General features: G+C 43.8%; 1 long non-coding RNA gene across 1 annotated transcript; it reads left to right on the top strand.

Annotated features, from left to right (window-relative positions):
• Positions 1-18,890: 18,890 nt before the first annotated feature.
• LOC130274168 (uncharacterized) lies at positions 18,891-72,559 on the top strand. Its single transcript, XR_008844271.1, has 3 exons — positions 18,891-18,922; positions 63,794-63,876; positions 72,539-72,559. It is a non-coding gene; the product is annotated as an uncharacterized LOC130274168 (long non-coding RNA).
• The last annotated feature ends 71,620 nt before the right edge of the window (positions 72,560-144,179 follow it).

Consider the following 144,179-nt stretch of genomic DNA (forward strand, 5'->3'; position numbering starts at 1 on the left):
GTGTATTCTACCTCTGAGTACAATCTGGAGCTTTCTAGTTTGTGAAACAACTCTCAGCATTTCCTTAACAGTGTTCAGGTCATGCTGGAAGCTGTAGTTTCACATAGTAGAACCTTCTGTAGCGCATGCTAACCAATTGATATACTTATTTATTAGAGTAGAAATAGCTTTTCGCAGGCACCATCACGCTAAGTAGTTGTCCATGGGCATCCATTGGGGAGGAAATGGATTGTTTGGATTGTATTTTTCTTCAAGATCTTTTCTTGTTTTCTTCCAAAAGAAGCAGCGTTGCGGAAGTCACCTCCATTTCTGTTGAAATTAATATGTACATATCTCTAATTGTTAATTGTCAAGACTAAGTATTAACATTTGTATAGCCAGCAGACAAGAGAAAAAAGATGGTAAATATAAACAAGCTATTTATAACATAAAATACATGCAGCAGACCATGACCTACTTCACCATCACTTCCTTACACACTTGCTGCACATTCCAGTCCCCTGAAAAGCTATTTCAGGCTTTAAAGGGAATCTGACAGCAGGGTCATCCCCAGTAACCTGAACATACAGGTAGATAGTGCAGGTGACCCTGTTTCTATCACTTCTTACCAGGCTAAAATTGTTGCAGCCATTCTTGAGGTATGCTTGTTGTTGTTAATATGTACATTTCTTGTTGGGGGCTGTGGAGGCGGGCAGCAGCAGTATGAGGAACAATGCAGGACAGGGGCGGTGACATCGGCCAGAGCAGGCAGAAGAAAGCGCTGCCCATACTCATACATGAGCGCTTCTCACGCCTCCATTGTGTCCAACAAGTAATTTATATATCTCAACAACGACTGAACTGATTTGTTCACTGCTGTCATTTTCCCTTTAATAAGTCAAATATTCCAGGGAATCTTCTGAGTATAGCTAAATCCCCCCATGCACAATAGCAAATATCTTTTTAAAATCTATATAAACTATATGTATAAACACAAATATGGAAAATGTGGAATATTTATTCCACATTTTCCATATTTGTGTTTATACATATAGTTTATATAGTCGTAATGGTGCTTTTAAGAACTTTCCGCTGATTTTTTTTTTCCTAAATGCAAATGCAAATCATCTTCATTTAAAGAGTACCTCTCATGATCTTGTTAAATTTTATAATCCTCCCAGTTCACTGCCACCATCAGGATAAACCACCCCCTGGCTTTAGTTTATTTTTTTGTATTTTTTTTCTACCTTTATATTGCTCTGTATTTTCTGCTCAGTCAGATTCACAGACTGGGAAGGGGTGTTCTCCAGCAGGCGTGACATCATCTGAAGCCATACAGGGGAGAACTTCCTCCCTCACTCTGCTACACACAGCCAAGAGCAGTTCAGTGTGTGAGATGAGCTATGATTGGCTAAGGCTGCACACACACCCCTCAGGACTCCAGACTGCATTTCCTGATTTTGGACTTCTGCCAGGCCAGCAGGAGTCCAAAGTCTGTGCAAGAGATAGGGGAAATGTGCTCTGGACATGTAAGGAGACACCTGGTGGCAGCTTTTATAAACACAAATAAAACATAGAAAACTTAATTTTTTTTTTTTAAACCAAGTACATTAGAGAGATTTTTTCTTTACCATAAGGGGTGCAGTGTCAACAATTAGTTTTAATGAGAGTAGCCAATTAAATTCTCCTACCATTTTGCTGCTGCAGAGTGTGTGTAACACCTTCTAGCTAGCTGTTCTGTAGCTTTTGACTTAGATACTGCAGTACACTTTTTGTGGCTGTGTGGGCTCTTTTCGCTCCCCACACTCTCTTCTCTCTCCATGCACATTCCATAGGCGGCTCAGCTGACAACTATCCCTAACAAACTATTTACACATGCACACTTGGTTTGGCAGAGCATGCATGTGTTGTCAATGGGAAGGGAAGAGTAAGCTGCTTGTAGACGCCTTTAGTAAATATGTACCTTAAGAATAAAGGATCAGGCAAGTTAAAATTGAACATCTCATATACATTAGATGGTTGGATGGTCCCGCAGAAGTGGCCAGGTTCAGGTGACCTAAGTTTAAAGATAGCACGTATAGAAGGAGAGATGAGGTTCTACTGGGAAGATCAGAGAGTTGAAAGCATGATGGTGTTTAGGGAGGGTAGATCAAACAGATTGTATATATAAACAATTAAAGAAGAAGAGGAGAAATCAGTCCAAGAATGAAGTTCGGCTGATACATTAAAGCTTAAAAAAAAAAAAAAAAAAAGGCCTCAGAATTCTAGATTGGGATGACAGAACAACATGAAAGGAGTCTGAAACTAGGAGCAGGTTGCAAACTGCTATTAGGAGTTCTGAAAATGTATGAAGGAATGAAGACTGCTGCCTTACACTGTAACTTTCTTTTTAACTCAAGATAACGATTTACAAGGACAATTTATTTGTCTATATCAAATATCCATAGCCTTTCAAGATCTTGTGTTAGTCATTAGGCTTGCTGTGGAGATGACTTGTTCAGTTCCTTCATTATATACAATCTCTATCCTCTCTGCAGTGTATTTATGTTTAAAGATAGAATGAATACAGAAGCCTATACACAACAGGGGCATATGTGCTTTTAAATGCAGGTTATCGCTTTCAGATCCACATGAATTTCCTACAGTCTTGGCATTTACATCAAAGGCTTCATAGGAAAAATAAGACACTACTTTTCCAAGAACTTAATAAATGACAGTGTACTTGCCACATATATAATTCACTGTGATACTTTATTCAGATGTATTATTAAACAATGTATCTCCTAAAGGAATGCTGAAACATCAGTGTAAATATACACACCTAAGGCAAAGTAATTCTCAGGACAAAACTGGGCTTGTGACCTGTACAAAGTTGTAACACTTTCATTTCCACACAAGAACGTATAGAAGGAAAATCCCATTAAAGAGAACCTGTCAATGTAGTCCTAGGTTTGAGCTACATGGTATAGAGCGGGAGAAGCTGAGAACATTGATGTTTAGTTTTGTGGAGGAAAAAATCAGTATAAGGCCCCTTTCACACTACCGTTATCCTCCTGTAAAAACCTCCGTCATGATCTCCCGTCAGATAGTCCTGAAAACGGACGTAAAAAAATCCCATTCATGTCAATGGGATTTTTTGACCATGCTTTAGCATCAATTTTAATGGATGTTACTCCACCGTTATTTTTGACGGAACAAAAATTAGTGCATGCACCGTTATTTGCCCCATCAAAAATAACGGACGTTAGTTATAACGACTAACGTCCGTTATTTTTGACAGGGCAAATAACGTTGCATGCACTAATTTTTGTTCCTTCAAAAATAACGGTGAAATAACAGCCATTAAAATATAACACTGAAGTCTATGGGTGACAGATGTTCACAAATGACATCCATTATTGTCCATTTTTTTATGATCCGTTATTGCTACTGAGCATGCTCAGTACAGCATCCCAATCAGGTAGTCACATGGAAATAAAATGACGGACTATAACAGGTGATAACTAGTGTTGCTCACGAATATTCGCAATTCGAATATTATTCGCGAATATCGCATATTCGCGAATTCGCGAATTTCACGAATATAGCGCTATATATTCGTAATTACGAATATTCATTTTTTTATTTATTTATTTATATTTTTTTTTCACAGTACACATCACAGTGATCATCCCTCTCTGCTTCCAGCTTGTGTGGTGTAAAGAAGGCTGTAATACTACTGTGTGAGACTGGCGTGCGATAATTCGCATATGCGAAACTTCGCATATGCAAATTTTCGCATATGCGCATTTTCGCGCACGCCAATTTTGTATATGCTAATATTCGCATACGCAAATATTCGCATATGCGAAAATAAAACGAGAATATACGAATATGCGAATATTCGCGAATATATGACGAATATTCGTCCATATATTCGCGAATATTCGCGAATTCGAATATGGCCTATGCCGCTCAACACTAGTGATAACGGATGGCACATGTCCGTTATTTTGACAGAATGTCCGTCAAAATTAAATTGGTCTTCAGTTATTATCCATTGTATTCAGTTATTGCATCCATTTTTTCATGACCCGTTATTGCTGAATAACGGGTGTCAGAATGCAGCAACACAACGGTAGTGTGAAAGGGGCCTAACATATTTCATTACTTAAAGGGGTATTCCGGTGGTTAATTTTTTTGACTATATGGCATCTTCTTTGTAAGTTTAGTTTTTTTGCAATATACATGTGTTATATGTTTTGGCAGCATGTATGTGTTTTTCTTACCTGTTTGTTGGGCAAGAAGTTCTGTAGTTCCGAGTGTTTTCTTTTACTGTTTTCCACAGTTCTGAGTCTGTTGTGGACAAGATGTCACAGTTTTTTTTTCTCTGTCTGCATGAGATGAATAAGCCACGCCCCCTCATCTCATCCTGCTGAGTACACAGCTCCTCCCCTCCCCTTCCCTCCCCCCGCTCTCTATTCTAAGGACGCAGGTCTGCACAGGAGAAGTACCTCACAGAGAAGATAAGTGTTATCTGAAGGGGAGGATGAGAAGGTGCACGGGCTGGGGATGTATGTACTGCAGGGGAATAAATCTCATACTGGGAATGATCTCTATGGGGGAGATTTATCAAAACCTGTGCAGAGGAAAACTTGCCCAGTGGCCCATAGCAACCAATCAGATTGCTTCTTTCATTTTTCACAGGCCTTCATAAAAATGAAAGAAGCAAGCTGATTAGTTGCTATGGGCAACTGGGCAAGTTTTCCTCTGCACAGGTTTTGATAAATCTCCCCCTATATGTGAAGGGGGGGGGGGGAGACTTCTGAATGACACATGCTGGGAGTTGTAGTCCCTGTTGTGTGTGTGTGCTAGTGTTTGCAAACCAGTGTTCCTCCAGCTGTTGCAAAACTACAACTCCCAGCATGCCCTGACAGACTTTGGGCATGCTGGGAGTTGTAGATTTGCAACAGCTGGAGGTACACTGGTTGGGAAACACTGTTCTAGCCTATTCAGCATACACATCATGTTACACCAGTGTTTCCCAACCAGTGTGCCTCCAGCTGTTGCAAAACTACAACTCCTAGCATGCCCAAAGGCTGTGAGGGCATGCTGGCAGTTGCAGTTTTGCAACAGCTGGAGGCACCCTGGTTGGGAAACACTGGTGTATGCCCTACAGAGGTGTGGTGAACTACAACCTCCAGGACACTACAGAGGCAGCATGCTGGTGTTATACCACAGACTGAAGACTCCTGAATGACACATGCTGGGAGTTGTAGTCCCTTTTGTGTGTGTGTATGACAGTGTATCCCAACCAAGGCTGATTATATTAGTGTTCTGTGTATAAGGGGGCTGACCCAGGAAAATAGTAGGGTGGGTGAAGGGCGGAACAAACAAACAAAAAAAGGAGCCGCCCCAAACCAGCAAGGCATGTGGCATGCTGGGATTTGTAGTTTTCAGCACAGCAAGAAGCAGGAAATAGAAGCAAAGATAGGAAAACAAAGTGGGGGATAAAAAGACAACAAAGAACGGAAATAGAGTAGGCCAAACAACAAGAATAGAAATGAAACAAAACAAATAGGGCAAGTCAAAAACTGAAAAACACGTTGACCACCAGAGTACCCCTTTAACATCCTGTACTTTCTATGCTTAGGAGTCCAGTGGGGGGTCCTTATCAATATTTGACAATTATCTGATAAATTCCTTCTGCTCTATAACATGATACCTGCAGATTAGATACCATAAACATAATGTGACAGCACTCTTATAAAGAACCAGAATCTGGAGGCTGTGGGGGTTATATATCAATAATGGTCTTGGTTAGATAATTTTTGTTATTTGTCGAGATGCGTTTTTTTTTTTTTTGTGGTGCTGCTCCAAATTTATCATATTGTCGCAGTGACCATGATAAATTTTGTGCAGACCTGCACCCAGATCATTTTCTACCACTCTTTCAGATAATGTCTACCCTGCCTCTGAGGAGCTTGTTTGTCTGTGTGTTTGGCTTCATTTGTTTTAGTTTTAATTTGAAGGTAAATTAAAGGGGTACTCTGGCGCTTAGACATCTTATCCCCTATCCAAAGGATAGGGGATAAGATGCCTGATCGCGGGGGTGCCGCCGCTGGGGATCCCCGTGATCTTGCACCCCATTAAAATCAGTCCCCGGAGCGTGTTTGCTCCGGTTCTGATTACCGTCGATAACGGGGACGGAGCGTTGTGACGTTACAGCTCCGCCCCTCAATGCAAACCTATGGGACCCCTGCGATCAGGCATCTTATCCCCTATCCTTTGGATAGGGGATAAGGTGTCTAAGCGCCAGAGTACCCCTTTAATGTCTAAAAGAAGGTCAGGAAAGAGTCTCCCTCACATTTGAAAAACAAATATTGTTCAAGAGATGGAGGTTTTAGTTGAACAGGTATTTATAAAAAAAAAATTTTTTTTGTCGGATATTTTTTTAAACTTGGGGACATGAAATTGTGAGATGTTGGCCATTACTAACAATCTTCTTGTTTCTTGCATCTTTACCATTCCTTTTTTGTACCTTAAAACATATCTGATTGTTTCATATAGACAACTAATTTACTTTTCCTTTGCACGTTTTTTACATTTTTAACATTTTCTGTCTTTAAACGTCCCTATTCTCTCTCATTCTCTCATAAATTTGTGACCACTGCATCCGTCACTTCAAAACATGGTCTAGTAACACCAAAAGGTCAAAATGACCATGCAATTAGTGTAAAAATAACAGAAATTCACATATGTAGACCAAAAAAAGCAAAAGAACACAATGATAAATAACCCCCTGTATTCTCTGCCTGGCCTCTAGCTGGAAAGGACATTGAATTGTGTTTAATGAAATGCAGTATTCAGCCCATAAACCACATGTAACGTGTCCCTGTCATAAAAAAAAAAAAAAAAAACACAAAAAGGTTTTCTGTGCTGAGACCCCCACCGATCAGTAGAACAAGTGGGGAGAAGCATACACGTAAGTGTTTCACTTGCTCACAGCTATCTCCATCCAGCTTCAATGGACAGCCCCATAGACTTATAATGGGACCCTCTAGGGAAGCTGGACGGAGATGTGCTGTTTTCCCCACTCATTCTACTAATCAGTGGGGGTCTCAGCACTAAGACCCTAGCTGATCAAAACTTTTTACATATCCCAGTGACATTATTTATCTTTGTATTGTGCAGAATGGAACATCTACACTATGTAGCCTATATCTGTGCTAGACATGAAAGCATTCTGGGAGTTATTATTTCGATAAAGAATTACACCACTTCTCCCTTATCTTCTGATTACTAATTTTGCTATTTGACCCCAGAAATCTTAAGCCATTTCCCAGCTCTGTCTTCAGAAGTGTTCGGGCGAGCAGCGCATACTAACTATAAGTCATTTAAATGGTGAATAAGAGCAATTTCCTTTCATGTATCCTCCAATAGTGGTCACATCTTTGAAGTGAATTTATGGTGTTCAGTCGATGAGTGTTCTGGATATTATAAACGACTGTGTAATTATGAATAATAACTCACAGGAAAAACATGGAGAAAGTGAGGAAATTAAAGCCATAAGCAATATGTAATTCTCGAGATACTCAATCATCCAGCAACATCTACAAAAGGAAAGTGACTTCAAGGTTCTTTGTGTGAACACTTTTATTACATGTGTGTATTCTTCTTCAACTGGTCTGGTTAAACCACAAAAGGCTTCCATCCTTGTAAACAAGGTGTGCTTTATGCAAGAACAATACATGCCGGACACAAAACATTCCGATACAACAAATAAGGACAGAACATCCTCTGATCCATTCAGAATGCTTTCACCCATCCAACTTCTTAGAATTCTTAAGAATTAGTTTAGTTACGTAGTCGTGCCCATAGAAAGAAAAATTGTGTAGTCATTATATGTTGCTTTTATGGCTTCCTGGCCATATATACCTGTTTGTAGATCTTATTTAGTTCGCAATATAATGTGTATAAGCAGTGAAGAACCATACCAGTTATTCTTTCACAGGGCAAAAGGCATTGATCATGCTGGATTTTCTTCTATTTCTCCATGGTGCTGAGCAGCACATTAGATGTCTTGCAGCTTCCAATCCATTCTTTGTCTATAGAAATAGCATGTGCAATCCATGTTAAAGGGCAAATCCGTACGGAACTTCTTCACGGCGAGTCTGACCACTGGGACAATCTACTGCCCGGTACCCTGGCTCTCCTCATGCAAGGAGTGACCCCCCCTCCAGGCTCGGAGAGGTGACGAAGCGGTGATCGACTTGCCCCCTCCATGTATCTCTATGGGAGAGCTGGAGATTAAGCTTGTGTATCTCCAGCTCTCCTAACGAGAAGCAAAGAGGTGGCATGTCGACCACTGCTCTGTGCGTTGATCAACGCGGTGATCTCTCCATGCCGGAGGAGAGCCGGCGCACCGGACAGAAAAGTCAGGGCATCGCCCAGGAGTTGGACCCCCCCCCCTGCGATCAGACACATCCCCTATCCTGTGGAAGGGGAAGATAGGGAATAAAAAGTTCAGTACCAGAGTGAGAACTTGGTCCAAGGTCAGACTAGCCCCACCTTAGGTTCCTCAGCTGGTTCCAAGCTATAAAACATTAATCGGTTCCTAATTCAACAGGGCTCCTAAAGCCATATAATCTCATTGTGTCCCTAAGAGGGAAGAAAGATGTGTGAAATATCAAGTGAACATGTCATCAGGAAGAAGGAAGGAGTGGCGAGGATCGGGCAATAGGAGACCAGGAGAGGTAAGTATGTATTTTTTTTTTAGCTTGTTTGTTTTTAACTCACCCCAGTCATATATAAATTTTTTTAACATTTCTGGACAACTCCTTTAATAAAAAAGTGATCAAGTGGCCTGGACTTTATGTAAAGTACTAGCTACGTGCTCTATGCCAGTGGTCTGAAAACTGTGGACCTCCAGATGTTGATACACTACAACTTCCAGCATGCTCGGCCAGCTGTTGGCTGTCTGGGCATGCAGGTAGTTGTAGTTTTGCAACATCTGAAGGTTTGGTGATCACCGCTGTATGTAAGAGGAGTAGGACAGAAGTTAGTGCCTTGAAGAAGACAACATCCCATAACCCTATCTTGCTGTCTGTTCTTGCAATTCCCATTCCATAGAACACGGTTTCCCAACCAGGGTGCCTCCAGCTGTTGCAAACTTACAACTTCCAGCATGCCCGGACAGCCAAAGGCTGTCCGGGCATGCTGGAAGTTGTAGTTTTGCAACAGCTGGAGGCACCCTGGTTGGGAAAGTGTGAGCCTATAACTTGTGAATATTCCAAATCCCTGATGATTCATCCACAAAACATATCTCTGCTCTGTCAACCAAGGAAACATTAAGTCTTCATGTTAAAAGACGCTTTACCTTGGAAACCCAAACCAACACATTAAATGAGAAATCTGAGGGTCAGGGATCAGAAGCTAGAATATGAGGTAATTGTTCCCAGGACACCTTGAATTGTTTTCGGTGGAAGCTGCGGTGGGCCTCACACAGAGACATTCTGTAAAAATCATTATTATATATTGAATGTCAGAGAGTTCCCAGTGTATAGTAATTGTAACGTTCTTACCATGACATCAGAGTGGTGGATCCGCTGTCCTGTGTGAACAATGACTGAGCCGTACCAGGGAGCGGAGTCTAAGGTGCCGCTGGTTTTCCTCCTGAGTCGTGTCGCAAAGCGGGATCTGTCCACACAGGTTGCCCAGATGGAACTTGGCACAGATGGTAGCGTAGTCAGGATGAAGCACAGGTTAGAAGGCAGGAGGCAAAGGAGCGTGGTCGGGTCACAGGCACAAGGTCAGGAGGCAGGCGGCAAAGGAGCAAGGTCAGGTCACAGGCGGCAAAGGAGCAAGGTCAGGTCACAGGCTGGAGGTCAGGAATACAGATGTGGCACACAAAACGTAATGCTTTCTCAAAGGCACTGAGCACAAAGATCCGGCACCATGATGGGGAGGTGCCGGGCTTAAAAAGAGTATGCCCAGCAGGCGACTAATTAAGGGCGTACTGGCCCTATAAATTTAGCAGCACCTGCGCTTGACCTAAGGAGAGGGGATGCGCGCTGACAAAGCACAGAAGCAGGAGGACCGGGGACAGAAGAAGGTGAAGGGATGCCCGGGGCTCGCATGCGGGCGCATCCCACATAGCAAGTCCTGGAGCCACTGCAACTAACCGGAGGAATGGCCGGAGTGTTACCCATAGCAACACCGGGGACACACGAATCCCGGAGCCACAGCAGTTAGGCGAGAGGGGGCGCTCATGGCCAAAATGAATGGCCGGGGCACTGCCCTTAACAGTAATACTTTGTGTTTCCATGTCTAAGCAAGAACCTCCCCCCAATCCCCCCTCTTTTTTTTCACCTACATGGGGTCCATTGGTGACCCGGAAATTTAACAGGATTTTTGCGGAGAAAAAAATAGAGCATGCACTATTTTTTTTCTACACTAAACTCTTGTCCCTCTGGCCGGAATGCCGACGGAACTCCAAATAGCGGAGTCCGATGGCAATGTGAACAAGGCCTAACTGGTGCCAGAAAGTTAAACAGATTTGTAAATTAATTCTATTTAAAAATCCAGTACTTATCAGCTGCTGTATGCTCCAGAGGAAGTTGTGTAGTTCTTACCAATCTGACCACAGTGCTCTCTACTGACACCTCAGTCCGGGTAAGGAACTTTCCAGAGTAGAAGCAAATCCCCATAGAAAACCTCTCCTTTTCTGGACAGTTCCTGACACAGACAGAGGTGGCAGCAGAGATCACTGTAGTCAGACTGGACTGAACTACACAACTTTTTCTGTAGTATACAGCAGCTGTAAAGATTACTGGAAAGATTAAGATTTTTCCACCGGATTACCCCTTTAAAGCATCACCAATTAGCAAATCATTGTATCTGGAGTATGTGGTAACATTGCTGTAGTCTTAAGGAACAATGCTCTTTTTTCCAAGACATTTGTGTTTTCTCATTAGCGGCATGTATATGGCAGCCAAACTTCTGCACATGATGAAAGATTAAAGATTAACCCCACACAAAGGATCTTGTGTAATACTAATACTAAGGAGAGGTTCCTGGACATGGTAACAAGCTCATTACATAATAATGTAGACTATAAGATAAACGTCATTGACTAAATAATGGACTGTTTTGTGGGAGGAGTTGATTTTTTAAAAATAGTTTTCATCAATAAATACTAATATTTTGTTGTAACAAAAAGCTAAGGATCATTGAGAGGGATAAAACGCTCTACCGCTCACTTCTCGTTCTTCTGATTGGTGGTGCTCTGTCATAAAATATGTATGTATTTCTATTTTCTATTCATATCATCATAATAGTTTAGTATTTTACCCAACTATTCAATATTCATGTCATTCACATAGGTGTATGATCAAAACAGGGTGACCGTGAGTTCAGGAGTTAGTCCGGCGCAGAGAGGAACCATCAGGGAGCCAGATAAAATCAATGGATTTATTAGATGCAACGCGTTTTGCTGCGCATGCGCAGCTTCATCAGGCATGCCTCATGAAGCTGCGCATGCGCAGCGAAACGCGTTGCATCTAATAAATCCATTGATTTTATCTGGCTCCCTGATGGTTCCTCTCTGCGCCGGACTAACTCCTGAACTCACGGTCACCCTGTTTTGATTCTACTTCTACCCAGGAGGGCTGCAGTGGATCTTTACTTATATTCATTCTACACTTCACCTTGTTGTGTGTGGGCGCACAACCAACTCTGGTAAGCGGCTTGGGAATTACCGTCCCCCACGCCCACTAACAAGATTTGCTGATCCCGCACATGAGGCGCCTTCCTTCCTCTCTCTAGATAAGTGTATGATATCACTAACTTACAAGACTTTAAGTGAATCCGGTTTAAATTATTTTTATTGGATTTTTTTGAGAAATTTATAACAAAGGAAAGATTGGTCAAGGAAACAACGTGGCCAAGGAACAATACATGACAAATATAACACAGTTATATAAATGTTACTAAAGCAATCACTCAGTTGTATGTAGAAATATTAATTTGCAGAATCATGTGTTTGGATGTTGCGGATATTATAGACATATCCGGTAGATCATTATAGGTCATCTTGAAAAGTAAAAACATCACCTAAGCAGTTTTAAAGTATTTTACAGTCATACCTAAAACTCTGCAGCGAAGAATAGGATTTTTCATGACTAAGTCCTGTAGTCCTCCCCTCTCTCGTCACAGGAAGACTCACCGGAAATATGTGCAAAGTGTGACACACAGTAATCATAAGTAGTAATGGGTAGTTAGAGTAGTACCATTTAATAATATAGGATGAGCAAAATTTAATGGAATAGATCCCAGAACAGCATGAAACCCAAGTACACCATGATAGAAGTGATGTGCATGGTTAATTCGCAACACCTAGGCCAGTGAATCTGAAAACGTTATGTCCTACCCACTAACTGATTGGCAGGTGTCCCTGAAATGAGTGATGCACACTGTGCATGTGCAGCTGGCACTCTATTCATTCTTTATAGGACAGCCAAACATTGCAACGTTCGGTGGCCCCGTATGGGATGAACAACATCATGGCCACCTTGTGCGCACCATTTATTTCATTGACAATTTTGTCCCCATTCTTGGGATTGGTAGAGGTCCAAGTAGTTGGATCCCCACCGATCAGCTTTTTGTCTCCTATCCTGTGGATAGGGAAAACTTCTTCAGATGGGCATACCCCTTTAAAGGGGTACTCTGCCCCTAGATATCTTATCCCCTATCCAAAGCATAGGGAATAAGATGTTTGATCATGGGGCTACCGCCACTGGGGACCTCCCTGCATCCCGGCGTTCGTTTAGAGTGTCGGGTGCAGCTCTGGAGGCTCGTGACGTCATGGCCACGCCCCGCATGTGATGTCACGACGACACCCCCTCAATGCAAGTCTATGGGAGGGATCGTGACGGCCATCACGCCCCCTCCCATAGACTTGCATTGAGGGGACGTGGCCGTGACATCACAAGCAGGGCATGACCGTGACGTTTCGAGCCTCCGTCCAGCATCACCAGTCATCTGGCACGGAGCGAAGTTCTCTCAGTGCACCGGATGTCTGGGGTGCCGCAGCCAAGATCACTGGGGGCCCCAGCGGCAGGACCCCCACGATCAGACATCTTATCCCCTATCCTTTGGATAGAGGATAAGATGCCTCGGGGCGGAGTACCCCTTTAAGTACCAGGCTAGTCGATATCTCCACACAGAGATAAGGTGGTTAGACTATAAATAATGGAACGATCAATATCAAAAATCAAACAAGATCTCATTCTAGGTTTTGCTATGAAGCCCCAATGCTATTTGCTGCATCTTAGTAATGCATAAAAGGTTTTTACATTAGTCCTTAATGCAACATAATTGGATGCATCATCACTGCAGCATTACTGTGCTGTGACATTGATATTTTTGTATACATGATATTGTTATATTTTAGAAATAACACAGATAGCAAAAGGTGGGGGGGGGGAGGTAAAAAGAAATGCAAGGTAATGAATATGGGATATAAAATCCTCACTATTAATAACTGTCACGATGCCGGCTGGCAGGTAGTGGATCCTCTGTGCCAGAGAGGGATGGCGAGGACCGCGCTAGTGGACCGGTTCTAAGCCACTACAGGTTTTCACCAGAGCCCGCCGCAAAGCGGGATGGTCTTGCTGCGGCGGTAGTGACCAGGTCGTATCCACTAGCAACGGCTCACCTCTCTGGCTGCTGAAGATGCTGAAGATAGGCGCGGTACAATGGAGTAGGCAGAAGCAAGGTCGGACGAAGCAGAAGGTCGGGGGCAGGCGGCAAGGATCGTAGTCAGGGGCAACGGCAGGAGGTCAGGAACACGGACTAGGAACAGACAAGGAATGCTTTCACTAGGCACAAGTGCAACAAGATCCGGCAAGGGAGTGCAGGGGAAGTGACTAGATATAGGGAAGTGCACAGGTGAACACAATAAGCTAATTGGGAAGATTGGGCCAGGCACCATCATTGGTGCACTGGCCCTTTAAATCGCAGAGACCCGGCGCGCGCGCGCCCTAGGGAGCGGGGCCGCGCGCGCCGGGACAGGACCGAGGGAGAGCGAGTCAGGTACGGGGACCGGGGTGCGCATCGCGAGCGGGCGCTACCCGCATCGCGAATCGCACCCCGGCTGAAGGCGGGACCGCAGCGCACCCGGTCAGTGGATCTGACCGGGGCGCTGCAACAACGAAGATGAGGCGAGCGCTCCGGGGAGGAACGGGGACCCGGAGCGCTCGGCGTAACAGTACCCCCCCCCTTGGGTCTCCCCCTCTTCTTGGGGCCAAAGAACCTGAGAAAAAAAAACTCGATTTTTCCATGAAGAGGTCCGATGCAAATTAGGAGGGGTTCTGTGTGGAAACGTACGAGACAGTCCAATCTTTTATTGTAAAAACAATAGATGTAGAGGGGTCTGGCGAGACTGGTCACAGGAACGTAGAACCTGTTGATGAGAGAGGCCAAAAAAAATTTTCCTGCAGATCCGGAATCCAAGAAGAGCATAGTAGAGAAGGAGAAAGTAGAGGCAGATATCCGCACAGGCACAGTAAGGCGTGGAGAAGCAGAGTTGACATCAAGAACTGTGTCACCTTCGTGCGGAGTCAGCGTGCGTCTTTCCAGGCGGGGAGGACGGATAGGACAATCCTTCAGGAAGTGTTCGGTACCGGCATGGTACAGGCAAAGATTCTCCATGCGGCTTCGTGTCCTCTCTTGAGGTGTCAAGCAAGACCGGTCAACATGCATAGCCTCCGCGGCGGGAAGCACAGGAACAGATTGCAGAGGACCAGAGGAGAGAGGAGCCGGAGAGAAAAAACGCTTCGTGCGAACAAAGTCCATATCCAGGCGGAGCTCCAGACGCCATCCGGAAGAACGCATGTCAATGCGAGTGGCTAGATGAATGAGTTCATGTAGGTCAGCAGGAGTCTCTCGTGCGGCCAGAACATCTTTAATGTTGCTGGATAGGCCTTTTTTAAAGGTCGCGCAGAGAGTCTCACTATTCCAGGACAACTCGTAAGCAAGAGCACGGAACTGAATGGCGTACTCGCCAACGGAAGAAACACCCTGGACCAGGTTCAGCAGGGCAATCTCGGCTGAAGAAGCTCGGGCAGGTTCCTCAAAGACACTTCGAATTTCCGAGAAGAAGGAGTGTACAGAGGCAGTGACGGGGTCATTGCGGTCCCAGAGCGGTGCGGCCCATGACAGGGCTTTTCCAGACAGAAGGCAGAACACGAAAGCCACCTTAGACCTTTCAGTAGGAAACTGGTCCGACATCATCTCCAAGTGCTGGGAACATTGCGAAAGAAAGCCACGGCAATACTTAGAGTCCCCATTAAATTTGTCCGGCAAGGACAGGCAGAGGCTAGGAGTGGCCACTCGCTGCGGAGGAGGTGCAGGAGCTGGCGGAGGAGATGATTTCTGAAGAAGTTGCGAATGTTGGCGCACCATGGTGGACACTTCCGACAGCTGGTGGGTTAGAAGGGCGACCTGTCGGGCGATATCAGAGGCAACTGGCAGGGGATGTTGGTGCAAAATGGTGGACACTTCCGACAGCTGGTGGGTTAGATGGGCGACCTGTCGGGCGATATCAGAGACAGCTGGCAGGGGAACCTCAGCGGGATCCATGGCCGGATCTACTGTCACGATGCCGGCTGGCAGGTAGTGGATCCTCTGTGCCAGAGAGGGATGGCGAGGACCGCGCTAGTGGACCGGTTCTAAGCCACTACAGGTTTTCACCAGAGCCCGCCGCAAAGCGGGATGGTCTTGCTGCGGCGGTAGTGACCAGGTCGTATCCACTAGCAACGGCTTACCTCTCTGGCTGCTGAAGATGCTGAAGATAGGCGCGGTACAATGGAGTAGGCAGAAGCAAGGTCGGACGTAGCAGAAGGTCGGGGGCAGGCGGCAAGGATCGTAGTCAGGGGCAACGGCAGGAGGTCAGGAACACGGACTAGGAACAGACTAGGGATGCTTTCACTAGGCACAAGTGCAACAAGATCCGGCAAGGGAGTGCAGGGGAAGTGACTAGATATAGGGAAGTGCACAGGTGAACACAATAAGCTAATTGGGAAGATTGGGCCAGGCACCATCATTGGTGCACTGGCCCTTTAAATCGCAGAGACCCGGCGCGCGCGCGCCCTAGGGAGCGGGGCCGCGCGCGCCGGGACAGGACCGAGGGAGAGCGAGTCAGGTACGGGGACCGGGGTGCGCATCGCGAGCGGGCGCTACCCGCATCGCGAATCGCACCCCGGCTGAAGGCGGGACCGCAGCGCACCCGGTCAGTGGATCTGACCGGGGCGCTGCAACAACGAAGATGAGGCGAGCGCTCCGGGGAGGAACGGGGACCCGGAGCGCTCGGCGTAACAATAACCCACCCATATGTCAAGATAAAGCAAAACAGCTCCCATAACTAAATGGTACAAAAAAAACGGAGCCTTTATACATAAAAATACAAGCAATATTTTATTTAATAAACAAGAAAACACAAGAAATACAGGACTCCAACCCAAGGTATTTCTCAAGGGGAGAAAGGCTTCGGTCCCGAAACGCAGCGTTGGGGTGGTGCCCCTCAGGTCCCGTTGGAGCTTTATTTTGTATAAGTATGTTTTCTTATTGTATTATGACTTGCTGTTCTTTGTAGTCCTTCTTTGGGACACTGCTTTATTAAAGTGCCGTTTTTGCACACTATATTATACCATATGTAGTTTTTCTCTTGCCCTAGCTCTTCTGTGTGACCTGAGGGGTCACCCTTGCTGTTTTCCACCCCCCTTGGGTTGGAGTCCTGTGTTTCTTGTATTTTCTTGTTTATTAAATAAAATATTGTTTGTATTTTTATGCATAAAGGCTCCGTTTTTTTGTTTGTACCATGATATGCATATTTTCCTTCCTGTGACATTACTATGTATGATTCCTATTTGGTAACTTCATCTGTTATCCCTATACTCTTTGCTTTAGAAATAGATAGATTATCTTCTTTATAACCAGGTGCGGATGTCTTTGGCAGGGAGAATGAAGAAAAGATAACCTGTGCGCTCAAATATTCCTATCTGTAATAAAAATAATTAAAAACACTTATATAGGATTATATATTATATTCCGAGTGATAAAACGAAGTCTTATCTCAGTAAAGTATGTTCTGGAGGATAATCAATTGACGTACAGACACAGCCTCACCAGTCTGGTACCAGTTCCTGAAGATGAAGAGGTATGCCAAATTCTCCATCATCTTTCAACTAGATGACTATGAATGTTGGATAGGAAAATAGAATAAGATTGTTCAAACTTACCTTTGAAAGCCAAGTTTGTGTTACTTAATATATCAAACATTCTTGAAATTGACCCAAAAATTATTCTTTCACATGGAACTAACAATCTTCCGCCCAGGAAATTCTTACACTAAGCAGGCTGGAGGATTAGCAGAGCTGAGGAGGGAGAGGACCTAATAGTATAGCAGGAGCCAGAGGGAGTCAGATAGAGTAGGAGTTACATCCCAGCGGAGAATCGCACTTGCCCCAGACATTACAGCTGCAATTACAACAAGCTAATTCATTCCTGGATGTTTGCTTCATCATTGTCTTATAAATGTCCTCCAGCATTTCCTGAATCCTGTGTATACAATGGTCATTTACATTACATGCGTAATTGTTTTCTTTAGTGTTTTTTAAAGAAGAAATACAGCTGGAAGATGTAAAGAACGTGTGTGTTTTGCCCCAGTGTACTCATTGTGGAGAGCCCGACTTTCTCCACCCAAAACCAAAAGAATAGTTTGGTGATTATTTTTCCAAGGATACAGTAATAAGATATTACTCACTTCTGTTCTACTATTCCTACGCTCTGCGGGAACAGTGGTCAAAGGGTCTTCAAGACTAACAAACCAAGACAATGATATAAAAGAGCTTCTACGGAAATGGACCTAACATGGTCACTAGTAGACTACATTTGATCCACTGAAATTGATGGAACGGACTTGGGTATGCCAGTATATACATCAGCCGGTTTGCTAACATATACCCCGAATGTAGCCTAAGGCTATGTTCACATTGTAAAAACTAAAGCATTTTTTATGCATGTTTTTTGTGGACATTTTTTTGTCCATACTTAAAAAAAATACATTTTTGTTGCTTAAAGCGTACCTGTCAGATCTCCCCCCCCCCAAAAAAAAAAATGTTTATAAAAAAATTAGTATGTTACTCTATACCTAATCCTGACCATATTCATCTAGTTTTTATGCCTCTATCACCTACATTTATTATAAAAAAAATATAAATAAAAAGAATACCTCTTTTCATTAGCTCACAGTGCTAGAAATCCTCTCAGGGGAAGGGGAGAGCCCCTCCCTTGTGGTGGGAGGTGACTGATGTGTCTGCTCATGCAGCCTTGTCCATGAGTCATCTCTTGTCTATGACTCATGGACAAGCCTGATGCTGCTGCAGGACTGGTCAGTGTCCCATTAAGTAGAGGGACCCCTAGTGGTGGGATTGTCAGGAGCCGTTTCCTTTATTAAATATTAAAAAAAATGTAAACAACCACATTACAAAAGGCCATCAGTAACAACATATAAAATGTTTTTGGATCTCCCCATTTAATAATATGCTTCATCAAAAATGTAGGCAAGAGGATAGTAGAGTTCAGTGACAGCATCCTATAAACATTAGGTCCATTTTTATTATTATGGTTGTTATTGGTATTATTGTTGCAATTTTTGTATTATAATTATACCAATCTGAAGAGATAAAGCAACTTTGACAGTGAAGAGTTGAGATCCGCAATGTACCTGCTATATAGTTCATTCTCCTTATGGGACCAGGATAAAGCCATAGTCACAATAGTGTTAATAATATCCATCCATCTCTCATGTTCTTGGTTGTTGACTTCCACTTCTTCCTTTTCACTCTTCGCTTTCTTATCTCTTCCAGACAGCTAGATCTTCTTACAACTTGTCCAAAATAAGGTAGCCTCAGTCTGGTGACTTGTTCTCCGTACGGAGGATTAATCCGCCCATAGACATTATATCTGAGTGTGTTCGTATTTCATATAATTATATCTGAGTATGTTCGTATTTCATATCATTATATCTGAGTATGTTCGTATGTTTCAATTCTAAAAGAGAATTTACAGCTACCGGGCTACCTTGGTGCAACTTATCTTACTGGGGAGACAGGTTAAATCCAGATTGATCTTTCATTTCCTCTATGAGAGAAATTAGGGGAATATCTTGATGTTCTATCTATTAGATTTTTAGTGGATCCCATCTAAATCCATGCAAATTGCAAAGGAAATCAAATGTATATGATCATCTGTAAAGTGTATTTACTCAATGTTCCTGCTATCCTCATTGCCATTCTTAAAAGTTGCTACAACCAAATTTAAAGTGATCAAAACTTTAGTCCCTGTTCTAAGCTTGGGATGGAAGGAGGATTCTTCTCAAAGAGATCCATTGGTGGATGAAGACATTATAGTTAATGCTTGATGGAAAAAAAGTTAGAAAATTCTATATAAGGGGGAAAAAAAACTGTCTCATACTAAATCAGCTGTCTCAGGGTTCTTGCCCCTCGTCAGTATAGAGTGAGGCACTTTAGTGATGTTGAAGGCATTATTTTAATACAGTGATTCCCAACCAGTGTGCCTCCAGCTGTTGCAAAACTACAACTCCCAGCATGCCCAGACAGCCTTTTGCTGTGCAGGCATGCTGGGGATTGTAGTTTTGCAACAGCTGGAGGCACGCTGGTAGGGAAACATTGCTCTAATATATATACATATATAAATATGTATGTATATCTAGAGAGAGACCAAAAACGAGATTACAGCACTACTTAACGTTGCCATTGTTGTGACATTAATAGGAATGTCCCGATACCATTTTTTTAAGACCAAGTACGAGTACCGATACTTTAATTCTAGTACTCGCCGATACCAAGTACGAGTACTTTTATTTTAAAGGGAATCTGACACCAGGGTGACCCGGTTTCTGGCACTGTTTACCATGCTGATATGCGGTTCCTTGTTGTGCGTAATGGAGGCGACTGCTGTAGTATGAGCACATATTTCTCTCTTCTCCATTGGGCAGAGCAAAGAATTTGCATTGGGGTGAGACCTCTGACCACATGGTGAGCAGCGGTAGAAATCAGGTCACCTGCACTATCTACCTATAAATTCAAGTTAGTGCAGGTGACTCTGCTGTAAGATTGCTTAAAATATTAGGCAGTATCCCCTTGCAGACACTAGCAGCAGCCCCCTGTAGACCACAGCCCCCCCCCTTGTAGACAGCGCCCCCCCCCCCCCTTGTAGACAGCAGGCACACCCTTGTAGACAGCAGGCACCCCCTGTAGACATTAATAGCAGACCCCCTGTAGACCGAAGCCCCCCTTTAGACAGCAGCCCCCTGCAGATGTTAGTAGCAGTCCCCCTGTAGACCGCAGTCCCCCTTTAGACAGCAGCCCCCCTGCTGATGTTAGTAGCAGCCCTCCTGTAGACCGCAGCCCCCCTTAGGCAGGGAAGGATTGCACACTATTCTTGCCCACTCCCCTGTCCCTGCCTACTTATGTACCTGCCCAAGACGACAGGTCCGTAACCACGGTGACAGTCCCTTCCTAAATAAGTGAGGGACAGTCAAAGTGTCTAACGACTAACAGAAAACAAACCTAAACACGTACACACAAAAATACGTAGTCAGAGGGTAGTGAGTGAACCTGTAGTGCACAAAGTACAGTAACAGAGTATCAAAGGGAAGTCAAAAGGCCCCCGTGATCGCCAGTAATCAGACCCGGAGCGAAGATGCTCCGGGGACTGATTATAACGGGGTGCTGTATGCAAACTCACAGGGGACCCAGCTGCGGGACCCCCGCGATCAGGCATCTTATCCCCTATCCTTTGAATAGGGGATAAGATGTCTTAGCGCCGGAGTACCCCTTTAACAAAGAACAAAAAAATTATAGTTTGTACTAACTTGCTATAAGATGGGCGCATGTATGGGAATATATAAATAACTGCTCCTATAGTATAAAACAACCGTCTCCAAACTGTGGACCTCAAGATGTTGCCAAAGGATGTCTGGGCATTCTGGGAGTTGTAGTTTTGCAACAGCTGGAGGTCCACACTTTGGAGACCACTATTATAAAATGTATAAGAACATGTAACACGTAAAACCATTTAAAAATGGCTGCAAAGGTAAACTAAGGATAAACTAGCAAATATAGGGGAATTAGGTCTTTTGGGTGTTGGGTGGAGATAATTCTCTTGCGCGGATGGTGTAATACTGTTGTGTAACTATTTTGCAGCTCTTATAAGAAGGAACAGACTATGGAGCTTGGAATGTTATAATAATTTTCATAACACCAATTATATGTAATCTGCTAATCTTACAAATTGTAGCCAGTGTTCGTTATGAAAGAAGAACAATAGTAGGACTGTCCTGCCTCGATATGTTACAATAGTTGGGGCTTTGCAGAGGATTTTTGAACACATTTGTGGGGATTTAATATTTATTGAGCCTCAAGCACATTAGTGAGGTCGGGCACTGATGTTGGGTAATAAAGCCTGGCTCCCATGGCAATGAAGATTTATCAATTCAATTACTTCTAATGGCATAAACACATGACCACCTTTTTTTATCAAGAACCTCAACACTTTTGTCTTAGTTTCTATGGTTTTTCACAACTTAGCATTGTCCATTTGCAGCAATAACATCTTTATCGGGTGATCTTTATTCCTCATCCACCAAACCTTACAGATGACGCTATATATTTGGACAGTGCCCTTCCTTAGAAGATGATAAAGTGTGATAAATATTTCTGTTTTTCTTCATGTATGAATAATAATGTTAGTAATAATAATAATGTTTTTACATTATTTACGTATATACATTTTTTTTTGCCTTTCTCTTTTCCTATATAAGCTTAAAGGGGTACTCTGCCCCTAGACATCTTAACCCCTATCTAAAGGATAGGGCATAAGATGTCTGATAGAGGGTGTCCCGCCGCTGGGGACCACCGCGATCTCGGCTGCGGCACCCAGACATCCAGTGCACGGAGTGAACTTCGCTCTGTGCCGGATGATGGCGATGCGGGGCAGAGTCTCGTGAGGTCACGCCCCGCTAGTGATGTCACGGCCATGCCCCCTTAATGCAAGTCTGTGGGAGGGGGCATGACAGCCGTCATGCCCCCTCCCATAGGTTTGCATTGAGGGGGCTTGATCGTGACATCATGAGGCTCTGGCACTGCACCCGACGCTCTAAACGAACGCTGGGTTCAGCAGGGAGATTTTGGGGGTCCCCAGTGGTGGGACCCCCGCGAACAGACATCTTATCCCCTATCCTTTGCATAGGGGATAAGATGTCTAGGGGCGGAATACTCCTTTAATAATTATAGAAGCATTGTGTTGTAGAACCGTGTAAGCGGCCGAAACAATTTGTATACAATATACCGGGGGTGAAGCTCACAAACATGGTAGAATGCAATGTCATAGTGAACCCCTAACAAAGCAAAAAAGCATTTATGCCATCACATTTCATAGACTTAGCATGTAAAAACTGGTAAGTTATTAGAGCTTGTACTATTTCAGAGGTAAAGGTCCCAGATTTTGTTGCGCCTTCTCCCATTACATGAGATACTTGTACTATTTTCCTTAAAGCTCTCGATTGCATCATCTTCTATCTTGGAGCGTAACTAACCGGCTGTCCACATATCTGATAAATGTGCTATAACCAGGCTGTCTATAAGCTTGAATTGTGTTGCACTGTCCAGGGAGCCATTGTCAACTCATTTTGGTGTCTGGATCCCAGAATTGTAGGAAATAGATGCTCCGAAGAGAGTTCTTCTACTGTCCTAGTACAATATCAGTATTATCATGAAGAAGGCTGTAGTTCGATAGAAGCTTTAGTCAAATGAGGATCAGACATACTGTACATCAAAGAAATTGCACAAAGGAACTAAATAAGCAATAATATATACTATCATAAAATAATACAGTGACCCCTCGACCTACGATGGCCTCGACATACGATAATTTCAACATGAGATGGCCTCTCAAAGGCCATCGCATGTTGAAGGCAGCATCAACATACGATCACTGCTTCAGCTGTCACCGGATAGCCGTTTACGGTGCCCCGTGTGGTCCGCTGACGATCACTTACCTGTCCTCGGGGCTCCGGCGTGTCCTCTTCGGGATCCCCTGCATAGTCGGCGCTCTCCATCGATGTCATCACGTCGCTGCGCACGTCATCCAATAGGAGCGGCATGCGTAGCGAAGTGATGGCGGTGACGGAGAGCAAGGATGCCGGGGAAGCAGAGGCCTTGCTGGAGCGTCGGGGACACCTCGGGGACGCAGCGACAGTGATGGACGGCGACATCCAGGGCAGCGGTGACGAGCGGTGACGGTTCGGAGCGGCGGGGACAGGTGAGTACAACTTCCTCTAACAGTGGTCTACAACCTGCGGACCTCCAGATGTTGCAAAACTACAACCCCCAGCATGCCCGGACAGCTAACGGCTGTCCGGGCATGCAGGGTGTTGTAGTTTTGCACCATCTGGAGGTCTGCAGGTTGTAGACCATTGTCCTATACTTTACATTGCACGGATCCCTCAACATGCGATGGTTTCAACAAACGATGATTACCATCGTATGTTGAGGGACCACTGGATATAATAATAGGCATTCATTTCTATAGGCTTCATTGTAAGAGCAGGGTTATGCATTCCATGTAGAGACAGCAAAAATGATTGCTAAAAGGCCAAATTGGGTTGCATAAATTCTGTTTTTACAAAGAATTAGCAGGACGTGTTTCACAATTAGTAAATCAGGTCCAATATCTCTGTTACTAAGAGTGGAGTGGAGTTTTCTTAGTGTTTTTCCACAGTAATTACAAAGGTTTCCTTACATTTTGCACTTTTCCATAGGTTTTGCTTTTTTACACATGCTCCGATCTGTCGGGTTTTCCTCAGCTCAAATCCACCACATTTTCTGTGGAAACCTTAGTAAGTATATACATTATAATTTTGGTGAAAATATCGGGGGCAAGCCCCCTTTTTGTGACAACGCCCCCTTTCCCTGGCGGTCACACCCCTTTTTGGGGTTTTCTGTCTAAAATGGAGAGTTGGTCGGGTTTTTACATTTTTTTTTTTAATTTTACATCGCAAATTCTAACGCAAAACCCAACATGAATTTTTTTATTTCTGTATGAAAGTCTCCAAAATGTTTCTTCTCCAATATATTAGTCCGACTTACAGTGCCTTGGAAAAGTATTCACCCCTTTGGACTTTTGCCCATTTTGATACTGTTATAAACTGGAATTCAAATAGATTTATGTAGACTTTTACCACTTGATCAAAACAACACGCATAGTAGTGTTACGCCGAGCGCTCCGGGTCCCCGCTCCTCCCCGGAGCGCTCGCTTCACTGTCGCTACTGCAGCGCTCCGGTCAGTTCCACTGACCCGGTGCGCTGCGATACCGTCTCCAGCCGGGATGCGATTCGCGATGCGGGTGGCGCCCGCTCGCGATGCGCATCCCGGCTCCCGTACCTGACTCGCTCTCCGTCTGTCCTGTCCCGGCGCGCGCGGCCCCGCTCCCTAGGGCGCGCGCGCGCCGGGTCTCTGCGATTTAAAGGGCCACTGCGCCGCTGATTGGCGCAGTGGTTCCAATTAGTGTGTTCACCTGTGCACTCCCTATTTATACCTCACTTCCCCTGCACTCCCTCGCCGGATCTTGTTGCCATTGTGCCAGTGAAAGCGTTTCCTTGTGTGTTCCTAGCCTGTGTTCCAGACCTCCTGCCGTTGCCCCTGACTACGATCCTTGCTGCCTGCCCCGACCTTCTGCTACGTCCGACCTTGCTTCTGTCTACTCCCTTGTACCGCGCCTATCTTCAGCAGCCAGAGAGGTTGAGCCGTTGCTAGTGGATACGACCTGGTCACTACCGCCGCAGCAAGACCATCCCGCTTTGCGGCGGGCTCTGGTGAAAACCAGTAGTGACTTAGAACCGGTCCACTAGCACGGTCCACGCCAATCCCTCTCTGGCACAGAGGATCCACCTCCTGCCAGCCGGCATCGTGACAGTAGATCCGGCCATGGATCCCGCTGAAGTTCCTCTGCCAGTTGTCGCCGACCTCACCACGGTGGTCGCCCAGCAGTCACAACAGTTAGCGCAACAAGGCCACCAGCTGTCTCAACTGACCGTGATGCTACAGCAGCTACTACCTCAGCTTCAGCAACCATCTCCTCCGCCAGCTCCTGCACCTCCTCCGCAGCGAGTGGCCGCTTCAGGCCTACGACTATCCTTGCCGGATAAATTTGATGGGGACTCTAAATTTTGCCGTGGCTTTCTTTCTCAATGTTCCCTGCACTTGGAGATGATGTCGGACCAGTTTCCTACTGAAAGGTCTAAGGTGGCTTTCGTAGTCAGCCTTCTGTCTGGAAAAGCTCTTTCGTGGGCTACACCGCTCTGGGACCGCAATGACCCCGTCACTGCCTCTGTACACTCCTTCTTCTCGGAAATTCAAAGTGTCTTTGAGGAACCTGCCCGAGCCTCTTCTGCTGAGACTGCCCTGTTGAACCTGGTCCAGGGTAATTCTTCCGTTGGCGAGTACGCCGTACAATTCCGTACTCTTGCTTCAGAACTATCCTGGAATAATGAGGCCCTCTGCGCGACCTTTAAAAAAGGCCTATCCAGCAACATTAAAGATGTTCTGGCCGCACGAGAAATCCCTGCTAACCTACATGAACTCATTCATCTTGCCACTCGCATTGACATGCGTTCTTCCGGATGGCGTCTGGAGCTCCGCCTGGATATGGACTTTGTTCGCACGAGGCGTTTTTTCTCCCCGGCTCCTCTCTCCTCTGGTCCTCTGCAATCCGTTCCTGTGCTTCCCGCCGCGGAGGCTATGCAAGTTGACCGGTCTCGCTTGACACCTCAAGAGAGGACACGACGCCGCATGGAGAATCTTTGCCTGTACTATGCCGGTACCGAACACTTCCTGAAGGATTGTCCTATCCGTCCTCCCCGCCTGGAAAGACGTACGCTGACTCCGCACAAAGGTGACACAGTTCTTGATGTCAACTCTGCTTCTCCACGCCTTACTGTGCCTGTGCGGATATCTGCCTCTACCTTCTCCTTCTCTACTATGGTCTTCTTGGATTCCGGATCTGCAGGAAAAATTTTTTTGGCCTCTCTTATCAACAGGTTCTACGTCCCTGTGACCAGTCTCGCCAGACCCCTCTACATCTATTGTATTAACAATGAAAGATTGGACTGTCTCATGCGTTTCCGCACAGAACCCCTCCTAATGTGCATCGGACCTCATCACGGAAAAATTGACTTTTTTTTCCTCAGGTTCTTTGGCCCCAAGAAGAGGGGGAGACCCAAGGGGGGGGGTACTGTTACGCCGAGCGCTCCGGGTCCCCGTTCCTCCCCGGAGCGCTCGCCTCATCCTCGTTGCTGCAGCGCCCCGGTCAGATCCACTGACCGGGTGCGCTGCGGTCCCGCCTCCAGCCGGGATGCGATTCGCGATGCGGGTGGCGCCCGCTCGCGATGCGCACCCCGGTCCCCGTACCTGACTCGCTCTCCATCGGTCCTGTCCCGGCGCGCGCGGCCCCGCTCCCTAGGGCGCGCGCGCGCCGGGTCTCTGCGATTTAAAGGGCCAGTGCACCTATGATGGTGCCTGGCCCAATCTTCCAATTAGCTTAATTAGTTTCCACCTGTGCACTTCCCTATATCACCTCACTTCCCCTGCACTCCCTTGCCGGATCTTGTTGCACTTGTGCCTAGTGAAAGCGTTCCCTTGTTTGTTCCTAGCCCGTGTTCCTGACCTCCTGCCGTTGCCCCTGACTACGATCCTTGCCGCCTGCCCCCGACCTTCTGCTACGTCCGACCTTGCTTCTGCCTACTCCCTTGTACCTCGCCTATCTTCAGCAGTCAGAGAGGTGAGCCGTTGCTAGTGGATACGACCTGGTCACTACCGCCGCAGCAAGACCATCCCGCTTTGCGGCGGGCTCTGGTGAAAACCTGTAGTGGCTTAGAACCGGTCCACTAGCGCGGTCCTCGCCACCCCTCTCTGGCACAGAGGATCCACTACCTGCCAGCCGGCATCGTGACATACATCAATTGTGTCAACAATGAAAGATTGGACTGTACCATACGTTTCCGCACGGAGACCCTCCTAATGTGCATCGGACCTCACCATGAGAAAATTGAGTTTTTGGTCCTCCCCAATTGCACTTCCGAAATTCTCCTTGGACTACCCTGGCTTCAACACCACTCCCCAACCCTGGATTGGTCCACTGGGGAGATCAAGAGTTGGGGTCCCTCTTGTTCCAAAGACTGCCTTAAACCGGTTCCCAGTACTCCTTGCCGTGACCCTGTGGTCCCTCCTGTAACCGGTCTCCCTAAGGCCTATATGGACTTCGCGGATGTTTTTTGCAAAAAACAAGCTGAGACTTTACCTCCTCACAGGCCTTATGACTGTCCCATTGACCTCCTCCCGGGCACTACTCCACCCCGGGGCAGAATTTATCCTCTCTCTGTCCCAGAGACTCTTGCTATGTCTGAGTATATCCAGGAAAATTTAAAGAAGGGCTTTATCTGCAAATCTTCCTCTCCTGCCGGAGCCGGATTTTTCTTTGTGTCCAAAAAAGATGGCTCTCTACGTCCTTGCATTGACTACCGCGGTCTTAATAAAATCACTGTAAAAAACCGCTACCCCCTACCTCTCATCTCTGAACTCTTTGATCGCCTCCAAGGTGCCCACATCTTTACAAAACTGGACTTAAGAGGTGCCTATAATCTCATCCGCATCAGAGAGGGGGATGAATGGAAAACAGCATTTAACACTAGAGATGGACACTTTGAGTATCTGGTCATGCCCTTTGGCATGTGCAACGCCCCTGCCGTCTTCCAAGACTTTGTTAATGAAATTTTTCGTGATCTCTTATATTCCTGTGTTGTTGTATATCTGGACGATATCCTGATTTTTTCTGCCAACCTAGAAGAACACCGCCAGCATGTCCGCATGGTTCTTCAGAGACTTCGTGACAATCAACTTTATGCCAAAATGGAGAAATGTCTGTTTGAATGTCAATCTCTTCCTTTCCTAGGATACTTGGTCTCTGGCCAGGGACTACAAATGGATCCAGACAAACTCTCTGCCGTCTTAGATTGGCCACGCCCCTCCAGACTCCGTGCTATCCAACGTTTTTTGGGGTTCGCCAATTATTACAGACAATTCATTCCACATTTTTCCACCATTGTGGCTCCTATCGTGGCTTTAACCAAAAAGAATGCCAATCCTAAGTCATGGCCTCCTCAAGCGGAAGACGCCTTTAAACAGCTCAAGTCTGCCTTTTCTTCGGCTCCCGTGCTCTCCAGACCTGACCCATCTAAACCCTTCCTATTGGAGGTTGATGCCTCCTCTGTAGGAGCTGGAGCGGTCCTTCTACAGAAAAATTCTTCCGGGCATGCTGTTACTTGTGGTTTTTTTTCTAGGACCTTCTCTCCGGCTGAGAGGAACTACTCCATCGGGGACCGAGAGCTTCTAGCCATTAAATTAGCACTTGAGGAATGGAGGCATCTGTTGGAGGGATCAAGATTTCCAGTTATTATTTACACCGATCACAAGAACCTCTCCTATCTCCAGTCTGCCCAACGACTGAATCCTCGCCAGGCCAGGTGGTCTCTGTTCTTTGCCCGATTTAATTTTGAAATTCACTTTCGGCCTGCCGATAAGAACATTAGGGCCGATGCTCTCTCTCGTTCCTCGGATGCCTCGGAAGTAGAGCTCTCTCCGCAACACATCATTCCCCCTGACTGCCTGATCTCCACTTCTCCAGCCTCCATCAGGCAAACTCCTCCAGGGAAGACCTTCGTTTCTCCACGCCAACGCCTCGGAATCCTCAAATGGGGTCACTCCTCCCATCTCGCAGGTCATGCGGGTATCAAGAAATCCGTGCAACTCATCTCTCGTTTCTATTGGTGGCCGACTCTGGAGACGGATGTTGTGGATTTTGTACGAGCCTGCACTGTCTGTGCCCGGGATAAGACTCCTCGCCAGAAGCCCGCTGGCCTTCTTCATCCTCTGCCTGTCCCCGAACAGCCTTGGTCTCTGATTGGTATGGACTTTATTACAGACTTACCCCCATCCCGTGGCAACACTGTTGTTTGGGTGGTCGTTGATCGATTCTCCAAGATGGCACATTTCATCCCTCTTCCTGGTCTTCCTTCAGCGCCTCAGTTGGCAAAACAATTTTTTGTACACATTTTTCGTCTTCACGGGTTGCCCACGCAGATCGTCTCGGATAGAGGCGTCCAATTCGTGTCAAAATTCTGGAGGGCTCTCTGTAAACAACTCAAGATTAAATTAAACTTTTCCTCTGCATATCATCCTCAATCCAATGGGCAAGTAGAAAGAATTAACCAGGTCCTGGGTGATTATTTACGCCATTTTGTTTCCTCCCGCCAGGATGACTGGGCAGATCTTCTACCATGGGCCGAATTCTCGTATAACTTAATACAGAGTCTCTGAATCTTCCTCCAAATCCCCATTTTTCGTGGTGTACGGCCGTCACCCTCTTCCCCCCCTCCCTACTCCCTTGCCCTCTGGTTTGCCCGCTGTGGATGAAATATCTCGTGATCTTTCCACCATATGGAAAGAGACCCAAAATTCTCTTTTACAGGCTTCATCACGCATGAAGAAGTTTGCTGATAGAAAAAGAAGAGCTCCCCCCATTTTTTCTCCTGGAGACAAGGTATGGCTCTCCGCTAAATATGTCCGCTTCCGTGTCCCTAGCTACAAATTGGGACCACGCTATCTTGGTCCTTTCAAAATCTTGTGCCAGATTAATCCTGTCTCTTACAAACTTCTTCTTCCTCCTTCTCTTCGTATTCCTAATGCCTTTCACGTTTCTCTTCTTAAACCACTCATCATCAACCGTTTCTCTCCCAAACTTGTTTCTCCCACTCCTGTTTCCGGCTCCTCGGACATCTTCTCCGTAAAAGAGATACTGGCCTCCAAGAAGGTCAGAGGGAAAACCTTTTTTCTGGTCGATTGGGAGGGTTGTGGTCCTGAAGAGAGATCCTGGGAACCTGAGGACAATATCCTAGACAAAAGTCTGCTCCTCAGGTTCTCAGGCTCTAAGAAGAGGGGGAGACCCAAGGGGGGGGGTACTGTTACGCCGAGCGCTCCGGGTCCCCGCTCCTCCCCGGAGCGCTCGCTTCACTCTCGCTACTGCAGCGCTCCGGTCAGTTCCACTGACCCGGTGCGCTGCGATACCGTCTCCAGCCGGGATGCGATTCGCGATGCGGGTGGCGCCCGCTCGCGATGCGCATCCCGGCTCCCGTACCTGACTCGCTCTCCGTCTGTCCTGTCCCGGCGCGCGCGGCCCCGCTCCCTAGGGCGCGCGCGCGCCGGGTCTCTGCGATTTAAAGGGCCACTGCGCCGCTGATTGGCGCAGTGGTTCCAATTAGTGTGTTCACCTGTGCACTCCCTATGTATACCTCACTTCCCCTGCACTCCCTCGCCGGATCTTGTTGCCATTGTGCCAGTGAAAGCGTTTCCTTGTGTGTTCCTAGCCTGTGTTCCAGACCTCCTGCCGTTGCCCCTGACTACGATCCTTGCTGCCTGCCCCGACCTTCTGCTACGTCCGACCTTGCTTCTGTCTACTCCCTTGTACCGCGCCTATCTTCAGCAGCCAGAGAGGTTGAGCCGTTGCTAGTGGATACGACCTGGTCACTACCGCCGCAGCAAGACCATCCCGCTTTGCGGCGGGCTCTGGTGAAAACCAGTAGTGACTTAGAACCGGTCCACTAGCACGGTCCACGCCAATCCCTCTCTGGCACAGAGGATCCACCTCCTGCCAGCCGGCATCGTGACAAGTAGTTTGATGGTCTATTCACACATGTAGAATTCTGCGCAGACTTCAATGTAAACTGCGCAGATTACTGTACGTGTGAATAGACCCCGAAAGTGCAAAATACCTTTTATTGTGACACAAGCAATAATAAGAGCAAAAAAAGTTGACAGGTGATGGATGTATAAGTAGTAAATTTATTATGTGATTTTTATTTGTAAATCATTTTGAAACCCATGTAATATTTCCCCCCATTTCCAAATGTTGGGCTATTTTGTGTTCATCCATTACATAAAGTCACAATAAAATAAATTAGAATCTTTGGTTATACCATGACAAAATGTAGAAAAGACCAGGGGGGGGGGGGGGGGAGTTGAAAATGTATGAAAGGCATTGTAATTGCTAGTTATAGTTGATTAACTCTATTCACAAGTTATATATCAGTAAAATGAGCAGTGTCATGAAAGTCAACTATTAATATGTTTTAGAGACATCAAAAAAAAAAGTGTTCAGGAGGGGTCTATGATCCTTCTCTCCTGGCCCTTCCCGTGAAGGTCACATAATACAAATCTAGCAATGTACGCAACAGGTACATGTTTTTGTTTTAGGTTATAACAGTCTATTAACCTCTTCAGGACATCGGGCGTATGCATATGCCCTGCATCCAGAGTCCCTAAGGACGTGGGGCGTATGCATACGCCTGTGGGAATTCCGGTCCCCGCCGCTAGCCAGTTGGGGACCAGGATGCCTGCTGAAATCATTCAGCAGGCATCCCAGCACATCGCCGAGACCCCTCCTGAGAACCCCCCTCCATGTCGGCGATCGCAGAAAATCGCTTGTCAATTCAGACATGCGATTTTCTGCTATTCTGGGCTGATCTGGTATCTGGTGACCCGATCACCCGGAGAGTAGGGATGATCGGAGCTGTCAGTGACAGCCTCGATCATCCTGAGGGATAGGAGCGAGGTCGCAATGCTGCGATCTCCTCCTATCCCCTGCCATTGGTCAGAACTGATTGTGACCAATGGCAGCGCAGAACAGTGGGTTGTCATGGTAACCCCCATTCTGCCCACCCCTGGATGTCTGGCAGAACGGGGGGAAAAGATGGAGGCCGATACCTGACCAGAAGATGCGTGGGGACCGCCGATCGTCGCTGGAGACAGCAGAGATCACGGCGCAGGTAGGGAAACGACGGTGGGGGGGGGGGGGGGGGGAGGAATGGGGCAGTAAGCGATATTTACTGCTGCCCTTCCTAGTGGGTGCCAAACTGCAACTCCCAGCATGCCCAGACAGCCAAAGGCTGTCTGGGCATGCTGGGAGATGTAGTTTTGCAACATCTGGAGGGTCACAGTTTGGAGACCACTGTTACAGTGGTGCCCAAACGGTAGCCCTCCAGATGTTGCCAAACTACAACTCTCAACATGCCTAGACTGCCCAGGCATGCTGGGAGTTGTAGCTCTGTAACATCTATCCCTTCAGATTTTGCAATTTTCATGAAATTTTTGAAAATTGCTGCTCTACTTTGAAGCCCTCACATTTTTTCAAAAAGTAAAAATATGTCCATTTTATGATGCCAACATAAAGTGGACATATTGTATTTGTGAATAAAAATAAAATGTATTGGGAATATCCATTTTCCTTACAAGCAGAGAGCTTCAAAGTTAGAAAAATGCTAAATTTTCCAAATTTTCATGAAATTTGGGGATTTTTCACCAAAAAAGGATGCAAGTAACGAAGAAAATTTACCACTAAAATAAAGTAGAATATGTCACGAAAAAGTAATCTCAGAATCAGAATATTCGGTAAAAGCGTTTTAGCGTTATTAATGTGTAAAGTGACCGTGGTCAGAATTGCGAAAAAGGGCTCAGTCCTTAAGGTGAAAAAGGGCTGCATCCTTAAGGAGTTAAAGGGGTATTCCAGCCTTATATATTATCCCCTATCCAACCCCCAGCATCCCCCGGCATTCTGTGCCAGGCCCTGTCTCCTAGATGTGATGTCACGGCCACGCCCCTCGTGATGTCACACCACACCCCTCCATTCATGTCTATAGACATGAATTGGGGGGGTGTGGCGTGACATCACAAGGGGTCATGGCTGTGATGTCACGTCTTGGAGGCAGCGCCTGGCACAGAATGCCGGGGGCTGCATCGAGATCATGGGGGTCCCATCGGCTGGACCCTTGCGATCACACATCTTATCCCCCATACTTTGTATAGGGGATAAGATGTATAAGGCCGGAATACCCCTTTAAGAGCGCTTCTCTTACAAATTTAGGTTTTAAGAAGCATCAAAAACAGATCCTACAGCTCTTTTTGAATCCGCTACTGGTTTTTGCTTCAAAACTAGATCTTAGAATCTAAAAATAAAGAGACTAATGTCCGTTTAAGCACGGGGCACAATGGCAGTGTGAAAGTAGCCTAAAATGGAGACAGTGAAGGAGCCAGATATAGAAAAAGGCACTAATCCAGTTTGAGTCACAAACCAAAAATAGCACCTGGTTTTGGGAGCTGGTTGGAGCGTGTCAAAAACCATGTCTTTTTCACATCAAAATTACTATTTTTGGTATCATCTTTTTGGTACTGTTTTGTCTGTAAGCAGTGCTGTTTTGCTCTAAAAACACTTGTTCTAGATGTGATAAGGTTTTTGTTCTTGTTGTCAGCACTGTTTTTTGTATGGAACCACACCGAAACATGCGCCAAAGTAAAAAAAAAAAAAAAACAGTTTGAAAAACACACTGAAATACCAGCAGTTTCTGTAGCTGTTTTTCTAGACAGATTTTATACATGTGGTTATAATTGTGTGAACATGCCTGTAGACTTTTTGGATTCTGATCTTTTTCTGCGGCTGACTTTCCTTGGCCTCTTTCCTTGGTGTCTGATACTGACTTATGTGGTGCTCCCACTCCCTGAGTCATAGCGTCTATGACAATTTAGGGATTTTTCCAAACTGTCTACTTCAAAAATATTCCTTGCAAAAATGGCACTGGACTAGTCAACTTCCAGTCTGGCTATAAGTGTTGAGCGCTAAGCATCAGATACTGGGAAACTGAACTTTACTGTGGTTCTGTGAGTATTAATCCTACTCTATCTAACCTACAGTGGAATTCAAGAAAGCAGCACTCCGTGTAATAATGTGCTCGGGTGCCCCCTGTTGTGGAATGAAGACAACACTTTTTTCACCTGACTGGAGTGCCGCTGCTCTTCTGTTTGTAACCTACAGTGGAGATATTGTTGAAAAGGCCTTCTAAAGATCAACCTACTTTGCGATAACTTCCCTAGAGGAATAATCATTTAAAGTGGGATCCCAATCTGGCTAAAGTGATCACTCTGATGTTTTCTTGTATAAGAGTGGGGCTGTTGTGCCCCAGAAAGCACAATCCACCCCCACCCCCACCCCCACCCCCCCCCCCCCGCATTGCTGCTTCCTCTGCACCCCTTAAAGCTATACTCTTTCTTATTTTCCATCATTAGAGTGTTTAAAAAAACAAATAAATGATGGAAAATGTATAATCGCTAAGTAAACGCCAACTAGTTTCGGATCCTTTAGCCATGGCACAAAAGGATTGTTTATAATCTGAAACTAGTTGGCGTTTCATTTGTGGTTTTCCTTTTTTATTACACTTGTAATTTTTTACATGCTCTAAATAGATTTTGGATTTTAATTCTGTCAGCTTTTTCACACTTTTCATGTTGCTGCCCCCAGGAATAGGCCCAAGATGTCAACTATGCTTTTAGCTTATACAAGCATATACAGATATGACTTATGAATACCATCTATACTTGGTAGACAGCTAACTCCATTACAGTGGGCCTACAGAAGACTCTCTTAGGGACCTCTAGATAAGCAGGTAAGGGCAGAGAAAGCAACCTTTGACCAATAGTTCCCTCTGCTCTGGAAGAGATGGGCAGTAGGGTCGACAAGCACCAGAATATCATTAACAAGGATGCATGATGACAAACTATTCCACTAGGAGGGGGCCCAATTTTACATGTGCTATGTTGGCTGTGTGGTATCCCGATACAGTATTGCATCCAGTACCTAGTGCAGAGGTCCCCAAAGTCAGAGTAACTACGTTCAGGTAAGGTTCCTCAGGTGAGACAACCCCTAGTCGCCTCTCCTTAAGTCTAACTTTAATATTAATAAATGTATATATTTAATAATTTTAGCTATATTCTATAGAAATGTATAGTACTTACCCTGTTCAGCGTCGCAGGACCTTCGGTCATGTGACCATGCTAGTAACCTCTATGGTATGTTGCAGGACCTTAGGAGGTCCTTGGGTCACTTGTTGCCCACAAATCTCTGTAATGGTGATTGACATCCGTATGGACCAATTAACGTTAGTCCAGCCCCTGCCCATATAAGGGAGCTGTGTCCAATTATCGCTCTCTTAGGTTGCTGCTCTCATGGATGCCGGACTAACAGGACGGTGTGCTACGCAACTTTCAAAGACACGCTAGGCCTCAAAACCTACGGCCTCAGCAGAACCAAAAATCGTGTTTTACTCTAATTCCTGCTAATGCTAGCGTGACTACTGGACCGCAACTAATTCCCCTAAATCCAGTGGAACAGCGCAATAGACCAAAAGACTTTTAAAGCTAAAGTCCCAACCATTGTCAATCTCCCAAGGAAGCTGTTGTTATGATAAGAGACTGTTATGTTAATTAAGTGTACAGAAAATCTTCAGTAAAGTTAACGCTGTTTACAGAAGCTTTCCGGTTGTGGACAATCCATTATTATCTACCTCAAACCTATTATCATCTACCTCCCTATCGTTCCTGGGAAGGGCGGCAGTAGGAAAAGCTTTATTGAGGAGCCCTCACCCTGGCGTCACGAGTAGCAAGGGTTAACAAGCACACTTTAATACTATCACAGCTGTACTCACCTATATTGGTAATACAATAAAGTGAGCATATTATACCCCACTTGGAGTGTTGTAGTTTTCTGTCCAGTTCTGACTTTTCTCGGCTGTTGAACGACAGCCATCTAACCACCAGCCATGCTGGTATTGGAAGGATAGAACATCTTATCGTTACTGACTTTATTTTTTTTTTTTTTTTACGTTAGTCATCTACTAACCCGAACTTGGGCTCTGGTTTTATAATTATAATATCCAAACAATTCCCACTCTTATTTATGAAACCCACATACAGCCATGGCCATAAATGTTGGCACCCCAAGAAAATGAAGTATTTCTCACTGAAAAGGATTGCAGTAACACATGTTTTGTTATACAAATGTTTATTCCCTTTGTGTGTATTGTAAAAAAAAAAGCAAATTGGACATAATGTCACACCAAACTCCAAAAATGGTCTGGGCAAAATTATTGGTACCCATAACTTAATATTTGTTTGAACACCCTTTGGAAATAATAACTGAAATCAGTCGCTTCCTATAACCATCAATAACCTTCTTACACCTCACGGCCGGAATGTTGGACCACTCTTCCTTTGCAAACTGCAAACTCTTATTGGAAGGCGCCTTTTCCCAACAGCAATCTTAAGATCTCTCCTCAGGTGTTCAATGGGATTTAGATCTGGACTCATTGCTGGCCACTTCAGAACTCTCCAGCGCTTTGTTGCCATCCATTTCCGGGGGCTTTTTGATGTATGTTTGGGGTCATTGTCCTGCTGGAAGACCCAAGATCTCGGATGCAAACCCAGCTTTCTGACGCTGGGCTGTACAGTGCGACCCAAAATCCATTGGTAATCCTCAGATTTCACGATGCCTTGCACACATTCAAGGCACCCAGAGGCATCAAAACAACCCCAAAACACCATTGAACCTCCACCATATTTCACTGTAGGTACTGTGTTCTTTTCTTTGTAGGCCTCATTCCGTTTTCGGTAAATAGTAGAATGGTGTGCTTTACCAAAAAGCTCTATCTTGGTCTCATCTGTCCAAAAGACTTTTTCCCAGAAGGATTTTGGCTTACCCAAGTTCATTTTGGAAAAATGTAGTCTTGCTTTTTTTTATGTCTCTGTGTCAGCAGTTGGGGTCCTCCTGGGTCTCCTGCCATAGCGATTAATTTCATTTAAATGTCGACGGATAGTTTGTGCTGACACTGATGGTCCCTGAGCCTGCAGGACAGCTTGAATATCTTTGAAACTTGTTTGGGGCTGCTTATCCACCATCTGGACTATCTTGCTTTAACACCTTTCATCAATTTTTCTCTTCCATCCACGCCCAGGGAGATTAGCTACAGTGCCATGGGTTGCAAACTTCTTGATATTATTGCGCACTGTGGACAAAGGCAAATCTAGATCTCTGGAGATGGACTTGTAACCTTGAGATTGTTGATATTTTTCCACAATTTTGGTTCTCAAGTGCTCAGACAGTTCTCTTCTCCTCTTTCTGTTGTCCACGCTTAGTGTGGCACACACAGACACACAATGCAAAAACTAAGTGAACTTCTCTCCTTTTTATCTTTCAGGTGTGATTTGTATATTGCCCACACCTGTTACTTGCCCCAGGTGAGTTTAATGGAGTATGGTGTGACATTATGTCCAATTTGCTTTTTTTCCTCCCTTTTTTGGTTTAGTTCCAATACACACAAATGGAATAAACATGTATATAGCAAAACATGTGTTACTGCAATCCTTTTCTGTGAGAAATACTTCATTTTCTAGAAAAAATTCAGGGGTGCCAACATTTACGGCCATGACTGTATGTGTTGAATGGCTGAGAAATAGGTCATCACCAGGAAAATCCATTGGAAAGACACAAAATAAGCTCTAATCTGATTTAGCAGGACAATATAAGAATCCCATGAGAGATATTCCCTTCTGTTTGTTGGTGAAGGTTCCCAGGAATTAGTATCGTCTAACCATGTGATTCGGATGTTACAAATAATCACATTACATAAAATCCTGTTTATTCCTCAGATACTTTCGGCAACCTGTGTCATATATATGAATAATCCAGCAAAAGTGGTTACACACAGCAGACACCAAGCAGAAAGACTTAAAAGAGACTTTAATTTCGATAATAATGAATCACCTGTCTCCGGATTAGTTTTACAGTCTGATTCCTTTATTCATTTCTTTTGTACCCAGTCAGCTTTTTTGAAGTGCATGACTCTATATATTTTTCTACCCTCATTGTTCCTTTATTAATCGCCTTTGGCCCGGTAACAAAATGTTGCTTTCATAAACTTATTAACAACCCAGTCATTGTAGTATATATATATTTATGTGGTAAGATCTCGAGCATATTTCAAGCAATATGTAATGCCGCGTTGGCTCCTTAACGCATTACAGACATTTTATGTGTCTAAACGTTGAGATTCCTGACACTTAATCATAAACAGAAATATTTGTAAATTAAGTTGCCGCAGAGCTCGGTGCCCAAGTTAAACTATATTTCTTGGACAAGAACATAATAACAGTTATTTATTATTCCAGATTATTACAATTTAATGATGTAATCGCCTTGTAAAAAGCCAATGAGTCCTGGCCTGCCAACTCTAATATCCTTTTAATTGTGTCTTTTTATATACTTTCACCTATTACACGTGTTCTATTTAAGTCATCATTGCACATATTAAGTGCTAAATATAGCAATTTCAGTTACATTGCTTGACTCATATGTCTGAGGGATTAGTTTGTGCAATTCACATATGTCATCTGATTTTTTACCGATTCATAAAATTCAATTTCCTAATCACCCATGGATACCATTCTCCTGATCCCATGTCCCACATTTGCCTAAATTAAAAGATATATATATATATATTTCTCTCAAGTAAAGACATATCTCATATGTGTATGTCAAGTGTTCGGCGGGCATTGTAGAGGGCTCAGAAGGGAAGGAGCGACAATGGGATTTTGGAGAGTGAGTTTTTCTGAAATGGTTTTTGGGGGGCATGTCACATTTAGGAAGCCCCCATGGTGCCAGAACAGCAAAAAATATATAAACACATGGAATATTATTTTGGAAGCTACACCCCTCAAGGAACGTAGCAAGGGGTCCATTAAGCCTTAACACTCCACAGGTGTTTGACGGCTTTTCGTTAAATTCAGATGTGTAAATGAGAAATTTTTTTTTCACAAAAATGCTGGGTTTTCCCCAAATTTTACATTTTTACAAGGGGTAATAGGAGAAAATGCCCCCCAAAATTTGTAACCCCATTTCTTTTGAGTATGGAAATACCCCATGTGTGGACGTCAAGTGCTCTGCTGGCTCACTACAATGCTCAGAAGAGAAGTAGCGCCATTGAGCTTTTGGAGAGAGAATTTGGTTGGAATAGAAGTCGGGGGCCTTGTGCGTTTACAAAGCCCCCCGTGGTGCCAGAACAGTGGACCCCCCACGTGACCCCATTTTGGAAACTGCACTCCCCAAAGAATTTAATAAGGGGTGCAGTGAGCATTTACACCCCACTGGAGTTTGACAGATCTTTGGAACAGTGGGCTGTTTTCATTTTCACGGACCACTGTTCAAAAAATCTGTCAGACACCTGTGGGGCGTAAATGCTCACTGTACCCTTATAACATTCCGTGAGGGGTGTAGTTTCCAAAATGTTGTCACATGTGGGGGTGGTCCATTGTTCTGGCACTATGGAGGTTTTGTAAACACACATGGCCTTCAATTCCTGACAAATTTTCTCTCCAAAAGCCCAATGGCACTCCTTCTCTTCTGAGCATTGTAGTTCGCCTGCAGAGCCCTTTACATCCACATATGGGGATATGTTCTTACTCAGAAGAAATGGGGTTACAAATTTGGTGGTCTATTTTCCCAATTTTCCCTTGTGAAAATGAAAAATTTAGGATAACACCAGCATTTTAGTTAAAAATTATTTTTTTCCATTTTCCCATGCAACTCTAACAAAAATTTATCAAACACCTGTGGGGTATTAAGGCTCACTAAACTCCTTGTTACGTTCCGTGAGGGGTGTAGTTTCCAAAATGGGGTCACACATGGGTATTTATGTTTTTTGCATTTATGTCAGAACCACTGTAAAATCAGCCACCCCTGTGCAAATCACCAATTTAGGCCTCAAATGTACATAGTGCGCTCTCACTTCTGAGCCTTGTCGTGCGCCCGCAGAGCATTTTACGACCACACATCGGGTATTTCCGTACTCAGGAGAAATTGCGTTACAAATTTTGGGGGTCTTTTTTTCCTTTTACCTCTTGTGAAAATAAAAAGTATGGGGCAATACCAGCATGTATGAAAGGTATTTTTTTTACATTAACAGGCTGGTGTAAACCCCATCATGCTGTGTGGGCATGCTAGGAGTTGTAGTTTTGCAAGTTCTGCACAGTGATCTCCAAACTGTATCCCTCCAGCTGTTGCAAAATTACAAATCCCAGCATGCTCAAACAGCAAACAGCTGTCTGGGCATGCTGGGAGTTGTAGTTGTGCAACATCTGGAGGGCTTACAGTATAGTGGTCTCCAAACTGTAGCACTCCAGATGTTGCTAGGCAACAACTCACCGGCTTCTGTAGTCGCGGGATCGCCGCACCACGGAGAGGATCGCCGCTGCCGCCGGTAAGTGACCTCCACCGCCGCTGCCGGTCACAGGACAGTTCCCCCGGAATGCCCTGGTCCAGTTTAACGGGTTTAAACCGTTCTCACCAGCAAAGAACGGGATAAACTCGGTGGATGCCGGTTGCTATGGGCAGCCAGGACCCCTGACTAATGCCAGGCACGGCCGATCGGGCCGCTGCCCGGCATTAACCCTTTAGATGCCACTATCAAAGTTGATTGCGGCGTCTAAAGTGAAAGTAAAAGAATCCCGGCAGCTCCTGATCACGACGTCCTGATCAGCTTACCGGACGACGGGAGGGTCCTCACCTGCCTCTCCGCTGTCCGATCAGTGAACTACTGCTTCATGCCTGCGTAGCAGATCACCGGTTACACTCATAAGTGCTTTGCAATGGCAAAACACTGATCAGTGTATGCAATCAGAAGATTGCATGTTTTAGCCCCCTAAGGGGGCTAAAAAAAAAAAAAGAAAAATTATTTTATAAAGTTCATTAACCCCTTTTTTCCATTTCCCATCACCCCCCTTTTCCCATGTTTTTTTTTAAATAAAATAATGTAATCTATATATCTATATATATATATATATATATATATATATATATATATAAAACTCAACGTGTGTGTGTATGTATGTATGTATATATGTATGTATGTGTGTATGTTCCACAGAAACTTTCAAACGGCTAAAGATATTAACATGAAACTTGGCACACATGTTACTTATATGTCAACAACAAACATGGGATAGGTGATTTAACCCTTACTCACCCCCATTTGTCAGGGGCGGGGCTTATGTTTAAAGTCCCATGCAAGTCAATGGGAAATATATGTTACTGCATAACTTCCAAACGGCTGGAGATATTTCGATAATACTTGGTCACGTGTTACTTATATGTCCACTTAAAATATAGGATAGTTAATTTTACCCTTAACTACCCCCATTTGTGAGGGGCAGGTTTTTTTTTTTTTAAATTCCTATGTAAATCAATGGGAAATGTATGTTCCTATCTAATTTCCGTTAGGCTGGAGCTATTTCATTACCTGGTACACATATTACGGGTCAGGATATGAGGACGGGATGGGAGGTCTGGATAGGAGGACGGGATATGAGGACGAGATATGAGGTCAGGATAGGAGGTCGGGATAAGATGTCAGGATAGGAGGTCGGGATAGGAGGACAACATAGGAGGACGGGATAGGAGGTCGGGATAGGAGGATGGGACAGGAGGATGGGATAGGGGGTCGGGATAGGATGTCAGGATAGGAGGTCGGGATAGGAGGACAAGATAGGAGGACGGGATAGGAGGTCTGGATAGGAAGTTGGGATAGGAGGTTGAGATGGGAGGATGGAATAGGAGGTCAAGATAGGAGGTCGATATATGAGGACGGGAAAGGAGGTCGAGATATGAGGACGGGAAAGGAGGTCGGGATAGGAGGACGGGATAGGAGGTCTGGATAGGAGGTCAGGATAGGAGGTCGAGATAGGAGGATGGGATAGGAGGTCAAGAAAGGAGGTCGAGATATGAGGTCGGGATAGGAGGACGGGATAGGAGGTTGAGATAGGAGGTCGAGATAGGAGGACGGGATAGGAGGTCGGGATAGGAGGTCAGGATAGTAGGTCGGGATAGGAGCTCGCGATTGGAGGACGAGATAGGAGGTCGGGATAGAAGGTCAAGATAGGAGGACGGGATAGGAGGTCAAGGACAGGATAGCAGGACAGGATAGGAGGACGGGATAGGAGGACGGGATAGAAGTTCGGGATAGGAGGTCGGGATAGGAGGATGGGATAGGAGGACGGTATAGGAGGTCGGGACAGGAGGTCGAGATAGGAGGTCGGGATAGGAGGTCGGGATGTGGGGTCGGGATATGAAAACAATATATGAGGACTGCATATGAAGTCAAAAGCTTCCTCCTTTGTTTATTTTCCTCCCCAAAAAGGATTAGGAAGGAAAAACCGGGCAACGCCGGGTACTCAGCTAGTAAAGAATAAAAATAATCATTTGTGGTACCGCCGCGTGCGAACTATTAAAATATAAGGTTACCTAAACCACACGGTCGATGGTGTACACATAAAAAAATACCATAAAATTAGGGAAAAACAAAAAAGTTATAGGGATCAGAAGATGCCAATTTTAAACACACTAATTTTGGTGCATGTAGTTTATAATTTTTTTTTAGTATTAAAATAAAATAAAACCTTTATAACTTTGGCATCTTTGTAACCGTGTGACCTACAGAATAAAGTTAAGGTGTAATTTTTACCAAAAAGTGCACTGCGTAGAAATGGAAGCCCCAAAAAAGGTTTTGCCACAGGTTATATGATAAAATAAGTGATGTCATTACAAAGTACAATTGGTGATGCAAAAAAACAAGCCCTTATATGGGTCTGAAGGTGCAAAATTGAAAGCGTTACGTTAGGGAGGAGGAAAAAAATAAAATGCAAAAACTAAAATTTGCTGTGTTCCTGAGGTGAAAATAGGCTGAGTCCCTAAGGGGTTAAGGCAGTGCTGGAAAATAATGGTGGACACATAAAATATTGACACTTTGGGTCCATATTGGACATTTCCACTTAGGGGTGTACTCACTTTTGTTGCCAAGGTTTAGACATTGATATAAAAGAAACATAACCACACATACACAACTTGTACTATGATCTAATTGCTTCTCAACATCTATTCAAAAACTAACAGGTTGTACCTTTTGATCAAAATGAGCAAGCTCACTTGCCACGTCAAGGCCAGCTGATAAGAGTGGGCCCCTAAACTAACACTGGCATTGCGCTGGGCGGCAATCACCGCCGATGCAATAGTAGCCAGCCCCACTGCTGCCTGACCAAGCTCCTGGCTTTGGGCCACACAACCCCACAGACAAAGCATCACAGCAATAAATGCTGCCACAGAGAACCCCACCAGTGTGAACACCTACTATGTGCTCCTGCCAGATTGCTGGGAGAATGCTAGGAGGAAACCCATTTACAGTCTCCTGCTTATTAAAAATGCCTTGGCCGAACGGGTGAAGTGGAGTGCTGGCCATGGAAGAGGGGATATACTACAAATGTACCTCACATATAGAAAAACAGAAACATAGCCGCATATCCACAACTTGTATTATGATCTACTTGCTTCTCAACATAATTTCAAAAACTAACAGGTTGTTAGTATACATTTTGATAAAAACGTGCAAGCCCACTCACCACGTCAAGGTATTAATGGTTGTGTGTTGAGTTGTTTTGAGGCGACACAACTAGAGATGAGCAAAGCTACGGTGATTCTGTCATGTCTGTCTATGTCTGTGTTCACACACAGCCATTTGGATTTGCTTGTGTGTGAACAGTTTTATGTTCCCTGGTCAGGGAATAGTTAATGCCTCTGGCTTTTTCAGCAAATAGCTCCTAGGGTGTGTCTATTTAAAGTAAGCCCAGTCTAGCCTATGGGCTGGTGATTGACTTCAATTACTGATGGACTTCCTGATGTCTAGCTGCTAACATGCTGGCTATGCTGCTAATGAAGCTTTGGGTGAAACACTCTGTGTTTGAGCTTTTAATCTACTATCTCTGTTTTAGCATGCACTTTGTATTTTCTGGTTTTAGCCCTGTTAGGTGCCATGCTCTTAGTGGATTTTAAGCTGTGTTTGTTTAGTCGGTTATAGGATTTGTTTATCTTTTCTGCTATGTGTCTGTTCACACTGTGTTTTCTCTTGTATCCATTAATGTGAAGTTCTGTGTTTTATATTTCTGTTTTCCTACTGGGCCAGAATCCTGACCACACTGTGGAGTGTGCCGCTGGCCAGTAGTTTATTTGGATTTATCATTAATGGCTGCTCCTATAGTAAAGGGGAGCATCCAGTTTGTGTGTTCAGTGTGATCAGTGTTCTATAAATATATCCTGTGTATCTAGGCATCCCTGTTACCGCTCCATGGGACTCCTTGTCCGCTGGAGGTATTCTGGAGGGATTGCGATTATTCCTGTCTTGTGTTCAGTGTGAACAGTGTTCTATAAGTATGTCCTGTGTATCTAGGCATCCCTATTACCTGTTCATGGGGACTTTGTGTCTAATGGAGGTTTGCATAGGGAATGCAAATATTCCTGATTAGCGATAGATCCCTGTTTCTGGTCAATGGGGACTTTTTGTCTACTGTATGTTCTGGGGGATTATGCTATATACCTGTCTGTTGACTTATCCATTTTCTTGTCTGGTGTGTTTAACTCTATGTTTATTAGTTCTTGATTTCAGATCTTTTGAGTTCTGTACATGACTACTGATCTTTAGTGTCCTTTGTTCATGACCACGGATCTATAGTGTCCTCTGTTCATGACCACTGATCCATAGTGTCTCCTGTGCTGCTCACTGATCTGTGTCCTCTGAACTTATACTATAGAGTTCTATGTTCCTGTTATGTTTCTGGTTTGTGACCGACTATTTATTAGTATGTGTTTAGATTAGGCCCCTGCACTTTAGTTCAGGAAGGGATGGGCGCCCAGTTGTTGATCCACCGGTTAGGGTGGATGGGCAAGTAGGCAGGGAGAGTGGTTTTAGGGTCAGTTTAGGGCTCACTCTCCCTATACCCGGGTCGGTCCCTGACCGATTTGATTTGTCACAAACTTTTCAGCTCGGCAGTTGCTGACTTTAGCCTGAATAAATTAGTTCAGCTTTCAGGTGCTCCGGTGGGCTGGAAAAGGAGGATACAGTCCTAGGAGACTCTCTTACATTACACACAGTTATACAGGCTGTGTACCTACTACTTTACATTGTAGCAATTTCTTCAGTGTTGTCACAGGAAAAGATATAATTACAGTAAATATATACAAAAATGTGAGGGGTGACCTCACTTATGGGAGATACTTTATTAGACCTGCCCTAAATGGAGATTCTTCATGATGCTTTTTATTTATATAAACTATGGACCTACAGCTGCAGTACAAAGCACATTTCAATCTTATGGTCTGTAGCTCTCACTCAATAGATGTTAAAATTGCTAAGACGAAAGGTGTAGTCCAGGCCTACCAGGTGTTACCATTCCCCTCGTCTATAGGTGTGTCCCAACACAAACTAATATGGTCATTCATACCTGAACATTTTTAGAATTTATAGGGACACAGCCTTTTGACACGTGTATACAAAGCCAGGAGGAAGGAATACATTACCAGAAGGAAGGAATAACACTGGAACAGCTCAATATGGAGTTTGGTAAAACATTTGTTTCATGTGCAAACAAGGATTATTAGTGCTTGTATAGTGGTGGTGTATGCTTTCTCAAGCCATTTCTATGATCTACTTTTATTTATTTGGTTGTATTAATAATGGCCGCAGCACAATTGGTCAACAAAATGGAGACTCTTAGCGCACTTTTTGATCAAAACGTGTCCCCCATCCACCACGTGGAGGTGGCCTCATATAGGATGGGACCCTAACATTCACTCACCTCAGGCTGGGCGACATGCTGGATCCACTAACAACCTAAAACCACCTCCTGTGAAATAGGGGAGTAGATGCACGGCTACAGAGGGAGCCACTCCCCCCATATTGCACAGCAAAAACAAAATGAAACAAAAATGTAGCCAGCACCTAGCCCAATACACGGGTGCACGCTGCTGTGGCAAGTAATTGCACCCGTGTATTGGGCTAGGTGCTGGCTACATTTTTGTTTCATTTTGTTTTTGCTGTGTATTAATAATGTAGTTTATATATTTATGGGGGTATTCCTGTGTTTGTAAAAATAAATAAATAAATGCTGCTGGCATGGGCAAGAAGGGATTTGTAAATAGATTTAAAAATGATGGGGCCGAATGGTGCCCCATCTTGACCAGTGATTGGCTGAGTCAGCAGGTTCTGCACCGAGCACTAAACTTAGAAGCAGGAAGAAGTAATAAAATTGGGAGACCAAGACCATACTGTATGTGGGCTGTTGGATTTTAAGCATCAGGGCTTATTTTTAGTCCCAGTCCAGCCCTAATCCCTAGTCATGTTTCAAGGCTCTTTTATGGGTCAAACATGATTTACAGATTAGATACTTCCAATAGGTGGCGCTGAAGAGCTGCTTGTCATCCTTTCGGAGAAAACTTAATTTGCATACCTTTTTCCCAGGAGGCACTGCCTTTCCTATAAGACTTCCTTCCTCATCTGGCAGTTTCCACAATGAATGTCTCTATTGACATGAAAAATAGGAAGAAGCCCACTATATGGTAATGAACTAAAAAGCAATTTTATTGATATTTATTTATTTCGATATAAATATATAATATAAAAAAATATAAAAAATGTATATATGATGACTTTAAAAACCAATTAGGCAAATTTCTGAGAAATAACGTTAATTGTGTCTACTCCATGAAGACATACGGTATAATGAATGTAAATGTTTATATACAGTTACTTTGTATCCCTTATATTAAGGCTCATATACATGGACGCCCTTCAGTCAACACCTCGGATTAGTCTGTACACAAAACATTATTCTCTGTTCAACTCTAAGCTGTTGAAATATCTTAATCTAATCAACTTTCCTAAATATCTGTATTTTACTGCTCAGATAATTGGGCCCATTCTGCCGGGGCCTCCAGTCCTAGATAGACAGGAATTAAAAGGCACAGCTGGAAAGATTTCAATGTTTTTCCTTTTTGGTGGAGGGGATGGGGGGGGGGGGGGGGGGGCATTGAATGGTTGGTGGACCTAGCTTTTCTATATTCCTATCCGGTCTGTGGGATTAAGTCTGCCACATAAATCTGTGTCAGTAACAACATAACCTCTGCCATCTCATACATTAATTATGATTAATAGGAGTTTGTGTTTCATAAAACACAATTCACACAAGGCATTTCTAGATACTCCGATAACAAATGGATTAAGGGCGTGCAAATAAAAACAAAATGTAATATATCAAGCTTTGCTGGTATGTTTTAAAAGTTTAGGAGAAACATCTGCACTGGCTCAGACTATACATTATTCTACTTGCAGCGGGTAACTCCCGGCAATAGATCGCAAGCAGATTTATTTGTTCAGTTCTTCAAATATCAAACATTGAGGGCCTGATAACCAGAAGTTATAATTTATGGAGCAGTAATGTGTTTTTCATGAACATTCAAGCTGTGCGCACAATGAATACATGGCTTTCAAGGTTTATTAGATATTATAGCTGTAGTTTCAAAGACCACAGAACATAAAATGTACAATATGAAGGCTCTAATAGCCACAGTTGTAAAATTCCAGAGAAAAATGCTTCTAGGGAGTAGATGGATTTAAAAAAGTTAGATACCAAAAATATAAATAAATAAAAAATACATTTAATATACAGTATGTCAGAGGAACTGTTTAGGGTGTGTATTAGTACTAAATCTATGTACATTCTAATAGTACTCCACATAATTACGGAATATATATATATATATATATATATATATATATATATATATATGTGTGTGTGTCATTTTTCTAAATTATAGTTAATTTTAATTTCAACATCTAAATGTCTCAATAGAGGCGCCGTTCTCAACAGATGCGCAAAACTCACCTCCAGTGTGAGACCCAGTGACATAGGATCACATTTTGCTGGGTTTTGTGCTGGAGATGGGTTTTGCGCAGCTACAAGCTTCTGTAGGGAGCGGGAAAACAGCACCTCTGTTGAGGGATTAAAGGGGTACTTTGCCCCTAGACATCTTATAAGAAGTCCCCAGCGGCGGGACCTCCGCGATCTAGGCTGCGGCGCCCCAGATATCCGGTGCACAGAGCAAACTTCGCTCCGTGCCGGATGACTGGCGATGCAGGGCGGAGGCTCGTTACGACAGGGTCACACCCCGCTCGTGATGTCACGGCCATGCCCCCTAAATGCAAGTCTATAGGAGGGGCGTAATGTCACGCCCCCTCCCATAGAATTGCATTGAGGGGAGTGGCCATGACGTCAAGAGCAGGGCGTGGCCGTGACATCACAAGCCTCCGGCGAGGAACCCGATGCTCTAAACCAGTGTTTCCCAACAGTCCAGGACTTGAATTTTTCACTGTTCTATGCAATGGAGTAACTGAAAAAAACTAGAATGTTGGTGTGCCTTGAGGACTGGGTTGGGAAACGCTGCTCTAAACGAACACCGGGTGCAGCACGGAGATCGCAGGGGTCCCGCCACTGGGTAGGGGATAAGACGTCTAGGGGCAGAGTACCCCTTTAAGGCACCAAATTCAAAATGAAGATAATGTAGAAAAATTTGTCATGAAAACAGTGAAGTTACCCTTTAAGAAAGTAACAGTGTGGTTTTAAACTTATAAACACTTCTCTGCAAATAAATGATGGAACTAACACATATAGGGTTCAAAGATGAGTGAATGTCTATTTCTCTGTGAGGCATTAGGCTATGTGTTACACTGGCAGCTGATCCTCGTCCTTGTACGATGTCTCCTTGCAGATAGTTGCAAATACCGCTGTCCAACCTGGACCTCCTCCAAGACTGTTTCTGCTATGGCCAGTAGGGTATATTGCATGCTCTCTTCCTTTCGCTTACAGTAGCTGTGCATGCATCAAAAACCTGCCCCCCCAACTGTCCTGCCTCAGCACTTCCTATGTAAGGCAGCCCTGCCCACTCTGTAGTGCCTCTGATTGCTGCACTCAAGAAGATCCAAGACACTCTAATAGACAACAGATGGACACGCAATAGTTTGATCTATTACAGATCTTTATCAAGAGCCTTTTGCCCTGGTGTTGGTATCAGTGGCATTTCCAGCATGGTGGCTCCATGGGTAGCGCCATTACCATGCTGCACTAGGGACCAAAGAAAACATGTGCATGGAGTTTGTATGTTTTCTTTCTGTCCATAAACAGACTGATAGGTTACTTCGGAATTTACAGTAAGTTCCATGAAGGACAAGGACCAATATAAAGGGATGAGAAGTGCTGTTCATTATGTTGGCACTATATGAAGTATTATCATTATATGGTTTAAATATTATGTGTGGTGGTTCTTCCGTTCTCTGTTGTTACGTGATCATCACCATCACACATGACACACATTACTTCCCCTACACCAGGGACAGACGCTCTTGATAAAGATCTCTAATAGATTGTAATGTTGAGTGCTGTTATCTGCCCATGTCCACTTTGTTGGAATAATGTAACATATTGAAGCATTTATTTGTTGAAGCAATGAATCTTCTTGAATATGCACAGAGGTTGCTGAACCCTCCACAAAGCACAGTCAGTATTATAATTATGTCTAATAAATATATAGTTGCATCCAGAGAAATGCCTGTTCCTTGTCAGAAAGTGATCAGCGTGAGATTAATCCTGTCAAAACTGCCCTTCCAACTGTGCCTCAGCAACAACTAGGGGGTGCCTCACCAACAAGGGCTGTCTTACAATTTAAGTCGCTCTGATCCACAGTATCTTACTTGTAGTGATGTCACATGCTACAAAACATATGGAGACATCAGGTGGTATATGATCTGTATGGATTATGTCTAATACTACATTACATATGGAAAACATCATGCTGTATGTGATATGTATGGATTACCTATTTAAAAATGGATTATTCTGTTTAACCGTCCAAAATAAATACAAGGAGGATATAAAAAATATAGTGGGGCAAAAAAGTATTTAGTCAGCCATCAATTGTGCAAGTTCTCCCACTTAAAAAGATGAGAGAGGACTGTAATTTTCAATATAGGTATACCTCAACTATAAGAGACACAATAAGAAAAAAAAATTACATTGTCTGATTTTTAAAGAATTTATTGGCAAATTATGGTGGAAAATAAGTATTTGATCACCTACAAACAAGCAAGATTTCTGACTCTCACAGACCTGTAACTTCTTCTTTAAGAGTCTCCTCTGTCCTCCACTCGTTACCTGCATAAATGGGACCTGTTTGAACTTGTTATCAGTATAAAAGACACCTGTCCACAACCTCAAACAGTCCCACGCCAAACTCCACTATGGTCAAGACCAAAGAGCTGTCAAAGAACACCAGAAACAAAATTGTTGTTACGCCGAGCGCTCCGGGTCCCCGCTCCTCCCCGGAGCGCTCGCTTCACTCTCCCCGCTGCAGCGCTCCGGTCACATCCTCTGACCCGGGGCGCTGCGATTCCGCTGCCAGCCGGGATGCGATTCGCGATGCGGGTAGCGCCCGCTCGCGATGCGCACCCCGGCTCCCGTACCTGACTCGCTCTCCGTCTGTTCTGTCCCGGCGCGCGCGGCCCCGCTCCCTAGGGCGCGCGCGCGCCGGGTCTCTGCGATTTAAAGGGCCACTGCGCCGCTGATTGGCGCAGTGGTTCCAATTAGTGTGTTCACCTGTGCACTTCCCTATATCACCTCACTTCCCCTGCACTCCCTTGCCGGATCTTGTTGCCATTGTGCCAGTGAAAGCGTTCCTTGTGTGTTCCTAGCCTGTGTTCCAGACCTTCTGCCGTTGCCCCTGACTACGATCCTTGCTGCCTGCCCCGACCTTCTGCTACGTCCGACCTTGCTTCTGCCTACTCCCTTGTACCGCGCCTATCTTCAGCAGCCAGAGAGGTGAGCCGTTGCTAGTGGATACGACCTGGTCACTACCGCCGCAGCAAGACCATCCCGCTTTGCGGCGGGCTCTGGTGAAAACCAGTAGTGGCTTAGAACCGGTCCACTAGCACGGTCCACGCCAATCCCTCTCTGGCACAGAGGATCCACTACCTGACAGCCGGCATCGTGACAGTAGATCCGGCCATGGATCCCGCTGAAGTTCCTCTGCCAGTTGTCGCTGACCTCACCACGGTGGTCGTCCAGCAGTCACAACAGATAGCGCAACAAGGCCAACAGCTGTCTCAACTGACCGTTATGCTACAACAGTTACTACCACAGCTTCAGCAATCATCTCCTCCGCCAGCTCCTGCACCTCCTCCGCAGCGAGTGGCCGCTCCTGGGCTACGCCTATCCTTGCCGGATAAATTTGATGGGGACTCTAAGTTTTGCCGTGGCTTTCTTTCCCAATGTTCCCTGCATCTGGAGATGATGTCGGACCTGTTTCCCACTGAAAGGTCTAAGGTGGCTTTCGTAGTCAGCCTTCTGTCCGGAAGAGCCCTGTCATGGGCCACACCGCTCTGGGACCGCAATGACCCCGTCACTGCCTCTGTACACTCCTTCTTCTCGGAAATCCGAAGTGTCTTTGAGGAACCTGCCCGAGCCTCTTCTGCTGAGACTGCCCTGTTGAACCTGGTCCAGGGTAATTCTTCCGTTGGCGAGTATGCCGTACAATTCCGTACTCTTGCTTCAGAATTGTCCTGGAATAATGAGGCCCTCTGCGCGACCTTCAAAAAAGGCCTATCCAGCAACATTAAAGATGTTCTGGCCGCACGAGAAATTCCTGCTAATCTACATGAACTTATTCACCTAGCCACTCGCATTGACATGCGTTTTTCCGAAAGGCGTCAGGAACTCCGCCAAGATATGGACTCTGTTCGCACGAGGCGTTTCTTCTCCTCGGCTCCTCTCTCCTCTGGTCCCCTGCAATCTGTTCCTGTGCCTTCCGCCGTGGAGGCTATGCAGGTCGACCGGTCTCGCCTGACACCTCAAGAGAGGACACGACGCCGTATGGAGAACCTCTGCCTGTACTGTGCTAGTACCGAACACTTCCTGAGGGATTGTCCTATCCGTCCTCCCCGCCTGGAAAGACGTACGCTGACTCCGCACAAAGGTGAGACAGTCCTTGATGTCTACTCTGCTTCTCCACGTCTTACAGTGCCTGTGCGGATGTCTGCCTCTGCCTTCTCCTTCCCTGCTGTGGCCTTCTTGGACTCTGGATCTGCAGGAAATTTTATTTTGGCCTCTCTCGTCAACAGGTTCAACATCCCGGTGACCAGTCTCGCCAGACCCCTCTACATCAATTGTGTAAATAATGAAAGATTGGACTGTACCATACGTTTCCGCACGGAGCCCCTTCTTATGAGCATCGGATCTCATCACGAGAGGATTGAACTTTTGGTCCTCCCCAATTGCACCTCGGAAATTCTCCTTGGACTTCCCTGGCTTCAACTTCATTCCCCAACCCTGGATTGGTCCACTGGGGAGATCAAGAGTTGGGGGTCCTCTTGTTCCAAGAACTGTCTAAAACCGGTTCCCAGTAACCCTTGCCGTAACTCTGTGATTCCTCCAGTAACCGGTCTCCCTAAGGCCTATATGGACTTCGCGGATGTTTTCTGCAAAAAACAAGCTGAGACTCTACCTCCTCACAGGCCTTATGATTGTCCTATCGACCTCCTCCCGGGCACTACTCCACCCCGGGGCAGAATTTATCCTCTCTCTGCCCCAGAGACTCTTGCCATGTCTGAATACGTCCAGGAGAATCTAAAAAAGGGCTTTATCCGTAAATCCTCCTCTCCTGCCGGAGCCGGATTTTTCTTTGTGTCCAAAAAAGATGGCTCCCTACGTCCTTGCATTGACTACCGCGGTCTTAATAAAATCACGGTTAAGAACCGCTACCCCTTACCCCTCATCTCTGAACTCTTTGATCGCCTCCAAGGTGCCCACATCTTTACTAAATTGGACTTAAGAGGCGCCTATAACCTCATCCGCATCAGAGAGGGGGATGAGTGGAAAACGGCATTTAACACCAGAGATGGACACTTTGAGTATCTGGTCATGCCCTTTGGCCTGTGCAACGCCCCTGCCGTCTTCCAAGACTTTGTCAATGAAATTTTTCGTGATCTGTTATACTCCTGTGTTGTTGTATATCTGGACGATATCCTAATTTTTTCTGCCAATCTAGAAGAACACCGCCAGCATGTCCGTATGGTTCTTCAGAGACTTCGTGACAATCAACTCTATGCCAAAATTGAGAAATGTCTGTTTGAATGCCAATCTCTTCCTTTTCTAGGATATTTGGTCTCTGGCCAGGGACTACAGATGGATCCAGACAAACTCTCTGCCGTCTTAGATTGGCCACGCCCCTCCGGACTCCGTGCTATCCAACGCTTTTTGGGGTTCGCCAATTATTACAGGCAATTTATTCCACATTTTTCTACCATTGTGGCTCCTATCGTGGCTTTAACCAAAAAAAATGCTGATCCCAAGTCCTGGTCTCCTCAAGCAGAAGACGCCTTTAAACGACTCAAGTCTGCCTTTTCTTCGGCTCCCGTGCTCTCCAGACCTGACCCTTCCAAACCCTTCCTATTGGAGGTTGATGCCTCCTCAGTGGGAGCTGGAGCTGTTCTTCTACAAAAAAATTCTTCCGGGCATGCTGTCACTTGTGGTTTTTTCTCTAGGACCTTCTCTCCAGCGGAGAGGAACTACTCCATCGGGGATCGAGAGCTTCTAGCCATTAAATTAGCACTTGAGGAATGGAGGCATCTGCTGGAGGGATCTAGTTTTCCTGTTATTATCTACACCGACCACAAGAACCTCTCCTACCTCCAGTCTGCCCAACGGCTGAATCCTCGCCAGGCCCGGTGGTCTCTGTTCTTTGCCCGATTTAATTTTGAGATTCACTTTCGTCCTGCCGATAAGAACATTAGGGCCGATGCTCTCTCTCGTTCCTCGGATGCCTCAGAAGTTGAACTCTCTCCGCAACACATCATTCCACCTGACTGCCTGATCTCCACTTCTCCTGCCTCCATCAGGCAGACTCCTCCAGGAAAGACCTTTGTTTCTCCACGCCAACGCCTCGGAATCCTCAAATGGGGTCACTCCTCCCATCTCGCAGGTCATGCGGGCATCAAGAAATCTGTGCAACTCATCTCCCGCTTCTATTGGTGGCCGACTCTGGAGACGGATGTTGTGGACTTTGTGCGAGCCTGCACTATCTGTGCCCGGGATAAGACTCCTCGCCAGAAGCCCGCTGGTTTTCTTCATCCTCTGCCTGTCCCCGAACAGCCTTGGTCTCTGATTGGTATGGATTTTATTACTGATTTACCCCCTTCCCGTGGCAACACTGTTATTTGGGTGGTCGTTGATCGATTCTCCAAAATGGCACATTTCATCCCTCTTCCTGGTCTTCCTTCTGCGCCTCAGTTGGCTAAACAATTTTTTGTACACATTTTTCGTCTTCACGGGTTGCCTACGCAGATTGTCTCGGATAGAGGTGTCCAATTCGTGTCTAAATTCTGGAGGGCTCTCTGTAAACAACTCAAGATTAAATTAAATTTTTCTTCTGCATATCATCCCCAGTCCAATGGACAAGTAGAAAGAATTAACCAGATCTTGGGTGATTATTTGCGACATTTTGTTTCCTCCCGCCAGGATGACTGGGCAGATCTCCTTCCATGGGCCGAATTCTCGTATAACTTCAGGGTCTCTGAATCTTCCTCCAAATCCCCATTTTTCGTGGTGTACGGCCGTCACCCTCTTCCCCCCCTCCCTACCCCCTTGCCCTCTGGTCTGCCCGCTGTGGATGAAATTTCTCGTGACCTTTCAATTATATGGAGAGCGACCCAAAATTCTCTCTTACAGGCTTCTTCACGCATGAAGAGGTTCGCGGATAAGAAAAGAAGAGCTCCTCCCGTTTTTTCCCCTGGAGACAAGGTATGGCTCTCCGCTAAATATGTCCGCTTCCGTGTCCCTAGCTACAAATTGGGACCACGCTATCTTGGTCCTTTCAAAATTTTGTGTCAAATTAATCCTGTCTCTTACAAACTTCTTCTTCCTCCTTCTCTTCGTATCCCTAATGCCTTTCACGTCTCTCTTCTTAAACCACTCATCCTCAACCGTTTTTCTCCCAAATCTGTTCCTCCCACTCCTGTTTCCGGCTCCTCGGACATCTTCTCTGTCAAAGAGATCTTAGCCTCTAAAAAGGTCAGAGGGAAAACTTTTTTTTTAGTGGACTGGGACGGTTGTGGTCCTGAAGAGAGATCCTGGGAACCTGAGGACAACATCCTAGACAAAAGTCTGCTCCTCAGGTTCTCAGGCTCTAAGAAGAGGGGGAGACCCAAGGGGGGGGGTACTGTTACGCCGAGCGCTCCGGGTCCCCGCTCCTCCCCGGAGCGCTCGCTTCACTCTCCCCGCTGCAGCGCTCCGGTCACATCCTCTGACCCGGGGCGCTGCGATTCCGCTGCCAGCCGGGATGCGATTCGCGATGCGGGTAGCGCCCGCTCGCGATGCGCACCCCGGCTCCCGTACCTGACTCGCTCTCCGTCTGTTCTGTCCCGGCGCGCGCGGCCCCGCTCCCTAGGGCGCGCGCGCGCCGGGTCTCTGCGATTTAAAGGGCCACTGCGCCGCTGATTGGCGCAGTGGTTCCAATTAGTGTGTTCACCTGTGCACTTCCCTATATCACCTCACTTCCCCTGCACTCCCTTGCCGGATCTTGTTGCCATTGTGCCAGTGAAAGCGTTCCTTGTGTGTTCCTAGCCTGTGTTCCAGACCTTCTGCCGTTGCCCCTGACTACGATCCTTGCTGCCTGCCCCGACCTTCTGCTACGTCCGACCTTGCTTCTGCCTACTCCCTTGTACCGCGCCTATCTTCAGCAGCCAGAGAGGTGAGCCGTTGCTAGTGGATACGACCTGGTCACTACCGCCGCAGCAAGACCATCCCGCTTTGCGGCGGGCTCTGGTGAAAACCAGTAGTGGCTTAGAACCGGTCCACTAGCACGGTCCACGCCAATCCCTCTCTGGCACAGAGGATCCACTACCTGACAGCCGGCATCGTGACAATTGTAGACCTGCACCAGGCTTGGAAGACTAAATCTGCAATAGACAAGCAGCTTGGTGTGAAGAACACAACTGTAGGAGCAATTATTAGAAAATGGAAGACATACAAGGCCACTGATAATCTCCCTCGATCTGGGGCTCCATGCAAGATCTCACCCCGTGGTGTCAAAATGATCACAAGAACGGTGAGCAAAAATCCCAGAACCACACGGGGGGACCTAGGAAATGACCTGCAGAGAGCTGGGACCAAAGTAACAAAGGCTACTATCAGTAACACACTATGCCGTCAGGGACTCAAATCATGCAGTGCCAGACGTGTCCCCCTGCTTAAACCAGTACATGTCCGGGCCCATCTGAAGTTTTCTAGAGAGCATTTGGATGATCCAGAAGAGAATTGGGAAAATGTCATATGGTCAGATGAAACCAAAGTAGAACTTTTTGGTAAAAATTCTACTCGTCGTGCTTGGAAGAGAAAGAAAACGGAGTTGCATCCAAAGAACACCATACCTACTGTGAAGCATGGGGATAGAAACATCCTGCTTTGGGGCTGTTTTTCAGAAAAGGGACCAGGATGACTGATCCGTGTAAAGGAAAGTATGAATGGGGCCATGTATTGTGAGATTTTGAGTGAAAATCTCCTTCCATCAGCATGGGCATTGAAGATGAAACGTGGCTGGGTCTTTCAGCATGACAATGATCCCAAACACACCGCCCGGGCAACAAAGGAGTGGCTTTGTAAGAAGCATTTCAAGGTCCTGGAGTGGCCAGTCTCCAGATCTCAACCCCATAGAAAACCTTTGGAGGGAGTTGAAAGTCCATGTTGCCAAGCGACAGCCCCAAAACATCACTGCTCTAGAGGAGATCTGCATGGAGAAATGGGCAAAATACTAGCAACAGTGTGTGAAAACCTTGTGAAGACTTACAGAAAATGTTTGACCTCTGTCATTGCCAACAAAGGGTATATAACAAAGTATTGAGATGAACTTTTGTAAAAATCAGACAATGTGATTTTATGGATAGTTTTTTTTCTCATTATGTCTCTCATAGTTGAGGTATACCTATGATGGAAATTACAGTGGGAGAACTTTCACAATTGGTGGCTGACTAAATACTTTTTTTCCCCACTGTACCAGGTATCAGCTTCTTACAGGGCCTGGCATTTCAGGTAACATTTTGAGGATAAGCTCAAAAAAGTGTGTGTACATGAGCAGTAGCACCATTTTTGTCCATTAAATAACTTGTATATGATATTTTCCACAAATTTCTGCCAAATTTGGTGGGGTTTATTCAACTTTCTCCTGCAAATAATAATTTATTTTCATTCTGCCTTTTATTATAAAATGAAAGGTGAAATGAAGCTCTCATATGGCTCTGTTGGAAATATAAAAGAGTTATGGCTCTTAGAAGGCAAGGAGGAAAAAACAAAAACACAAAATTTAAAGTAGTTGTGTCCTTAAGGCGCAAATGGGCCATGTCCATAAAGGGTTAATGTAAAAATGTGGGGGGGGAAAAATCTGATGACATATTTCTTTTAAATTGTGGATCTCTCTTTATTTCATGATCATTTGAACTGGAGAGGGTGCAGAGGAGGGCAACAAAGGTCACAAATGTGGGAGGATTACAGGACTGATCAGGTTATCAAGCTTGGGGTTACCGTATTTATCGGCATTTAACACTCATTTTTTAGGCAAAAATTTTTAGCCTAATGTCTATCTGCGTGTTATACGCCGATAAGCCGCTGCAGTTCAATGATTTAAAGCGGGCGCTTTAAATCAATGAACTGCAGCGGCTTTTGCAGGTGCAGAGACCTGCCGCCGCTGCCGGCTTCTCTGCCCCTGCCTGTCCTGGGGTCTAGAGCCCTGCTGTCGCCGCTTCTCTCCCCCTGCTATTGGCGCCGCTGCCCCTTCTCTCCCCCTGGCTATCGGTTCAGCTGCCCCATTGCCAGCGCCGAGAGCCAGGGGGAGAGAAGCGGTGCCGGCAATGGGGCAGCGGTACCGACAGACAGGGGGAGAGAAGGGGCAGCGGCACCCATTGCCAGCACCGCTGCCCCGTTGCCTCCCCCATCCCCGGTTGTATAATGACCTGTTTCCGGGGTCGGGTCCGCGCTGCTTCAGGCCTCCGGTGTGCATCCCCTGCGTCGTTGCTATGCGCTGCGAGACGCAATAACGAGTGACATCACTCGTCATTGCGCCGCGCCGTGCAGCGCATAGCAACGACGCAGGGGACGCACACCGGAAGCCTGAAGCAGCGAGGACCCACCCCCGGCAACAGGTAATTATACCACTGGGGATGGGGGAGGCAACGGGTGCCGCCGCCCCTTCTCTCCCCCTGGCTATCGGCGCCCCCTGCCCCATTGCCAGCGCCGCTTCTCTCACCCTCGCTATCGGCGCCGGCAATGGGGCAGCGGTGCGGATAGCCAGGGGGAGAGAAGGGGCAGCGGTGCCGACAGCAGGGGGAGAGAAGCGTCGGCAGCAGGGCTCTAAACCCCAGGAAAGGCAGGGGGAGAGAAGCCGGCAGCGACGGCCTCTCTCCCCCTGCCTTTCCTGGGGGCTTCTGCGGGGTCAGAAACAGTGTATCGGGGTATACACATGCACACACGCAACCTCATTTTACCAAGGATATTTGGGTAAAAAACGTTTTCTACCCAAATATCCTTGGTAAAATGAGGGTGCGTGTTATAGGCCGGTGCGTGTCATACCCCGATTAATACGGTATTTAGTTTAGAGAAAAGAAGTCTTAGGGGCGATGTGATCACAATGTACGAATATATGAATGGACAGTACAGAGATCTCTCTAGTGATCTTTTTATACCTGGGCCGGTAACCATGACAAGGGGAGCATCCTCTACGTCTAGAGGAAAGAAGGTTTCACCATCATCACAGACAGAGATTCTTTACTGTAAGAGCAGTGAGACTATAGAACTCTCTGTCACATCATGTTGTGATGTCTGACTTATTAACAGATTCAAGGGGGACCTGGATGTTTTTCTTATAATATTGCATGTTATGTATACTAGATTTATGTGGATAGAACATTGATCGAGGAATTCATTCTGATTGTCATATTGGAGTCAGGAAGGAATTTCCCCTCTATTATGGAGCAATTGGCATCAACCTCATTGGGGGTTCTGCCTTCCTCTGAATCAGCACAATAGGGTTTTGGATTTAACTTGATGGATTCTTGTCTTTTTTCTTCAACCTTACAAACTATACCAAATTCTAAGAGATTGTGCAAAAAAACAAAAGAAAAAGCCAGCATCGCCCTGGTTTTACAGGAATTAAGTATGTGTTGTTTTGTTTAGAGTAATGTTTGAATCAGCGAGAAGTACAATTGCATATTTGTGCAGAGAAATCAAACTTAGCATTTCCCTGGGTGTTCAGACTTAAGCAGGATGATATTTTGTCAAATACGTACTTGGCAGGAAGAGGGTTTTGCAATCTCTATTTCAAAAGGGAAAAAAACTCATCTCTTGAGGATTACAGTAAGGACAGCGATAACCTTTCCTGCGCAGTTACTGATTAACATGACTTCAGCCTGGGAGAAAGTCTTCTGCAGAACCTTGAACTCTAAATGCGCACTAATGGATTTGTTACTAATTCTGTCACAGAGGAAATAGTGAAGAACAAGAGTTTCTCTTTTTGGGCAGCGAGAATTGACTACTCATATAAGAAAGATAGAATTACAAATTTGGGAAAGTTCCCCTGCAGGCAGATGAATGGTACATGAGAGCACAGTCATTGTTCTTATCTGTTTATCTTGGAAGACTCCGAGCTGTTGTATAATCATTTTTACGTTTCTGATTTTGTTTCTCGAAAAGCAATAGTGATGTTTCATTGATGTTCAGTGAGGTTGGAAGAATCATGAATGTAAATCATGAGGGTGGGAGATCCTTTGTGACAAAAAGGTTGCAGTCTGTTCACCTTCCAAAATTCCATATTTTCATCATGTTCACTACAAATATGAATCAGAATTAAATATGAAATCGGGTCAGAATGTGCAATTTGTGATACTTCATAGTGATAAACCACTGAGCTGGAATAGAAACCCATTATAAAGTCACAATCATGTCACCTTATCATGGTGCTGGTCTGCACCCTCCTAGTGTTTTACATGGGGCTGGTTCAAGACTGGTGGGCACCTCAGTTCAAGTTTGGCTAGCAATGACATTTTTGGTTTATAAAAATCACTTTTTGAGAAAATACAGAAAACTTTCAAAAATACTTACCTAACTGATACATTCCCGCACCTTGGTGTCCCCCAGACTCCAGGATAAAAAAGGCCTGTATCCTGCATCACTAAGTGCTACATGGGAAAAGGTTAGGTGAGCATTTGAGCTTCATAAATACAGTTTTTGGGTGCACTGTTACTTTTATTGGGCACATGGGGCCATCATTAGTCTTCATGACACTATGTGTCATGTCTGTATTGTCCTGTGTTCATACACACGCTAATGGTTTGGTTGTGTGTGAACAGTTTTATCTTCCCTGGTCAGGAGATAGTTAATGCCTCTGCCTTTTTCAGCCAATAGCTCCTATGGTGTGTCTATTTAATGTCAGCCTAGTCTAGACCCTGGCCTGGTGATTGATTTCATTATATCCTGACTTGCTAAGATGCTGGACGTGCTGCATGGAGCTCTTGCTGATTACATCTTGCTGCTGCCATGTTTGACATGCTGCTTTGGAGCTTTGGGTGAAACACTCTTTGTTTGAGCTTTTAATCTACTATCTCTGTTTTAGCATGCACTTTGTATTTTCTGGTTTTAGCCAATTTTATGTGACATGCTCTTAGTAGATTTTAAGCTGTGTTTGTTTAGTCGGTTTTAGGATTTGTATGCTCTTTTTGCTATGTGTCTGTTCACACTGTGTTTTCTCTTGTATCCGTTCATATGTAGTTCTGTGTTTTCTATTTCTGTGGAGTGTGGCACAGGCCAGTAGTCTTTTTGGATGTATTATAAATGGTTACTTCATTAGTGAAGGGTCCAGTTTGTGTGTCCAGTGTGAACAGTATCCTATGTTAGATCCCTGTTACCGCTCCATGGGCACTCCGTGTCTACTGGTGGTGTGCGGAAAGCTTGCTATTCCTGTCTTGTGTTCAGTGTGAACAGTGTTCTATATTTATATCCTGTTGTATCTGTTTTTCTGAGTTGTAACTTGGCATCCCTGTTACCCTTCCATGGGGACTCATTGTCTGCTGGAGGTGTTCGGATAATTCCTGTTTAGCAATGGATCCCGTTTAACTTTCTGTGGGGACTCAGAGCGTATTGTTATTCCTGTGTCCACCAGAGCTTTTTCTAGGGGATTAAGCTTATTCCTGTTTTGTTCTGGAGTGTGTTCAGACTTATCTGTTTTACTGTCTGGTGTTTTGAACTCTATATGTTTATTAGTTCTTTATTCAGATCTTTGGAATTCTGTTCATGACCGCTTATCTATTGTGTCCTCTGTTCACGACCACTGAGTCCTCTGTTCATGTCCGCTGATATAGTGTCCCCTGTGCTTCTCACTGATCTGTGTCTTCTGGACTTTGTACTATAGAGTTCTATGTTCCTGTTATGTTTCTGGTTTGTGAGCGACTATTTCTAAGTATGTGTTTTTAGACCCCTGCACTTTAGTTCAGGAAGGGACCGGCACCCAGTTGTCGCTCCACCATTTAGGGTGGATGGGCAAGTAGGCAGGGAGAGCGGTTTTAGGGTCAGTTTAGGGCTCACTCTCTCTGTCCCCCAGTCGGCCCTTGACACTATGGGGGACCTCTGCAAAGCCATTTGGGTGATTACAGAACTTGAGAGGATCTGCAGTGAAAACTGGCAGAAAATCCCCAAATCCAGGTGTAGGGCCAGCATTAGGGAGAGGCAAACAGGGCAGTTGCCCAGGGCCCCCATCCTCCAGGGGGCCGCTTGCAGCTATTACCATGTCAGGGGCAGAAGCAGAGTGGCTGCGGCAGCTGCCTGCACTTATCTATGATTGAGCCTCGCTGCAGAGGCTCAGTCACATATGCTGCTGTAATGCTGGGCTTCTTTAACAACCCCCCCCCCCCAGCTCCTCTTCACACGGGATATCTCTTCCGTCTTCCTGCTGTGTTGTAATATTACACAGCAGCTCTCAGAAGTCGGAATGAAGAGGACAGGGAGAAAGTTGAGCAGTCCCATAAAGTTCTGCCCCTTCCATGAAAATAAAGCTCCTGAATCCTCCCCTGCACTTGGCTAGCTTTAGAGAAATGTCAGTGTAATTATATCTGTGTTAGTAGATGTAATGTGTTACATGCATAGTGTGATGCTTGAAAAAGGCAGCAGAGGCAGCAGAAACGTTGCATCTGTAACTTTGGTATGGAATAAAGCTACTCACATTTTTCTTCACTAATTTTGAGTGCTGCAGTTACTCTTTTGCCTTGCCTGTATTTTTGGGCCCCAGACTGCCTGCACCAACCTATACTCATTTTTTTGGTGTGCTGCTCTTCTGGTATTATTTTACACACGGCCTTGTCCTGTCCCTGTCTTAAGTCCCCTCAGTTAGAGTTCCTCCATTCCACAGGGCTCTTCTGCAGGGTTTACCCTTTACTCACCTCGCATAATGCATTAAAGATATAATGTATATTGGTAAATATGCATACAAGCTCTATCTACAAATTCCTAGTGACTACTATTCTTCTTAAATCCTATAATTAGTAGCACAATGGCCTGCTTAAAGCTCAAGATTATTAGTCCAAGCAAAGCCTGTGAGGAACCTGCATCCCGGTTACCTCAGGAGAAACTGTATATTTGTAAAGACTGTTTGCTCAAGAAGTTAAGTAAAAGTTCCAGTTATCTCATAAATCCTGCTGTGGATATTCCATTTATTCCCTGCCGTTTTTGGGCTGGTTGGCGGCAGGGCCTTCTATACTAAGCAAACCTCACCCTGGCGTCACGACAAACCAAGGGTTAATGTCAGAAGTACTCAGCTATGCACACTGTGCTTCTTTTCTCTGCTCTGCAGAGCTATAAAAATTCAGATTTACAACGAAAGTCTATGGGACTGCTGGCAATTCTATATACCAGACGTCCCGTAGACTTCCATTGTACAAATATGGCACTTGCTTTAGCTGTGCAGAATGGAGATGAGAGGGCACAGCACATGCAGCTGCGCACTTCTGTCTCTTCATTCTAATGATCAGTACCCTGCCCCCATCAATACAAACTTCTGACATTTCACTGTGCTATGTTTGTTATAATGATAGTTAAAATCTGCTCATGTGAGAGGTCATAATGATTATTGACCAGATATGTTAAAGGGGGATTCCAGCTTTACAAAAAATTACCAGGGGGCAGGGATTAGGAGGTTCAATAAAAAACATATCTCTCTTGTTGCTTCTGTCCAGTGCTCCAGAGTCCCTGGCAGTAGCGCTCCAATAATGTCACTGCTGCAGCCAATCAATGGCCTCAACAGCCATGTGTATGTACTTGTTATACATGGTCGCTGAGTCCAGTGATTGGCTGCAGTGGTCCCATGCGCCAGCAGAGACGGCCCACCACATGTTATATAATTTACTCCAGTAACTGGTGTACCACAGATGTGTCGGGTTTAATGGGAGGCCAGCGCTTCTTAATAAATCCAGTGCAGCAGGCACCGATGGGATTTTACATAGGAGATATGATGGAAAAACCAGCTGGAGTAAATCCCCCGATGTGTTTTATTCAGTAACAGCAAGGTGATATTATTCAGTGACTATGTGGTGGTAATATATGGTGGCATTATTGGTCTTTGTTTAGTGCGTTTTCTTCAATAAGGGCCCAATTCACACGGCAGAATATCTACTCAGAGAAATCCCGAGATAACATTTCATGTGGTCACTCTAAAATAAGTCAGCTCTATTGAAAGCAATGCATTTCCAAAAGGATTTCGCCCAAAAAATTTACTTTTCTTCTTTTTTGTTTTTTTTGTTTAATCAAGATTTCAGACTTTTCAAATGGGATTTTAGTGCTGGATTCCACTTCTGCCGTTCTGCCATGTGAATGGGACCTTACAGTATGGAGGTAATATTTAGTCACTTTCTGTAGGCAGTGGTATGATTTGAGAACTTTGTGGGGGGGGGTTCTTATATCCTGTGCAGTGGAAAATTTGACCAGTTGCCCATAGCAACCACTCAGATCACTTCTTTTGTATTTCAGAGGTCAACATTTCCTCTGCCCAGGTTTTGAGAAATCTCAAATTATACATATATACAGTTTATTGTGTGTGTAGGGGAACATATGTCTTGTGGCCCTGGTCTCTCTTCTGGTGCCTGGGCCCAATATGTCATATTGCCGCTTTGCTGAGCTGCAGCATGATGTATTGGGCTCAAAACAGGAGCGATGGAGGTGAGTACAGTTTTTTTTTCTCCATACTACGGAGAATGGGCATAGTTTAAATAAAAAAATTAAAAAACTGCCAGATAACCCCTTTAACTTAATGGCACTGGCTTGTTAGTGAAATATTTCAGCATTTTGGGGCCCCACTTTGAACTTTGCCCTGGACCACGCTAAGTCTAAAACCGGCCCTGTCCAGGTGTGCAATCCTTGTGACATCATCCCCTAAAAGACTGGAGGGTGTAATCGCTGCCAAAGTTGCTTCAACTTAGTACAGTATATGGGGTCTTTATACTTATGTCAGTGCAATATTTTAGTTTTTCCTTTCAATAAATTAGCAAATATTTCTAACATTTTGTAATCACTTTGTCATTATGGGGTATTAAGTGCAGAATGACGGAGGAGACTACATTTTTTCTTTTTTTTTTTTATCACATAAAATGAAAAAAAAGGTTAAACGATCTGAAAAAATTCCAAATGCATTGTATGTATGTAAATGTTATAGAGGGGTTTTATAGGAGAAGATATTCTTGATTAAATAGATCTCTTCGAGGAAAGGAAGACATTTCCTTGATTGCTCTTTTTGGCCATTGAAATACACCACAGTCAACACACACTTACTTTAAAGAACTGTATATAATTTCTACTATACATGAATATACACTAGAGAAAGGGACAGACAGCACAGAGAGAGTGCCGGAAGGGGAATTCATAGTATTACTCAACAGTGATAAAGTCTCAGTTCTGTGGAATTTTCAGGCAAAGCATTTCAGGGATTTCGCCTGGTGAGGAGGAGGAAAAATTGCTCTCACTTGTAAATTGTTTCTGAATGACTTAGCGAAAAGTGTTGGTTCACACATCATTCCTGGAACCAGCATCACTGAGAATTTTAGGTGATCCCCACTGCAGAAAAATGCAAATATTAGTCATAGATAAAAGAAAGACCAACCAGCATCAGACATGGATTCCCCCAGTAATAGACATATACAGTCATATTAGATTAAAATAAACATTTCTGGTAAATGAGTCTGTTAGATTACAGGGGTATTCCACCCTTAGACATCTTATCCCCTATCGAAAAGATAGGGGAGAAGATGTCTGATAAAGGGGGTCCTGCCGCTGGGGACCCCCACAACCTCCCTGCTGCACCCGGCATTAGTTTAGAGTGACGGGTGCAGCGCCGGAGGCTCGTGACCTGACGGCCATGCCCCTCAATGCAAGGCTATGGGAGAGGGCGTGATGCCCATCAACCGCCCTCCCATAGACTTGCAATGAGGGGGCATGGCCGTGATGTCCGAGCAGGGTGTGACCGTGACATCACGAGCCTTAGCCCCGCATTGCCAGTCATCAAGCACGGAGTGGAGTTTGCTCTGTGCACCGGATGTCTGGGGTGCCGCAGCAGAGATCGCGGGGATCCCGCCTCTGGATAGGGGATAAGATGTCTAGGGGCTGAATATCCCTTTAAATACTTTGTGATCTGTTAACCAAACTAAAAGTGTGCATACAAGATTTGGCATGTTGGATTTTCATGTGGCCATCGTTTGCTCTTTCAGGTGCTTAGTCACTACCAAAAGTGTCTGGCAGCTGTTTTTTTTACCTTCCCCTTTTAGAACACACATAGACTTAGCATGTGTAAGTAAAAGTTAAGAAGATTAGGTGTCGGCAGCGTACACAAAGGGGACAGTTATATGGTTATAATGATCCCCCTGCGCCCATCACATCTGTATGGATGCTGGCATGTGCTAGCTCAAGAGTATACAAGGCAATTTTTTAGGATCTCCAAGTGAATAGGCTTTATTTTCAACTAAGGGTACCCTTAGGACACACGTGAAGTAGAAAACTCTAAAGAGATTTTTGCCCTGTCACGTACTCCTATAGGCAGCACGCAGCTTTAAGACTGCAGCCTTCAAGAGGCTAGGAGTGGCTCAGGACTTCTGGGTCACACATCGGACTACCTGCAACAGAGCAGAAGAGGAAGATGATCTATCTACCTAATGAAGGAATTAACAATCTACTTTAACTATTTTAGCACAGTTAAAGTAGTTTTTTTCAGTTTTATGTATTTATCATTATTGGATAGACACATATATTTAGGGGAAAATTTATCAAAGTTGTCTATTTCCCGCATCAATATTGACCAAACTACAGAGCATTAGGCTGGTCTATTGTGTGCCTAATTTATCAAAAGTCGCACGGCTCTTGATAAATTCTGTGCATGGTCTTCGGGATCTAAGGTTTAGACTGTATTTAACCCGTTAAAGACCATGGACGTCTATACTAGTCCATGTGCCGTTAACGGGGTATGACACGGACTCCCGACTCGAGCCCACATCATACTGGCCGGCCCCAAGCTAATTCCTGTAGCTGGGGGCCGGCGTTAATAGCCGACATGCGGCGATCGCCGCGGCCGGCTATTAACCCTTTAGATCGCCACTGTCAAAGTTGACAGGGGCGTCTAAAGGTGCCTTTATCCTGTCACTGGACCACCACATCGCCGCATGTCAGCTATTAACGGCAGCCCCCAGCTACAGGAATAAGCTGGGGGCCAGCCGGTAGGACACGGGCTCAAGTCGGGAGCCCGTGTCATACTCTGTTAACAGCAGCAAGATTGCGGGGGGGGGGGGTGATCCACTGCTGACGTAGCCGGAGGGATTACCTCTCCTGTAGTGCAGGCTCCTGTGCTGTGAATGATAAAGCCTGGCAGGATCAGGCTTTATCAATCAAGCGCAAAGCACACAGATCAATGTGGTTCTATGGAACCACATTGATCTGTATGAGGAAACAAAGGATTCCTCCTAAAAGTCCCCTAAGTGGACTGAAAGTGTAAAAAAAAAAAGTTTAAAAAAAGTTTAAAAGCACACACATTAACCATTTCCTTATTAAAAGTTTCAATCATCCCCCTTTTCCCAAATTCCATATAAAAAATATACAAGCATAATAAAAATAAACATATGTGGTATTGTCGTGTGCGTAAATGTCCGAAATATAAAAATATATCATTTATAAAACTGCACGGTCAATGGCATACGCGCAAAAAAATTCCAAAGTCCAAAATAGTGTATTTTTGGTCACTTTTTATACCATAAAAAAAAAAAAAGCAATCAAAAAGCCTGATGAAAACAAAAATGGTACCGATAAAAAAAATTGTAAAGTTATAGGGGTCAGATTAGGAAAATTTTAAATGTATAAATTTTCAAGCATGTAGTTATGATTTTTTTCAGAAGTATGACAAAATCAACCTATATCAGTAGGGTATCATTTTAATCGTATGGACCTACAGAATAAAGATAAAGTGTAATTTTTACCGAAAAATGTACTGCGTAGAAACGGAAGCCCCCAAAATTTACAAAATGGCATTTTTTTTCTTCAATTTTGTCGTACAATGATTTTTTTTGTTTTTGTTTCGCTGTAGATTTTTAGCTAAAATGACTGACATCATTACAAAGTAGAATTGGTGGCGCAAAAGAAAAGCCCTCATATGGTTTTTTTAGGTGCAAAATTGAAAGGGCTATGATTTTTTTAAAGTAAGGAGAAAAAAACTGAAATGTAAAAACAGAAAAATGCTTGGTCCTTAAGGGGTTAAACCTGCTCCAGCATGGTCTGACATTTCAGAGTATTTTCATCCGATAAAAATTTTTGCCAAAAAGTCGCAAATTGATAAATTCAGCACCAATGCATTTTTCCATCTAAAATAGCCTAGAAGGCATCACGTACTAAAAAATCCTTTAAAGAAAAAGTTGCGAAAAAAGAAATGCCACCCCACACCATTACTGACCCACCGCCAAACCGGTCATACTGGAGGATTTTGCGGGCAGCAAACATTCTCCACGGCGTCTCCCAGAACCTGCTTTCATCTGTGAAGAGCACAGGGCGTTATTGGCGAATTTGCCAATCTTAGTGTTCTCTGGCAAATGCCAAACGTCCTGCATGGTGTTGGGCTGTAAGCACAACCCCCACCTGTAGATGTCGGGCCCTCACAGCACCCTCTTGGAGTCTGTGTCTGATTGTTTGAGTGGACACATGCACATTTGTGGCCTGCTGGAGGTCATTTTGCAGGGCTCTGGCAGTGCTCCTCCTGCTCCTCCTTGCACAAAGGTGGAGGTAGCAGTCCTGCTGCTGGGTTGTTGCCCTCCTACAGTCTCCTCCACGTCTCCTGGTGTACAGGCCTGTCTCCTGGTAGCGCCTCCATTCTCTGGACACCACGCTGACAGACACAGCAAACCTTCTTGCCACAGCTCGCATTGATATTCCATCCTGGATGAGCTGCACTACCTGAGCCACTTGTGTGCGTTGTAGACTCCGTCTCATGCTACCACTTGAGTGAAAGCACCGCCAGCTTTCAAAAGTGACCAAAACATCAGCCAAAAAGCATAGGAATTGAGAAGTGGTCTGTGGTCACCACCTGCAGAACCACTCCTTTATTGGGGGTGTCTTGCTAATTGCCTATAATTTCCACCTGTTGTCTGTCCCATTTGCACAACAGCATGTAAAATTGATTGTCAATCAGTGTTGCTTCCTGAGTGGACAGTGTGATTTCACAGAAGTGTGATTGACTTGGAGTTACATTGTGTTTTTTAAATGTTCCCTTTATTTTTTTGAGCAGTGTATTTATCACAAAAAAGTCGCAGCTGAGACTTTTCTGAGACTTTTTTTTTTGCGACTTTTTAAATTTGCTCACGTATGGGAGTTTTGTACTCCAGGTCAGACCTGGAGCAGACATGTGACTTTTTGTAAGGGGTTTTCGACTTTTTTTTTCTTGCCTACATGCGTCTTTTGCACATCATAAATACCTGACCACTGCAAAGTGAAAACTGAAATTAGGTAAAGCTGCTTACCCACAAAAGTCGCACAAAAAAGTGATGTTTTTTTGTAAGCAAAATAAAAAAAAGGCTTGAAATGTTTCTAAATAACAAATAGAATAAACCTACCTACTTATTTGGGTGACCTACCTAATGGGAAAAACTACCTATCTAATGGGGGACCTGTCTTCCCACTGGGGGGTAACTATCTACCAGGAGAAGCTACCTTCCTACTGAGGGAACCAATCTACTTGGGCATTGTACAACTCCCAAAGCTTATTCCAAAAAGTTCTAACTGTAGGGCAGTGCAACCATATGTAGAATATCATGTGAGTATATACAATTAGGCAAACATCTACCTGAACCATAATTTTTGTCTCAACTAAAACCATACTTGTTTTGTCAAAAATAAGCCTCATGTAAAGGGAATCTATTTTTTTATAAAATTATTATAAAGCCGACCTTTCATGAAAAAAAACCAAAAGGAAAATATTATTTGGAAACTGCAGGAATCAAGAAAATTCTGTATAGGGAAAGCAGAAAATAAGTGGGGAAACAGACGTATCTCTTTGGCTTAGAAATTAAAAGATAAAATTTTTGGGAGGTAAGTGGATTTCACTAAAAGGTGCTCTATACAGCCAAAACCAGGTGTGGATCATATATAATCTCTATATACAGTCATGGCCGTAAATGTTGGCACCCCTGAAATTTCTCTAGAAAATGAAGTATTTCTCACAGAAAAGGATTGCAGTAACACTTGTATTGCTATATACATGTTTATTCCCTTTGTGTGTATTGGAACTAAACCAAAAAAAGGGAGGAAAAAAAAGCAAATTGGACATAATGTCACACCAAACTCCAAAAATGGTCTGGACAAAATTATTGGCACCCTTAACTTAATATTTGGTTGCACACCCTTTGGAAAAAATAACTGAAATCAGTCGCTTCCTATAACCATCAATAAGCTTCTTACACCTCACAGCCGGAATGTTGGACCACTCTTCCTTTGCGTATTGCTCCAGGTCTCTCTTATTGGAAGGGCACCTTTTCCCAACAGCAATTTTAAGATTTCTCCACAGGTGTTCAATGGGATTTAGATCTGGACTCATTGATGGCCACTTCAGAACTCTCCAGCGGTTTGTTGCCATCCATTTCTGGGTGCTTTTTGATGTATGTTTGAGGTCATTGTCCTGCTGGAAGTCCCAAGATCTCGGACGCAAACCCAGCTTTCTGACACTGGGCTGTACAATGCCACCCAAAATCCATTGGTAATCCTCAGATTTCATGATGCCCTGCACACATTCAAGGCACCCAGTGCCAGAGGCAGCAAAACAACCCCAAAACATCATTGAACCTCCACCATATTTCACTGTAGGTACTGTGTTCTTTTCTTTGTAGGCCTCATTCCGTTTTCAGTAAACAGTAGAATGATGTGCTTTACCAAAAAACTCTATCTTAGTCTCATCTGTCCACAAGACGTTTTCCCAGAAGGATTTTGGCTTACTCAAGTTCATATTGGCAAAATGTAGTCTTGCTTTTTTATGTCTCTGTGTCAGCAGTGGGGTCCTCCTGGGTCTCCTGCCATAGCGTTTCATTTCATTTAAATGTCGACAGATAGTTTGCGCAGACATTGATGCTCCCTGAGCCTGCAGGACAGCTTGAATATCTTTGGAACTTGTTTGGGGCTGCTTATCCACCATCCGGACTATCCTGTGTTGACACCTTACATCAATTTTTCTCTTCCGTCCACACCCAGGGAGATTAGCTGCAGTGCCATGGGTTGAAAACTTCTTGATAATGCTGCACACTGTGAACAAAGGCAAATCTAGATCTCTGGAGATGGACTTGTAACCTTGAGATTGTTGATATTTTTCCACAATTTTGGTTCTTAAGTCATCAGACAGTTCTCTTCTCCTCTTTCTGTTGTCCATGTTTAGTGTGGCACACACACAGACACACAATGCAAAAACTAAGTGAACTTCTCTCCTTTTTATCTGCTTTCAGGTGTGATTTTTATATTGCCCACACCTGTTACTTGCTTAGAGTTTAAAGGAGCATCACATGCTTGAAACAATCTTATTTTTCCACAATTTTGAAAGGGTGCCAATAATTTTGTCCAGACCATTTTTGGAGTGTGGTGTAACATTATGTCCAATTTGATTTTTATCCTCCCTTTTTTGGTTTAGTTCCAATACACACAAAGGGATTAAACATGTGTTACTGCAATCCTTTTCTGTGAGAAATTGCTTTTCTTTTGGGCTGCAGAGATTGCCTGGGAAAAGTTAGTGCACAAGACAGGATATGAGGATGTTATACGAGGTCAGGATGTGAGGAAAGGATATCAGGAGGGGATAGGAATTCGGGATTTGAGATCGGGATATGAGGATGGGGTAGGTAGTTGGGATATGAGGACATTATATGAGGACGGGATATAAGGACGGGATATTAGGACAGGATATGAGGACATTATATGAGGACGGGATATAAGGACGGGATATTAGGACAGGATATGAGGAAGAGATATAAAAACAAGAAAGAAGACGGGATCTATGGATTCAGAAGAGAGTAGAGCAGGTTTTTAGAGACATAAGTTACAGTCTGTTACCCATATTACAAGCTAACAAGACATGTATCTGTAAATCTCCATTTGTATAAATAAGATCTGTTAAATCCGTGAATTCAGAATAAATTGTCACAGTTTAAAGGACTTCAATGGGGTGAAGATAAACAGCTGAGATCCATGTAACTCAAGGCATTAATCTTCATGATTAGCATTATTATCATTTACTTGTTATTCATGATTGTGTTATCTACAGTGCTGCCTTTAACCCTTTATGCTCCATTAAATGGAACCAGATAACTCAGGATGTCTGTAAACTTTAGTGTGGTAAAGATAAAGAGACTGATACCTTGTTGTTTTGTCTTTCTTTATGAGTCATTTACAAGACATTTATTTATATGAAAGAAAGGGAAGAACTTGTGGTTACTTCATGGTTTGTAGTTTTTACAATGAGCCCAACATGGAAATGTAATAAATGGTTAGCGTAGAGAGAGACTGTTCCCTGATATCTATGATATGAACATAGTAGACAGCTAGAAGACCTAAGCGCCACAATGCATCCTATGTATACCATTTTGTGTTAAAAAATAAAAACACCTGATTTTGCCTCTTTACTGGTGAGTGCCGAGACTTTATCTAGATCTGACACCTGCATTTGGATCTACTCATGTTGACCACTTTCTTTTATGGAAGTGACAAAAACACCATGATTTTATCTCAATCAACCACCTCTACAGAGTTTCTACATATTCCTCCAAGAAAGTTGAAAAAAATACATATTTAAAAGAAATCTAAAAGACTGATTTCATATGAATTACACGCGGCAACTTTAACAGAATATCATAAGCAAGACAAGATATTCAGTGGACTACGAGTCCACCTGCGACCTACTTTTTTTCTAGACAACCTTACATATTGTAAAGACTTTGAACATATTATCAACAAGTGCTTGCTGAATCTCATCTTACTATCTGGATCTCAAAATTGACAGATTACATAAAGCTGTTGCCGAGATGAGAAAGAAAGTGGACGCTGTCCAACAACTACAAGATTCCCTACTATCAGAGGAAGTCCAGACTTTCTTAAAAGAAAATATCAATACACTGCTAGACATCTACAAGAAGGAGACGGAACAAGCAAAACGTACAAAATTTCCATGCGATTTAGAGTACTATGTTAAAAAAAAACAGTCTACAAATGGCAGGACCCATTGGGAGGATCTTATCCACTGGGGAGATATCGGGGTGATGGCTACCATTCAGCAGACTCAATCAGTGATCAAGCAAGTATGCAGGGCAATCACTGTCCTTTTCCCAGATAAAGCAAAGGACACCATCCAAAAAGACATGGAGAGTGGGACCACCACCGCACTAGGACTCCTGATGACAACCAGATCTCAGGTATGGACCAATCAATAGTAATGAACATCTAACTGGACATGGATCTCCATAGACTTTACCGTAACATATGTCTATAAGCTCACTTCTCTCACATGTACCGTTGATCAAACACAAACCAGCACCTTCAACGCCACATTCTTACTAGAACAACTTGGCTACTTTTTGCTATGTCTCTTCTCGTCAATTTAGCTTACTTCTCTATTGCTCCCAGTTTGCACTATTGTGTCCAATTTGCTTTTTTTTTTTTTTTTTACTTCTGACACTCTGGTTCATCCGAGATGCCTACCAGTGCAGTCGCCATTGAACACCTCTGAGCCTTGTAGTTCCACACAGGAAGCTACTGCAAATGCAACGGTAAGTGCCTGTTAACTCCCATACATCCCTCTGCACAGCGTGGAGGATCTGTTGACCAATGGACCACTGTACCTAGGAGCCAATCACTCTATTCATTAACATTATCTCCTTTATCTGCATAGACTTCCCTGCCTCCTTCATGTCTACAATCATGGGACCCTCCGGCATGCCATGTTCCGAAGCTATGCTTGTTGCATGTTGGGATTAAATAATGCAATTGTTTCACTATGTATTCCATATTTTTGTGTGTGTTTTTTTTGTATGCATTTACTCATTTCTTATTTGGGTACCATGACAACCATGCCGATGTCACAACATGGTGCCTATATACAGTAGTAGATTTCCATAGTTTTAGCAGACAGCTAAGGAATGGCTGAACACGTCCTATGTATACCATGTTGTGTTAATAAACACCTGAATTTACATCTTTACTGGTGAGTGCTGAGACTTTATTCTTTATATGATATGAGCCATCATAGGTAGGCAGATACTGTATCTTCTTCACACAAATGATATCAGAGCTGGCAACATCTCATGGATCTCATCAGAAATACTGAAAATCAGAGGAGCTACAAGAATGGTATGTAACTCTAACAACTGATAACGTGTAAAAGGAGTAAATTATCAAAACACTTCTTCCTGTACAATAAAAGGCCTTTTTATATAACACTTGCTTAGGAAAGATCTCAACCTCCAGTAAAGCAAAGCCAAGAGATAAGGCTTTAAAGGGCTATTTTGGAAATAAATGATCATCTATCCATTGAACAGGAGGGAATTGTTAGATCAGTGGGGGTCCAACAGCTGCACTTGGCTTCAGCCGGCTTATAGGTTATGAATAGAGAAGCAGTACATGACCACCTCAACTCTGATCATAGGACCTCAGTTTTGACAATCAGTAAGGGTCGCAGCCACCACCGATCTAAACATTCCAAAAATCTAAAAATCACCTCTCCTGAATAGTTACATAGTTGATAAGGTTTTAAGGGTTTAAAAAAAAGTCCATCCAGTTCAACCCTACTGTGTTGATCCAGATAAAGTATGAGGAGAACCGAAAAGATAGGACTTGGTTCTCCTCATACTAAAGCTACACCACGATCTGGAGGTGAAGGACGCCCAGGCTGCCGCCCGTATCTTCAACTACAAACCCCAGCGAGTCTACAAGCTCATCAAGGTGTTGTGCCCTCAGCACAACGCTACACGGTAAGGTGCAAAAGACACGCCCACACGTCAACCCACCTTATGATTCTCCGCTAGGAGCGCATCTCTTCTTTTTTATATATATCTCCTGTTGATCCAGATAAAGGCAGAAGAAAACAAAAACAATTCCTCCCCCACCTTTTAAAATCCTGAGAAGTAATGAGAAGTGAATACAATGAGCAGTCACCTTTCAGCCTTCCCATAGATAGGCATGCTTGGCTCAGCTAAACATGTGTATATACTTAATTGGGTACATACCAATGCCTCTTATGGGTGCCCTTGAGAAACTATAGGGAGGCCTCTTCATACTGACTAGAAGGTTTGAGGTGAGAAGGATGGGACGACAGTGATGGGATCATAAGAGTAAACTGAGACTATCTACTAGACCTAAAATATAGTTGGCCATAAATATAAAACAACTGAAAACATTTAATGAAAATTAGCATGTTCCCTCATTTTGACCATATTGACCAATATGTGTGTTATTTCTTTAGAACAGATGGAGATAAGTCTGCTGGACATGTCTTACATCACCTATGTCTGCCAGATTGGACAGGTATCAAACGTGATAAATGTCCCTCCTCCCCTCCATCAGCATACCTTATATGAGTAAGCGGCTGCCAACAGGCCCAAGTATGCTAGAGGTACTACCAGCACTTTAAAGGTCTGGTCTATCCTCCACTGGATAAAAAAAATAGCAGAACTTCCTATAACCACTGGCTTCCAAGATGAGAACAGCAAGAACTGTGTAATGTTCTTTGTAATATCCCCAAAAAGCTCTTGTATGGAAATCTGAAGGCACTTTATGCATGTATGATTTTATTTACGAGTCCTAAATTAACACTAGTGTGAACATAGTTTAAGGCTTGTGGTTGGCTAAATATTATGAATTATGTGTAATTTTGTGACTAAACAGAACATATAATCCCAGCTTTGACGTCAATCCATGCAGTTATAATATTTTGTTTGTGATATTGTGATAAGCTCATATCATTTGATGATTCTTCTGTCTAATAGATAAAACTGGTCAACTTCAGAACAAACATACACCATGATAACGTTTCCGCAGGAACTTTTAGAGTTTTGTAAGTTGGGGACTGTCATGTTTAGCGCTCCTGCCGCACACGCTGGCTGTGAGTGCATGGCCCCGTCTCCTGCTGCCGCCGGTGGGGCTGGGATTCGCATTGCTGCATGCACCCGCATAGAATCCCAGCCTGTCATTTACCACCTGCTCCTCCTGCAGTCTCCTCAGCTTCTGTGCTCCGCCACGCGTGTCCATGTCCCTTAGGGCGCGCGCACGCCGGAGCTCTGAAATTTAAAGGGCCAGTGCGCCCATTAACTAAGCAACACCCGTACTCACTTAATAAATTCCAATTGCTGGAAAGAGAGAGTTTATCACAAGTTTACAATGTGCCAAATAAATGACTTAAAAAAATGTCAAGCTGCCGGAAACAGCAAAATACACGACAAACTTTTCATTTACCCCTTCCGATAAATTTGGCTTTTCAGAAGCATTCATCTACATTTGCTAGTATACCTGTAAATAATACAAAATACCTGAAAGGATTAAGATTTTTTAATAGAAGTAATTTACAAATCTTTTTAACTTTATGGAGCCAGTTGATATATATATATATATATATATATATATATATATATATATATATATATATAAGTTTTTTCCTGGATAACCCCTTTAATCAGGCCCCAGGTAGAGGGTTCTCCCAGATCAGGTAGGGAAATAAACCCTTTCCCTGCCTTACTATCACAATAGTAATAGTGATGCTTTCAGTGCCCCCACAGCAAGTAATGATCATCCCATTGCCCCCTCCCCCCCCCATACAATGCTAATTTACCCTTTTGATATCGCCCCCTGAGCCTCCACAGTGTTTATGCCCACGTTGTCATCTTCTAATGAGACGCTTTTTGGTGTAGAGCAGTGTTTTTTAACCAGTGTGCCTCCAGCTGTTGCAAACCTACAACTCCCAGTATGCTGGGAGTTTTAGTCTTGCAACAGCTAGAGGTGCACTGGTTTTGAAACACTGGTGTAGAGAATTTGATTGCTAGGACACTGCACTTGCTCCAAGCAATTACTAGAAACTCAGGTACTTTGAAGTATTTCTATGAAAGGAGAACGAGCCATGGAATCCGAATGAAGTATGTGAGAATACTAGAACACGGTTACATTTCTATGAGCTACAGGAAATTACTGTCTAAAGGAAAATATTTTTGTCATACCGACAGTAGCATTTACTGACTAATTAGAAAAAAATGCTTTAAATATGTGGAAACCGTATTCATATATGTATTTCTTAACCCCTTCTCACCTAAGTGAGATTTTCTTTTTCACTAATGTTTCACAACCTATATTTTTGTTTGCAGGCTTATTTTGTTGGGGCCAGTTGTACTTTTTATTGGACACCTTTCTTTAACCATATAATCTATTATGAGGCAGAGAAAAAATATTTGTGGGGGGGAAATTTGAAGGGAAAAAAAAAAGCACTATTTTGGGGGGCAATCTTTTTTTTTATTTAGCTGTGAAATTGGCACTCTACTGTGACACAAACTAGTTAAACTTATAACACACAAACAAGTATATTGTTCATACTTTAATCAGGACATTGAGTAAACATCCACAGTGCAGGGGGAAAAAAAGTCAGAGAACTTCTGCGTTAATGATTTCTTCAAGAGCTGGAAAAAGGTGTTTTAATTAAAGGAGTTATCCGGGATTAAACACATAGCTGCTTTATTACAGAACCAGCACCTCTCTTAAAGGAAGTATCCGGCAGAATTTTTTTTTTTATCCATTGGGCCTGGGCTGCAAAAAATAAAATAACAAACTGTAACTCACCTTCCATCACTACCCCAAAGTGCCAATATTGGTCTTCTTCCGCATCTTTAAGCCTGACACATCACACTGCGGTCAGCTAATTGCCGGCTGCAGTGATGTCCCACCTTAGCCAGTGATATGTTGAGCGCAGTGTCATGTTAGGCGCTCGGGCAGCAGAGAGAAGGCGGGGCCCAGGCTCCTTACATGACACTGCACTCAGCCTATCACTGGCCGAGGCAGGACAATGCTGGGGACGACGATAAGCTGATCACAGTGTGACACGTCGGGCTCAAAGATGCAGAAGAAGACTGGGCCCAGAAGACAGAAGAGCATTATTGGCAAATCATGGAAGAAGGTTAGAAGGAAGGAAAGAAGGGAAGTTACAGTTTGTTATTTTATTTTTTGCAGCCCAGCCACAATGAATAAAAAAAACAATTCCATCGGATATCTCCTTTAATCTAATTTTGTGTGTGCTACTGCAACTAAATTCCATTGATGTGAATGGAGTTGCGTTGTAACAGCATACACAACCTAAGCAGAAGTGTGGCACTGTTTTTGGAAGAAAGCAGCTATGTTTTTCTAATGCTGGATAAACTTTTTAAAGTAAACTTAGCAAAGCTTGCGCTGTAATCATGCAAGCAGTGTCCTCTGTGTCTCACAGGTATGGGCGTGGCTTCAGAGCAGAGCAATGACGAGGGCACAATAGACCCTTCCTCACACCTCTTTGACACCTAAAGGGGTACTCTGCTGCTCAGCGTTTGGAACAAACTGTTCCGAACGCTGGAGCCGGCATCGGGAGCTCGTGATGTCATAGCCCCACCCTCTCATGATATCACGCCCCCTCAATGCAAGTCTATGGGAGGGGGAGTGACTGCCATCATGCCCCCTCCCATAGACTTGCATTGAGGGAGCGGGGCATGACATCATGAGGGGGAGGGGCTATGATGTCACGAGCTCCCGGCATCGGCTCCAGCGTTCGGAACAGTTTGTTCCAAACGCTGAGCAGCGGAGTACCCCTTTGAGGGCTTCAAAAAAGTCAATATTTCAGCAGATTGAAGCCATGCTCTATATACATAAAGGTATAACTAGTATCCTTTATATAAAAACTGTAATACATTGTCGGTCATTTGGTGGGGGTTTTCAAGGTGACAGATTTGGTTGGAAGTGTGGCGATTTCCGTAAAATAGATACACAAAATCTGCTTACTGACAAAGATGTTTGAGATGCTTACCTCAGAAAAGTTTGGTCAGTGTGAATCATGATTCAATGCAAAAAACTTTCAGAAGATGGCAGAAGACTTGTTATAGAGATGCATCAAGCTGGAAAAAGCTACAAAAGCATTGATGAAGACCTGTGTATAAATCAATCCATGTTAGACAAATTGTCTACAGCTGGAGGAGAGTCAGGACTGGTGCTATTCTTCCTACGAGTAACAGCAAGAGACCTACAAAAGACTCTAAAACTGCGAAAACCTCTGATCATGTGGCCACCGTTAGAAAAACACTGAACCAGAATGGTGTTTATAGAAGGACAACCCAAAGGAAGCTACTGATGACCAAAAAAAACATTGTGGCTCATCTCAAGTAAGGCTGGGACCACCTGGGTGTTCAACAGGGCTTCTGGTTAATGTACTATGGACAAATTAGGCAAAAGTGGAACCTTTTAACACCACTACGGAGGAGAAAAAAGAACAATGCACACTGAAATGCGCACTATTAGGGATAAAGGGAGAGCTTTATGAAAACCTGTGCTAAGGAAAAGTTGCTGAGTTGCCCATAGCAACCAATCAGATCGCGTCTTTCATTTTCCAGAGGCCCTTTCAAAAATGAAAGAAGCAATCTCATTGGTTGCTATTGGCAACTCAGCAACTTTTCCTCTGGACAGGTTTTGATAAATCTCCTCCAAAGTGATTGTAAAGCCAACAATGAAGGGTTGATCACGTTCCAGCTGTGAATTGCTTAGCTGGCATAATGTTTCTTGGCTCTAAATCAGAATATGCCCTTGAGGTCCAGTGAACATGTGCAGCAGTTTCATAAGCAAAAGTCTATAATAAACACCCATACCAAATATAAGCAAGTAGTAGAATATAATATGCCCGTGGCACTACATAGTGTATGTATATTTTACTAATCTTTCCTTATTCTGATTGGTGGCCATCTCTCAACCATCTTCAAATTACTGGAACGACCTCATAATGTATTCCTTGGTACATTTTGGAATAAATAAAAGAAGGCTGAGGGGACGAGGCTATTATATGCACCCGTGTGTCTGTGTATAATCTGTCTCCCAGCTGGTGAAATCTGTTTTAACAAAGGTGGCACTACTCAGACAACAAGGGGGGGGGGGGTGCTCTCTTAATAGTTCCCAGTCAACAGTTCACTGACACGTCAACACTAAATCCTCATGTCAAGCATGGTGGAGGGACCATCATGCGTTGGGGCTGCTTTGCTGCCTCAGGCCTTGGATACCCTGTGATCATTGTTCAAAAGTGTCTGAATCCTGGAAGTGTCTGAATCCAGGGAGTCTGACTTCTGGGACCTTCTGTGATACCAAATGGTCCCACTGACAATGAATTGAGAGGGTGCTGCCCCATTGTTCCATCCAGATGGGAAATTCAAGGCTCTATTCTTATAATTGAGTTTGGTGGGTTTCCCAGAGGTTGGACCCCTAGTGATCAGACCAGAGGCGTACCTAGAGCATTTGGCACCCGGGGCGGACCCTTTGTTTGGCACCCCCCCCCCTCCCCCACACACACACACGCACCCCCCCTTAATTACACCCCCTCCCTCCCCTCCCCCCGGGGGCGGACTGACAACACTCGGGGGCCCCCGGACCAAAAAAAAGGCAAGGGCCCCTGCTAGGCTCTGCAGCTCGTCAATCTTCTGCCACGCTCCTGTTCCACCCAAATCCCACACACAATAAACTAAAATGTATATATGTAAGAAACACTTTAACGTAGGTAAATTTCCATGACCAATAATACTGGTATACAAAGAGTAAATATATACCACCACACAATAACTGGATAATACCGCCATACTGTACTGAATAAAATCACTATATACAGACCACTATACTATAAAGAATCTGTATACAATATAAGTGATTATATACAGGACCGGTAGATATCAGCTGTACACAGGATGTGTATACCATGTAAGTGATTACAGTTACATTTTGGGACTCACAATTACCTCTTTTCTGATCAGCGGCGTCCTCTTTCCTTTTCTTCTCCGTCCGGATAAGACCGCCATGTGGATCTCTTAACATCTGCAGGAAAAACATGTCAGACTCTGCATATATTCAGTGCCCTCCTCTACACAATCTTTCTATAGGCCCACAAACTGTAATAATGCCCTCCTTGGTGTCCTGCACAGTAAAAGGGCAGGTAGGTAGGTAGCCCGGAATCCCCCTCTTTCCCATAGGTATATGCAGAGTTACACCCCCCCTCTTTCCCATAGGTATATGCAGAGTTACACCCCCCCTCTCCTTCCCATAGGTATATGCAGAGCTACGCTACACCCCCCCTCTTTCCCATAGGTATATGCAGAGTTACACCCCCCCTTTCCCATAGGTCTATGCAGAGCTAAACCCCCCACCCCCTCTTACCCATAGGTATATGCAGAGCTACACCCCCCCCCCCCTCTTTCCCATAGGTATATCGGTTCATACCGAATACCAAATTTTTTGGGCTGCACGATATGAATTTTCCCCCATACCGCAATACCGGTTGGGCCCCTCCGCCTCGGGAATGTATTATCAGCCTAGCACAGCGCTGTCCCCACATCGGGGAACTAATCCTATGTTACCCGCCAGCACTGTTCTGCTCCCCCCAATTAATGATCAGCCCAGCTGGGTACTACTCACACATGTCAAGCACTGCCCTCCTCCTCTTTGTTGGGGGCCGCCGGGCGCTGGAACTCTATACTGTACGCCAGTGGTCTCCAACCTGCAGACCTCCAGATGCTGCAAAACTACATCTCCCAGCATGCCCGGACAGCTGGCGATGGAACTCTCTGTACGCTAGTGGCCAACGGCTGTCCGGGCATGCTGGGAGTTGTAGTTTTGCAACAGCTGGAGGTCCGCAGGTTTGAGACCACTGCTGTACGCTGTATCCCTATGCCCGGGCTGCAAAAGATACAGAAAATAAACTTAACTCACCCACGTCGGCCGCACGCTGGGGACGGGAACGCCGGACAGCCGTCAGCCTATCACCAGCCAGAGCGATGCCCCGCCCTGGCCAGTGATAGGCTGAGCCCACTGTCATGTATGAAACCGGCTTCTTACATGACAGTGGGCTCAGCCTATCACTGGCCGGGGCGGGGCATCGCTCTTGCCGGTGATAGGCTGACGGCTGTCCGGCGTTCCCGTCCCCAGCGTGCGGCCGACATGGGTGAGTTTAAAGTTTATTTTCTGTATCTTTTGCAGCCCGGGCATAGGGATACAGCGTACAGCAGTGGTCTCAAACCTGCGGACCTCCAGCTGTTGCAAAACTACAGCCAACGGCTGTCCGGGCATGCTGGGACTTGTAGTTTTGCAACAACTGGAGGTCCGCAGGTTGGAGACCACTGGTGTACAGTGAGTTCCATCGCCGGAGGCCCCCAACAAAGAGGAGGAGGGCAGTGCTTGACATATGTGAGTAGTGCCTCGCTGGTCTGATATTAATTGGGGGGAGCAGAACAGTGCTGGCGGGTCACATGATTTTGGGGGGGGGGAGCCCAACACCGCGCGCGGGTCACATGATAGGGGCGGGGGGGGTCAGAACAGCGCTGGCAGGTCACATGATTTGGGGGGGGGAATACCGTTATATACCGTGGAACCGCCGTTAGTTAAAAAAAATACAGTGATACACATATATGGTCATACCGCCCAGCCCTAGGTATATGCAGAGCACCCCCCTTCCCTATAGGTATATGCAGAGCACCCCCCTCCCCCTTCCCTATAGGTAAATGCAGAGCACCCCCCTCCCTCTCCTCTATAGGTAAGTGCAGAGCACCCCCCCCCTTCCCTATAGGTAAATGCAGAGCACCCCCCCCTTCCCTATAGGTAAATGCAGAGCACCCCCCCTCTCCCCTATAGGTAAATGCAGAGCACCCCCCCCCCTCTCCCCCCTTCCCTATAGGTAAATGCAGAGCACCCCCCTCTCTCCCCCTTCCCTATAAGTAAATGCAGAGCACCCCCCCCCTCTCCCCCCCTTCCCTATAGGTAAATGCAGAGCACCCCTCCTCTCCCCCATTCCGTATAGGTAAATGCAGAGCACCCCCCCCCCCTCCCCCCCTTCCCTATAGGTAAATGCAGAACACCCCCCCGTCTCCCCTATAGCTAAATGCAGAGCACCCCCCCTCTTCCCCCCCTTCCCTATAGGTAAATGCAAAGCACCCCCCTCCCCCCCTTCCCTATAGGTAAATTCAGAGCACCCCCCTCCCTCTCCCCCCCCCCCTTCCCTATAGGTAAATGCAGAGCACCCCCCCCCCCTTCCCTATAGGTAAATGCAGAGCACCCCCCCCCCCCTTCTCCCCCCTTCCCTATAGGTAAATGCAGAGCAACCCCCCCTCTCCCCCCCTTCCCTATAAGTAAATGCAGAGCACCCCCCCTCTCCCCCCCTTCCCTATAGGTAAATGCAGAGCACCCCCTCCCCCCTTCCCTATAGGTAAATGCAGTGCACCCCCCCCCCCTCTCCTATAGGTAAATGCAGAGCACCCCCCTCTCCACCCCCCTTCCCTATAGGTAAATGCAGAGCACCCCCCCTCTCCCCCCTTCCCTATAGGTAAATGCAGAGCACCCCCCCCTCCCCCCTTCCCTATAGGTAAATGCAGAACACCCCCCCGTCTCCCCTATAGCTAAATGCAGAGCACCCCCCCTCTCCCCCCCTTCCCTATAGGTAAATGCAAAGCACCCCCCTCCCCCCCTTCCCTGTAGGTAAATTCAGAGCACCCCCCTCCCTCTCCCCCCCCCTTCCCTATAGGTAAATGCAGAGCACCCCCCCCCCCTTCCCTATAGGTAAATGCAGAGCACCCCCCCCTCTCCCCCCTTCCCTATAGGTAAATGCAGAGCAACCCCCCCTCTCCCCCCTTCCCTATAAGTAAATGCAGAGCACCCCCCCTCTCCCCCCCTTCCCTATAGGTAAATGCAGAGCACCCCCTCCCCCCTTCCCTATAGGTAAATGCAGTGCACCCCCCCCCTCTCCTATAGGTAAATGCAGAGCACCCCCCTCTCCACCCCCCTTCCCTATAGGTAAATGCAGAGCACCCCCCCTCTCCCCCCTTCCCTATAGGTAAATGCAGAGCACCCCCCCTCTCCCCCCCCCCTTCCCTATAGGTAAATGCAGAGAACCCCCCCCTCTCCCCCCCCCCTTCCCTATAGGTAAATGCAGAGAACCCCCCCCTCTCCCCCCCCCTTCCCTATAGGTAAATGCAGAGCACCCCCCCTCTCTCCCCCCTTCCCTATAGGTAAATGCAGAGCACCCCCCCCTCTCCCCCACCCCTTTCCCCATAGGTAAATGCAGAGCAAAAAAAAAAAAGGATGCTCACCTGATTTCCCACGCAGCGATCTCCTCAGCTGCAGGGCCCGCGTCTTCTCCCCTCCACAGTACAGGCGCTCATGAGTGACGTCACCGGCGCCTGTACTGCGTGCTGCGTGGGGGCGGAGGTCACGTCTCCTCTGTGTAGCTGCAGATGTGGCTCACACAGAGGGGACGCCTTCTCCTGTATGTGCGTGTATCGCGCATACAGGAAAAGGCACCGCTGTCTGCTGGGGATCTGGGACGAGTGTCCCGGACCTCAGCAGCGGCAGCGGCGGCGGCGGGTCAGTCCGTCCCTGGCACCCCCCTTGAGAGTGGTACCCGGGGCGGGCCGCACCCCCGCCCCCCCCTTGGTACGCCACTGTATCAGACACTTGTACCCTATCCTCTAATGAGACACTGTGGCAAAAAAAAACCTGAAGACTGCGCATACAAGACATCCCAGAAATATTGTTGAACCGAAACACATTTGCTGCAAAAAATGGTTCAAAATTCCTCTCTATTATGGACATAGCTACAGAGAGACATTTGATGAAGATGATTACTGCTAAAACGGGATCTACAGGTTATTACAGTACATTTTCTCCCTGCTTTATAAAGGTTTGCTCATTGTGCTAAGTAATAAACATGAATGGTTTTACTGTGTGTTATTAGTTTAGTTAGATTGAAGAGGTGGTGCAAAACAGGAGGCACAACCAAAACCCGTGGCGGCGGTGCTCAGCAAAGGAACAATAGCAAGCAACAAGAAAGCAAAAGAGATGAGGCGGCACTCACCAAACAGGATAAACTTCTTTATTCACTCTGTGGTGACAGTGATCCCTCAACTCACAATGGCCTCAACATACAATAGTTTCAACATACAATGGTCTTTTCATGACCATTGTAAGTTGAAACCAGACTCAACATACAATGTACAGACAGTCCAGATCTGTGAAACGTGTCAATGGCTGGAAGAACCGGCCAATCACAATGGGCATTTTACTAGTAAAACCCCTGTATTCCTGAAGCGTATGCACTGACTGATGTCTGGTAGCGCCCCCTACAGTACAGGGAGGTATCACATGTTCTGTACACTTTACCTCTACCAGGGTTACTTGCTCCTTTGGACACCAGGTGAGGGTGACTCCATGTTACTTTTTTAGCACATTGCCTGTACTGTACAGGACCCCGAGGAAGATCCTGTCCTCTACATAGACCAGTGTTTCCCAAGCAGGGTGCCCCCAGCTGTTGCAAAACTACAACTCCCATCATGCCCGGACAGCCTTTGGCTGTCCGGGCATGCTGGGCGTTGTAGTTTTGCAACAGCTGGGGGCACCCTGCTTGGGAAACACTGAAATAGACAGTGATTTACAGCTCCCAGCAGATCGTATGTAAGGATTTGCTTTATCTGTATTAGTTATCTACTTATTTTTCTTTAAATTCTCACTTTTTCCTATTTTTGGATGACATTTTGGTGCCTTTAGAACCAATTACCAGGTTTCCATAGAGTTCTGGTCTCAACATACAATGGTTTCAACATACAATGGTCATCCTGGAACCAATTAATTTTGTAACTTGAGGGACCACTGTATTTATGACACAGATAAGAATTAGACACATTTTCTTAGTAATCAATGCAGAAATCCAGGAAATTCACTGGAATTCACTTACCTTTTTTCTAACTGTAGTTGATCAGTAATAAAAACACTTTTAGGACGGGGGTATCCTTCTCTGTTCACGGTACCTTTCCGTCTTGTGACAGAATACGTTTTTTTCAATAGTCAATGTCATTTTAAATACTTACAGTTTGATCATCATAAATAAATGACATCTCCATACAAGACCCATCTTTTGTTTTAGAGACATTTGATGCGCTCGTAATGTTTTCTCTTTATTTATTATCATGATTCCACTTGGCAACGTGGTAATTGCATTAGTAGGACATCTTCAACCACTGACGTAAGACGCCACATGGTTCTGGTACATTTCAAGGAATCCTGATGTTTTAGTATCTTGATGAACCACACCCAAAACACAAATTTATTGAATTAAACAAAAAAAAAGCAAATTTATGATCTTCTGTAACATCCACTCGGGAAATGAAATTACGGAGACATCCAGGCACTCTCTCAAAGCTCTGAATAAAATAGTAACATGATCTGATGCTAATGTAAACTTCCGCGCCTAATGAATTTGACACGATTGTTGCTGTCACTAAAATTAAACAAATGTGATAAAGGGAAAGGGAAGAAGAAGTCTGGAGATCATACAAACAGTCCTATCTGTCCTCGGAACATGTTTACCAAACATTACTACGTCTGGAAAAATGTCAGTGACTCATTTGGTTTAACGACTTTATCTTGACGGTTCAAAGTGTTCCAGTTCTAAAAGTATTGTTATTGTAGAGTGGTGTCTTACAGGCTCTTCTCAGACAGAAAAGATTCCTACCCCGGATTGATTCCATGTCTCTTTAGGCAACACAGTTTTGACCACTTTATCCTCCCAGTTTCAGAAGAGTCATAGAAGACTCTATTGTACAACATAAGCGGAATTTCACAAAACCAAAGATCTAAGGAGACCACAGATTGACTCAAAGTAGCGTGTAGGGAGAAGCAAGCGGCCGGCACTACTGGAACTAAGCCCCAAGGAGGAACGAAGAGGTACAGAAAAACAGGAGGCACAACCAAAACCCGTGGCGGCGGTGCTCAGCACAGGAACAATAGCAAGCAACAAGAAAGCAAAAGAGATGAGGCGGCACTCACCAATCAGGATAAACTTCTTTATTCACTCTACGGTGACATCAAACGGGGTACAGGCAGGAGAGCGGGATGGAGGAGGGGTAGCCGGTGTGAGGTGCTCTGCCCTCCCCCAGTTCTAGCTTCGGAAATGTTCGGAGAGCTGGGGGAGGAGCGGACGCATGGATCTACGGGGGCGCAAAAAACCACCTCACACCGGAACAAGTTGTGTTGTGCGCCTTGCGCACTTCCTCTAGCCGGATTGACTCAAAGAAATTGCTAAAATATTTTCAGGGGTCTAAAGGTGCCCATATACTTTAGACTGGTGGGTTTAACCAACTGCCTAATGTGTGTATGGCGGCCTCCTGACTCTCCACCAACAGAAAGGCTCTGATGTGCCAAGAGTGGAGTAGAGTTTTCTTTGTGGGTTTTTTTTCCCAACAGGTATTGCCCACATTTTGCTTTTCCCTATGTTTTTATTCTTTTACAGCTGCCCTGAGCTGTCAGGTTTTCCAGAACTCATATCCATCACATTTTATGTGGGAACAATAGCAAATATATTGGGATTTTTTTAAACTGTCGGGGACACGCCACTTTTTCACCGGCCACTCCTCTTTTGGGTTATATGAGTTAAATGGAGAGTTGGTCAGGTTTTTTGGTCGTAAATTCTGGCGCACAAAGCATGCAACACAATTTGGGGCGTAGAACCCAAAAACCAGTTGGGATCACATTAGTAAATGACCCCCATTATGTTGGTGTAGATCAGGCGTGTTAACTTTTCAATGCCCAACCCTTTTTGTTTTGAGAGGGAAAAGCTGGCACCAGAGCTACCTGGCTGTGACTTAACCCTCCTCATGCTGAACATTCAGGTGTATGTGGAGGTTGGGAGAGATGCCTGTTAGCGGTACCGAATGTTCACATGAATGGGAAGGTCAGATGAGAGAATTGTCAGCCAACAGTAATTGAAAATGTTTGGCCACCTTAAAGATATACCAATGATAATGTGAACAAAAGCTATAAATGGAAAGGGGGCATAAACTTAATACCACCCCCTCTATGTATGCCTAGCAACAGTACCTGGACAATACAGCTCTGCTTGCGCAAAAAACAAAACATATAAACCTATAGGAACCACTTGCAGCAGACACAAATAAAATAAATATATGTTTTATTAGCTTACATTAAAAACATACATAAGACACAATCACATATATACAACAAACAGGTGTGAAAAGACGGCAGCAACTGAGAAACAGGGGCGTCCCTGTGGTTTACGGACACAATGCTAATGGAGTACATAGCAAGTGCCTCCCATAACATGTAAATAGACTTGCACTTGCATTAGAATTATGTCCAGAGCTGTGTTCTCGCCTTTGTATCCCGTTTGTATGTACATGTTATGGGAGGCACTTGCACTTTCCATGTACTCCATTAGCATTGTGTCTGTACCCAAAGGGACGCCCTGTTTCTCAGTTGCTGCTATTTTTTCCCACACCCGTTTGGTGTTTATATGTGATTGTGTCTTGTGTATGTTTTTAATGTAAGCTAATAAAATATATTTTTATTAAAATTTAGTGTCTGCTGCAAGTGGTTCCTATAGGTTTAAACCTTACGGATATGTAGAAACTGTCTTGTTTTAAACTGCCATAAAGGGGTTCTCCGCCTCCAGACATCTTCTCTCCTATCCAAAGGATAGGGGATAAGATGTCTGATCGCGGGGGTCCCGCTGCTGGGGACTCCCTCAATCTCAGCTGCGGCACCCCAGACATCTGGTGCATGGAGCGAATTTTGCTCCATGCCAGATGACTGGCGATGCTGGGCATAGACTCGTGACGTCACGGCCACACACCCTCAGTGCAAGTCTATGGGAGGGGGTGTGACTGTCCTCATGCCCCCTCCCATAGACTTGCATTGAGGAGGCATGGCCTTAAGATCACAAGCTTCCGCGCTGCAGCAGACGCTCTAAACACCGAGTGCAGCAGGGAGATTGCGGGAGTCCCCAGCAGCGGGACCGCCACGATCAGGGGCGGAGTATCCCTTTAATGGTCATAACTCACCTCAAGCAGACAAAGTCCTTCACTCTATATGCAATGTATACCTTTCCTAGAGACATTACTACATCAGTCCTAAAAGTAGTTAAAGAGAACCAAATCAAACAAATGAGTCAAAAATATTAGACTTGGATATTATCCAATATCACATAGCGGGTAAAAGTATGTGACACTTAAGGACTAGCACATAATTTCAGGGCGAAATTAGAGTTTTCAATCAATGGGACAATGACAATCAGGTGTGAGTGGGCGACAGAATATGACACTGGATATGGCATGACGTGGAGCTGTAAATCTGCAGCATGCCCTAAATCCACCACAGATTTGTTACGTTTGTTAAAACTTCACTTATTTTCATTATACAGGCCAGACACCACACCAAAAATTCCACAACAAATATGTAATATGTCATTCCAGCCTAATTATATGCTGTTTAACCCCTTGGAGACATCTATTGTGCTTGTATGGTAAATGCGTACTTGAGGGAAAAGAAAGTGAGCTCCGTTCCTGAGCAGCCAATGCTCGCCATCACTGACTGACAGCAGCAATCATGCCGACTCAGGAGGTGGTCATATCAGCACCCCTGTAATACAATGGTGGGGTACCGCTTAGTTACCATGGCAGCCACAGGCCTTCTGAAGACCTTTTCTTCTGTCATGGTAGTAGAATTTTTATATATTAATATAAATATATACATATATATATGCATATATATATATATATATATATATATATATATACAGTGACCCCCCGACCTACGATGGCCCCAACATACGATCATTTCAACATTCGATGGCCTCTCAGAGGCCATGGCATGTTGAAGGCAGCATCAACATACGATGCTTTTGTATGTCGGGACCATCGCATAAACGGCTATCGCATAAACTTACCTGTCCTCGGGGCTCACGTCGCTGCACACGCCATCCCGTCATCCAATAGGAGCGGCATGCGTAGCGACATGATATCGGCGACAGAGAGCGCGGATGCCGGGGAAGCAGAGGCCTTGCCGGAGCGTTGGGGACACCCCGGGGACACGGCGACAGCGATGGAAGGGGACATCCAGGGCAGCGGTGACGAGCGGTGATGGTCCGGAGCGGCGGGGACAGGTGAGTACAACTTCCTCTACCAGTGGTCTTCAACCTGTGGACCTCCAGATGTTGCAAAACTACAACTCCGGGCATGCTGGGTGTTGTAGTTTTGCAACATCTGGAGGTCCGCAGGTTGTAGACCACTGTCCTATACTTTACATTCCACGGATCCTTTGTGGGTTTCTTTGTGGGTTTTATTTCCCTACAATTTATTTTCCACAGTATTTACTACAATTTCCACTTTCCCTACATTTTGCTTTTTTTACACATGCTCTGATCTGTCGGGTTTTCCTCAGCTCAAATCCACCACATTTTCTGTGGAAACCTTAGTAAATATGTTGGGATTTTGTGAAAATGTAGTGACCACGGCCCTTTCCCGACAGCCACGCCCATTTTTCGGGTTTTCTTAGCAAAATGGAGAGTTAGTTGGAGTTTTTCCATTTCAGGCGCAATTTCAGGCGCAGACAGAATGTCAGGCACAATGCGCCCGAAACTGGCACACGACCCGACAAAACATGTCTGGTTTGCATTAGTAAATGAGGGCCAACATGTCACTTTTACTGTACAGTACATGAAGTTAAATGTCCCCCCACAAATAACTTTGTTTCTCATTACATGAAAAAAAATAATTAAAATTAAAATGCAAAAATTAAAACTGGTAACATCCTTAGTGGGTTAAATAATGAAAAAAAAATTACAATATTGTATACCAGAAAGGCAACAGGTATTTGAAAATGAGTCTGTCTGCCTCATAGAGGACTACGTTTGCCCTTCTTATAAGGCTTATCATGCTTCCTGATGATAGAGAAGACAGCGTAGACCAGTGTTTTTCAACCAGGGTGCCTCCAGCTGTTGGGAGTTGTAGTTTTGCAACAGCTGGAGGCACCCTGGTTGGGAAACACTGGCGTAGACTGTGGTCTGTCCATTGAGGGGAGATTTATCAAGCTGTTCCCGTCATTAATTTTGCTTTAAAAAGGCACATTGTTGCGCATTTTTTGTCATTTGCGCATTTATTTTGCGCCTTTTTCTTATATGCCAATTTAGCAAAAATGACTGTGATAAGCCGAATTCTGTTTTGACTTTGTTTTGCTGTGGAAGATATTTACTATATGCGTCTCTTTAATTTAGGCACATCAATTGGTGCATATCCTTCAAAAAATTTGCAGATCTAGACCTGGGTGGAGGCAACCTTTCCAAAACATCGCCAAAACCATCGTACACAGTTTAGTGCATTGATATGCTGTCATTTTGTGTGTGTGTGTTTTTTTATTTACATTAGTTTTTTTGTTAATTTTAGATGAAAATACATTTGTTTTATCTCAATTTTTTTTCCATTAAACTAATTTAAATTTCTTACAAAATTTATGATGTACAGATATACGTTACAATTTGGAAATTAAACAATAAACTTACAAATGAGCCCAGACTGTTCATATTTTAACATGAATATAATTTAATATTGTCCCATTCTTGCATTTCATATTTTACTGTAATGGGAATTTTAGATTTTTTACTCTTGCTGGGTTGTTTAAAAATTCAAAAAAGGGTTTATATTCTCCATAAGCAAAGTTCATTAAAGGGGTACTCCGGCGATAAGACATCTTATCCCCTATCCAAAGGATAGGGGATAAGATGCCTGATCGCAGGGGTCCCGCCGCTGGGGACCCCCGTGATCTTTCAGGCAGCACCTCGTTACCATCAGCCCCCGGAGCATGTTCGCTCTGGGTCTGATGACTGCCGATCACGGGGCCGGAGTATTGTGACATGATGGCTCCGCCCCTGTGTGACTTCACGCTCCGCCCCCTCAATGCAAGTCTATGGGAGGGGGCGTGACAGCTGTGGTAACGGGGTGCTGTGCAAAAGATCAAGGGGGTCCCCAGCGGCGGGACCCCTGCGACCAGGCATCTTATCTCCTTTGGATAGGGGATAAGATGTCTTAGCGCCGGAGTACCCTTTTAACCACTTTTACTCTTTAAATGTGCTAAGACTAGCCTTAAACCTTTGTAAAATACTAAGTCAATTTTTAAATTAGATACTGAATTTTTGTTTTACCGCATAGAAAAATTAACAAAATAACATATAGAAAGGTTAGCTAACCAACATAGTGGATTGCGTACACAAGTCAAATGAATATATTTGTCAATTGTATGATTTGGTTGACTTTAGCTACCCTTACTCAATTTTTAATAATCATGTAAAAATGCAAATCGAAAGTAAAATTTATTTTTTATTTAAAACAGAAAATTGTTCAAAGTTTGATTGATTATTTTTAAATTTTTTAACATTCATACGAATATTGTTAAAATAAAACAACCAAATGAAGATAATAGGGATTTATAATGATAAAATAATGAATTTATCTCTAAATCCAAAGAGTAATGTGCAAAGCTATTACTCCGCCGAAACTGACTGTGTCACTGTGCAAGACAAACTGATTTTGGCGGCTTCCTGCGCGTTCTGAGGTAAATAAAAAATGTTGCAATATTTATCAAGTCCTTGCACCTTTTTGATACATTTTGCTCAAAACAATGCAGAAAAAAAGATCAGAAAAAGTGGCTTCTCAAAGACAATATTGAAAGATCTCCCCCATTGTCTCTAGGACTGGGCAAAGTGCCTCATGACTGCCTTTCCAATCACAAAGAGAGCAATCTAGGGGGGACTCATGCGGCCAGGTTCCCCTAGATCTGCCTGGTCTACACCTGTTTGGGGGCCCAGATTTATTCCTTACATTTCTATACAATTGTTATCCTGGGCTAATGACTTATATAAATCTCGTCGTTCTGTTAATCGCATTCACAGGGGCTTCAGTCTTGTCACATGAAGCTATTTTCTATGGCTCCCCTTTGTTTTATTGAAGATTCAAAGCCATTAAAATAACTATCCCCTTTCATTCCATCTAATCCCTGCAAAGACACTTTCATCCTCCGATTAGTCATGCCTCAGTCAAATCTGCTGAACTACAGACCAGGTTTTAGTGATGTGTTAAAGAAGTAATCTCTGCGACTTAAGACCACTGAGTAAAAGTGACATATCTGTCATCATCATCACTGAACAAAGCTCTTCATTGTGGTGAGCGCGCCGTCTACGCCAATATTCTCAAATCTGTTCTGCTGGTTTACAAATGAAAAGTGGATTAGTCACGGATGATGTTTCAATACTTTGCTACATTTTGCCTTTGAATTATCGCACAATCTATTTCCAATGGCTCTGGATGAAATGATGAAGACGGCTGACTTAGGCTGCATTCACACGGCCGTCTAGACCTGTCCTGTTCTCCTCCCGTCAAAAATAAAAACAGACTTTAAAAATAAACGGACAATAATGGATGCAAACGGATGTTATCTGTTTGGATCTGTTATTGTTCAGTTAAAAAGCAAAAAAAAAAAAGTAAAAACGGCAAAGATCAGTGTTATCGGCGGTCAATTGCTCAAGCCTGAATTTCAGGCTTGGAGCAATCAATCACCAATCAGACGGCAGGTAAGGGGACCTTTGCTCGCGTTCTAGCTGATCGGGACATCGCGATTTCACCCCGATGGTCCCGATCAGCCCGACTGAGCTGTCGGGAAGCTTTTACTTTCATTTTAGACGCGAAGATCAAGGGTTAATAGCGCGAGGCACAACGACGGGTGCTGCACGCTATTAGCCCAGGGTCCCGGCTGTCATTAGCCGCCAGGACCAACCCAATATGAAGCAGAGTCACAACATGACCCCGCGTTATATACCAGGACCAGGCGCAGGGCGTACAGGTATGCCCTGCATCCTTAAGAGGTTAAAGGAGCATCACATGCTTGAAACAATTCTATTTTTCCACAATTTTGAAAGGGTGTCAATAATTTTGTCCAGCCCATTTTTGGAGTTTGGTGACATTATGTACAATTTGCTTTTTATCCTCCCTTTTTTGGTTTAGTTCCAATACACACAAAGGGAATAAACATGTGTATTCCAAAACATGTGTTACTGCAATCCTTTTCTGTGAGAAATACTTAATATTCTTGAAAAAATTTCTGGGGTGCCAACATTTACGGCCATGACAGTATAGAGAAGACGTCATGAACTGTGAGTGACTTATATCATTGTGTATTATACATCACAATATCCTATCAGTGCTGTAGTCACATGTAAATTCTGCAGTGATGATGGCTGCAACAACAACAGCATACCCTTACCCTTAGGTCATACTATTGCATCCGTCCATCGCAACTGGCTAAAAAATCACCTTGGGAAGGGGGGGGGGGGGGTAGTATAAGGTGACACCATTTTCTACAGAACTGGGTGACACCAACTTTGGTCACTGGCCGGGCCCCTTTAACAGCACAGGGGCTGGTGGTACAGACATGTGTGCCACTTGCAGGCATGTCTGTTCCATCTAGCGGCTGATCCAGTCAGTGAGGAGGCCACACCAGAGAGGAGCACACTGGTAATCATGCCTCTCTTGGCCCTAATAAGCAGTAGCAAGTGGTGAGTGAAAAAAATAAGTAAAAAAGAAGTTTTACCAAGTGTGAAGGTTTAAGTTAGTAACTATTTTATTTTCTGTAATTTGTCAAGAAATGCTGGAAGTTGCAATTAAAGTATAAAATGTGCCACAGAAACTGCAATAACAGAGCGTGCCACCAATAACCCTGATCAATACTGTGCTGTAGCACAGCATTGTTCTGGGTTTTGCAATCAAAGGACTTCATTTATATAAGTCCCTATGGAGACTAAAAAAAAAGTGAATCAAATATTTTAAAATAAGTTAATAAATGTGAATAAGCCCCTTTCCTTATTCATACCTCATTTGTTAAATAAAAATAATGTAAACAAAAATAAACAAAGGTGGTATCCCTGCATGTGGAAATGTCCAAACTATAAAAATATCATGTCAATTAAACCATACAGCGAACAGCGTAAATATAGAAAATAGTCCAGAATTGCTGATGTTTGGTCCCTTCATATATGAGAAAAAAAAAACTAATAATAAAGCGATCAAAAAGTTCCATTAAAACAAAAATGGTACCGATAAAAACTACAGATCATGGGGAAAAAAAGGAGCCTTCATATGGCCCTGTAAAAGGTCAAATAAAATTATTGGGGGGTCAGTATTTTTTTATTTCCCCACACAAATAATATTTTTTGGGTTGTGCCATACATTTTATGGTAAAATGAAAGGTGTCATTACAAAGTACAATTGATCGTGCAAAAAAAAAAATCCTCACATGGGTCTGTAGCTGAAAAAAAAAATGTTATGCCTCTTAGAGCGCGAGTAGAAAAAAAGGAAAATGCAAAAATAAAATGTCTGTGTCCTTAAAGGGGTACTCCGGCGCTAAGACATCTTATCCCCTATCCAAAGGATAGGGCATAAGATGCCTGATCGCGGGGGTCCCGATCTTGCACGCAGCACCCCGTTAGAATCAGTCCCCGGAGAGTGTTCGCTCCGGGTCTGATTACTGGCGATCACGAGGACGGAGCATTGTGACGTCATGGCCCCGCCCCCGTATGACGTCACGCTCCGCCACCTCAATGCAAGCCTATGGGAGGGGGCGTGGCAGCTGTCAGTATGAGTTGTCAGTCCACCTCTGCCCAGTAGGTATGGGGACCCATAATGGTGGAATTTTCAGGAGCCATTTTCTTTATTACATTTTCAAAAAATGTTAAACTATATTACAAAAGGTCTTACATTTCCATCAGTAACTCCTACACAACACCGTTTGTACCTGTTTGCTCTCTTTCTTTTTGGTACTTCCACTGGAGCACCTATTACTGATTTCAGATTCCTCATTAGGACTCGTACCCGACCTATCTGGGTAACCCTGGCCCTTGTGCCTAGGGCGTTATATGTTGCTCCTGATTGACTACTTGTTACACTACTTATTGTGGAACTTACTACTTGCTGTTCCTTTTTGATATATGACATGTCATATGTTTATGCATTGTTGAGCTGCTGTCTATTGGGCCCACCCTGGCCACCGGACTCCTTTCTCTTTTCCAAGTTTGTTTATTTTGTTGCTCACCTATTGCTTGTAATGCCTCTTTTACTACTTTCAATTAAACCGTTTTTGAATTTTTTTTTCCATCAGTAACAACATATAAAAAGTTTTTGGATCTGAAAGTGCCCATTTAATGCAAAGTTCTAAAAATAAATAAATAAAAAAGACTATACTAATAAAGCAGAAATATTTGGAGTGCCAGGCTCTGAAATCCTCTGTAATAGTGGTGTTTTGTATTATAAAGTGGGTATAAAAGAGTTATTTTTTGTTACGAAAGATGGCTGGAAAAATACTGTGTGAACCTAGCCCAAGAGGTATTTTTCAGTGACACAGTCCCTGCTTATTATTACTCTGCAGATGTCCTTCTTGTATACTTTGTAGCATGAAATGCATGATATTTTCTAAGTAGACAATTCACATGACAATGTTCATTTAACAAAAATAACTACTATTTCATCATATAAAGGACTTGTGGAAGAGGCATTATTATTATTACAATGGTTATTGCTTCTTCCAGATGTCTTCTGAAATGAGTAACTATATGTGGAACTGTACCTGTGTCGTGCGAGGAGTAGGTAACTCATTCTCTTTTACATGCTCTGTTCGTTCCACAATAACCCCATTCATGAGCTTGTTAGGCACCTGTCTTCTCAATCCCAATCCCCATAGGATACAATACAAATTAAGAAGAAAAAAAAACAGTACAGAAAACAGGTGTGCAAACACTGCTGCAGAACATCTGGTCGGTGCATTATTTATATATTTATTTATTTTACTGTAAAACTAACAATTAAATACATTTGGGTTTAAAAATAGTGAGGTCTATTAAGTTACCCCGTGGGAGGAAGGAGCAATATATTTCATCCCCTGCTAAGCTATGTTTGGAATTTAGGAAGAAGGCGGATCACATCACGACAGCCCCTCATCCTCCTATGTCAGCAGATACAGGTGCGTGATTTTCCCAATTACCCATGTTACTATGTCTCCTAATGGGAACAATACGTAAAGGTGACTATTCACTTTAAAGAAAGATAGATACTCTGCTATAAGAAAAATAAAATATTATTAACCCTTTAGCAACCCAAAAATTTCTATTTATGCCTTTTCGCTTTTTTTCTTTCTTGCCTTCATTTTACCATACAACATACTGCAAAACGGAGAAACTAAAAAAAAACAGTAAAAAAAAAAACAAATGCACTTTTTCCGATTTTAGTGGTGTTTAGATGAGAAGTTGAACAGTTGCCCATAGCAACCAATCAGCTCGCTTCTTTCATTTTTCAAAAGGCCTCTGAAAGAAGTGATGTGATTGGTTGCTATGGGCGACTGGTCAACTTTTCCTCTGCAAAAGTTTTGATAAATCCCCCCCATTATTTTGACTCTTCAGGTCAGTGCAATTACAATAACTAATTTATATATTTTTTTTAAATGTTATTTTGTCAACAGGGCAGTGTGGTGTAATGGCTTTTTTTTCTTTGCAGTGTGACCTTTGGTACCATTTTTATGTAGATGTGACTTTGGGGGGAGATTTATTAAAAGCTGTGTAGAGAAGAGTGGTGCAGTTGCCCATAACAACTAATCAGTTTGCTTCTTTCACTTTTAAAGAGTGAAAAATGAAAGAAGCAATCTGATTGGTTGCTATGGGCAACTGAACCACTCTTCTCTACACAGCTTTTGAGAAATCTCCCCATTTTAATTGATTCGTTTCTTTTAATTTTTTTTATATGGTTTATGTTTGCGGGTTTTTTTTTTACACTCGTTAGTGCAAAACATATATTGCATTGATCTATGAGATCCTCACTCTTCTAGTACAGCCTGCCTCTGAAAGGCTGTATTAGTAGAGTCTAGATGGCTGGTAGGGAGGCCTTCAGAAAGCCTCCAGCTGCCATAGTAACAGCCAGACTCTGCAACCAAGTAGATCGCTTCTTTCATTTACTTAAAAGACCTCTGAAAAATAAAAGAAACAATCTGATTGGTTGCTATGGGCAACTGAACCACTCTTCCTTCACAAGTTTTGAGAAATCTCCCCCATGGAGAGGGCTCCCGAGCCCCCTCCTTATGTTGTAACCGCCCAGCCGCCATAAAAACACATACAATGGTAAAGCTCTTTTTAAAACATTCCAGTTATTTCAGAACAACATAGCACTAGGAAATATTAAATAGTTGGATAATAAATGTATTTATAATGGTAAAATCCAATCCAGTCAGTATGTGGCCCAGAAGCGGATATCCAGCATGCCAGGCCGAATTACAGAAATCTTGAAAAAGAAGGGTCAACACTGTAAATATAGGGGGACATTTATCAAGGTTTGCTTATGTATTCCTTTTTTTAGTTATTTTTTTGCTTATGTGCGACTTATTTATCAACTGCTTTCAGCCTGTTAATAAATTTCTTTCACGTAAGCACTTTTTCTTTTCTTGCTTTGGTAGTGGCTTTTTCTGCTCCATGTCTGAGCTGGAGTAAATTAAGTAGCTTTTTTAGTGTAATGCGACTTTTTTACGACTTTCGCACTTGATAAATCTCTGGCCACTGCAAGTCATAAATCACTTTTTGCTTTGGTAAGCAAGATTTTTATTTTTTGCTTAGGACACTGAACAAGCAAAAAGTCGCAGAAAAAAGAGCGTAGTCGCACGTGCGACAATTTTAAGCAAAAAAAATCTACTAAATGCTTTGATAAATGTCCCCCATTGAGTCTTTGCACTAACTCAATGTATTTGTCAATAAAAGCTTAAAAAGTATAAATTTTTTATAATTATACTGCAGTAACCATATACAGTGACCCCCCCAACTTACGATGGCCCCAACATATGATCATTTCAACATATGATGGCCTCTCAGAGCCCATCGTATGTTGAAGGCAGCCTCGACATATGATGCTGCTGTGTGTCGGGGCCATCGTACAAACAGCTATCTGACAGCGCTGACAACTTCAGCAACTGACAGATAGTTGTTTAATGTCCCCGTGTGCCCCGTTCTGCCTCCTGTTTCTCACATGCTGTCCTGCTAACATGCTGTCCAGGCTTCCACTGTGAGCTCTGTGTAAGCCCCGCCCCCCCAGTGCAGCCATAGCCAATAGCCTGCAGCATCTTGCTGCAGGCATCCAATGAGCTGCTGGCTGCCCTCCCCTTCCTTTCCTATAGAGCTGTAGTCGGCAGGATCGTAATGAAGGACATTCTGTCCGCCCTGAAGGTATTTAAAGAACTGTACAGTACTGTATGCGATGTCACACATCACATACAATACATATACACACTATACACCCCATACATTAATGTTTCCCTATCAGTGTGCCTCCAGCTGTTGCAAAACTATAACTCCCAGCATGCCCAGAAAATCAATGGCTGTACATGCATGCTGGGAGTTGTAGTTGTGCAACAGCTGGAGGCACCCTGGTTTGTTAAACACTCCCCATACACTCCACATACAATGGTCATCCCAGAACCAATTGGCAGTTTCCCATAGAGATATGTATTCAACATACAATGGTTCCGAGGCCCCAGAACCAATTACCATTTTTACATAGACATATGTACTCAACATATGATGGTTTCAACATATGATGGTTCTCCTGGAACCAATTAATATCATATGTTGAGGGGCCACTGTACCAGTATACTTCAGTAATCATAGCTTTTTTTTTTTTGCATTTTTAAAGCTCCCTTTATGAAATCTCATAGGGGGAGATTTATCAAAACCTGTGTAGCGGAACAGTTGCCTATAGCAACCAAACCAGATTGCTTCTTAATAAGAAAAAAAAAATCTTGTTACTAAGGGCAACTGCTCCACTTTTCCTCTGTGCAGGTTTTGACAAATCTCCCCCATAATGAGTCTATGACGTGAGCGCAGCTCTTGTCCTCGTTTTATAGACAGTAAGCGACAAATGCTCTCAGGAGCCGCAACTCAGAGAATGACCGACATCAGCAATCACAATGATGTCTGCCATTAACCAATTTGGTATTGCTGTATGTGCAATTGTCCGAACTCTTAAACTATACTATAGGCCCAAACCTACTGTGTCCTTGCATTGCCATATTCGGAGCTCTTTAGCTTTAGGCCATGGTTTCCATATTTACTGCCTGACACCTTGGTGAAAGAAGACGACAAGTCTCATCTAACCTGCAGTGTACGGAGTGATTTCAGCTCATATATGTCAATTTGTCGGGAAGGAGTTAGACAGATATGGAAATTTAATTATTACTAAAACAATATGCACATCCAAAAACCAAGCAAAACCGCCTACACAAAAATACAATATAGGTTTTACATGTACAGTGGCGACTACGAAGGTGTGTTTGCAATGCTATGTAAATTCCAATCCGAATTATAAACAAAGAACAGCAGCTCTACCATTCATGTACGTACTTGCACTTTAACATCTTGCCTGTATATTTATTTTTTTGTCATCATATGGCATGTATGTATATAATTTTTTTTTTCTTACTTATGTTCTTCTTTGGCATGTTTGCATTAATTGAAATGCTAGCTATATATCTATTGGGGAGAATATTCCTTTATGGTGATGATGTTTTTGACTGTATGAATTTCCTCCTTTTTAAAATATTTTCATAATTCTTTGTCTAAATAAAACTTATTTGTATATATTTTTTTGTTTATAAAGCAGTATGCAGTAAGCTCCTATGATCCCCCTGGTGGCAGCTAAAAGCAGCAAAAACTTTATAAAATACCTCTATTTCGATGCAAACATAACTTTACATATGTTGCTTCATTCAGAGTTCTTCATTTTACTCATATGTCATAAAACATTATCCCAATGTATATCAGGATCATTCAAGGTTTACTGTACAGAGTTGAGGGTTCTGCCTGATATTCTCCTATAACCAGAGTAATGAAGACTGGCCTAAGCTGAGTCTAGAGGAGCCTGCATGTTCTCCAGAGATGTTCTGTAATGTTGTGTGCTGCATAGTTGAAGTGATTTTGGCAGTCTGGCTATTCCTTGGATAACATATTAGGGCTCTATGGGGGAGATTTATCAAATCTATGTAGAGGAAAAGTTAACCAGTTGCCCATAGCAACCAATCAGATTCTTCTTTTAATTTTTTACAAGGCCTATGGGAAATGAAAGAAGCGATCTGATTGGTTGCTATGGGCAACTGGTCAACATTTCTTCTGCACAGGTTTTGATAAATCTCCCCCATACAGTGGGGATCAAAAGTTTGGGCACCCCAGGTAAAAATTTGTATTAATGTGCATAAAGAAGCTAAGGAAAGATGGAAAAATCTCAAAAAGGCATCAAATTACAAATTAGACATTCTTATAATATGTCAACAAAAGTTAGATTTTATTTCCATAATTTACACTTTCAAAATAACGGAAAAACGAAAAAAAAATGGCAAAAGTTTGGGCACCCTGCAGAATTTATAGTATGCACTGCCCCCTTTGCAAAGCTGAGACCTGCCAGTGTCATGGATTGTTCTCAATCATCATCTGAGAATGTTTTAAATGCCCAGACTCATCTGACCTTGCCCCAACAATCAGCACCATGGGTTCTTCTAAGCAGTTGTCTAGAAATCTGAAACTGAAAATTGTTGATGCTCATAAAGCTGGAGAAGGCTATAAGAAGATAGCAAAAAGTTTTCAGATTTCAATATCCTCTGTTCAGAATGTAATTAAGAAATGGCAGTCATCAGGAACAGTGGAAGTTAAAGCAAGATCTGAAAGACCAAGAAAAATATCAGACAGAACAGCTTGCAGGATTGTGAGAAAAACTATTCAAAACCCACATTTGACTGCACAATCCCTCCAGAAAGATCTGGCAGACACGGTAATTGTGGTACACTATTCCACCATAAAGAGATACTTGTGCAAATATGGTCTTCATGGAAGAGTCATCAGAAGAAAACCTCTTCTACGTCCTCACCACAGAAATCAGCATTTGAACTTTGCAAATGAACATATAGACAAGCCTGATGCATTTTGGAAATAAGTTCTGTGGACCGATGAGGTTAAAATGGAACTTTTTGGCCGGAATGAGCAAATGTACGTTTGGAAAAGAAGGGGAACAGAATTTAATGAAAAGAACCTCTGTCCAACTGTTAAGCATGGGGGTGGATCAATCATGCTTTGGGGTTGTATTGCAGCCAGTGGTGCAGGGAACATCTCACAAGTAGAAGAAAAAATGGATTCAATAACATTTCAGCTAATTTTGGATGCTAACTTGATGCCATCTGTGAAAAAGCTGAAGTTAAAGAGAGGATGGCTTCTAAAAATGGATAATGATCCTAAACACACCTCAAAATCTATGGGGGATTACATCAAGAGGCGTAAACTGAAGGTTTTGCCATGCCCTTCACTATCTCCTGACCTCAACATAATTGAAAATCTATGGATATACCTTAAAAGAGCAGTGCGTGACAGACAGCCCAGAGATATCAAAGAACTGGAAGACTTTTGTAAGGAAGAATGGGCAAAGATACCTCAAACAAGAATTGAAAGACTCTTGGCTGGTTACAAAAAGCGTTTACAAGCTGTGATACTTGCCGAAGGGGGCGATACAAGATATTAACTCTGCAGGGTGCCCAAACTTTAGCAGAAACCATTTTTTTGTTTTCTGTTATTTTGAAAGTGTAAATGATGGAAATAAAATCTAACTTTTGTTGACATATTATAAGAATGCCTAATCTGTGCTTCTTTATGCACATTAATGTAAATTTTTACCTGGGGTGCCCAAACTTTTGATCCCCACTGTATATGTCTTTATCAGTTGAAAATCATGGCATGTGGTTTTGTAGCTGCAAAAAAGATTTGCACAATGATGATGAGGAATTCCTCTCTGCAAATGTATTTTAATTAATATTAGTATTTCTGCAATGCCATGTGTGCCCGACCCTCTTCAGGTCATACCACAGCATCTCAACAGATTTAAAGGGGTACTCCACTACATCTTATCCCCCTATCCAAAGGATAAGAGATGAGATGTCTAATCGCAGGGGTCCTGCCGCTGGGGACCCCCTCGATCTCGACTGCTGCAACCCAGACATCCGGTGCATGGAGCGAACTTCAATGCAAGGGGGCATGGACTTGCATTGAGGGGGCACGGCCGTGACATCACGAGCCTCTGGTGCTGAACCCGATGCTCTAAACGAACGCCGGGTGCAGCACGAAGATCGTGGTCTTTTCCCTATCACGGTCTTTTCCCTATCATTTCCCTATCCTATTCTTTGGATAGGGAATAAGATGTCTAGGAGCGAAGTACACCTTTAAGGGCAAAACTTGGCTATTCCAAAACTGAACCAACATTTAGCTGCTTTACACATGAATTTTGGGTCATTGTCTTGTTGTATCACCAAACATCTCTCTAGTTTGAGGTCATGGCAGTGCCAGCTCTAGCCATAGGCAGAGTAGGCCCCTGCCTAGAGCACCCCCTTGATGAGGGCGCCACCTGTGATAGTTTTTTTTTTAATCACCTGTAATTATTACTGTGTATGTGATGTGACAGTGCTGTGTACCTGACAGCCGGATAAAGGAGCACTGCACCGCCGCTGCAGGCCCCTCCTCGGCACAATTATCCAGAGCTTGGGTCCTGCAGGACCAACCCTAGAATTGTGCCAGTAGTAAGGTGATTACATGAGTAGGTTTGTTATAGTGTGTCACCCCAGTAGTAAGGTGGGTCGTGTCAAAGGGCTGAGCCAATTGGCAGGGTCACGGGTACAACAAAATTAGTTTTTGCCTAGGGTGGAAAAAATTCTTGTACCAGCCCTGCATCATGTACATGCATTACTCCCTCTATGATTGCGAGGCATTCCTTGTTTTTCTTTTGGATTTATGCTAAAAGGTTCCCCTTTTTTTCTGTCCATAGTACATTTTCCCAGATGCATTGTGAAACATCCATTGCAGACAGCAGCTGCTTTCTATATGATGTTCTTCTATGAAAACCATTCTCGATCATTTGTTTTTCCAATAGTGGATACATGAACAAACTCTGGATCTTTTGCTGTTACCCTTGTATTTTTCCTCACTGTTTTCAGGATTGCATGTTGTGTTCCTGCAGTGATCTTAACAAGGGGTCGATTCCTAGAAAGAATAACATCAGACTTGAATTTTCTCCATTTGCAGGCAGTTTGGCTGACCGTGTACTAATATATACTAAGGTCTTTAGCGATGTTTTTGTAGTTTTTTTTTTCATGGATCTCAACAACACGTCTTCTGAAAGTTGTCTGCAGCAAGGACCAATCTTTCTTGAGAAGGGACACAATAAAAGACTTGAATAGTACAATGATTTGTATTTTATTAGTTTAGAGTGTGTGTTTATAAATGTCTCTTTAGTATAATAAACATGGGAGGAAAAGGTCCACTTCAATCAATATGTTTGCACCCTTTTTATTACTATAAAGGCTCATGCACACTGGTACTGAGCCTGTATAGCAGTGCTGCGGCCTGTACAGCACCTATAGAACGAACAGTACCGATTTCTTTTGGACTCCATATGTATGGACATATTTACTGTACAAGATACAGAAGAAAAAAATGTACCATACAGTAGAGGACTGTGCACATGAGCCCTAAAGCTGACATTGTGTCACATCAAATACATGGGAATAAAACCGCCATTGAAACATCATGTATCAGTCACCACTTCAGGCTGTCAAGATTACATTGTATGCTTTCACTGCTTTCTGCTAAATAAAACATAAATCAATAGATTTCCAGTGTGCACGGATATCCAGCCGGACTTATTAATAAAAATACATTGGACTAAGACAGGTTATGCTTCAAAGTGTAAGAAATGCACAGTAAATTGTGTTATTATATCATCAATTCAACATCTATATCATGTCCATGTCCAGTAGGTCTTTCTGTGGCATTATTTGCACACCTACAACCTGTGTATTGTATTCCCATGACTAGTAATATTGTAGACCCTGCTACCTACTCCATTCATACCATCAGAAGAGGGACAAAGCCTTTTGTAGTTGACACTGGATGTGACTTTTACATAGCAAACATTTCACTAAAGCATGGGAAGGGAAACTTTAACAACACTTTAGGTAATTCTTTAACCTAAAAATTTCCTTTTGTTTTTAAAGTATATTGCAATACAGGGCTGAGGGGAATTCAAATAAATGGCCATACAGTAGCTTCCTTGGTATCTACCAGCAATATAAAAGTATATAAACATTTATTCCCCTGGCTAACCACTAAATTCTATAAAAAAAAAAAAGTTCAACCAAAGACCTCACTTAACTGGAACCTGCTGTAATTCCCTACAGAGCCCCTGTGCAGGGGAAGTTGTGCAACACAAAGCTATATCCCTTGTTCTCGCACAATCGGTGGAGCCCCAGAGGTCATAGTGATGGCACATCCTAGCAATATGCCATTGCTGTATCAGATGTACCCCTTTTAAGCCACATAAATAAAGCCTAATGAACTAACCCCAATAACAGTGTCATCATACTCATAATGGTCCAAAAAGCTAAAGCCAAATGCTCTCACTAGACATTTAGTGATGATCACAAAAGTTTAGTGCAGACTAGTCTCCTAGGTGGTGATGGGATCAGCAAACTCTGTGATGGTATGAACCAGAGCCAACTATGGGTTCTTTCCCAGAACTCCCAGTGAAGTGTGAATGGTCTATAAGTCTCCACACATCTTTATGGCATTCTCATTTTGTCCCATATAGAAAGACCTCTCTTTAAGTATTTCCTTATTCTGTTAACTTTATAATTATCTGTTAACAAAAATGACTGGACTCCACTACACTGAGGCCGCTTCTGGGTGTACACAGCAAGCAGTACATGCGCAGTGGAGTCCTGTACAGAGCGGGGAGGAGAGGGAGAGGCGCCGGGCGGTGCTGCGGACACGCGGCGCTGATGTCACAGTGCCAGATGAAGGCATGTAACCCCACCCGTGCTAGTTAGAAGATCATTTTCATATCAGGAATAAGGAAGATAACGGGCGAACGGCTGGACGGATCCGGGCATGGTAGGCAGCATATTGATCAGCGTCCCCCGCACTACCAGCCAGTACCTCTGGTTAGTGCAGGGGGAGTTTAGTGACAGTTTTCCTTTGAACAAAGAAAAGCCTCTCACTAGCCTTCCAGCACCCTGCTCTGTACTAGCGAGGGGCAGTAACCCTAAAATAGCTGTCTACAGATGGTCATTCTTTCCTTCTGGAGAGACCCCTAATTAGGAATACATTCCCAGATAGTTTCCAAGGCTCCTAGTTGAAGTAAAACACTGACTTTAAGGGAAAGTGGTGTCAAAGCGGCTTTAAATACACTTTCCTCGCAGTTAGATATTCACCTCCGTGCTGCAAAACCTCTGTTTTGTTCATGGTAAAAATAAATTTCTAGTTTATTCCCATAAACGAATAACCTCTTAGCTTCATGGACCCTCCCATTGTGGGACATTGCAGTTAGAGCTAGGATTAGATGATAGGGTCTGCGCCCTTCTTACCCATGGCCTGAGTTTCATATTGCATCTTTGTCCTACTCAAATTTAACAGGACTGGCACTAGACAAGGTAGAATACCCTTTTTCTAATTCCAGGTAACCTTTCAGACTAGCTGTAACCCTTATAACCCCCTTCTGGTCCTTTCAAGTCCAACATTGTATGCAGATTACATTCTTAAAATGAAGTGTTACATATCTTGCCATACCTTAAGGCCACGCTTATTTTCCCATAGTGAATAAAGTCACAATGATGATTCGCTAGTAAGTAAAACTCCAGTACTTCCAACCTAATGGTGAATCATATTATTTAACTCAGTTGGGCAATTTGTCAGGATATCATATGATCTGCTCATACTCATGTAACATCATCTTTAACCTGGTACATAATCCCCCTGGTAGAGCGAGGCTGCTGTGGGAGAGAGGTTCTGGTCATCTTATACTAGACATATCATAAAATAGAAGCAGAAGTAAAGAATCCTGTAAAAGCTCCAGAGCATTTAATTGAACGCTGTGCAGCTGTGCTTCGGTGGTCAGGAACAATAAATAAAGTTTCCTGACCATCTCTCTGGGGTCCCTTGTTATCACTGGTAGCCCGCCTACACATATACAGTGATATTGGGGGGATTGCAGCTGCCTTTTCTCAAGTAGTATCAGGATTGACTGGTGGTATTGGGCTGAGCCTTACATTACAAATTAACAAAAGATGTGATCGGCTTATCTTCTATAAAATATGTCATCATTATAAACCTGATAAATAAAATCCAGTAATATATAAAATAAGCACAACTGCTCCTAAAGCAAACCTATGGCCTCTTCTGACCTATACGTTTTAGTAAACACTTGCATTTCCCATGAAATAATAATTCTAGAGCATCTGTTATTCTTTTTAGAAATGTAAATAGCCAACTGGGTGTTACCATTCGGGGGGGGTCCCTACATTGACACTACCCAATTAGTGTCAATGTAGGGAATTAATGTATTTACTCAAATAGACAGGTCAGGAGAGACCACATGTCGGCTTTAACCAACAACAATTTAAAACATTTTGGGTAAAATATATGTAAAATCTAGGGAAGCAAATGAGTTGAGTTACATTGTGTTATTTTTCTCCGTGCCTTCCAGCTGAATGCAGAATTCTGCTGGTTCCTAAGTGCAGTGCATTGTGGGAACTCAAAAGTTATGTGAGCTAAAAGTTATAAGAGCTGAGTTGACAGACAACGGAGCTAAACTGCTTTATCTCTGATTCTAAATTGGTACAAGAACAGTATAGCAATGCATTTGCACAATTTTTCAGCTTTTTATGTAGAATATTGATTATTTGACATGGGTGAAATAAAGTCACATGTGAGGGTCCATATCAAAGCTGCAACATCCAGAGACCCCAGGCTCTTCTGAACCAAATATAGATAACCATAGAACCACAGAATGCCACAGCTATAATTCAGTCCTAAACATCATAAGCATATTTCAGGGTATTCCAGGCAAAAACTTTTTTTTTATATAACAACTGGCTCCGGAAAGTTAAACAGATTTGTAAATTACTTCTATTAAAAAATCTTAATCCTTCCAATAGTTCTTAGCTTCTGAAGTTGAGTTGCTGTTTTCTGTCTAACAGCTTTCTGATGACTCACGTCCAGCTCCTATGGGGATACTCTCCCATCATGCAAGGGATATTCTCCCATCATGCACAGCTCCCGTGACGTGACATCATCATTGAGCAGTTAGACTGAAAACTTCAGAAGCTAATAACTATTGAAAGGATTAAGATTTTTTAATAGAAGTAATTTACAAATCGGTTTAACTTTCCGGAGCCAGTTGATATATAAAAAAAAAGTTTTTGCCTGGAATACCCCTTTAAGAGTTACTGTCATGTGGAAAAAAACTTTTGACATGTTGTCCAGACACACCAAAAGTTTAGGTCTCACAGTCTTGAGACCTACCACGCTTCACTCCCCAGCTGTCAATCAAATCTGACTCTAACTGCATTATTCTATAGAGTGAGAGAGTCAGATCAGGTAGCTGGCCAGGCAGGCCCGCTCCCATTTCACTTCAATGGCTTATAACCCGCAATTTTAGGACCGAAACCCGATGCAATCCAAACGACATGTCAAAAGTGCTTTCAAATGACAGAAACTCCTTAACCCCTTAAGGACTCAGCCCATTTTCACCTTAAGGACCAGAGCATTTTTTTGCACATCTGACCACTGTCACTAAGCATTAATAACTCTGGGATGCTTTTACTTTTCATTCTGTTTCCAAGAATGTTTTTTCGTGACATATTCTACTTTATGTTAGTGGTAAATTTCAGTCGATATTTTCATAATTTCGTGTTAAAAAATTCCAAAATTTTAAGAAAATTTTTAACATTTTGAATTTTTTTTTTACTTTAAAACTCTCTGCTTATAAGGAAAATGGACATCCCAAATAAAGGTTATATTGATTCACATATACAATATGTCTACCATCAAACACAGGTAATAAGGCTGTAAGAGCCAAAAACTAGGGAGGGGAGGAGAGGAGAATATAAACAGTGGGAACACAAAGACGAACATATAACAACCACACAAGGCAGAATAGAGAGGAAGAAGGAAGAGAAAGGAGAAGGGAGAAAAAGAGAGAGCAAGAAATCAAGGCAGTTGCCTTTCAGAAAAACGATCCCAGGATTCCCAGATCAAGAGGAATGAGGGGATAGAATTATTCAGAGAGGCCTTCCAAGGAGTGGATTTCACATATATGGGTTAACAGGTCTGACTCAGAGGGGTGGAGGGTCCTTTTCCAGTATTTGGCAATAAGGGTCTTAGTGGCTAAGGCAATGTGCATGAAGAGATTAAATGGCTTCTGAGACAAAGTCGGGTGAGAGAGATGGAGAAGATAAATAAGGGGGTCTAGAGGGACCAACACACCCAAAGCTTCATATATCAATCTCTGAACATTTTTCCAGTATTCTGTTGAGAGGGCAGGACCAGAATATATGGAACACCATACCCAGTCCCACCCCACAATGCCAGCATTGAGGAGGGATGTCAGGGTTGTCTATTCAACAGTTCTGGAGTATAATACCAGCCCATTCTCAATTTATACTGAGTTTCCTTATAAGCGGTGCAAATCGAAGCCTTAGAGGCCCTCTTCCAAGTAACCCGCCACTGAGGAAGGGTAATGGTAGTGTTGAGAGCATCCTCCCAGCGACCCATGTAGCGATGTGAAGGTGAGACTCCCTCTGGAGGCTGGAGAAGCAAGGAGTAAATGTCGGAGAGAAGACCCCTTGCCTGAGGCCCACCACGGCACAATCTTTCAAATCCCGTAGGCATAGAAACTACTGCAGAGCCAGTCATGGATGACATATAATGCCGCACATGCAGATAGTGAAAGCGCTCAGACGAGGGGAGATCCCAACGAGTCCTCAATTGTTAAAGGGGCAGGAGAGAATGTGAGAGAGGGTCTACAACATCTGCCCAACAGAAAAAGCCCTGAGATCCCCACTCCCTCCCCACAGCAGAACACTGACTATAAGGAAAGTCAGGATGATAAAGGAAAGAACGCAGAGGTGAGGAAGGAGAGAACAGTCTAAATTTCACAGAGCAGTACCCCCAAACATATTTAGAAAATGTCATGGGGCCCAGTAGAGGGGATAAAGAGACTGTAGAAGCCGGAGGGGACCAAAGAAGGGTATTAGGATGGATGGGGGCTAACCAAAGCTTTTCCAGCTCCATCCAGCGGCTGTAGGCATGGTAAGAAGACCATGCCGCAAGATGGCGCAGGTGGGCAGCCCAATAGTATTTTATCACATCCGGGACCACTAAATCCCCCAGCGCCCTACTATTCATCATTACAGACATGGGGAGTCGATGCCTTTTCCCATCCCAAATTAAACGAAAAATTGCCGATTGAGAAGAACGAAGGGCAGACAGGGGCACGCGAGTCAGCAACATTTGAAAAAATAGAGGGGTTTCGGAAGAATTGTCATTTTCACCGCCAATACGCGCAAAAAAGGAGATGTACTGCGAATGCCACTTCTCCAATAGAGCACGAAGTTCCCGAAAAAGGGGGAGATAGTTGGTAGAGTAAAGAGAGGAGTAGTGGGAAGTAATATGGACCCCCAAATACTTGATAGCCGAAGGAGACCACTTAAAAGAATAATTGGAGTGCAAGAGAGTGGAGAGAGACATGGGGAGATTAAGAGGGAGTGCTTCCGATTTAGAGAGATTGGCCTTATAGCCAGAAACCTCACCATAGGCATGTAGAGCTTTATACAGGTTAGGGAGGTTAGGGAGAGAAAGTAAAGGAAGTGAGAGTGTGAGAAGGACATCATCAGCAAATCTTAAATTCCCTATCATCTAAGGGAATGCCAGTGATGTCCGGGTCCCCCCTAATCATGGCGGCAAGAGGCTCAATGCAAAGGGAAAAAAACAGAGGGGACAGCGGACAGCCCTGGCGGGTTCCATTAGACAAGGGAAAGGTGGGAGAAGGAGCATGAGGAAGTTTGAGAGAGACTGTAGGAGAGGAGTAGAGACCCCGCAGTGCAGTTAAAAAGTTGCCCTAGATACCAAATTTCTGGAGGGTAGAAAAGAGAAATGGCCATCCTAATTTATCAAAAGCCTTTTAATCTAGGCTAAGGAGTAATGCTTGTTCATACCTCCGATTGACTAAGTCAACGAGATCTACTACCCTCCTAGTGTTCTCACCGCCGTGGCAGCAGGGGATAAACCCAACCTGATCCTTATGGATAAGAGATGGGAGAAAAGAACAAAGACTGACTCCTAAAACCTTAGAAAATTGTTTCAAATCTGAATTAAGAAGGGCAATAGGTCGGTAACTTGAGCAATCATGAGGATCCTTACCGGGCTTAGGTATCAAGGTGAGGTCTGCGGGATCACCTCCCCCCCCCCCCCCCCCCATGAAAGAGTTGAAGTGGGGAACAAGTTTAGATACAAGTATAGAGGAGAAAGTCTTGTAGTACAGACGCGCAAAGCCGTCTGGACCAGCAGGGAGGGATTTCAGAACCTCCAGGAGTTCATCCCCACTGATAGGTGCATTGGGGACTTCATGATCGGCCCCCGTCAAAGCAGGCAGGCCACATCTGGAGAGATAAGAGTCAAGAACTGCTGCTCACTCCCCAGGATCAGACGGAAGCTGGGAGGGATGGGAGTAAAGATTGGTGTAGTAATCAACAAAGAGCCGAGAAATATCAGCTGGGTGATAATGAAGAACACCAGAAGAGTCTTTTAAGGCAGAGGGGGATTGAGCAACCGCTCGGTCACGCAGGCGCCTGGCCAACATGGTATGTGCTTTATTGCCTCTCTCATAAAAATGTTGTTTAGCAAATGTTGTTTAACAATTGCCGCTCAACTCTATGGAGAGCCAGGTGGCCCAACTTTGCCCGAGCAGCCACCAAGTGCCGTAGGATCGGTAAAGAAGGGGCGGACAGTAAGAGAGCCTCCAGGCAAGTGATCTCTGCGCGGAGTTCCCGGGAGCGAGTCAGAGTATCGCGCTTAAGTCATGCACCCAGAGCAATACAATGCCCTCATACCACAAACTTATGACCTTCCCAGAGGACAGCCTGAGAAGAGACTGAACCCTCATTAGTGGCAAAGTAATCAGTTAGACACTGCTGTGTCGACTCCCGGGAAGGCAACGATTTAAGGAGGGAATCATTTAGTCGCCAATGGAAGGTCCAGAGAGAGGAAGGGGAAGAAGAGAAAGAGAGGAGAATGGGGCAGTGATCAGACCAGGAGATGGGTTCAAGAGAGGTGGCGGAGAGCATGCGTACCATAGGGAGGTTGCCAAAGAAGTAATCTATGCACGTATGCAATTTATGGGGATGTGAATAAAAGCTAAAAGAGCTCTCCGTCGGGTGATTTATCCGCCACAAATCATGTAACGAAGAGGCCCGTATAACCCGTCTGAAAATGGAAGCTAAGCGCAGCTGGGTGGGGGTAGGAGGTGCAGCAGAGAGGGAATGGCGATCTAGAGATGGAGAAAAGATAAGAGTAAAGTCCCCCTAAAAGCCAGGCAGAGGAGGGGCATTTATGAAGCCTAGCCCGCACCCTATGCAAAAATGGGATTTGAGCAGTGTTGGGAGCATAAATATTACAGAGCAGTAGCGGGACCCCACCCAGAACCCCCTCCACCACTTCATAACGCCCCTGGGGATCAAGAAAGAAGGAAGAGACTTGCAATGGGCATGACCTAGAGACTAAGATAGCAACCCCAGCCATTTTCCTGTCAGAGACAGCAGAGTATGTTTGCGGAAAGAGATGGAGAAATTGAAAGGATCCAGAACTGTCAAAGTGCGTCTCCTGAAGAAAAACTAGCGGTTAGCAGGTATCTGTAGAACCCGGGTCTCGGAGAAGAGAAGCAAGGAGGAGCAACCTGAGGCGAGAAAAGGATGAGAAAGGAAGGGGAACAAGGGGAGACACAAGGGCAAACAGACACAAGGGCAAACAGACAACAAGCTGTTTAGATATATAAATGCAAAAAAAAACAAGGACAGAGCATGTAGGACCCCTTAATAATGATAATGGGGAGGTTGTCACAGGCAATAAAGAGAAAGCAGAGCTACTGAATGGGTTCTTTAGTTCTGTATATACTAAGGAAGAAGGAGCTGACATTGGACAGGTCAGTGCTGGTAACACATCATGTAATGTACTGAACTGGCTTAATGTAGAGATGGTACAAGGTAAGTTAAGTAATTTAAATGTACCGTATATACTAGAGCATAAGCCGAGTTTTTCAGCATGATTTTTCGTGCTGAAAACACCCCCCTCGGCTTATACTCGAGTGAACTCTCCACCCGCAGTGGTCTTCAACCTGCGGACCTCCAGAGGTTTCAAAACTACAACTCCCAGAAAGCCCGGGCAGCCATCGGCTGTCCGGGCTTGCTGGGAGTTGTAGTTTTGAAACCTCTGGAGGTCCGCAGGTTGAAGACCACTGCGGCCTTCGACATCATCCAGCCCCCTCTCACCCCCTTTAGTTCTGTACAGTAATCGCCTCCGCTCGGCGCTGGTCCGGTGCTGCAGGACTGTCCGGTGAGGAGGTGGTCCGGTGGGATAGTGGTTCCGGGCTGCTATCTTCACCGGGGAGGCCTCTTCTAAGCGCTTTGGGCCAGGCCCCAGAATAGTCACGGTGCCTTGACGACGACGCAGAGGTACGTTCATTACCAACGTCCTTCTGCGTCATCGTCAAGGCAACGCCTCTATTCTGGGCCCGAAGCGCGGAGAAGAGGCTCCCCAGGTGAAGATAGCAGCCCGGAACCACTATACCACCGGACGACCTCCCCACGGGACAGTCCTGCAGCACCGGACCAGTGCCGAGCGGAGGCGAGTACTGTACAGAACTAAAGGGGGTGAGAGGGGGCTGAATGATGTCGAAGGCCGCAGTGGTCTTCAACCTGCGGACCTCCAGAGGTTTCAAAACTACAAATCCCAGCAAGCCCGGACAGCCGATGGCTGCCCGGGCTTGCTGGGAGTTGTAGTTTTGAAACCTCTGGAGGTCCGCAGGTTGAAGACCACTGAGGGCGGATAGTTCACAAGAGGATGATGACAAGAGAATGATGAAGGGGGGGGTGTGGGATGATGACAAGGGGATGATGACAAGGGCATGATGAAGGGGGGGTGTGGGATGATGACAAGGGGATGATGAAGGGGGGTGTGGGATGATGACAAGGGGATGATGAAGGGGGGTGTGGGATGATGACAAGGGGATGATGACAAGGGGATGATGACAGGTGATGATGATGAGGGTCTGGATGATGACAGGGTGATAATGATGAGGATGTTAATGACGGGGGTCTGGATGATGACAGGGGGGATGATGTATTTCCCACCCTAGGCTTATACTCAAGTCAATAACTTTTCCTGGGATTTTGGGGTGAAATTAGGGGCCTCGGCTTATACTCGGGTCGGCTTATACTCGAGTATATACGGTAAGCAAATCTCCAGGACCGGATGGACTACACCCAAGAGTTCTTAGAGAGGTAAGTTCAGTAATATCTGTACCCCTGTTCATGATATTTAGAGATTCACTGGTGTCTGGTATTGTGCCAAGGGACTGGCGCAAGGCGAATGTGGTGCCAATCTTCAAAAAGGGCTCTAGGTCTTCCCCAGGAAACTATAGACCGGTAAGTTTAACGTGCATTGTGGGTAAATTGTTTGAAGGACTTATAAGGGATTACATACAGGAATACATAGGGGATAATAGTATTATAAGTGATGACCAGCATGGGTTTACTAAGGATAGAAGTTGTCAAACCAATCTAATTTGCTTTTATGAAGAAGTGAGTAGAAAGAAGCCTTGACAGAGGAATGGCTGTGGATATAGTGTTTCTGGATTTTTCTAAAGCGTTTGATACTGTCCCTCATAGACGTCTGACAGGTAAGTTAAGGTCTTTGGGTTTGGAAATTTTAGTTTGTAACTGGATTGAACACTGGCTCATGGATCGTACCCAGAGAGTGGTGGTCAATGATTCGTACTCTGATTGGTCCCCGGTTATTAGTGGTGTGCCCCAAGGTTCAGTACTGGGCCCGCTGTTGTTTAATTTATTTATCAATGATATAGAGGATGGTATTAACAGCTCTGTTTCTATCTTTGCAGATGACACCAAGCTTTGTAGCACAGTACAGTCTATAGAGGATGTGTATAGGTTACAAAATGACTTGGGTAGACTAAGTGTCTGGGCATCCACTTGGCAAATGAGGTTCAATGTGGATAAATGTAAAGTTATGCATCTGGGTACTAATAACCTGCATGCGTTGTATGTCTTAGGGGGGATTAAACTGGCAGAGTCACTGGTAGAGAAGGATCTGGGTGTACTTGTAGATCACAGACTTCAGAATAGCATGCAATGTCAGGCTGCTGCTTCCAAAGCCAGCAGGATATTGTCATGTATCAAAAGAGGCATGGACTCGAGGGACAGGGACATAATACTCCCCCTTTATAAAGAATTGGTACGGCCTCACCTGGAATATGCTGGTCAGTTTTGGGCACCAGTCCATAAAAGGGACACTGTGGAGCTGGAAAGGGTGCAGAGACGCGCGACTAAACTAATATGGGGCATGGAACATCTTAGCTATGAGGAGCGATTAAAGGAGTTACAATTGTTTAGTCTAGAGAAGAGACGTTTAAGGGGGGATATGATAAATGTATATAAGTATATTAATGGCCCATACAAAAAATATGGAGAAAAACTGTTCCAGGTTAAACCCCCCAAAGGACGAGGGGGCACTCCCTCCGTCTGGAGAAGAAAAAGTTTAGTCTCAAGGGGCGACACGCCTTCTTTACCATGAGAACTGTGAACTTATGGAACAGTCTATCTCAGGAACTGGTCACAGCAGGAAAAATTAACAGCTTTAAAAAAGGATTAGATACATTCCTGGAACAAAATAACATTAATGCTTAAGAAGAAATATAAAATCCCATCCCTTCCCCAATATCGCACCACACCCCTACCCTTCAATTCCCTGGTTGAACTTGATGGACGTATGTCTTTTTTCAACCGTACTAACTATGTAACTAAGTAACTATGTAAGCCGAGAGGACAACAGAAGACAAACAAAAAACAACACTGTACAAATAAGAGAACCACTGACCAAGAATGAACCAAAGCATACGGCCTCGAGAGGGGGTATGGGAGTACACCACCAAAGAACAACCACCAAAAAGGCAGGCTCCCTACTCCGAGGCCACAGGAAAAGAACACAAGTACAAGAACTAAGAAAAAACTAAACCATTGGTGACCAAAAAATGCAATATCACAATGGTAATAGAAATATGCAAAAACAAAGTGCAACAGCATGGAGAGGAAGTCCCACGTCAGTCAGGAAGTAGCCAGAGACCCAGAAAAGTCCCAAGCGAAGAGCATCATAGAGAAGGCACTGAATCTCAGTCGACATCTCAGGGGGGAGCCCGAGGGGGGGGCCGAACAGGTTGCCACACGTGAGGGGCCGAACAGGTTGCCACACGGGAGGCAGAGGAGGCGTCAGATCCCAGTCCACCAGTTGAGGCACCGGCAGTTCCAAGATAGAGCAAAAGACCGGATGATCAGAGTAGGAATGTAAAACAGCAGAGCTTCCATCTCTACGGGCATGCAGTGCAAATGGAAAGTTCCACCAATAAGGCACGTTGTGAGAGCGGAGGACTGCCGGGAGGGGTTGAAGCATTAGCCTTTTCCTGAGAGTCAGTCAAGACAAATCCTGAGTTGAATTGGCCATGATAGCCTCTGTGACTTGAAAATTGTGCACACAGCAGATGACATCCCGCGGAGTGTCCCCATTAGATTTGGGGCAGAGCGCCGTATGAGCCCTGTCCAGTTTGATCTTATGAGAGGGGGGCTCACCAAGTATAAGGTTGAAGATGGCTTCCAGGGTGACGAAGAGATCCTCTGCATGGGTAGCTTCCGGCAGCCCTCACACCCCGATAATATTACGCCTCACCCTATTATCCAAGTCCTCGACGTGAGCATGGAGATCATTGAGAAAGTCCGTTTCTGAGGCAATGGTAGAGTGGAGTTGAGCAATATACACCCTTGTACTTGCGTTACAAATGTTTTTTTTCTTTTACTTCTTTTGAAAATGAAAAGTATGGGGCAACACCAGCATGTTAGTGTAAGAAATGAAATTTTTTTACAATGACATGCTGGTGTAGACCCCAACTTTACCTTTTTTATAAGGGGTAAATGGAGAAAAAGACCCCCAAATTTTGTAATGCAATTTCTCCCGAGTACGGAGATACCCCATATGTGGCCCTAAACTGTTGCCTTGAAATACGACAGGGCTCTGAAGTGAGAGAGCGCCATGCATATTTGAGGCCTAGATAGGGATTTGCATAGTGCGGACCCTGATGCAAGAATTAGACTTACCCCCGATACCAATATTACCCTACGGCAGTGTTTCCCAAACAGGGTGCCTCCAGCTGTTGCAAAACTCTAAGCATGCCTGGACAGTCAACGGCTGTCCAGCAACACTGGGAGTTGTTGTTTTGCAATAGCTGGAGCCTCCGTTTTAGAAATCGTGCTGTACTAGATGTTTCTCATTTTTATTGGGGGGGGGGGGGGGGGAGACTGTGTAAGGGTATATGTAGTGTTTTACTTTTTATTTTGTGTTAGTGTAGTGTTTTTAGGGAACATTCACACAGGCGGGGGTTACAGTGGAAAATTTGCTGCATCTCAAACTTGCAGCAAGAAACTCACTGTAAACCCCCGCCCGTGTGAATGTACCCTCTACAAACCTCCAGCTGTTGCAAAACTACAACTCCCAGCATGCCCTTTGGCTGTCCGTGCATGCTGAGGGTTGCAGTTGGAGGCACACTGGAGGCACAATGCTTACAAAACACAGAGGCCATTATTTACTAAGTGTGGAGTGTAGGTTTTTTGTGGGTTTTAATTCCCTACAATTTTTTTCCACGGTATTTATTAAGGTTTCCCTACATTTTCCACTTTCCCTACACTTTGCTTTTTTTTACACATGCTCTGATCTGTAGGGTTTTTCCTCAGCTCAAATCCACCACATTTTATGTGGAAACCTTAGTAAATATGTTTTTTATTATTTTTTTTAAATGTAGGGGACATGCCCCTTTCGGGTTTTCTTAGAAAAATTTAGAGTTTGTCAGGTTTTTTCAAATCTGTCAGGTTTGCAATAGTAAATGAGGGCCAGAGTTTGTTACTTAACTCAAAATTTTGCAACCAATGTGCCTTCAGCTGTTGCAAAAGTACAACTCCCAGCAAGTACGGACAGCCAAAGGGCATGCTGGGAGATGTAGTTTGCAACAGCTAGAGGCACATTGGTTGCAAAACACTAGGTTAGGTTACAAACTCTCAGTGTTTCGCAACCAGTGTGCCTTCAGCTGTTGCAAAAACTACAACCCCCAGGATGCACGGACAGCCGAAGGGCATGCTGGGACTTGTAGTTATGCAACAGCTGGGGCATACTACCACAACATCCAGCATGCCCTTTGGCTGTCCGTGCATGCTGGGGATTGTAGTTATGCAACAGCTGGAGGCACACTGGTTGCAAAACACAGAGTTTGTTACTTAACTCAGTGTTTCCGAACCTGTGTGCCTCCAGCTGTTGCAAAACTACAACTCCCAACCTGCATGGTCTGTCAGCGCAAGCTGGGAGTTATAGTTTTTCAATAGCTGGAGGCGCACGGGTTGGGAAACACTGAGTTAGGAAACAGACAACTGGAGGAGAACAGTTTGATGACCACCGTGCAGTGGTGTCCAAACTGTAGAAATCCAGATGTTGCAAAACTACAACTACAAGCATGCCCAGGCATGCTGGGAGTTGAAGTTTGGCAACATCTGAAGAGCCACATGTTGCCGAACTACAACACCCAGCATGGCAGGGGATAGGAGGAGGTGGCAACCCCTGCCACCTCGCTCCTATCCTTCAGGATGATTGGAGATGTCTCTGACATCTCCGTTCATCCCCATTTTCTGGGCTATCGTGTCATCAGAGACCAAATCAGCCCGAAATCCCCGATCTGAACTGATCGACGATTTGCAGCGATCGCCAACATGGGGGGTCTCAGACCAACCCCCCCCCCCCCCCCCCCCAGGCGTTGTCACGGAGTGTCTGCAGGCATTCCGAGTCGGTCACGATACTCTGTCCCCATGGTCGGGAAGCATAACAGTGAGAGCCTCCAGCGCTTCCTGCAGTGCTTACAGGTGGGTGCTGCATGCTAGATTGCGGGGGTCCCCAGCAGCGGAACCCCCGGAATAAGATGTCTTGGGGCTGGAGTACCCTTTTAAGGACTTGGGAACGGGGCATCCTTAAGAGGTTAAAAGGGGTACTCCGGTGGAAAACTTTTTTTTTTTTTTTTTTTTTTTTTTATCAACCGGTGCCAGAAAGTTTAACAGATTTGTAAATTTCTTCTTGTAAATCTTAATCCTTCCAGTAGTTATCAGCTGCTGTATAATGCAGAGGAAGTTCATTTCTTTTTCGTTTCTTTTCTTTCTGTCTACTGTGCTCTCTGCTGACACCTCTGTCTATGTCCGGAACTGTCCAGAGCAGAAACAATTTCCCATAGCAAACCTCTCCTGCTCTGGACAGTTCCTGACATGGACAGTTCCTGACATGGACAGTGGTGTCAGCAGAGAGCACCGTGGACAAACAGAAAAGAAATAAAAAAAAGAAAAGAACTTCCTCTGTATTATACAGCAGCTGATAAGGACTGGAAGGATTAAGATTTTAAAGAGAAGCAATTTACAAATCTGTTTAACTTTTTGGCACCAGTTGATTTAAAAAAAAAATGTTTTCCACCGGTGTATCCCTTTAAGGACTAAGGGCATAGGGGTACGCCCTCGGTCTTTAGTACTTAAAGACCGAGGGAGTACCTTACGTCCTGGTCCCGTTACCAGGGTTTAAACCATTCTCACAAGCAGAGAACGCTTTAAACCTGGTGGGTCCCGACTGCTATCAGCAGCCAGGACCATCACCGATTGGGCTGATGCCCGGCATTAACCCTTTAGATCCCAAGTTCAAAGTTGATCGCGGCAACTAAATTTAAAGTGAAATGATCCCGGCAGATCAGCGGAGCTAATCGGGCACATTGCAGTAAAATCGGGATGTCCCGATCAGCTCAGTGGACGGCGGGAGGGCATTTACCTGCCTCCTCGCTGTCCGATCAGTCCTCTGCTGCTCCAGGAAGCTTCAGCAGGCTGGAGCAGTAGAGCACCGATAATACTGATGGCATAGCAATGAATAGTATGTGAAATCAAAAGATTGCATGTTATAGAAAACAAAAAAAAAGTGAATTAACCCCTTCCTAAAAGTTTGAATCCCGCCCTTTTCCATTTTTTAAACAACATAATGTAATAAAAAATTAAAATAATCATATGTGGTTCCGCCTACGTAAATGTCCGAACTATTAAGATATAATGTTAATTAAACTGCACGGTAGATGGCAAATACATAAAAAAATACAAAATTGTGAATTTTTGGTCACTTTATATACCATAAAAAAAAATTTTAAGCAATCAAAAAATCCCATCAAAATAAAAATGGTACCGATAAAAACTACATATCACGGCACAAAAAATAAGTCCTCATATAGCCCGTATGCGGAAAAATAAAAAAAGTTAAAGGGGCCAAAAAATGACAATTTTAAACATACTAATTTTGGTGCATGTAGTTAGAATTGTTTTTAAAGTAGTAAAATAAAAAATAACCTTCATAATTTGTGTATCCTTGTATTCGTATAGACTTACAGAATAAAGATAAAGGTGTCATTTTTACCGAAAAGTGCACTGCGTAGAAACAGAAGCCCCTACAATTTACAACATGGTGTGTTTTTTTTCTATTTCGCCCCACAAATATATATATTTTTTGTTTTGCCGTAGATTTTATTAAATGATTGATGTCATTACAAAATACCAATACAAGCCCTCATATGGGTCTGTAGGTGAAAAGTTTTAAGAGTTAGGAAAAAAAACTAGCGCAAAACTGAAAATTGGCCTGGTCCTTAAGGTCAAAATGTGCTTTGTCCTTAAGGGGTTAATTAGAGATGAGCAAATTTCTGAAAAATTTGATTCAGCCAATTCACCAAATTTCCCTAAAAAATTTGGTTCGGTACGAATTTATTTGCGGAAAATCGCGATTAAAAATGGCTATTTTGGCCTACAGAGAGGCTCAATAGGGGTGTAGAACACTTTGCCTTGTCCTAACAAGCATATGTAGTATGCTCTGTTAGTGAAATAATACTGTTATTCAGTATGACATACAGATTACAGGCATCGCTATTAGAGTCCCTGCTGCAGAGCGTCTGGATGTGGCAGATTTTTTATGTAATTTTTATTACATTTTATTTACATTTATTTTAACTTTTTCAGCCATTTACCCATTCTGGTGAGCATCGAGCTGGCGGTCCTCCGCCAGGCGAGATACCACCTGTTCCAGCCTCTGCCTCTCAGCGCCCCCCTCATTGTGAAAGTGCAAATGTTTCATTTTTTAAGTCATGGTTCATTGTTTTCGCTCCAAGCTGTTTCATTGAATTATTGTGATAATTCCACAGGAAATATGACGTCGACGACCACAGGGCCTCAGTCTTGAAAAGATTACATAGATTTTTTTAAATTTAATATTTATATTAGATTCCCAAGTTTAATGTCCCGGCGTTTACTTTGAACTAATACTGTATGACCACAAAACCCAATCTAACAAGGAGTCACATGGCGGTACAATGACAGAGCCTACATAGTACATAGTTAGTATGGTTGAAAAAAGACATACGTCCATCAAGTCCAACCAGGGGATTGAAGGGAAGGATGTAAGGGGATAAGGGAAAGGGATGTAGTTTTATAATTCTGCATAAGCATTAATGTTATTTTGTTCCAGGAATGTATCTAACCCTGCTTTAAAGCTGTTAATTGTTCCTGCTGTGACCAGTTCCTGAGGTAGACCGTTCCATAAATTCACAGTCCTCACGGTAAAGAAGGCGTGCCGCCCCTTTAGACTAAACCTTTTCTTCTCCAGACGGAGGGAGTGCCCCCTCGTCCTTTGGGGGGGTTTAACCTGGAACAGTTTTTCTCCATATTTTTTGTATGGGCCATTTATATACTTATATACGTTTATCATATCCCCCCTTAAACGTCTCTTCTCAAGACTAAACAATTGTAACTCCTTTAATCGCTCCTCATAGCTAAGATGTTCCATGCCCCATATTAGTTTAGTCGCGCGTCTCTGCACCCTTTCCAACTCCGCAGTGTCCCTTTTATGAACAGGCGACCAAAACTGAACAGCATATTCCAGGTGAGGCCGTACCAATGCTTTATAAAGGGGGAGTATTATGTCCCTGCCCCTCGAGTCCATGCCTCTTTTTATACATGACAATATCCTGCCGGCTTTGGAAGCAGCAGCCTGACATTGCATGCTATTCTGTAGTCTGTGATCTACAAGTACACCCAGATCCTTCTCTACCAGTGACTCTGCCAGTTTAATCCCCCCTAAGACATACGACGCATGCAGGTTATTAGTACCCAGATGCATAACTTTAGAGGTGGCAGCAGCATGAGGAGACCATAATCTGGCAGAATGACACAGCCTGGAATTTGCGGCAGCATCAGGAGACCATATAGTGGCAGAATGACACAGCCTGGAGTTGACGGCATCATGAGGAGACCATAGGTCCTCACAATCCCTAAGATTAAAAGATGAATTTTCAAATTTAAATTGAAAATTTATGGTAGCTAGGGCTACCATAACAATTTTTAGGTAATGTCCCAGGCCCAGCAGCATCAGTAAACCATATAGTGGCTGAATGACACAGCCTGGAGGTGGTGGAAGCATGAGGAGACCATATAGTGACTGAATGGCAAAGCCTGGAGTTGGCGGCAGCATGAGGAGACCATATAGTGGCTGAATGACACAGCCTTGAGTTTGAGGCAGCAAGAGGAGACCATATAGTGGCTGAATGGCACAGCCTGGAGGTGGCAGAAGCATGAGGAGTCCATATAGTGGCTGAATGGCACAGCCTGGAGTTGGCGGCAGCAAGAGGAGACCATATAGTGGCTGAATAACACAGCCTGGAGGTGGGGGAAGCATAAGGAAACCATATAGTGGCTGAATGGCACAGTCTGGAGTTGGCGGCAGCATGAGGAAAACATATGATGGCAGAATGAGACAGCAGCAGCATTAGGAATTCTGAAAGTGACAGAGTGGTGCGGTGGGTGGCAATACCAGTACCCAGTGACGAAGGTGGGAGAAAAATGGTCTGATGCAGAGGAATGTTTGTAACTGGGGAGTAGCGCCTTAAATCTGTTTTGCACTGTCCATATTTGTGAAGTCTTGGTGTGGCACCATGGTCAATCTACTCTCATGCATCAGGCATTGGTGGGTGGAAATCTTGGCTGATCCATGCCTGATTCATCTTCACAAAGGTCAGTCTTTCCATATTTTCCGTGGACAGATGAGTTCTCCTTGAGGTGACTATAGCCCCCACCGCACTAAACCCCCGCTTTGATGGCACACTACTGGCCGGGTAGGAGAGCGTTTCCAGGGCAAACTCTGCTAGTTGGGGCCACAAATCAAGTTTGGCTGCCCAGAAGTCCGGCAGATCTTCAAGTTGTGTTGGCATGGGCATGTCAAGGTATGCCCGACCTGCTGGTTCAGGTCCTGCTCCAGCTCTACCTGCTGCTGATAAGTTGCTTCACTATGCGGGTGAAGAAAGGTATTCATCAGCAACTGTAGACTCAGGCTGCTGCTGATGGAGCTGGTACTGCTCCTGCCACCCCACCCCTCCCCAGCAGCCATGGCAGTGGAAGGTGAGCGCAGAGGGCCCCCCGAGCCAGACCTGCGAGAGGATGGACAAAGGCACCGATAGGCATCAGCCAACTTACTACGTATGATGTCTCTGTAGTAGGTTAGTTCGTCCTCCCTCTCAGTGGGTGTAAAAAAGACCCTCATTTTGTGCCGAAAGCGAGGGTCCAATAAGGTAGAGAGCCAGAAGTCATCCCGCAGCTGAATGGTGACAATGCGGCAGTCACTACGCAAGCAACTCAGCATGCATCGTACCATTTGTGCAAGTGACTCGGAGGGACTCCGTGCATCCATCTCCACTGCATACTGCCAAGGTGTGTCTGGGTCCTCTGTCATGCCTTCCTCATAACCCTCTAGCTGCTCCTCCTTTCCTGTCAGATGACTAGAAAAACCACCCATTTCACGAAACAAACTGTGCTCCACTGTGCCCCTCCTCTCCTCCTGTTCAACCCCCACAGGGCTCATGCGGCCGTGAGATGTAGGTACCATGTCTCCAGTGCCCTGACCAGCCATCGTTTCCAACACATGTTGTAGGAAATGAAGCAGTGGAATGACGTTGTTTATCCCGTAATCCTGGCAACTGACTAATAATGGGGCTTTCTCAAAGGGCCTGAGCAAATGGCAGGTGTCACGTATGAGCTGCCACTGGTTGACATTGAAGTTACACAGAGGACTACCCCTATCCGCTTGGATCATCAAGAAATCGGTGATGGCTTTTCTCTGTTTGTATAGTCGGTACAACATATTGAGGGTGGTATTCCAAATCAGACTATCTTGGGAGATACCGTTCTGATGCTGCAGCTCAAGGAGGGTGTGCTTTGCAGTGTACGAGTGTCTGAAGTGCATGCAAAGTTTCCTTCCCATTATTAGAATGTCTTGCAAATGGGGGGGAACACTTCAGGATCCACTCGACAACCAGATTGAACATGTGTGCAATGCAGGGAGCATGGTTCAGCCTTGAGGTGGTGGAGCCATGGCTGGCTTAAAGAGGGAGTGGCGTGCCACTGGGTGATGCAGCAGGCTGGACCACCACATCGGAGCCTCGGTTCTCCCAGGCCACTTTATGGTGGCGCAGCATATGTTGACAAAGGGATGTGGTGCCAACCTTGGGACCCTGGCCATGCTTCACCTCCTGCCGACACATCTTGGATGTGGCTATGTTAACCTCCTCCGGATGCTTGTTGAAAAAATGCCACACCACATAGTAGCTGATTTCCCCCCCCCAACAATCTGCACTGACTGACTCATACTGCAAACTCCAGGAACCCCTGTTCCACTACCTCCTGGGAGGGTAGGCTGCTGCAAAGCAGGTGGTCTACCTCATGCATGTTTGGGTCCAGAATTTACACTTCTGCCACCATGCTGACTGCCAACCATGCTACCACCTTGCTGGCTAAGCTGCTGCCTCACTGGCAACCTGCAACCCTCTTCTCCTGATGAAGCCCCTTCTGCACCTGGCTCCCAGTTGCGGTCGGCTTCATCATCATCAACAAGTGTCTGTTGAGGAACCCGAGGAGGACATCAGTAACGTGCACTGCCTGCTTCAGGACCCTGAATGCTGGCAACACCACCTCCCACGTCATTCTCCTTATCCCTTCTTGCCCGCCTAGCGGAGGAAGTGGCGGATGTCTCCTCCACCTCTTGGCTCGGCAGTAGCTGCTGACTGTCTTAGATTGTCCTCACTGAATAGTGGAGCTGAACCCACAGCATAAGATACTTGTGTAGGAGAGGGAACAGCATAGGACAGAGGCAATGAGAGGACAGGGACTGCTCACAGGCAATGCCAACTGAGGGTTGTGCCTGAGGAACCCACCAACTGTTCATTGGGGGTATCAGATGTCACTTCTGATTAAGTGGATGACCGTGTAAACCGATCGATGATGGCAGATGGGTTGCTGGTCGAGACACGACCGCTAGCTGATACCGGGAGATCAGGCCTCTGCGAATCCTGCTGCCACTCGCCCTAGTCTGCTGCAACCTTTGCCTGATGAATTTAGGCCTCTGCCACTCCTTTGTGCACATCCTGGCACTTCTCTGCCTGATATACTTACTGCGTATATGTGTTGAGTACAATACGCTTCACAACGCTTAAAAAAGTTTTTGTGTACAACACCAGCCAGTGAGTACTTTTGGCTGTCCTTTCACAGTATTTAGGCCCTTAAGACTTTATCAGGAACAAAATAGTACAACACTTGCTGCTCAGTCATCGATCATGGTTTTGTCACATGAGTGGTGTCTGTCACGTGTCTGATCGGCAAACTCACAATATGACTGTGGGTTGCTAATCAGTTTTCATAGTGGCCGAGGCCTTCTAAAGGCCTCAGTGCTAGCCACAGGCTGACCTGCAAATAGCATCTGTCTCAGGTACCCTTTACTAACAGAATCTTAATGTAACTGATCAGTGCTTTGCAATAGCATAGCATTAATCAGTATAAGCAATCTAATGATTGCTTATAAAAGCTTCCACCTTAAAAAAGTCAAATAAACCCCTTTTCCCATTTTTTTTTAATAATAATTAAAAAAAAATGCATATTTGGTATTGCTGCATGTGAAATTTTCCAAAATTATTACAATTTTACATTATTGATCCTATGCGGTGAATGGCATAAACGGGGGTAAAAAAACAAAACACAATTGCAGATTTTTGGTCACATCATATATAAAAATAAATTAATAAAATAGTGATCAAAAAGTCCCATCTATACTTAAACAACTACAGGTCACGGCACAAAAAATAACCCCTTAAACAGCCACATAAAAAGAAAAATATAGTTGGCCGTAAATGTTGGCACCCCTGAAATTTTTCAAGAAAATTAAGTATTTCTCACAGAAAAGGATTGCAGTAACACGTTTTGCTATACACGTTACACCTGGGGCAAGTAACAGGCGTGAGCAATATAAAAATCACACTTGAAAGCAGATAAAAAAAGAGAGAAGTTCACTTAGTCTTTGCATTGTGTGTCTGTGTGTGCCACACAAAGCATGGACAACAGAGAGAGGAGAAGAGAACTGTCTGAGGACTTGAGAACCAAAATTGAGGTCAAATATAAACAATCTCAAGATTACAAGTCCATCTCCAGAGATCTAGATTTGCCTTTGTCCACAGTGCACAACATTATCAAGAAGTTTGTAACCCATGGCACTGTAGCTATTTTCCCTGGGCATGGACGGAAGAGAAAAATTGATGAAAGGTGTTCACGCAGGATAGTCCAGATGGTGGATAAGCAGCCCCAAACAAGTTCCAAAGATATTCAAGCTGTCCTGCAGGCTCAGGGAGCATCAGTGTCAGTGCGAACTGTCAACATTTAAATGAAATGAAACGTTATGGCAGGAGACACAGGAGGACCCCACTGCTGACACAGAGACATGAAAAAGCAAGACTACATTTTGCCGAAATAACCTTGAGTAAGCCAAAATCCTTCTGGGAAAACATCTTATGGACAGATGAGACAAAGATAGAGCTTTTTGGTAAATCACATCATTCTACTGTTTACAGAAAATGGAATGAGGCCTACAAAGAAAAGAACACAGTACCTACAGTGAAATATGGTGGAGATTCAATGATGTTTTGGGGTTGTTTTGCTGCCTCTGGCACTGGATGCCTTGAATGTGTACAAGGCATCATGAAATCTGAGGATTACCAATGGATTTTGGATCGCACTGTACAGCCCAGTATCAGAAAGCTGGGTTTGCGTCCGAGATCTTGGGTCTTCCAGCAGACAATGACCCCAAACATATGTCAAAAAGCACCCAGAAATGGATGGCAACAAAGAGCTGGAGAGTTCTGAAGTGGCAGCAATGAGTCCAGATCTAAATCCCATTGAACACCTGTGGAGAGATCTTAAAATTGCTGTTGGGAAAAGGCGCCTTCCAATAATAGAAACCTGGAGAATTTTGCAAAGGAAGAGTGGTCCAATATTCTGGCTGTGAGGTGTAAGAAGCTTATTGATGGTTATTGGAAGCGACTGATTTCAGTTATTTTTTACAAAGGGTGTGCAACCAAATATTAAGTTAAGGGTGCCAATAATTTTGAAGAAAAAAAAAATCAAGGAAAAAATCCAGCTCCTGGTGAAAGGCAGAAATCCTAAAACTTAACTTTTTATCAAGCACATTAAAAGAGGAGAATGCCACGGCAGGTGGCAAGCGACATGTCATTCTAAAATCAGGAGTAAACGCCGACGTGTTTCGAGCTGTTGCTCTTAGTCATGGCCACCCCTCCTATTGGTGGTCTAGACCAACCACCAATAGTAGATCAGTGGGCGGGGGGGTTTACTTTCATTTTCCCCGTCCTGCCCACCCACAATAGACGGGGCAGAACGGGGAAAATGAAGAGGACCAGGCGCCGACGTCCACTTACCCGTCCGGAGGCAGAGGAGCGACAGTGATCAGTGGGCGGCAGAAGAGGACGGCTCCCTGGATCCGACGGAAGCCGGTAAGTTGCCTAGCAACATCTGGGGGGCTACAGTCTGAGACCATTATACAGTGGTCTCTAACCTGTAGCCCTCCAGATGTTGCAAAACTACAACTCGCAGCATGCCGAGACAGCTATTTGGGCATGCTGGAATATGTAGTTTTGCAACAGCTGGAGGACTGCAGTTTGAGACCACTATACAGTGGTCTCTAAACTGTATCCCTCCAGATCTTGCAAAACTACAACCCCTAGCATGCCCAAACAGCTCTTTGCTGTCTGGGCATGCTGAGATTTGTAGTTTTGCAACATCTGGAGGGTCACAGTTTGGAGATCACTGGGCAGTGGTCTATAAACTGTAGACCTCCAGATGTTGCAAAACTGCAAATCCCAGCATACCCAAACAGCAAACAGCTGTCTCGGCATGCTGGGAGTTGCTGTTGCGTACCTCCAGCTATTGCATAACTACATCTCCCAGCATGCCCTTCGGCGATCAGTACATGCTGGGAGTTGTAGTTTTGCAACAGCTGGAGGCACACTGGTTGGAAAATACTGAGTTAGGTAACAGAACCTAACTGAAGGTTTTCCAACCAGTGTGCCTCCAGCTGTTGCAAAAGTACAACTCCCAGCATGCACGGTCTGTCAGTATATGCTGGGAGTTGTAGTTTTGCAACAGCTGGAGGCACACTGGTTGGAAAATACTGAGTTAGGTAACAGAACCTAACTGAAGGTTTTCCAACCAGTCTGCCTCCAGCTGTTGCAAAAGTACAACTCCTCAGTCAGAACATGCTGAGAGTTGTAGTTTTGAAACAGCTGGAGGTTTTCCCCCCCATGTGAACGTACAGGGTACGTTCACAAGGGCAGGTTTACAGTAAGTTTCCTGCTTCAAGTTTTGGCTGCGCAAAGTCCTAGCGGGAAACTCACCGTAACCAGCCAGTGCGAATGTACCCTAAAAACACAACACTACACTAACACATAATAAAGGGTAAAACACTACATATACACCCCCTTACACTTTCCCCCCAATAAAAATGAAAAACGTATCGTGCGGCAGTGTTTCCAAAACGGAGCCTCCAGCTGTTGCAAAACAACAATTCCCAGCATTTCTGGACAGCCACTGACGGTCCAGGCATGCTGGGAATTTAGCAACAGTTGGAGGCACCCTGTTTGGGAATCACTGGCGTAGAATACCCCTATGTCCACCCCTATGCAATCCCTAATTTAGTCCTCAAATGCGCATGGCGCTCTCTCACTTCAGAGCCCTGTCGTATTTCAAGGAAACAGTTTAGGGCCACATATGGGGTATTTCCGTACTCGGGAAAAATTGCACTACAAATTTTGGGGGTCTTTTTCTACTTTTACCCCTTATGAAAAGGAAAAGTTGGGGGCTACACCAGCCTGTTAGTGTAAAAAAAAAAAAAAAAAAATAATTTTTACACTAACATGCTGGAGCTGCCCCATACTTTTTATTTTCACAAGCAGTAAAAGGAAAAAAAGACCCCCAAAATTTGTAAAACAATTTCTCATGAGTACGGAAATACCCCATATGTGGGCGTAAAAAGCTCTGTGGGTGCACAACAAGGATCAGGAGTGAGAGCGCACTATGTACATTTGAGGCCTAAATTGGTGATTTGCACAGAGGTAGCTGATTTTACAGCCGTTCTGACATAAACGCAAAAACATAAATACCCACATGTGAGACCATTTTGGAAACTACACCCCTCACGGAACGTGACAAGGGGTATAGTGAGCCTTAACACCCCACAGGTGTTTGACGAATTTTTGGAAAAAAAAAAGTTTTCACTAAAATGCTGGTGTTACCCTAAATTTTTCATTTTCACAAGGGAAAATAGGAAAAAAGCCCCCCAAAATTTGTAACCCCATTTCTTCTGAGTAAGAAAATGCCCCATATATGGATGTAAAGTGCTCTGCTGGCACACTACAATGCTCAGAAGAGAAGGAGCGCCATTGGGATTTTGAAGAGAAAATTTGTCCGGAATTGAATGCCCCGTGTGTTTACAACACCCCCATAGTGCCAGAACAATGGACCCCCCCACATGTGACCTCATTATGGAAACTACACCCCTCATGTAATGTAATAAGGGGTGCAGTGAGCATTTACGTCCCACAGATGTCTGACAGATTTTTGGAACAGTGGTCCGTGAAAATGAAAAATAAAATTTTTCATTTGCACAGCCCACTGTTCCAAAGATCTGTCAAACGCCAGTGGGGTGTAAATACTCACTGCACCCCTTATTAAATTCTGTGAGGGGTGTAGTTTCCAAAATGGGGTCACATGTGGGGGGGGGGGGGTCCACAGTTCTGGCACCACGGGGGGGGGGGGGGCTTTGTAAACGCACATGGCCCCTGACTACCATTCCAAACTAATTCGCTTTCCAAAAGCCCAATGGCGCTCCTTCTCTTCTGAGCATTGTAGTGTGCCAGCAGAGCATTTTACGTCCTAACATGGGGTATTTCCATACTCAGAAGAGATGGGGTTACAAATTTTGGGGGGCAATTTCTCCCATTACCTTTTGTAAAAATGGTAAATTTGGGGAAAAAACTGCACTTTAGTGAAATTTTTTTTTCATTTACACATCTGATTTTAACGAAAAGTCGTCAAACAGCTGTGAGGTGTTAAGGCTCACTGGACCCCTTGTTACATGCCTTGAGGGGTGTAGTTTCCAAAATGGTATGCCATGTGGAGGTTTTTCTGCTGTTCTGGCACCATAGGGGCTTCCTAAAGGTGACATGCCCCCCAAAAACCATTTCTGCAAAATTCCCTCTCCAAAATCCCATTGTCGCTCCTTCCCTTCTGAGCCCTCTACTCCGCCCGCCGAACACTTGACATACACATATGAGGTATTTCCTTAATCAAGAGAAATTGGGTTCCAAATTTTGGTGGGCTTTATCCTACTATTACCACTTGTAAAAATAAAAAAAACCTGGTCTACAAGAACATGCGAGTGTAAAAAATGATGATTTTGAATTTTCTCCTTCACTTTGCTGCTATTCCTGTGAAACACCTAAAGGGTTAACAAACTTACTCAATGTCATTTTGGATACTTTGAGGGGTGCAGTTTTTATAATGGGGTAATTTGTGGGGTATTTCTAATTTGAAGGCCCTTCAAATCCACTTCAAAACTGAACTGGTCCCTGAAAAATTCCGATTTTGAACATTTTGTGAAAAACTGGAAAATTGCTGCTGAACTTTGAAGCCCTCTGATGTCTTCCAAAAGTAAAAACATGATGCAAACATAAAGTAGACATATTGTATTTATGAATCTATATATAATTTATTTGGAATGTCTATTTTCCTTAGAAAAATGCAAAATTTTCAAATTTTTCATCAAATTTTTGAATTTTTCACCAAGAAATGATGCAAGTAGCGATGAAAATTTACCACTACCATAAAGTAGAATATGTCACGAAAAAAAAAAAATTCGGAATCAAATTTATAAGTAAAAGCATCCCAGAGTTATTAATGCTTAAAGTGATAGTGGTCAGATTTGCAAAAAATGCTCCCGTCCTTAGGGTCATAATGGGCTCCGTCCCCAAGGGGTTAAAGAAAGTTTTCCCACAATTTTTTTTTGTGAAAGCTGGGAAAGGCAGGGGCCGCTTTCCCAGCAGAGCCTCATCATCCAAGCAATATTCTAGAGGCCCCTCCCAGGACCGAAACAACTTCCAAACCTCGTCCTTCACTCCAGTTCCATTCTTCCCAAGCAGAGGATGCCCATGGAGAGCAAGAAGACATTGTGGTTATCCCAGAACCAGACCATCCTCAGGCAAGTCCAGTTCCACTATTTTCTTCACTCCTTCCCTTGGGAGGAAAACTCCAACATTTTATCCATGCTTGGGCTTCCCTAACATCAGACCAATGGATACTGAACACAGTGTCAGGTTTTCTGATAGAATTCATTTCTCCTCCAATACAACACACTTTCCCTCATCCGATTCAATTTTCCCACTCAGACCAGAATCTCATAGATCTAGAGATCAAAGATCTTGTTTCCAAAGTAGCAATTACTCTAATTTCAAGTCAGACTCCTGTCTTCCTCAGCCATCTTTTTCTAGTAAAGAAAAAAGACAGAAGTCACAGACCAGTCATCAATTTACCGTATTTTTCGCCGTATAAGACGCACTTTTTCTTCCCCAAAACTGGGGGGAAAAAGTCGGTGCGTCTTATATGGCGAATACACCCCTATCGCGACGGTCCCTGCGGCCATCAACAGCCGGGACCCGCGGCTAATACAGGACATCACCGATCGCGGTTGTAGTTTTGCAACATCTGGAGGTCCGCAGGTTGAAGACCACTATTGGGTTCAAAATCTTTATTTTTTTAGATTTTGCCCCTAAAAATTGGGTGCGTCTTATACGCCGATGCGTCCTATAGGACGAAAAATACGGTATGTCTCGCAAAAAAATTCATTCTATATCAACAATTCAAAATGGAAGGAATTCACCTTCTCAGAGATGTTTTAATCCAAGGAGATTGGTTAGTGAAGGTGGATCTAAAGGATGCCTACCTCACAGTTCCCATACATCCCTTTCATCAACATTATCTACAATTTCTATGGAAAGGCCAGAAGTGGCAATTTACATGCCGGCCGTTCGGCCTACCATCAGTTCTGTGGGGTTTCACAAAACTGATGAAACCAATAGTGTCCATTCTATGGAGCAGGGGTGTACATCTGATCATATATTTGGACGACATTCTTATGGCCCAATCTCGTACCCTAATACTTCGTCATCTTCAATGGACTTTTCCCCTTCTCGTTTCACTAGGTTTTTTATCAATTACAAAAAATCAAGGGAAGTTGAATTTTTGGGATGCATGATAGATACCCAAAAGACTATTCTGAGCTTGCCTCTCAAACTATGAACTATCCGGAAAGAAATCCGGACAACTTTAAACAAACAAATGATTTCCTTACACACCATTGCTCACATAATAGGACTATTATCGGCATCAATCCAAGCCATCTTCCCGTCTCCATTACATTATCGAAAACTACGTCTCGAGATCCAACATTTGAGAAAGGGAATGGACTATTCAGACACGTTAGTTATTTCTCAAGAAGCCAAAGAAGAACGTCTATGGTGGCTTCATCATATCCAAGCTTGGAATGGCAAGTCCATTTTCCAATATCCTCCGGATATCATCATAGAATCAGATGCCAGCCTACTAGGCTGGGGAGCTCGTTGCGGACAACTTACCACAGGAGGGAAGTGGTCAGAAAGACACCGGTCTCCATATCAATTGTCTAGAACTCTTAGCAGGTTCTTTTGCATTGAAGTTTTGCAAAATACAGATCGCATTGCTGTATTTTACTTCATATGGACAATATCTCAGCTGTTCAATATATCAACCGTCTGAGAGGTACAACATCCAAAGTCTTGTCAGAAATCGCGAAAGAATTCTGTCATTTTTGCTTGGTGAAGAATATCATCTTAAAAGCAGAATATATTCCTTGTTTAACCAATTCAATCGCAGACTGGAACTCACGCTTCCTTACAGATTCCAGCGATTGGAAGCTAGATTCTTCCATTTTCTCTACTCACAATACCCTCAGGGGTCCCCTATATATGGACTTATTCGCCTCACGTTTGAACAGTCAACTACCTTTGTTCTTCAGTTTGCATCCGGACCTAGACGCTCTCAGAATAGATGCTTTTCTACTAATATGGCCTCAGGAAATCCTATACGCTTTTCCCCCATTTGCAATGATTCCAAGAGCTCTTTCTCAGACTTTAACTCAATGGTCAACTGTGGTACTGATAACTCTGTGGTGGCCATCCCAGAATTGGTTTCCCCAAGTACTCAGCTTGTCTATGGACATCCCAAAGATCTTACCTATGTTCCCTCTTTTTCAGGATCCTTCATCCTCTAATTCAATCGAACTCACTGTTACTCATCGCATGGATGATCACAGGTCACCCTCAACAGATTACGAACTTTCACAATCAGCTAGAAAAGAATACTCTCTGAAGCCTGGGCTTCAGGCACCTATAAAGCTTGCAGATCGGCCTGGAGATTTTGGGTACATTGGTGCTCTGAACGATCTCTGGATCCTGTTCGAGCACCTATCCCTCACACCCAAAATTTTCTCTCAGCTTCCTTTGATTCAGGGAAAGCTTATAGAACTATAAATCTATATCGTTCTGCCATTTCTGCAGAACATGAACATATTAATTCCCTTCCAAGTGGTAAACACCCACTAGTATGCCGTTTACTTAAAGGAATTCACTTTAGAAGACCTGCTCGTCCAAAGTATGAACCCACCTGGGATGTTTTCCTGATTCTTAACCTTTTTTCCTCTTAGGAAGACAATGAATTTCTTTCCTTAAAACTCTTTTCTATTAAACTTACCGTTCTTCTCTTTTTCTCAATCATAAGAGTATCTGATGTGAAAGCTTTACACATTTCACACGGATCTTTTTACTCCATATGGAGTTCATTTTTCAATTTCTCGTGTACCAAAACCAATATTCATTCTGTTTTCTATCCATCTTTTACGCATCATCCGAAATTATGTGTAGTTAGATGCTTAAAGTCTTATGAGCTCAAAACAACTCCCCTTCACAACAACGCTTATTTCCAACTCCTTATTTCTTTCTGCAAACCTCATCTTCCCATCACATCTGCTACTTTATGGGTGTCTCATCTTCCTGTCACATCTGCTACAAGATGGGTCAGACAAGCCATGAGTATGGCCAGAATTGACGTTTCCAAATTTGGTGCCCATTCCACTCGAGGAGCAATGTCCACTAAGACCATTCAAGCAGGAGGCTCGCTTGCCGATCTTCTCAAGGCGGCAGACTGGTCATCTGAATCCATGTTTAAAACTTTCTATTTTAGACCAGACACTCACGTTTCTATGTCTATTTTATAATATGTATACTATCATATTTGTATTTATTATTATATAGCTTTAAATTTGCACTTATTGTGAGCCTCCTGTTGGACATAAAATTGAAGATTATCCTAGTTTTAATGACGGAAAATATAGATTTTATTAATGATAGGAGGCGAGCAATATCCCTCCCTATACATTGATCCCTCCCTTATTATGTTCTCTATATATTTTGCAGCTTATTAATATCTCTCATCTACACCCCAGTTGGTTGATCTCCGTTGACATTCTTTCTTCTTGCAAGTTTCAAGTCTACTTCCAGTCCTCAACTGAGTCTTCATCTAGATTTACAGATTATTCTTCTAGGATCCTTACTTTCATTCCAAAGCCAATGGACTGTAGATGTTGATTCCATATATTTTGTTTCGTCGCATCTCAGAAAGAGGAAGAGATCACACCTTACACACCTTTTATCACCTGTACTCTAACATGATTGGCTACCTACTGACAGTTACCTGTAAAGTTTGGTTTTACCTTAAAGTTTTCTTCTCTGTAAATTTTCATTAACTAATTTTCTGCTGTGTAAGTCAGTAAAGAAAGATATTGATGGACATTTATCAACGGGTTTAGTCAGGTTTTCTTTACTATAATTGTCGCAAAATTGTCGCAACTGCGACTACGTGTGTTTTTATGTGACAATTTGCATGAAGAACAAGAAAAGCAAGAAAATTCAACCTTGCTTACATAGTAAATTTTTCAAAATGGATTTGCTTTAGTCGGGTATTTATCAACTGCGACAGACGCAACTGCGCAAAAAAAAAAGTCGCAACAAGGTTAAAAATTTACTAAATTTACTCCAGCTCAAACATGGAGCAGAAAAAGCTACTACCAAAGTAAAAAAGGAAAAATTGCTTACGTGAAAGAAAATTATCAACAGGCTGAAAGCAGTTGATAAATAAGTCACACATAAGCAAAAAAAAAAGTAAGGAAAAAATTACTAAAAAAAAGAATACATAAAAAAACATTGATAAATGTCCCTCATTGTACATATTTCTCGCCTCCTGTCGTTAATAAAATCTATATTTTCCGTCATTAAAACTAGGAAAATCTTAAAATGTTTTTTTGTGTTTTGGACTCACTTTAGATTCAGGCTTAAAAATAGTGATTGAAAGTACTGGTCAAAATACTATATGTGAACAAACTATAAAGCTGGTAGTTTACTAAAAGCTGCTCAATATATTAGAAACCTTCAATCAATATCAGCTCTACGATCACAGCTCTGCAAAAATGAAATCCATCACTCCCCAGCTATCAATATGGAAGGACAATTGATGCGATTGGTTTAGCTGTTTTACATCTAGAACTATATGGATACTCTGGGGATACATTTCACCTTATACCATGTGAAATAAATTCTCCATTTATACAAATATTGTCTATCTTACACAATCCATCTCGGTGGCCAATCAGACCCCGAAACATTCATTTTCCATTATGATTTCTATAGCCGCCATAACCTTGTCTACCAGATTCTTTATCACTCCTAAATCATATTCCCTGTTCGACGTCCGCTCATGGGGCAACGTCATGATCACTTTGTCTGTCAAGAGTAATCACAGCAATAATACAAGGTAGAGACTATTATCTGTAATATATCATTTGAATAAGTAATATACCAGATGTTCCTGGAAGCCATACTACATAGATGTCAGCTACTCAATCACAGGCATTCACCCATAGGAGGCATTTCATTTAAATGAGAACTTTTGGCATGACTTCATTCATTCTTCCACTTAGGGACACATATTGAAGCAGCAATACAGTAAAAAAAAACACTTAGCTTTCTCTTTTTTAATTGTTTCATAATATAAAATATTCTTAATAGCCCTAAAAAGCCTGAGGACTGTTATTTATAAGCCTCATAATCTAAAACACATAATGGAGAACACTTTTGTTCTCAGCTTTGACTGATACATTGGGAAATGGATCCCAACAAATCCAATTGACTTACAAAAGGGTCTTTCAGGATTCCTGTCCAACTGCCTAATGGGCCAAATGAACCATGTTCTTCCTTACAAACTACAGATGGCTATAGAAATTAGCATAAAGGTAAACAAATATGCTGCTTTGAGCAGAATTAAAGGGTAACCTAATGAGTATGTTGGGCCAGCTCATCAATGATCTGTTGGTGGAAAAGGTTGGGCATAATGAATTTTGAACATCCCTGATTTGTTGCTTCCCAGGACAAGGTTGATTCTTATTCTCCTATCCCCCATAGTAAGGGGGAGTCAAGAGAGAGAGACCAAAATACTGTGTACAAAAATGGTATAAAGCAGGCCATGCAATTACACTGCTATTTTTTTAACCGTTTTGGCTGCAGAAGAGAACCAAAAGCAAACAATGGCTATGACAACATAGCCTCATGCAAACAAAAAAACGCCTAAAATAAAGCTCAAAAAATGGGAACACAGCCTTACTATACATAAAACTGCCAGATTTTATGTGCTAATCAAAGAGTGGAATAAATTAAGACAGCAAATACACAAGGGCCAATTTGTGATGTCTTGATAACTGGATAAGAGCATCTCCAAGGGAGCAGGTCTTGAAGGTTCCTGATATACACGGGTCAGAACCTACCAAAAGTGGTGCTCGGAAGGTTACATACCTCTTATGGTCCCACAGAAGAGCTATTGTAGCACACATTGCTGAAAGCATTAATGTTGGCTGTGACAAAAAGATGGCATAACACATTGCATTACAACTTGCTGCCTCCACAGCAGCTGCACTCTGGTCAGTGTCCATTCTGAAACAGGTCCACCCCAATAAGCACCGTCAGTACTGGACTATGGAGCATGGAGAAGGCGACCTGGCCTATGCATTGCTTAGCTGGGGAAGGATGCACTGCAGAAAGAAGGCAAGGTGGTGTAATACTCTGAATAATGTTTTGCTTGAAACATTCCACTTACCTAAACGGTTTGCAGTCTAAGTCCTTCCCTTCATAGCAATATTTAATAATGAAAGTGGCCCCTTTTAGCAGGATATTGCCCCTGCCACATGCCAATAAGGTTTAGAAATAGTATAACTTCCAAATGGCTGGAGATACTTCAATGAAACATGGTTATCGTTACTTATGTGATGTCCCAGTACGGGATATAGTTCCGTACAGTACTTTGGCCCTGACAGGATGAGTCCCTCTGTGTCCTAGGGACACTCCTGCAGTGTCTCCCCCATAGGAATATATATAATGTATAGTGTTGTGTGTTATATATTAAGGACCTTTGAGTTAGTCACATGATAATGTGTGTAGTGTTTGGGATATGAGATCAGGTGGGTCACGTTGCTTTTTCTCTCCGACAAGGTTTAGGTAGGAAGACCGGGCAATTTCAGGTACTCAGCTAGTATAACAAAAAAGACAAAAAAAGTTTATGTTGTTGATGTGGTGTCCAAGTTCCCAGACCTTAATTCAATCTGGAGAAGTTTGGTCCCATTGAAGCTATACCCTGTAATTTACAAAATGTAAAAAGTGTCCCTTTAATGTTTTACTGATTTTACTAATTTTTCTAAATAAAACTATACATTTAAATTATTAAAGCTGCAAAAATGTACATTGAGAAAAAAAAATGTAGTTATGGCAGAAGTTTGAGGGTACTGTACGATGAGAGACAAAAGTAGGATGGGATGCAGCTATAAACATTCAGGAAGCATTTTGAAGGGCATCCTTCACAGAAATTATGTAATATGGAGCAGACTATTTTCACTTTTTTTATTTTAACCCCTTAAGGATGCAGGGTTTTTCCATTTTCATTTTTTCCTCATCACCTTCTAAAAATCATAACACTTTCAATTTTGCACATAAAATTCCATATGATGGCTTATTTTTTGCGCCACCAATTCTACTTTGCAGTGCCATTAGTCATTTTACCCCAAAATCCCTGGCAAAACGGAAAAAAAATTCATTGTGCGACAAAATTGAAGAAAAAATGTCATTTTGGGGACTTCCGTTTTTACGCAGTGCATTTTTCGGTAAAAATAACACCTTATTTTTATTCTGTAGGTCCATACGGTTAAAATGATACCCTACTTATATAGGTTGGATATTGTTGTACTTCGGAAAAAAATCATAACTACATGCAGGAAAATTTATATGTTAAAAATTCTCATCTTCTAACCCCTATAACTTTTTTATGTTTCTGCGTACGGGCCGATATGAGGGCTCATTTTTTTGCGCCGTGTTCTGAAGTTTTTATTGCTATCATTTTTGTATTGATCAGACTTTATGATCGCTTTTTATAAATTTTTCATCATGTAAAAAGTGACCAAAAAGACACTATTTTGGACTTTGGAATTTTTTTGCACGCACGCCATTGACCGTTCGATTTAATTAACGATATATTTTTATAGTTCGGACATTTTCGCACGTGGCGATACCACATATGTTTATTTTTATTTACACAGTTTTTTTTTTTTTATGGAAAAAGGGGGGTGATTTAAACTTTTATTAGGGAAGGGGTTAAATGACCTTTGTTAACTTTTTTCATTTTTTTTTTTTTGCAGTGTTATAGCTCCCATAGGGACCTATAGCACTGTACACACTGACCTCCTATGCTGATCCCTGCAAAGCCATAGCTTTGCACGGATCAGTCAGACAGGGGCTTGATTGCTCAAGCCTGTAGCTCAGGCTTGGAGCAATCAATCGACGATCGAACGCCGCGGAGTCAGGTAAGGAGACCTCCGCCTGCGTCCCAGCTGATTGGAACATCGCGATTTTATCGCGATGTCCCGATCAGCCCGACTGAGCTGCCGGGAAGCGTTTACTTTCATTTTCAGACGCGGCGGTCAACTTTGATCGCCGCGTCTGAAGGGTTAACAGCACACTGTTAGCCCAGGGTCCCGGGACTGACCTGGTGTGATGCGGTGTCACGGCGTGACCCCGTTTTAAACACCGGGTCCGGGCGTAGGGCGTACAGGTAAACCCTACGTCCTTAAGGAGTTAAGGACTGCTAACATGTTAATACAAAACTTCAAAACAATGTAATTTCACTAAAATGTTACCTATCCCAATCACTCTCATGAATGTGATGATTTATAGTATCCAATCTCCTGTCTCATTGATGACACCCTTCAAATATTGAAAAGCTTCATTCTCTACACGTACATAATCCCATTTAGCATATGATATAAATGGACACTTTATTCTTATATTCATTTATCGCTCAATGACACAGAAATGTTTCCAATTGATTATATCATTTACCTTTAATTGAAGACTATGTATTCTAATGCATCACTCAGTTCTACCATTAATTGATTTCTTCAATGGCTTACAGTATCCAGCCCCTGATAAATTGTACAGATAGTAACTATCAGCCATTAATTTATTTGTTAACCATTGATTTCTTATTACTTGATGAATCGTGTTATTGATTATGCAATTTTTCCTCAGGCACCTTTAATTGAAGTCTGTAAGTTCTCTAATGCATCAATCCCATACATCCCATTAGCTGGCTTGCCTGACATGCAGGTGGACTGGATGGGAGACATTTAGGATGTGCAGCATGTGCCTTAATGTTATAATAATTCCTGCAACTGATCTGTGGAATAAGCAAATGTATAGATATAATACAAAAACTTCTTTGTATTATAATTCTTTGTATTTATGGGTAAGTTCTCACACTCTTAACTAGCAGCGGGTTTCAGTTGTATGGGTCCAAGGACAATCCGCCATGGGGCAGATTGCAGCAGGAAACCTGCTGCAAGTTACTAACTTGTGGACGTACCCTTAAAAAGTATTAAAGTGCTTAAAAAAATGAAAAAAAATCATATGCTGCTGGGCCTCCCACCTGGGTCTGTCCGCCGATCACCTGTCTTCTTCATGCTTCCAAGACAAATGTATAATGTATATCGGAATATCGGTATAAGTTATCGGCTATCGGCCTGAAAGGTGACCGATCATCGGTATCAGCCCTAAAAAATCGATATCGGTCGATCCCTAATATATAGCATATGTCAAAAAATAAGCATCTCTGTTATATATATATATATATTATATATTATATATATATATATATATATATATATATATATATATAAAAAAAATTATTAAACGGCTTCGGCTAGATTTCATTGTAAAGGAATGTATTGGAGAGGTACAGTATGTGGAAAATTCATCAACAAGCTACTAAAACAGGTTGGATTTCATGGGCCTTTCCGAAATATAAAATCTTTGATAAATGATTTGAACTGGGCAATATGCTGAAGAATACCCAGCTTCTTTTTTGCACACATTTGTAGATGGCAGAAAAACTTGCACAGAGGTTCCATGAATATGATAGAGGGATGATTTTTCAGTGCAATTACACCAGAAAACTGGAATTGCCACAAGAGGTTGAGATCTTCAAGTGAGAACTGGGCAAGAAATTACCAGAAATGAGGTATATTGAAAATAGAAGGGAAATAGTTAAATAGGGTATCTAGTGTGCATAATATATATATATATATATATATATATATATATATATACACACACACATTTATATTTCATTTTTTTTTAAATAGGCAGGGCTGGAATAAGCTGAGTGGGCATTTCTTGTGTGTATGCTGAGACTGGAACCATAAAGAGGTTAGCAGCAGGGACCCAGTTAGCACCACAATGGCAGCAGCAGTTGAAATGGCAGGTTCATTTTAATTTATTTTAGGTTAACCCAGTCTGGCAATTTTAAACAATATATACACACCTGACAACCCCTTTGAGACAAGAGAAGACATGAAATTGTGCCACATTTCTTAACAGCCTATTCTTGTGCAAAATACTGGTGTACAGGTTCATCAGCCATGAGATGACAAACAAAAGAATTGTGGGTAACATGCCCAAAATCTTTCTCATGCAGCAGGTACCACTTTAATGCAGCAGAATGGATTAACATATGATGTTCTTGACATAAGATTTCTTCTTTCCTTTGTATTCAATAATGTGTCTGCCCCCCCCCCCCCCCCCAAAAAAAAAAACAGTGCCAAAACTGCATGTGTGAATCCAGCCTCAGGCCACAATACATGTCCACCTTGAATATACAAAACCTACGGTACATAGATGACAAACATGGCTTAGTAGAGGAGCACTCAGCCAGCCATATGCCAGTGCACTGAAGACCAGGTGCATACAGTGGAAATGTGCACACTGATAAATAGGCATACAGCTTTTCCCTGCCCCAGAAACTCCCACGTGCTCTCAGGATATAGATTTTTATCACTTCTATAAACTTAAATTACAACCACCGAGGGAGGAAACACCTTCCAGTTTATTTTTATTGCATTTCTCTCTGGTGCAAAAACTCTCAGTCTTTTCTTCCAGGTGAAGAAGTAAATCTGAAATTTCATGAAGTCCAACAGGTCTGTTGCACATTTAAATCCAGAGACAGGCAGAAAGGTCAGACCACATTGAGCTTCCTGAAATTCTGTCAGCACAGGCGGTGGGAGAAAATAAACTGTTTGACACTCCGCAGCTAAGGAAGTCCTCCACTGAGTCAGACAGAGAAGCACCGTACAGCGAAACACTCATATCTCAATGGTATGGCCCATTTTTCTGTTTAATATTTATCTGTCTGTGCATTTTACATAGATTTTTTTTTATGTAAAATGTTTGAAAATATTCGGATTAATTTAGTATGATCTAAATGAGATCTCCACATATACATACGTTTCTGCATACATACAAACACTACATAGAGGTCTAGACTATATTTGAGAAAGTAATTTGAATTCTAGTTACGTGAAACCATTCAAGATTACCCGGCCACAGAATGCACAATAAGAAAGATTATTCGGCAATTATTTTCTTAAAATTTAAGAAAAGAAATTAGGTTAAACGTTGCAAACAGATCCTAAATGGTAACAAATAGTAAACTGCAGATACTCATCACAGTGAGGGCAAAAACATGCCAATTTTTTGAATCTGACAAACCAAAAACACAGAAGAGCGTATAAAAAGCCAAATATTTACTTTATAAGCGCAAACATAAAAAACATACAATATAGAACGGAATATGTTAAAAGGACATGCAATAAATAGAGAGCACAAAAGGACTTTGCTTCCAACAGAAGAAAAAGAAGCAGGGGAAATCCAGGAAACTCTCATCCAAACTGGACCCAATGTACTGCACATTTTGCTTACAAGAGCTTCATCCAAGGCGTCACTACGTCTTAATATTTAAAGGGATTTATGTGCATATGGCTTATCAAGTAAATATTTCCGTCCCTTTTCTTTCTGTTGGGGCAAAGTCTTTTTTGTACTGTATTTGTAGTTCAAGTCCTTTGAACATATTTCATTTTATATTGTCTATTTTTGTGTGCGCTAATTAAGCAATCATTTTGTCCTTTATAGTGCTTTCCTTTGCGTTTGCTTTGGTGGCATCCATTAGTCTTCGGACATTTACATTTTGGGAGTAATCCAATTGATTTTTCTAAACCGGCATCACAAAAACCCTATACTTTTTTGAAACTTTTCCCAGGATTTATCACAATGGAATAAAAAATAAATTATGCCCCATATGTGACTACCCTTGCAGTCAGAGTAGCTAGGGCAAAATATGTATATCCTTTTCCTCCCGTATGAGCACAGCTCTGATAAACTACATCAGGGGCAAAAATTTTAAAGTGTATTGAATTTTGTGGAGACATTATGAAAATCTTTACAGGCTTACAATATAAACAAAAGCAAAAATAAGGGTACTGGAAAGGAATACAGTCATGGCCGTAAATGTTGGCGACCCTGATATTTTTCAAGGAAATTAAGTATTTCTCACAGAAAATATTGCAGTAACACATGTTTTGCTATACACATGTTTATTCCCTTTGTGTGTATTGGTACTAAACCAAAAAAGGGAGGGAAAAAAAGCAAATTGGACATAATGTCACACCAAACTCCAAAAATGGTCTGGACAAAATTTTTGGCACCCTTAACTTAATATTTGGTTGCACAAACTTTGGAAAAAATTAACTGAAATCAGTGGCTTCCTATAACCATCAATAAGCTTCTTACACCTCTCAGCAGGAATGTTGGACCACTCTTCCTTTGCAAACTGCTCCTGGTCTCTCTTATTGGAAGGGCACCTTTTCCCAACAGCAATTTTAAGATCTCTCCACAAGTGTTCAATGGGATTTAGATCAGGACTCATTGCTGCCACTTCAGAACTCTCCAGTGCTTTCTTGCCATCCATTTCTGGGTGCTTTTTGGCATATGTTTGGGATCATTGTTCTGCTGGAAGACCCAAGATCTCGGACGCAAACCCAGCTTTCTGACACTGGGCTGTACAGTGTGATCCAAAATCCGTTGGTAATGCTCAGATTTCATGATGCCTTGTACACATTCAAAAGAGAAAAAAAAAAAGCCGTAACAAGTGCACACACAATACAGAGAAATGTATGCAAATTATAATCTCTATTACAAATGCACATATAGACAAATTAATCATTGAGAAACACAAGGACACAAAACCAATTAAAAAGCTCAAAAGCGAGCATAGCACCACATGGGTAGGGGCCATGAACCCTCTAATCCAAATCCCATCCTGCACAAGATATATAATATTCAAGTATGTAGGAT

The sequence above is a fragment of the Hyla sarda genome, chromosome 5, assembly GCF_029499605.1.
Source record: "Hyla sarda isolate aHylSar1 chromosome 5, aHylSar1.hap1, whole genome shotgun sequence".
Taxonomy (NCBI): Eukaryota; Metazoa; Chordata; class Amphibia; order Anura; family Hylidae; genus Hyla; species Hyla sarda.